Raw genomic sequence first — 113,236 nt, forward strand, 5'->3', positions numbered from 1 at the left:
AACTGAAAATTGTATAAACATAAAAGGCACCTGTTAAGAAAGTCTTGCTTCTGTTTAATTTTCCAGCTGTGTTCATAGAATGTCTGTTTGATGCTACTTTCACCTCAAAGTAAAAGGAAGTAGTAGATTATGAAAGATTAGGAAAGGATAGGAGTATCAACCAGTGTGTCACAATTCTGAGACACTTGATCAAACTGAGTTACATATATCAAATATGAAGGAAATGAATTCACACCACAACAGGGATCTGAAAGAAGATGACTGGGAAGGGTGGCTATCTACTATTCAGCTCCCAGCAGGGTCACATGTACCTTAATGAACTCCTAACAGGTATGGCTGTCAGCCTTAAAAACTCCTCAGTCTGGTATATAGAATACCACACAGTACTTCACCAACCCTGTTACCAAGGCTGACATATAAACTCCAATTTAAATATATTAATTTGCAAAGGAAAGTATTTGATCCTTTTTTTTCCTCTTGGCCTACATCTTTAATTATAGGGACACTATATGGAAAGCTAAATCATAATCAACAGGTTTCTTTTGAGTATAGATAGCCTTGGAATGAATGTTGTCTTTTTTTATGCTAGTTTAAATCAATGTCTCCTGCATCTAGGCATAATCTATATGCCTCTTTCTGAAATCTCAGAGCTAACCAAGCTAGCATATCGTCTGACTGACACATTTGTTCTTTAGCTACCCAATACTTTCAAGCAAGGTACAGCTTAATGTCACTTGCTAGAAAACCTATTCTTCTTTATAGAAGATTTTGCTATACTACCCTGTAATCTTTTTAGAACTTTATTTCTCTGCAGGCAATCTAAACTCTCTGAGGAGGAAAAAAGCTTATCTTCACCTCCAAATAATTATAACACAGAGAAATGTTGTATTTCAAGCATTCCTTCTTTAGTCTCCTTCATATACCTACAAAGTGTTATTTGGGCACACTGCTGTTTGAACCTAAATAGCATATGGTAGCAAAAGCAACTGTTAATATTTGAATGTGGAATACCAGATTAGTTTAGCAATAGTCACTTCCCAGACCAATAGGTCAGATGTTCAAAAACATACAAAAAGAAAGTAAGGAGAAGGAAATCAAGAGTCAGAAACTAGAAAAGCAATTGCCAAGCACTGGAGGCTCCCGCCTATAGTCCTAACTACTCAGGAGGCTGAGATCTGAGGGTCACAGTTCAAAGCCGGCCCAGGCAGAAAAAGTCTATGAAATTTTTATCTCCAATAAATTACTCAGAAAAAGCCAGAAGTGGCACTGTGGCTCAAGTGGTAGAGTGCTAGCTTTGAGCACAACGAAGCACAGGTATAGCACTCAGGCCCTGAGTTTGAGCCCCAAGACTGTCAAGAAAAAAAGGAGGGAGGGAGGAGGCAGGGAGGGAGGGGAAAGGCAGGAAACAGAGGGAGGTAGGGAGGGAAGAATGAGAAAGAAAGAAAGAAAGAAAGAAAGAAAGAAAGAAAGAAAGAAAGAAAGAAAGAAAGAAAGAAAGAAAGAAAGAAAGAAAGAAAGAAAGAAAGAAAGAAGAAGAAAGAAAGAAAGAAAGAAAGAAAGGAGGGAGGGAAGGAGGGAGGGAGGGAGGGAGGGAGGGAGGGAGGGAGGGAGGGAGGGAGGGAGGAAGGAAGGAAGGAAGGAAGGAAGGAAGGAAGGAAGGAAGGAAGGAAGGAAGGAAGGAAGGAAGGAAGGAAGGAAGGCAAGCAAAGAGAAGTGATGATCCGTGAGTACTAAACCCCAGAACATGAAGTCATTTAGAAAATGAGTGCAGTCAGGAAACATAAGTCAGTATAGGATTAGGTCTCCTCCATTGAACAATTTTAAGGGCATCTTTTCTATCACTGTTCATGTGAATTTGGCCTGCAGAAGTGTTTCCTGCATGTGCATGGCATTTTCAGTGGCCTTGGACAGAAGAGCAGGATCAAAGGTCTGGATATTCAGTAGCAAGGACAAGAGAACTAAGAGGAAGAGAAAAATTGGCAAATCAGAAGGCTGCAGCCCTAAGAAGACGTAAAATCTCAAATATTATGTCTAAGTTATAAGCTTTCTTCTAGTTCTGCCAAAGTAAGAAAGACATACCCAAAGTGTAACTGTCCATGGCAACAATGTGGGTGATGAACATGGTAATTCCTAGTAGGAAGAACTTTTTAAAATTAGACGTTGTTGAGAGTGATGTTTCCAAAAAACACCCCTGTTTCAAACTGTCGTATCATTGGGGGAAAATTGTGTGGCCAGTAGATATTTGAGAAATTAATGAAATATATTACTCTTGTGGAAATTTATATTTCCTAGGAATTTACCATTATTCACACATAAAAAGCTATTTTAGTTTATTTGAATGCAGAATAGCATTTTTGACAGCATTAATAATCCATGGAGTATCTTTAGGAACAGGCAATTATTGTCAAGTGAGATAACTACTTACTTCTCCTTCATACGATTAGAAATACTAAACTCCAATCTAGAGATGGTAAGAGAACAGTAGATGAAGAGAAGCACATCATTTATGAAATGGTTTGGACTTTGTACTGAGGCTCAGCCGCAATGACTTAAACCCAGTAAGATTTCAGTCTCTATATTCTGGAATCATTAGGTCAGTAAAACTATATAGGTCTACTAAGGTATGAGGTACTTCAACTTTGACTATGTTTTTCCATTCATTATCTTATGGCTTCCAATCTCTAAAGGTTAGTTCTATGTGTCAACTCGATCAGGACTGGGAGTGGCTAGATTAAACATCAGTTCTGGATGTGTGTGTGAGGTTGTGTTTTGTTTTGTTTTTTTTACTTGATTTGGTTGCATTCGAATCAGAAGACAAAGTAAAACATGGTTTCCTCCCAATATAAATGGGCATCATACAGTACATGAAGGGCTTGAGAAAACTAGATAGAATTCATACAACTGATTACATTGTTTCTCAGACCTCATGAGTTACCCTGAATTATACTACCAGCTTTCTGAGGTCTTCTGCTTATAAATAGAAGATCATGGGACTTCTCTCTCATAATCTCAGGAGCCAATTCTTTATAACAAATAAGTAATAAGTAAACAAAGGTTATCTACTGGTTCTGTTTCTCTGGTGAGCCCTGTTAGAGGTACTTTAAGTGAATGGGAAGGAAGAAAGGACAAGACAGCATTCAAAAGCCATTCCTCAAATTGAGTCAGCCTATCACTCATGTATAATCCAGTGTGTATATAATTGACACCACAGCTAAGAAATAAAATATTTCCATTATGGCAGCAAATTACCATCTCCTTCTATTTATTCCAAGTCCTATAGATAGTCTCTGTTCTGATTTGTTACTATAGTATAATCGTATCTGCTCTTAAGCTTAATATAAATAGATTCATGAAAAGTGTTCTTATCTGAGTTGATCCTTTCAGTGTAATGACTGTGGAGCATACATCATTTGTTCTTTCTTTTGTCTTTACATTCTTTTACCCAGTAGATATTTGTGCTGCTGTTAGCTTTGAGCTTTTATGAATAAGGCTGAATACTTATTTTTGCAAAAACCTCTTAGTGAGGATATATGTAAAGCTGTGTTCACCAAAAGGATGTAGGGATGACATTCCAATCATACTTGTCACATTTATTGCCCAGTTTGTTATTACTAAATATGATGCTCCGCTGAAAGGAACCCAGGAGTTTTGGAGAAATGACTAATTCAAGGGTTGGGACAAAGAAAGTACAAGATGACTTCATATAAGACATCTCCATGTGTGCTGGTATATTTATTTTACAAATAATATCTTATTTTGTTGATCATAAAATTTAATGACGAGTCTTTAGTGAAATAAATGAGTAAATAAAAATTCTACGAGGAATGGGATATTTAAATAAATCCATAGAATTTCCTCCATAAAAGTTATTAATGACAATGAGAAAGGAAACTGGTAGCCAGGGCCTCATCAAGTGTTAGAGTAATCATAACCCAAATTGGGTGTGAAGAACAGAATAATGCCATCCACTGCCATATATCCACATACTTATTCCCAGAACACTCAATATGTTATTGTTATGGTTTGAATATGAAATGTACCCCATAAACTCAGATGCTAAAGCTTAACTACTTAGCTGATAGTTTTGTTCTGAGACATTTCAGAAATGTTAGAAAGTGGGTGTACTTAGAAGAAATATTTCTTCGGGGCATGTCCTTGAGAGTATCTTATCCATGACACCTGCCTGTCTCTCTGCATCTCCATCATGAAGTGAAAATCTCTTCTAACACTGGTTCCCACTACCATAATTTTCTGCCCAAATGCATGTGGCCAATCAACTATTTTTTAAAAAAAAACCCATTCAATTCCAGTTTTGCTCGGAAACCATGAACTAAAATGAAATGATCCTCCTTTGCATTGTTTCTATCAGGTTTTTGGTCACAGCAACAAAAGCAACTAATATTTGCACTTTAGGTGGCAAAAGAGACCTTACAGATGTGGTAAAGTAAGGATCTTAAGATGGGACAATTATCTGACCTATCCAGTGAGTTGAATAGACTTAAAAAAAAAGCAGGACTAGACATGTACATACAATGACAGCACTTTGGAATAATGTAATTATCACTTCTGAAGATGAAGGAGATCCATAATTTGAAGGCTGCAAGATGCTTATGGATGCTAATAAACAGAAGGAACCAGATTGTGGAACCCAGAGTCTCCAGAAGAAATGTAGCTGTGCTGACATCTTGATTTCCAGTGAACTGATTTAAGGCTTCTATTTCCAGAAGTGTAAAATAATAGGTTTGTGTTGTTTAATCTAATAAATTTGTGGCAATCTTTACAGCATTAATGAGAAGTGAATAGAATGGAATGAATCAAACTATCATGACAACTAATCATATACAATGAGAGATTTGACATTTCTCCTATAGTATTACTGACAAAAGCATATCACTTCAGCAAATTATTCTCAGATAACTTATGAAAAAGGAAGGTCATTATGCCACACTTGCCATTTTTCTGTACATTTGATCATGATAGTATTTTGAATTTTATAAGCTAGGGGGAAACACTATGTGCATGAATTATTTTTGAGTCTTCAGAATGTTATGAATAAGAAAACTGACTTTCCAGAGTAACTTACTTTGCCCAAAGGTAGGTAACAATGCTGTGATCACATAAAGAATTAAGTAACAGATGAAAATTTCTGGACTAGATTTATAAAGATCTTTTCATTCAGTAGGCAATTTAATTACATTATTTTGGGTCATTTAAAATTGTTTAGCTCTATACCTGTGACCTGGGACTGTGTTAATCCTGCATACCTTTCTCAGCCCCTGTCCCCAATTCTCCCTATTTACACTGGAACCAATGCTGTAGCCTTAAAGATGGCTAAATGTATACCAGCGTGCTGTCTTTCCATGGCTGCCATGTAATAAATTTCTTTTCTGTATCAAAAATAAAATTTAGTTCTTCCTCTCAAACATCTTAAGGGTTTTAAACTTCAAAGCTGAGTTTAAGTGTAATTTCTGATTCTTTTCTCACTGTGTTGTTCAAAGTGAGCACATGGAGATCTTTGATGTCTTTGGATTTAGGTCAAACAAATCCAGTTCTCCACGGATGCTGGAGAGAGGTGAAAAGTAAGGGAAGATATTGTTTTTCTCTGATTTAACTCTGCCTATACATTTCACATTTTTTCACTTTCCATTATCTCCAATTGAAACTCCCAAGTGAGGAGAAATGGGTCCCAAAATATGTGGAAAATGTATATTGTGGGAGACAGAATTATGGGAGAATATTCCCCCTCCTGAAGAATATAGACATGACCATATATCATAGGATATACCTCCTATACATTGTAAAAGGTAGTTTGCATGTGACTTTAACATTAAAGTGTCAGTGTTTCCACAGTAGTCTCTAAATGCTACAAAATCTTGTTTCTGATTTAACAGCCTTTCGCTTTTGTTGACAGCTCATCTAAGTGCTGACAGCTCCACCAAGCAACATATGGTCTTCATTCATTCTTGTCTCAATTATTTGAACAAGCAATTATTAGTTACTCATTTGCCGTTTGTCAAAATATATTTTTATCATTTTATTTAACTATCAAGTCCCTAGTCTCAGACTTATGCTGAGATAATTGAATTTTTAACAAGTTTTCTTTTGGATGGAAGTGTTAAAAATCTACCTTTTCCCTGCCTCCATCATAGTTGTCTACCTCTGTCCAACACTTCATTAGCCTGTTCTGTTGCATCTTCTGTTCACTTGTAAATGCTCTATGCCTGTAAACTATTCTAAAACTGTTTTATTAGGTGAAATAATATATTTAAAATCTGGTTTATCCATGAAGATGTCTTTAGCCCTAAAACTTGCGACAATGGAGTAACTATTACTTTTTTTGAAATTTTCTTTTTTTTAATTAAGGTGATGTTCAAAAGGGTTACAGTTACATACATAAGGTAGTGAATATATTTCTTATCAAACTTTGTTCTCCCCTCCCTCATTTTTCTCCCATTTTCCCTCCCCCTCCAATCTCCAGATCAAGTTGTAAAGTTCATTTCCAACTTACTGTCTTGTGAGTATCACTGTTGCATTGGTTCACCCTTTGTCCTTTGTCTCACCATTTTGTTGTTCCCCTTCCCTTCCCTTCCCTAATTCAGAAAAATGTATATACAATGCCTGGGGTACCAAAATCAAATACAATGACAACAGGGGATAAACCATAGAAAAAATAATTTAAAAAATAATGTCATAGAGTGCATTAAAAACAACACCAAAAAAGAGAAACCTCTTGTTTCTATATCTTGGGATTCATTTTGCTTAGAATCATCTTATGTGATCATATGTACATAGTTGTTGAGCTATTGTGATCCTCTTCTAGGGCTATCCTAGACATATACTAATTATTACAAAAGACAGAAAACACATAGTCTATGTTTCTTTGGGTCTGGCTTACTTCACTTAATATTTTTTCCAAGTCTTTCCATTTCCTTGCCAATGAGGCATTGCCAGTTTTTCTAATTCATATGAAAAGAAGTGTGGTCCTTTCTTTGCATCCCACTACCCTTTGGTTATCCTCATGCAACTTCCTCATTTTGCCATCTATACTTTGTACTTATACCACCTGTTTTATATACTTGCATAGCCTGGCATTCTAGGCTATGATTGGTGCACTAAATCTACACGACCTTAGATATATTTAGGCCTATGATTATAAAACAATGTAATGATAAGTGGGTAGTACAAGAGTTTGAACGATTGCTACATGATGATTGAATTTTGTTTTCCCTTGTAGAGTATTCCCTAGTTATTGCATACATGCCTACCACTCATCCTCTGCTACAATTGCCACATGATGCCTCTTAGATTTTTGTTTTACCTTTTCTAGCTCTATAGAGGTTATATACCACATTTGAAGCTGCCTGGAGTAAAATTATTTCTTGATTCTTTGGAACTTTTCTGGGACTAAAGCCTTAGGTCCCAAGAGACAGTACTGGGGCACTTGTTGCCTTTGTATCCTGTGAAATTCCAACACTACCATACCTTCAATGACATTTTCATGTCAAAGTTTGCATTAGTCTCTCCCACTTCCTGACATTATTATGCTTTAACTTTAACATCTATCCTGTTTTTTTTTTAACATTGGAGACTGCTATCTTGACCACCAAAAGTCTACTTCTATCCCCCAGAATAATCCTAACTTTAAAAGCTACCTTCAGGAGGAATTTCTTCACTGCTAAAAATTCAAATTCTGAGTATCATCTACTCTCCAAAATATTTTATGTTCCAGTATTATAATTATAGATTATGAGGTCTGAAGTTCAAAGCAAGTTATTTCTCCTTTGCCTCATTTTTATATTAAACTGAGATCTTCATGGATAGAAACTATACAATTCATTAATCAGCTTCTTCCTCTTTTAAATATAATTAGCATATACTAGGCACTCAACAATGTTAGATGAATAAATGGTCACTTCTGAATTATTAAATTGTGGGTGGACAATGTTGACAAGGTTGTTAGATATCCTTCATACACACAGAGAGAGAGAGAGAGAGAGAGAGAGAGAGAAGTTGGAATGGAGAATTAGCAAAGAAGAAATGTCAGACGTTCTCCTATGAAAACACCTCTCCTTTCTTTTTCCTATGTAAGGTTTATTTACATTATTAAGCAATATTTAAATATTAGTTCCTTAATTTTTTATGTGTAAGCAATTGCATGATCAGTTTTAATCAGAAAAGGAAAATGGAGGAAAGAAAGTTCGTGGAAACAGATCAGATGAGTCAAGAAGTTCAGAAAAATATTCAGATGGGTGAGACTCTATGGAAAAGGCAAACAGTATAAAAAGCTGAAGTCAAATTGTAGTTATTTTTTCTCTTTTGAAACCATGTTAACATATTACAACAGAGGGAACAAGTTAAGCAAGAAAATAAAATGAAGTAGTATTGCATTATAACCCAACATATGATAAATACCCATTGGTTTGCATCAATATAAACAAATCAGCAAATAAAAAGTGCACAAATAGATAAGTCTCCTATGGAGAATAATTCCTAATAATTTATATAAATATTCAGCGGGAGAGGATATAAAAACTTCCCTTTTCTTAAGTGTGAGCTGAGTACAGTGAATCCTTTCAAAGAGCACAAGGTGGGTCAAGGATGGACAAAGATTCCATAGTGTCCATCCATAGTGGTTCCTATTCCTGCTGCTCTTCTCATGAAGTGCAAGATGATTCAGTTCTGACCATACCCACATTCTAGCTAAAAGGAAAAAGAAAAGGTGGAGAGGAGGACGAGCTCTTTTTTCTTTAACTGTAGAGGTGGTGTACAGAGGAGTTGCAGTCACACAAGTCAAGTAATGAGTGCATTTCTTTTTGAACAGTGTCATTGCCTCCCTCATTTTCTGTTTTTCCCTTCCCGACCCCCTCCAAGTTATATAGTTCACTTCCAACATAGTGGCTAGTGAATATCACTGCTGAATTAATTCACCTTTTGTCTCACTGCTTCTGTGGCAAGCTCATTTGTTGTTTTTTTTTTTTTTTTTGCCAGTCCTGGGGCTTGGACTCAGGGCCTGAGCACTGTCCCTGGCTTCTTTTTGCTCAAGGCTAGCACTCTGCCACTTGAGCCACAGTGCCACTTCTGGCCATTTTCTGTATATGTGGTGCTGGGGAATTGAACCCAGGGCCTCACGTATACGAGGCAAGCACTCTTGCCACTAGGACATATCCCCAGCCCACAAGCTCATTTCTTTAGGGGAGCTTGTACACTTTATTTTTATACATTACATTGGCCAGAGTTCAGTTACACAATTATGCTTAAGTACACAGAAGACTACAAAATGTAATTGTTATCGTGGCACTCAAATATTCTAATGCAATAGAAGAGGGGAAGAATAAATCTAGGGACCAGTATAGTCACTATTACAAATAAGTGTTCCTATGTCAGTCTGATAAAATACTAAATTTAAGACAATAAAATGAGCAGTTATTGTTCCTAAGAAGTAGGACAGTGAGTAGGAAAGGCAGGAAAGAAGGTAGAGAAAAGCTAGAAGGATGTGGTTCCTTCTTGAAATCTTTAATTTTCCTATGAATTCATTCTAAATGCTTGGAATGAGAAGTCTTATGACAAGTTGTGAAGAGAGTCTACTACTCACGGTAAAATAGCATATGTGCCTGGTTGCAAGAATTAGAGGGGAAAAAGAGCCACGACAGTGTGAAATATTGAGAACCAGAAGAAAGTTGTAGAAAGCTTTGAGTATAACTAAAGGTGATATTACGAAAACCTCACACTGAAGAGTTAAATTGTATTGTTTGCAGGAAAATGGGTAGGAGTAGAGAATACCATATCAAGATAAATGAGCCAGACTCAAGGAGACAGTACATTTTCCCCTCATATGCAGAAATCAGGACAGAAAGACAGAGGGGCGGGGGGAGGAAGGAAGGAAAGAAGGAAGGAGGGAGGGAGGCAAGGAGGGAGAGAGGAAGAAAGAAAGGAAAAAGGGGAAAAAACTCAATAGAGATTGGAGGACATAGCTAAACTCTAAGTATCATGTTTCATTTAAAGTCCCAACAATAAACAATAAATAGTGATGGATTAATCCAGGTGTAATTCTAGGTATTCATGAGGCTGAGATCTGAGGATCGGGGTTCAAAGCCAGCCTTGGCAGAAAAGGCTATGAGAGTCTTATCTTCATTTAACCACCGCAAAACTGGAAATGGCACTGTGGCTCAAAGTAATAGAACATTACCCTGGAGCAAAAGAGCTCAGGGACAATGCCCAAGACCAGTGTTCAAGCCCCATGCCCACTACCACCACCACCAACAACAACAACAGGACTCAGGATTAAATCTAGATGAAAAACATAATTGCCCATCCAAATGGACTGTGGTTTATACTCTTCGTGGGATCTGTACACAAGAGGAACAACTGTGCACTTCTGACAGAGTATGATATGCCTGATTTACAGGATAATCACTGCCTAATAGAGCTCACTACCAGAAAAAGCTATGGAAATAACTATAAACCAAGGTACATCAGGCATACTACATTGTGTTAACCAGGTGAAATGCCATGTGGTCCTCTTAGAAGTTCCTTTTTTGAACCTGTGAGGACAGTTCTTCCTTTGTGAACTGTGAGAGAAGAATTGACAAAATCAGGCCAAGTAGGAAACTCAGAACCTCACTCTGTCTTATGTGAGCTACTGATGGGTGCTTCAGTTTTTGATCTTGGTATTCACTTAATCATTATGTTACTAATTACTGACAGAATTCAAGTAATTTTTATGAGTTTTATTAGCAATATGATAAATATACAAATATAGAGTCCATTGATAATATTCCTTTCCTGCACATATTGGCTTACAAGTGCTTGTGGCAATTTTATTTAAAAATAGGTTGAAGGCTGGGACTATGGTCTAGTGGTAAAGTGCTTGCCCCACATACATGAAACGCTGGGCTCGATTCCTCAGCACCACATATACTGTAAAATCTAGAAGTGGAGCCTGTGGCTCAAGTGATAGAGTGCTAGCCTTGAGCAAAAAGAAGCCAGGACAGTCCTCAGGCCCTAAGTTCAAGCCCAGGACTAGCAAAAAAAAAAAAAAAAAAAAAAAAAAAAAAAAAAAAAAGGTTGAAAACAATAACATTTCAACCCATTTGTCTCTTGAGAGGGGCTCAGTGTCTCTATATTGTGCTGATTATAACCACTTCTTGTTTTGTCACTCCACCCCTGCAAAAGGCTCACACAAAACTACATCACCAGCCCTTTGAGGATCTGGGTGAATCTATGTAGTCTGAAATACTGTCATCTGTTGTCTATCTCCTAAAAAGACCAGTAATTTCTAGCTAAGTTTCTTCTAAGTCTCCTTTCCCTGTGGTACAACAATGTAAACTGGAATTCCAATCTTGAGTATCATTCTATATCTCCCAAATTTCAAATTAGGTTATTAAAAAAGAGATATAATGCTTCATATCACATATACATACTTTGCACAAACTTTATTAATTATGTAAAATCAAATAATGTAAATGTGTGTCAAATAGTACAACATAATAATTTTGAGTTATAAAATATTCTTTCTTCCTAAACTTTTGTATATCTGTTATATTCCACTTACCATAAAGGCATCTTAGACCATTTTCTATACATTGACTCAGAGAAAGAACATACATGCAGGCTAGAAAAAAGAAAGTAAGTTAAAATTTTCAGTAGACCTTTTTTTGGCAATGTTGGGGAATAAATCCAGGCACTCATTTATGCTAGGCAAGTAACCTTTTGTTGAGTTACACATCCAGCCCTTGAATCAATTTTTATAAATTTGTATGATACATCAATATTAAAATCTAGAGCTTTTGGTCTTTAAAAGCCAAGAACTTTAGAAAAAGTAGGGATTTTATAATTCTAAAATCTTTCACTTGAAAGCTAGGAGAATGGTTTAACCCACCTAGAATTAAGAGTTCATATCATAAACCAGAACAAGGAAGAATCCCAATAGCATATGAGCAGTCTTCCCAACAAGAAGGAAATGAAAACACTGACAAGCTAATAAGTGTCAGTAGGTATGTGAGAAGGGATATCTAAGTGCTCATTAATGGATGAGTGTTCATTAATGGATGAGTGAATAAAGAAGATATGTGCACATAATAGAATATCATTCAGCAATCAAAAATGACATTCTATCATTTAAAGAAATGTGGATGGAACTGGAGAACATTATAGTGAGTGAAATAAACAAGGTACAGAAAGAGATATAGCATTTAATTTACATGGAAACTACAAAGTCAATCTTACAGAAAGAGGGTAGAAAAGTGATGAATAAGTATTGTTTAACAGGGTGAAAGGTATATGGTGGGGAAGATAGAGATGATAAGTATTGGAGGGAAGTTGGACAGGATGAATAACTTCTAACACTTTATGGCAGGGTAATTATGGTCAGTTGATAACAATAAAATATATTTTATAACAGTGAGGCCTAATGTTTCTCCCCTTGGATTGCTTTAGTAACTCAGGACAAATGAACATAACAAGCTGGATGTGACAACGAAGCTTCAAGCTTTCTTCTTGCTCTCATTCTAGGATCCTTTACTCTTGGAGAAAACAGCTACCATGTTGTGAAGACACTCAAGAGCCCTACAGAAAAAAGCCTACATGATAAGGAACTAAAACCTTCAGTAAGCATCCAGGAATGGTGCTTTTTGACAAGTCATGTCAGTGAGTCATTTGGGAACTAGATCTGCCAGATGATTGCTGTCTCAGCTGACATCTTAATGGCAATGTCATGAGATACAAAGCACACTTCAGAGCTACTCTTGGATTCCTGATGCTCAAAACCATGAGGCAATAAAGGTTATTTGTCTCAAGCCACCATATTTTGGAACAATATGTTATGGAGAAACAGATAATTAATATGGAAGGTGACAGGAGCAGGTAGGGGCTCTCCAGTCATCCTTCTCTATTGATATTGTTCTGGGGCTTTGCAATTTTTCCCAAAGGCTAGTTCAAGCTTTCTTCCCAGGATGCTATCTGACTGTTGGTAATATTATATGGTGATTAATAGCACCCTCCCTTTTATGTACTTATTTTCAGGGTTCAGCTAACAACACTTCTTGCATACCTAATTGGTTAAAATAGCCACAAAAGCTGTCCTAGTTTCAACAGGAGTGGAGGTCATATTCCCTGGAAGAGGTGTCAAAGTCTCATTTTATGAAGAACTTGTTGAATGAGGGTTATTTTTACAGTCATCCTTGTAAACTACATTCTGACACATTGCATGTCTCATAGTTTCCAGAATTAATAGAGCATTTGAATAGCAAATGAGAACAGTTGTAAGTTTAGGAATTATTAGTTTACAAAGAGCAATTTAAGCCAGTGGAATACACAGTATTATTTAAGAAAGAAGAATGGGCCGGGCCCTGGTGGCTCATGCCTGTAATCCTAGCTACTCATGAGGATCTCAGTCCAAAGCCAGCCTGGGCATGAAAGTCTGTGAGACTCTTATCTCCAGTTAATCACCAGAAAACCAGAAGTGGCATTGTGGCTAAAAGTGGTATGGCACTAGCCTTCAGTGAAAGAGCTCAGGGATAACAATGAGATACAAACCTAGTAAATTAACACAAGTGACTGAATTTACAAGCTAGCTTAGCAAAGAAGTGTTTGGTAGGTTATAAGAAATATACTGTATCTCAAAGCCAAGAAAAAGGGTAACTAAAGAAGGAAGAGGATATTATCTCAGGAACATATAAAAGAACTGGTTACCATGAATAAGAAAAGAAACATCTGTAGTATGGAAGGGAAAGAGTTAAGAATGAACACTCATGAATGCAAAAGTGTGGGCAGGGGATTGAGGGAGTTTATGTGTAAAAGTCACTGGAGAGGTCATTTTTAGAAACAGGTAAAAGGATAAGCCATCACGGTCTACACAGCACTGTCAAGGCTTGTTAAACAAGGAGATATATTCAATACAGACTTAAGTGGAAAACCCGTGACTTTCAAAATTCACTGGCATTAAATTTACCCTTTTGGTTCCTTAAACAACATGAAGAAATGGAATCAATTGTTTAACTTTCTAGTCAAAATTTAGTAAATCTGAGGGCCAGTGGCTTATGACTAGAATCCTACATAATTGGAGGAGGCTGAGATGAAATAGATTATAGTCAAGGACAGCCCAGGCAGAGAAGTTGGCAAGATTTCTTCTCAATGGAAAAAAAAAAATGGGTATGCTGGTGCAAACTTGTCATTCAGCAACAAATGGAAGACTAAAACAGATAAATCATGATCCATATGCATTCCTGGGTAAAGAGTAAGACCTTCAAAAATAACCAAGGCAGTTGGGCAGTGTCTCACATCTATAATCCTACCTACTCAGGAGGCTGAAATCTAGTGTTTCTGGATCAAGATTCAAAGCCAGCCCAAGCAGAAAAGTCCTCGAGAGTCTATCTCCAATTAACCAACAAAATCCCAGACTGGAAGCATAGTTCAAATACCAGCTGTAAGAAAGCTGAGTGAAGGAACAAGGCACAGAGTTACTGGCACGCACACGCGCACGCACTCACACACACACACACACAAAGGCTAGAAGTAGAGGAGTACGTATTTAACTTCTATGAACAAGCGAGATCTTGAGTTTAAGCCCCAGTACTGGCGGCATTAAATGTAAAAATGTTCTCAACTAAGAATTATTCTATTACAGATGACTCTTTAACAAAGAAACAGAAAGACTGTAGCATCATGTGAAAATGGACTCCTGTTAGACAGAACTAGAGTGTATTTAATCCTAATGAGAAAGGAGTTGCAACTTAATCCAGGTAGTAACTGTGATCACTGTATGTCTTTTTACACTAAGTTGAACCAACACAGAACAGACTAGTGTGGTATAAATATAAACATAAGAGAAAACACATTAGTGATTTTCTGACTGCTGAACCCACATATTTTCCTTACTCTATGTTTGTTAATATAGATAGAACACTTCTGTAATGACTACAATTATAAAATACAATTATATGTAATAATATTATTCTCAAGTCTAAACAGATGGCACATTAAAACTCTGCTTTCCTAATCTTATTAGCTTTACTTTCATTAAACATTATATATTATATGTCTTCACTAGGACTACTTAATTTACAATCATTATAATAAAAATATTATGCTTAAATGAATTTGATATCATTAAATTTAAGTAATGTAGACATTCTGAATTAGACTGGTATTAGAGGATCAGTTATTAGAGATTGCTACTTTTGTGGGGGGGAAATAATAGGCTTCACTAAATTTTGTTAGGTTTAGATGTTAACTCTAACAAATTTAGCATGCATGCATTCATAAGTATCTCTTGCATGTATATTACGAGTATCCATTGAAAACAATAGAGGAGAATTCCTTAGGATCTTGATTTGGGAGACACATGCCTGCAACACTCAGAAAGCAGAAGGCCTCAGACATAGTTGTAGGCCAACCTGACAAATCAAATTCTATACCAGAATACGCTATGGAGTTGAGACCATCTCAAAAAAGGAACGAGAAAATTCTTCAAGTAAGAGGCCACATCTCTTTCTGTAGACACAGAATATTGACCCAGAAACATGAAAGCTATGCAATTTCCAAGAAGAAAGAAGTAAAATGAATGTAGACATTTAAAATATTCCCCACTGGCAATAGATTACAATGTTGAAATGCTCCTTAAAATAAGTTGAAAAAATATCTAGAGATAGACTGCCTGTTGTTATTTTAGCATGTCAATCGTCATTTTTTTAAATATCTAGTCACTGAAATAGAATTGCTTCTGTAACTAATCACACACAACTGTAAAACATACACAGAGACACACAAAACACAGCAGTTTTGTCTTGTTAATTATTCTGAACTGCTAGGGGCAAAAACAAATAATGTTTAATATTTTCAGATCATTTACTATTTAATGCTGTTAAGATGCATTGATGGCAATGGCCACTGGCAATCTTTCCCAGAATTTGCAAGTTTGCTTACCTCCTGATTCCAAGTGATTGGTTTTTATTTTATTGCTAAGCCTCATTAAGTTAATTATGAAGAATTTTACAGACAGGAACTTAGTAAATTAGTATGCTCCTACAATATAGTCCTACAATATAGGTCCTTTTGTCTTCATATTCTCTATGCCTAGAATAGTGTTCATCACAAAGTAAATATTCAGGAATATTCATTGAATGAAATAAATACACAAGCGTATCACACATATCCGAACTCCTGAAAGTGCAAAGGTTATAGGGTCACCTATTTCTTTGTCATTTTCTTATCTGTTTTAGGAAATTAGACTTACATGGACTAGCAGAAAAGGCTATTAATCTACAAGTCTTTCCATGCTAGAGAGCTTTCAAATTCAGTGTATAATTCCTATCCCTTTGGTTTTATTATTGTTAAATCTTGTCCGTGGCCTGTTATATTCTATAAGCAGCTATTCAACTCACTAAAATTTTCATCTACTAGTGAGGGTACTAATCTGTAAAGAAAATCTTGCTGAGCAATAGAGACATCTGGTGGTTAAATGACATGTTCTATCCCTAAAACTATTGCATCTAAATAGACGAGATTCACAACTAATATATGACATTGTGCTAAAATAATCTCCTGCTACTTGAATAATAGAAGCCAACCTTTGTTTTATTTCATAATTTTCCAGTAATACCCTTAAAACAAGACTATGCTTTCTGTAGACAGTATCTACTACAAAATATTAGAAACAGATAGTGTCTAGTTTAAGACAGAATGTTTTATTATCAACGAACATTTAAGCATCTACTAAATCAAAACACGGTGCAATATGCTGGCAAGTTAAAGCTATGACATGGCAGAGAGTAGATGTTTCATGACTGTAAACCTAACTACTTGGGAGGCTGAGATTGGGAGGATAGCACTTTGAGACCAGCTCAGGCAAAACTTTGTGAGACCTCCTTCCCTCATCTCATCCACTAAGCGAGTTGGTGGTACACATAGATATCCTAGCTATGTAGAAAACAGATATATGAGTCTCATTGTCCAATCCAGCCCCAACATAAATGCCAGGCCCTACATTAAAAAAAAAGTAATAAAAAGGTTAAAGATGTGGTTCAAGTGGTACCTGCTTAGCAAGTGCAATATCTGAGTTAAAGACCCAAGGGAGGAGGAAGGGCACAGCATGGTGGTTAGCACAAGCTGAGAGGAGGAAGAGAGAATAAAACTTCAAGATGAATAAGAGACCTGCTGAACAACATTGTACCTATAGTCAACAAGGGCATATTTAACACCTAACTTTTTAGCAAATGGGCAGATCAGGGTTATTATGATGAAATAAGAAACTTTAAAAAAAAAAAAAAGCTCATCATCAGTTAACATCTGCAAAGAACTTAAGTTTACCACTGGCCAGTGCGGTGCCCTAATTGATAAATATTACATAGGTCTGCTATTTTTTTTTTGTTACAAATATGCTCTTTCTTACACTAACTTGACATGTACCTGTGACCTTCCACCTACTACTATGGTGATTTCTTCTTGTATTTCTAGTCTCTACTTAAATTAAACACCTTCTCAGAAAGGCTTGCTCTTGAGTTCTGTATGGAAAAGCTCACTTTCAGAGCCTCCAAGCTTTTATCCTCACTGATGGGGAGCACTGGAATATCTCTTTCCTAACTAGAAGAGAAATAGGAATTTGTTAATGTTCTGTTAATTAGGTTTCAGAAAAGAAGTTAAGAGGGTATGATGAGGTGGTGACCAGGTAAAAAGAGTATAGAAGACAGATGCAAAACAGAAATGTGAGAAAATGGTTATGAGCTGGATGCCATAAGATTCAGAGGAAAACCTATAGTAAGAATCTGAGATGGGACTCAACCTGGACAAGCCTGTTATGCGGGCCTTAATGAGAGACAGTGTGTTCACTCCTTTACATAATGAGAATGCCCATCAGCTCTCCTAAAGCTCAAGAAGGTGTTCTAGAATAGAATGCATTTGTTATATTTCAGGACTCAAACTGTGTAGAAAGAAAAGTACCCAGTAATTGTATTCTTCCCTCACTTTGAAACATTGTTTTGTTCTGAACCATAGAATATAGCACATGATTAAAACACTGAAACAAAAATCCCATAGCTCAATATTTGAAATATTTTAATATTAATATATCAACCTTTCACAAAAATTTTCACCAGTATTCCAGTTGCTGATGGGATTCATGAGTGTAATTTTAAAAATTAAAAACCCAACATTAACTTCATTTGCTAGCTGTAGAGATAAGAATAGCTAGCAAATGCAGCAAAACTATAACTGTAGTCTAACTGACTTTATAATATAGCAATTTCCATTTGCTATAAAAGTACTTCTCAGTTCTCTACAAGGTATTAATTCCTAATTAGGTAAATCCTAGTATAAAGACTCAGGCTTTACTCAGGTACCCATTGGCTAAGTAGTGAGGTAGGGTAATTGCAGAAAGTTCCATGATTTAAATTGTCACAGATAGTTTTGTATATTGATTATTCAAAGACAGATGTTTCATTATAACATTAAAACTATTATGCTACATATTTTTATTTTCATTCTTGATTCTCAGCTTGAACTTCCTCCCCAAGACAGGCCATAAAAAGTAGATTTCCTTAAAGCAAGTCACAGAAACTCTAATCATCTCTATCCTTCTGCCTTGGAGATGGCTATAAAAAAATTCTCTGGGGGCTGGGAATATGGCCGTGGCAAGAATGCTTGCCTCCTATACATGAAGCCCTGGGTTCGATTCCCCAGCACCACATATATAGAAAACGGCCAGAAATGGATCTGTGGCTCAAGTGGCAGAGTGCTAGCCTTGAGCATAAAGAAGCCAGGGACAGTGCTCAGGCCGAGTCCAAGGCCCAGGACTGGCCAAAAAAAAAAAAAAAATTCTCTGACCTACCTTATCTGATAGCAGATGAGGAGAATCCTATTTCAAAAGGAATACAGCCACATGCTCTTAAGGAAGAAATGCTGCCCAAAGAATCTAAATAGACAGGTCATTCTGGGTTTCCTTCCTCAGTCTCTTGGCATTAGATCATACTCCTTTTGTCCAGTCGCATTTCAACACAATATCTGTGTTTTATTCATGCATAATAAATGTGTCCCTGAGTTTTGTGAGCTGCTCAAACAAATTAATCAAACCTGTGGAGATTGTTGGAGGAATTCAATTTTATAGTGTGTTGATCAGAAGCATTGGTAAAACAATCTGGTGCTTCCAAATGGCATCTGAAGTGCAGGCAGTGAGATTCACCTTGGGAACTGAGACCACATCTTGTTGAATGTCATGCTACCTCTGGTAGTATCAGTACTAAATTGAAGGATACCCAGCTGGTGATCACTGAAGAATAGATTTATTGATTAATTGCTAGTGGGAGGAAATTCTCACACCCTTGCTTTTCAGTTAGGCATTAAACTAATATTAAAATATACCTGTCTTAAGTAAATACCAACTGACTTTGGGAACAGATAGTTATGGGTGAGAAAAAACACCCAGAAAGGGAGAACTTATAGATAAGGGCACATATAGCTAGTTAAGGAAATTAAACAACATGGTTCAATACTAAAATTTTATAGAATAGACAACCAATCTAGATATGACTATTTTATTCCTTGGTGAAAAGAATCCTGCATAGTTGGTGAGTTAAAAACTCAGTGAAAAGCACTTTCTCATCAATGTGTCAACCCGATTGCATATGTAATTATTTCATGAGAACTGCTCTTTGAGTAGTTTTTACTTTTCTAGTTCAGGGGTTTCATGTTGTCTACATTATTTTGGAAGGTACATCTTATTATTCCCATTTTTCTACGGTAAATGAAGCTTAGAGAAGTGAAGTAAGATGCTATCAATCAGTGGAGCAAAGATTCACCTAGGTCTGACTCCAACATCTATCTACACCATGGCACTATCCTACCTCATAGTCTGCTTATATTAAACATTACTTATGTACAGTACATACTTAAAATGGACTTTATTTAGCCCTTTCACATAAAAAAACCTTTTTTAGAGTCTAGTGGTCACAACAAAACGGAGCAGGACGTCTAGAGAATGTCCATATACCCCATGAGTTCACACATATGCAATCTCCTCCACTATCAAGATGCCCTGCTAGAGTGGGTTGTGTGTGGATGAACCTTCACTGACACGCCGTATAATATACCCAAAGCCCAAACTTTTACGATTCACTCTTGGTGTTGTATTTTCTGTGGAGTTTTGAGTTTTAAGTAAAAACTGTTTTGTTTTGGGCTGTGTTTTTTTTGTCGGTCATGGTGCTTGAACTCTGGATCTGGGCGCTATCCCTGAGCTCTTCAGCTCAAGGCTAGCACTCTACCACTTGAGCCACAGCGCCACTTCCGTAAAAACTGTTAAACGGCAGAGCTAGACTTAATGGTCTCTTCTCCAGATAATGGTAGAGTGACCAACTCAAAAATCCAACAGGTCGGTGCCCATCGTACAGCTTCGCCCAGAACTACAACACATACCCAAGCAGACACCACCTCATGTTAGGCTAGGCAGACTAAGCAAGAAGGACCGGACAGACGCCCTGTTTTCTTCCACATTCGATTTCACAACATGATGCCCTCGGCTCCCATCCCTGGGAAACCAAGCCCCGCGGGGCCTGTGTTCTCTGGAGCCCAGAGGGAACCACAGTTGCAGAAGAAAAAACCACACAACTACTTCCTTCATAGCATCAGCGGCGGAACAGTGGGTATAGGGTAAGAGGATCCAGGCGCCGCCACGTAGACCACAGCGAAACCCTTTTTTCGCGCTCACAGCTCTTGCCGGAAGTGACGCACGCGGAGCCCGCCCCGCGGGAGAGGTGGGCCGGATGACTGGTGAAGAGGGAGGGAGCGTTCCGGGGGGTTGGGGGGCGGGGCGCGGTCGCAGCTCCGTTTCCGGTGGCTGGTCGCGTTCGCTCACTGCAGCTGCAGCCACTCTCGCCCGTGGTTGCTTCCTCCATCCTGGTATTTTTTGGAGCCTCCATCCTGGTTCTTCCAAAGTGCCCGGACCCAAAACAGGAAGTAAGTGCGCGATGGAACCTTCAGGTCCCAACCGCCGCCACAGCCGCTCCGCCCAGCGGCGCCTGCCCGGCCCCCTTTGCTCGGCCCTTCTGCTCCGGGCTGGCCGGCTGCCGGCGCCCAGGCGCCGCGGCACGGTTGGTGCCGAGTCTTCGTGAGGTGGAAGCTGCCGGATCCCGGCTGCGCCCGGGCCAGGGCGGCCTCTTCCTCAGAGCTGAGCCGAGGCGGCGACGATGGGAGTTCCAGAACTGAGGAGAGCGAACGAGCGATGGCCGGGGCAGAGCTGCGCTTCGGCGGGGGCGGAAAATGGCGGCGGCTTCGAAGGAGCTAAATGGCGCCGGGACCCCTGGGGGGGCGGGGGAGCCGGGAGTTGTAGTGGGTCGAGGGGGCTGGCGAGTGGGCATGGTCGGGAGCTTCTCGGTCGTCTTCCCGCGGCGTTCTTTTGAATGGGTTGTTTGGTTGCGGTTCTTGGGTTTTGCGTGGCTTCGGCGGTGGAGCGGCGGGGCTGGGTGGGGTTGACAGTGGGGCGGGTCTCGCCCCTCATCAAACCCCCTCCTCCCCGCTTTCTCTTTTTTTCTTCCCTCTCCCCTTTTAACCTTCCTCGCCAACTCGTTTCTCCATCTGTTTGTGCTCAGCCTTGCTCAGCGACTCACGACCCAGGGTGAAGGAATCGGGTTTTTGCTGGCCTAATCGTCTCTCGTTTTTATCAGCCCGGGTCTGTGTGCGGGGAGGTGGGAAGCGGGGCCGGCCGGGGTGCGCGGGGGGCGGGGCGGGGGGGCAGCCCTAAGCCGAACGCCGAGAACACGCCTGCAGGATAGGAACTATCTTTTAACTGTGCAGGGAACGTTTCTTGACATTGTAAAAACCTGTTTTGTCCTCTGAAATAGACTTTGTTGGCAATCTCTTCAGGGACTTAGTTGTTGTATACCAGGCTCAGGTAGATTTTGAAGAGAACTGACCCAATACCCGTTCTATGCAGTTAAAATGATACGGCATATATTGTCCTAATAAAAATAATTAAGTGTAGATAAAGGAAACGGTGGTGGTTCTGTGAAATGTACACCGCGCCTTCTTGAAGCCCTTCCCAGACTGAATTCGTGTGAAGGCTTTTCTCGAAAGTTCATTGTACACCTCCTTATTGGGACGTCGGGGGCGGGGGGCGGGGGAGGGTGCGGAATGCACGTTCCATATTATAATTATTCCGTGTCTTAACTTGAAAAAAGATAATGCCATTTGGGATTTATTTTTCTTAACACTTCGATTTGTGAGCAACAGTCTTTAGCCTTTAGGCACTAGTTCGAATGAGGAAATAATTTTGGATTGTGTTGAATGCTTTACAAATATAAAATCCATTTGTTTTCTTCAGTTCAGGATTTTTTCTATTAAATTTCTTTAAGACGGGTTTTCATGTGTCTTAAATAGTTATTGTGTCTTGATTAGCTTAGTAATTTCACTAATGTTACACACAGTTTTAATTTTATACAACTACTGAAGTCATAACACACTTAGCTTCTTTAATGGTGAAACAACGTTAAGATTTTATGCAGTTGCTTACAATTTAGAAATGTAGTTACAATTTTAAAAACTTTAATATTGCATTCCTTAACCAACATTTTCATGCCGAGAGAGTACCTAAATACTTTTATGCGATGAAGAAAAAATACTATTTATGTTATGAAGAAAAAAAGTTAACCTGTTTTGTGCTGATTTCGTCCCATTTTTATATTCCAGGTGCTTTTCTGTGCCACCAAGCAAGCCAATTTTTCCCCATTGTTTTAGTTGATAGGCTTGCCTCAAAATTTTGCTTTAAGGGACTGATCTAGGACCTTCAGCTCTTTTAGTTAAAAATTGAAGTAACTAGTTGATGGAGCCAAAATGCTACTATTTGCTCTGTTTTCATCAACTTAGAATCAGTAAGTACTTGGACATTTAAGACCATGCTTTTAGCCATTATGAGAATAATACATACAGACTGGGTGCTGATGGCTCTTGCCTATAATCCTAGCTACTCAGGGGGCTGAAATCTATGGATCACAATTTAAAGGCAGCCCCTGAGACTCTTATCTCCAATTGACTACCAGAAAAACTGGACATGAAGCTGTAGTTCAAGTGATAGAGGGCTAGCCTTAAGCAAAAAGCTCAGAGACTGTGCTTACACCCGGAATTCAAGCCCCAGAACCAGCCCTCCCCCCCCCCCCCAAAGTACCTACCACATAAACCTTTTTCTTCTGCTTATTCAGGTTTTAGAAGTATCTTTTTTTCTTTCCCTTTTTCTTGGGGAGGGGTTGAGAGGGAGAGACAATACATGTACTGGGGCTTGAACTCAGTCTGGCAGTACCCTGAGCTTTTTTTGCTTAGGGCTAGTTAGTACTTTACCATTTGAGCTACACCATTTCAGGCAGTTTTTGTTGCTCAGTTGAGAGTCATACTATCACTGCTGGCATTGAGCCTCAATCCACAGATCTCAGCCTCCTGAGCAGCTAGGATTATATGTGTGAACAACTAGTACTGATGTTACTTGTTTTGTTTCAAAAAAAAAAAAAAGATGGAGAAATGTCATCTTATTCTAGTCTGCTACTTAAAAGGGGAGAGGATAAAATTAGAAACTGTCTAGTAAATTCACAACAACAAGAAACTATTTCCTACACAAGACTACGTAATTCCTTGTAGCTTCATTTATCTCTCCAACAATTACAGACCCTAATATTTATTGATGTATAGTAAATATTTCTTGGAAAGTTTTATTTTACTTTGAATAGTTGCTTTTCTTGTGGTATATTAAGTACATAAGTACATTTGTATGAATTAATAAAATATAAAACAAGTGTCTTTAGGATTTACAGCCTTGGAATGTGGATGGTGAAATATTGAGAACACAAAGTGTTTTTGAAAGCATTGAAGACCAGGATAACATATTAAATATATATCATTGTCTTCTGCATAGACATCAACACTTCAGACGAGCAACAAAGCTTAGATTTGTTCCGATTTTGCTGTTAATTTGTACTGATGTTATCCTGCCTTTTTAGTCATTGCATTTTCCTTTTAAGTGGCCTATTTTGCTTATAATTTTGAGTGTTGTTTTCCATATATAAAACATTTTTATGAGTAGATATAGTGGTTTAAGCATATAATACTAGCTTCTTGGGAGACACAAATTGGAGGAATTAATTTGAGGCCAGCCCAGGCAGTAAAGTTTTTAGCACTATCTGGTTCAATGACTGGACTTCTTGAGGTGAGCCTATCATTTCAGTGACATGGGGAAAAACACATCCCTATCTCAGAAACAACCCACACAAAAAGGACAAATAGTTGCAAAATATATGTGGTGTTTAATGCAGTTTCTCCATTAGTATTGATAGTGTTTTAGCTTTGTGAAGATAATTTATATAGAAATATATAAACAGATTTATTTGCTTTGCTCCCATGAAGATGTATTGATAAAATTCAAATAAAAAGCACCTATTTATCATGACTCCCCTCCCCCCACATGTGTGGGAAATAGCCCATTCCAAGACGGAAGACCAGAAAGGAATTAGACAAACACACTAGGGAGGTAGTTATGAATTATTTCGCTGTTGGTTGTGTTCTCTCTCTCTCTTTTTTTTTTTTACCATCATATTACAAAATAACGTACTGTTGTCAAACCTTTTTTCCCAGGCACTAATGGTCAAACCTAATCATTCACTTGTTACAACACATTAGGTAATAAAAGAAATACTCATTAAGTTTAATTATTTCCTATGTGTATTTGAGTATCTGCTAGGGAAATGTGCTTTGAAAATTAACTTGAATGTAAATCAGAGGAACTGGGTAATGATTTTTATTTCCCTTTAAAGAGCTTATGGTGATGTCTTTTATGACAGTGCTCAGTCTTGAATGACTTACAGTGTAGCCAAACAAAAACCCTTAAATAATCCACTAGATGGAAAATGACTTTTTAGCAGGCAATACAGTTTTATTGTAAGGTATTAAATCTTTTACATGAAGATTACCTATATTAGCAAGTAATTCTCTTTATTCAAATAATAATTACATTTTAAGCAATTAAAACTTACTAGAAAGCTAGGTACCAGTGGCTCACGCCTGTAATCCTAGCTACTCAGGAGGCTGAGATTTAAGGATTGGGGTTCTGTGTCAGCCTGGGCAGGAGGTCCATCCAGTTAAAACACCAAAAAAGCTGCAAGTAGAGGTGTGGCTCATGTGGTAATGTGCTAGCCTTGAGCAGAAAAACTCAGGAACAGTGCCCAAACCCTGAGTTCAAGCCCCTGTACTGGTGTGCACACATGCATGCATGCATACACACACACAACCTATTAGAATAGATTCCATTAGCATTATTGACACTTCATAGTCATTTCTCATCTTAAAAAATCTAGCTATACGCGGGCTGGGGATATAGCCTAGTGGCAAGAGTGCCTGCCTCGGATACACGAGGCCCTAGGTTCGATTCCCCAGCACCACATATACAGAAAACGGCCAGAAGCGGCGCTGTGGCTCAAGTGGCAGAGTGCTAGCCTTGAGCAGGAAGAAGCCAGGGACAGTGCTCAGGCCCTGAGTCCAAGGCCCAGGACTGGCCAAAAAAAAAAAAAATCTAGCTATACTAAGCACGTGCCTGGCAAATGTAAGGACCTACATTCAGCCTCAGTGTTACACAAAGTCAATGAACATTAGATATCTTAATTCAATATGCTTCATGTACACTTATAAATCTGCTTCTTAAACTATTTCACAAATTGTATAAAGACCCAATTCCAAGTCTCTGGAACCATGTCTACCTTAAGTTGAGTTTTCTATTCCTTTATGGAATAAAACAGACTCATGAAGATGTGATTCTGGGGCCTTGTCTGTTTTCTGATGTCTCTCTCTGTATCCCTATACAGGATGTAGGTATGTGTTAACCTGCCACTAAGGTTTTTCTATTGAGAAGAGATTCTTCTTTCAGAATAAAAATATTACATACATTAGTATAACCATACAATAGTATAAACATAGGTATGACAGTAATTGTTAGTTTATTACAAGTAGTATAACCTCAAAACCAAAAAAGTTCAATATTTACTGATTAGACAAAATGTGATCATTTAAAATGTGACAATTAAGAAGTATTGGCGATTAAGAAGTGTAGCTCCTGCTACAGTAAATGGTACAAAAAGAAGTGGGGGCAGTGGGGGTTTACAAAGTATGTGGTTATGAAGTCAGGCAAGGTAGTTCATGCTTATAATTCGAAGAACTTCGCCTAAGGCAGGAGGTTCATAAGTCATTATGATACACAGATAAAAAACTTGGAGGTCAACAAAAAGTTTTAAGAGATACCAAAACTTTTCTTCATAATGTATCAGAAAATAAGAACTAATTATCTCCTTATGTTTGAATTAATGCCTCTGTTTCTCAATCTTTAACTCACCAGGTAAGTTTTCTATGCTAGTTGTATATTATTGGGTATGGCAGATCATGTCAATAATCTTAGCCCTTTGTGTGGCTGAGATGAGGGTCATGGTTCAAGGACAACCCATGCTTCCCAAGACCCCTTCTCAACCAATAAAAAGTGGTTGTCATGGTGGGAAGCATAAATAGGATCTCAGTACAAGCCAGCCCAGCATGAACGAGGCCCTGTTTGAAAATTAAAAGCAAAAAGTGTTGGGATATGGTTCAAATCATAGACTGCTTACCTAAGCAAGTACAAGGCCCAGAATTCAAACCCCAGTACTACTCCAACAACAACAGCAACAAAAAATGAATCTAATGTCATATAGAGATTTTCCAGCTTAGCATCTACTGTCAGCAAAATGTGCCTTCTATGCTTTTGACAACATTTTTAAAAAATCTGATTGGTTGGTGGTGTGGCTCAGTTGGTACAGTGCTAGCAAATGAGTAAAAGTGTCAATTACTGAGTTCAAGTCCTAGTCCCCAGTCTGAAAAAATAATTGTTTCTGAGTGCTGGTGGCTCACACCTTCAATCCTAGCTACTCAGATGCCTGAGATCTGAGAATCCCAGTTCTAGTCCAAGCAGACAAATCTGATTCCTATCTCCTGTGAACAAGCAAAAAGCAAGAATTAGAGGCACTCTGCCACTTGAGTTACACAGCTCCACTTTAGTGCCACTCCCCCCCTCCCGCCCCTGCCCTATCAGTGCCTCAATTGTAGATAAAAGTCTCACATAATTTCCTGACCAGGCAGGCTTCTAGCCTTGATCATCAGATCTCAGCCTCCTGAGTGAAATGGCTCAACTTTTAAACTTATAATCACAAGTTGAATTACTCATTGACATTTCTCATTCTTCTTTCAGAAGTACTCTTCTAAGTAAAAGTCATGATCCCCTTGTTCCAGATTCTGGGTACTTTGTCTTTTCTTCTCTGCTTCCAGTTCTGTTTTCCATTACGACTGTCCCCTCTGATCCACTGAAATGGTTTTTATTAATATCACCACTGTTCAGATCTGATCATGCTTATTCACCACAGTTGACCACTTTAATGCTCACTGAAAAGCTTTCTTGCACTTGGTACACACTTATATTTTTCCTTCTACATCACTGACTGGTCCTTCTCAGTCTCATTTGCTTGCCTTCCTGTTGACTTACATATGTTTGCAATCCTGTGCTCTAGAAATGGAGTCAAAGCTTTCTTCTGTAACCTCACTGGTAACATTTGTGGCTTACCTCTGGAATCCTAAGTACACAGGAGGCTGAGATCTGAGGATCAGGGCTCAAAGCCAACCCAGGCAGGAAAGTCCATGGCACTCTCACCTCCAATTAAAAATGGTAGAGGAGCAGCTTTGAGCACAAAAGCTCTAAATTCAAGCCCTAGAATAGACACTTAAAAAATATATTTTGAATTCCATTGTCTCAGAATTATAGGTCTACCATGCTGCTAAGACTACATATCTTGCTATCAATTTGGCACTTTCATTTGGATGCCTTACATCAAAAGTTCAAGACAAAAGCCAAGGAATCATTGCGATAGCTTCAGTTCTCTTAGCATGTCTCTCCATGTGTTCATTTTACAAATATTATTGGTCCTGCCAAAAGACAATGTTCTCTGTCAGCTGTTTTCTCATTAATTGCTACTACCTTTCTAAACCATAATAACCTCTTGGATGACATTTTTATAATTTTCTTTTTCATTCTACATATTACAATCTGAGTGATCTGTTAAAAAGTGTAAATTATGTTCCATTTCAAAACAAGGCTTTTCAAACCTTCTGTATCTATACTGTCTTTTTGTGTGTGTGTGATCATGAAGTATTGAGACAGATTCACTTCATAAAGAAAAGAACTTTATTTTTAGCTCACAGTTTTGGAGAGTGGAAGTCCAAATTATATGTTGCTGGCTCTGTAAAGGCCCCCCCAAACAAATGGCAGGAGCATTCTCAGGTGGAAGAGAATATTTTCAAACAGGAAGCTAGAGACTGAAGTCTCATATTTGTTATGAGGATACATATCCTACTAATTAAGAACTTGCCACTAGACTCTCATCTCTGAAAGGTTCCATACCATCTTTTATCACTACTTTGGGCATAATGAAGTTATTGTACTTATAGAATGTCTATTTCAATATTGAAGAAATTTGAGAGCAATATAAGTGTCCAGCAGTAAGGGATTTGATAATATTTTTTTATTGCCAGTCATGGGGCTTGAACTCAGGGCCTGAGCACTGTCCCTGGCTTCTTTTTACTGAAGGCCAGCACTCTACCACTTGAGCCACAGCGCCACTTCTGGCTTTTTCTGTGTATGTGGTGCTGAGGAATAGAACCCAGGGCTTCATGCATGCAAGGCTAAGCCAAATTCCCAGCCCCCAGTATTACTTTTTTTAATCCAGAAGTTACAAATGAAAGTTTTCCTGTACATGATTAATTTGTTTCATTTGTACTTTTCAGTGTAAATGGAATCTAAAAAGGACAATATAAAATAGTAGTCACACACATACAACAACGGGTAACCATACCAGAGTGAAAGCTCTCATTTTCTGGTAAGTTTTGGGAGGATTTTAGTCTTTTTTTTTCCCCCCCTACATTTCCCTATCTTCTCTAGTAAGTGTTTTGACCAGTTTTAAAGTTAAAAAACAAAAATGCCTTCAAGAATGAGACAAACAGAAGATCTAATAGCCGCTTAGAGATTTCTCAAGCAAGATTCAAAACTTCCATTGCAAATTTCATTATATATAAGAATACTATCCTAGAGAGCAGTTCTGTTTAAATTCTGCAATACATGCACATGTGTATATGTACATATATATATGTATATTTTAATCCTTAATTTTTGTTGAAACATCCTTGTACCTGAGATCCTGTGTTCTTAACTCTTTGGTCAGCCTTTTGGGGTAAAGATGCAGTTCCTGCTAAAAATCCTTCTAAAGAACTTTTCACATTTTGTATGATTTCACTTTGTATTCAAGATCTTGAAATTTTCCCTTTGGCATGATTGTTGCTAGTTTATTTTTTCCAGATTCCTAGATAGAGTTGTATGTCATTTTAAAATGGTTACTGATCAAATAAATACTTAAATGTTAACGCTTTAACATAAAATATATTATTGTAAAGAGAGGTGTTCTTTTATATCAAAGGAGAAAAGATCCTTGGTTGGAAGAAGCTCTCAGGCCTGAGAAGAGGCATTTGGCTAAGGTTTTGACAACTATTTTGTGACTATGAAAATATCAGTGAACTCCCACCATAAAACCACTTTATGTTAATAAAAAAAGAGGGGAATGGAGCCGGGCGCTGATGGTTCATACCTGTAATCTTCCCTATTCAAGAGATCGAGATGACCTGAGGATCGAAGTTGAGGCTACCCAGGCAGGAAAGTCCATGGAACTCTTACCTCGAATTAACCACCTAAATACCAGAAGAGGGAGCTATGGCTCCAAGGAGTAGAATACTAGCCTAAAGCAAGAAAGCTCAGGGGCAGCATTGGGCCATGAGTTCAAGTCCCATGAGGAACAATCTACTAAAGTCTTCAGCTAATTTTCCTAGAACGTGTGCTTAAGACCACCTTAGAAATTGAACTTTTAGTAGGTACAGGAATTTATTGTTCCTATTCTTCATTATAGAGTTCTTTTTCAGTCCGATTTCCATAATATCACTCCATCTAAAGAGAGTTGGGTTTTGTCTTACTCTTTCAATTGAAGAGTCACAAAGCTTGGAGACCAACTGTTAGCAACATACACACATATGTATTACTTGTCCTTACTAAGCATTAGTGTATAATGCTGTTTGCTACTTTTTCAGACTGTTGCAGAGACAGGATCATGGGAGAAACACAGTCTGGATAACATGAAAGTGATGCTGCTGTCTAGGGGAAGGCGATTTGATTCTCTGGGAAGGGCTGTAGCTGATCCCACCATTGTCTAGGTAAGCCTGTCCTTGTTGCAAGGTACCTCAGGTCGTGATTTGCACATTTTAGTCATAATTTTAATCATAATTGTTATATAATCATAGTCATGACTGACTTCCATTTATCTGGAGAGCTGCATCATTACAGTTGTAAAATGAATGATGTACTTTTGTATAGTAAAATTTTATTACACATTATTAGCTCATAGTAAACAATCAATGGATGTCATGCAAATGTTTTTTCCTGCCAAAGGAAAATATATTCATTTAAATAGTAAATACTGTAAGCAAATGAACTAATATCTACATATGAGTCAAATAAATAGTGATTAAGTGAATGAATACATGTTAAGATTTAAGTCATCTGTCTTGCTCACTTGGTAAGAAGTATCTGAGTAAGACCCAAACTGAGTACTGAAGCAAGAACTTCATGGAACATGTGATTCTGAAGATAATCAGGCCATTAGTAGTTGAATACATTTACCCCTGCCAACTGTAAGAACATTATATTTGTAATCCTAGCTACTCAGAAAGTTGATATCTGAGGATCAGGGTTCAAAGCCAGCTTGAGCTTTTAGAAAAGTCTTTGATACTATATCTGCAATTATCCAGCAAAATTCTGAACTAGAGGAATGGCTCAAATGGAAGAGCACTGGCTGTAATCAACTTAGATTCCATGGTTTCCCTCATTGGTAATAATTAACATATGTCTAGAATAGTCCTTGCAGAGGATCACAATAGCTCAATAGCTGTGTATATATGATCATCTAAGATGATGCTAAGCAAAATGAACTCCAAGATATGGAAACAAGTTTTTCATTGTTGTTATTTTTAATGTAGTATGTGAAATTATTTCTTTTGTTTCTCTTTGCTATGGTTTATCCCCTGTTGTCACTGTATTTGATTTTGTTACCCCAGGTATTTTATATACGTTTATCTGAATTAGGGAAGGGAAGGGAAACATCAAAATTGTGAGACAAAGGGCAAACTAGTGCAACAGCAATACTCACAAGACAGTATGTTGGAAATTAACTGTACAATTTGGGGGGAGAAAAAGTGGGAGACAAATGAGGGATGGGGTAACAAGTTTGACAAGAAATGTACTCACTACTTAAGTATGTAACTATAACCCCTCTGTACATCACCTTGACAATAAAATTAATACAGTTCTCTAGACATTCATACACTGAGATCCAAGGAGGGTACTCATAGGAGAGGAACAGAATGGCACAATGCCTATGTGCATCTGATCATACAAAATAGTGTTTATGAACTCCAGGAAATGAAAACAAGAGGTTTTTATTTTTTTGCTCTTTTTTCTTTCCTTTTTGTTGTGTTTGTTCATTTATATGTCTGGGTTGTAAGGGGAGGCACAGAAATGGAGGGGCAAATCGCATACAAATGCAGCAGTTGAGAATGAACTATACAACTTGTGGGTAGAGATGGGAGGGAAAAACTGGGAGAGGGCAAGAGAAGGAGGAGTGACTGTTGAGAAAGAAATGTACTCTTTACCTGATACATGTAACTGTTAACCCCTGTGTATATCACCTATACAATAAAATAAAATAAAAATAAAAAAGCCAAGTGAGATTGAGTGGTCCTTTATTCAAGGCCCAGTACTGGCTTCTAAAAGATTATATCGTGTTCTGGATTCTGATTGTTTAGTCTGTCTCAACAAGAACAAAGTAATAGGATATATGTACAAAATGGTGGGTAAAATTAACTTTAAACAGTGAGCATTCTTTTTCAAAAGGTAGCCTAAGCCATGGTGGCTCATGCCTATAATCCTAGTTTCTATCAAGGCTAAGATCTGAGGATCATGGTCCCAGGCCAGCTTGGGGAAGAAAGTTTGTGAGAGTCTTATTTCCAAGTAACCATCAAAAAAGCTGGAAGTGCAGCTATAGTTCAAGTGGTAGCTTGCCAGCCTTGAGCAAAAAAGGTCAGGGATAATGCCCAGGCCCTGAATCTAACCTCCATTATTGGCACAAAAAAGAAAGAGTAGGGAGGGAAGAAAGGGAGGAGAAAGGAAAGGAGGGGAAAAAAAAAGCCTAACTCCAAACTACTCAAGAGGCTGAGATTTGAGAATCATCGTATGAAGGCAGCCTGGATAGAAAAATCTGAGATTCATCTCTTTATTAAACTAGCAAAAAGCTGGGAATGTAGGTATAGCTAAAGTGGTAGAGTACCAGATTTGTGCAAAGGAAAGAAGTTCTATGTTTCAGTCCCAGTACTGGGCACACGTGCACAGACACACACACACACACACAGCATTGAAGGCAAATATTTGAGGGAGGTACTTAGTGTTCTTGTCTTGAAATTTTTTTATTGTTAAAGTAATGTACAAAAGGGTTACAGTTACATATGTAAGGCAGTAAGTACATTTCTTCCTCCTTCACCTCCTCCTTCGCTTGTCTCCTACCTTCCTCTCTTCCTGGTTCCCTCCTCCCTTGAGATGTGCAGTTGGTTTACAGCATATTGTCCTGTAAATATTGCTATCGCATTGGTTCTTGTTTTGCCCTTTGTCTTTCCATTTTGGTGTTCCCCACCCCTAGTTCCAATAAACGTACATACAGTACCCAGTGTACCAATTATACTAAGTGAAGTCAGCCAGACCCCAAAGAAACAAACTCTGGTTTCACTCATTGGTAACAATTAGTACTTGTCTAGGATAGGATAGTTCTAGCAGAAGAGCACAATAGCTCAATAGCAATGTAACATATGATCAATAAGATGATCCTAAGCGAAATGAACTACAAAACTTGGAAGTGAATGATTGGTCTTTGTTGTTATTTCCAATGTACCCCATGAAATATTTTTTAAAATCCTAATTTGGAGTTTATTCTTACACAGATTTGAGTATGAGCACAGTTGAAGAGGATTCTGACACAGTGACTGTAGAAACTGTGAATTCTGTGACATTGACTCAGGACACAGAAGGGAATCTCATTCTTCATTGCCCACAGAATGGTAGGAAAACTTGTTGGCACATATTATGACTTCAGAGATTTCTGAATTATTTGCCACCTTTGATCCCTATTACCCAGCTAGATAGGTTAGATTAGCACCATAACAAAGAAAGACTATCTTTAGGGAGAGTGGATTAATCTTGTCATATGTTTTTATTTTCATATTTTTAAATATACTTGAATATTTTTAAATTTACTATAATTTTATCTTTTATCAATCTTATAGCTATTTCATAAATGAGATCTGTGAGTTCCCAAAAGTGATAGAATAAATATATAATATGCTTCTTTTATATATTGGTACTACTAGTACATTTAATGCAATCAAAAATTTAGATGGTCTTACTAGTGCATATATTTATTTTATTGGCAGTGATGCTAAAGAATTTTATACAACTATTTGTATAAGATTACATATAGTTACCTGTGATGATTTAAGACTCAAAAGCCTTCTCTATTTACATTTTATTTGTATTAGGTTCATCTATAGTAATCTAGGTTCAGTCTTTTTATTCTATAATATATCTTGTATTATTTCAGTCAAAATGTGGTTTCAGCTAATACTCTACCTATTCAGATGACTCAAACTTCTGGAGTTATGAGTTTTCTGTTTTTCCCACAGGCATCTTAAATTTCACATGAAACAATTCTTTCACATACTTCTTAAATGTACTTCTCTCTTTTCCTTTTGTATTTATTGTACCAGATTATAAACGTAGGTAAGCATAAATTCCTTTCCTTGCCTTTCATATTCATCAGTCATGAACATTTATTATTATAGTATTTCTGGCATTTTTAATCCATTTTTTATTCCATTCCTCTATTTCAAGTCCTTTCAGTTTAGATTTTACTTTCTTTTTGGAGTATCTCTAATAGGCTATAACCCAGACCCCTACCTCTAATTGTCAAAATGTTAATAAAATTGGTCATGAAGTTGAACAGCATAAGAAAATTACTTAAAAGCTTCAATTTTTTTTACAAGATAGTATAATATACATTCTTTAGTTTGGTACTTAGAGCTTTCCATGTATCATTTTTCTTCCTAGCTTTTACCCCCTTCTTATATTCTAGTAGTTGAGTTATTTGTATTGTCATTACACACCTTTTATTCCTCAATAACAATACACATGTTGCTTCTATTGCCCAGAAAAGTAATAACTTTTCCCTGGCTTCCTCCTTTTTCAAATTAAAGGTACTGCTTTCAGAAAATTCTCCCTTGCCTCCACTCTATATGAAATACTGCTCTGCTCTAACAGGTCCTTTTCATTCTAGGTTTATACATTTTATTTCATTATTTTGAAATTGTTGGTTTATTCATCTCCATTTCATTGTAAGCTCCTTGATGGTCAAGGTTTATCCTTCATCGTTGTATTTTGAACACTTAGAACATAGTAAGCATTTAGTAATACTTATGAATGAATCAACTAACCAGCTTTGTTTTTTAAGTGAAACACTTGGAAAGCCAAGTTGGTTTAAAAGATGTTATCTTTGTTCTTGGTTCCTTGTCAGAAAATAGAACTACAGTAAACATAGAGAAAGCAGTACATGTTGAGTCTTTATGTAGTTAGGTTTAGTACAATTGTTTGATAACACCATTGTTTTAATGGGTAAGAAAATTGTTAACAAGTCATAACCAGGTGGAGACTTTGGTTTTTCCTTATGATTAGGTTTATGGATTTTTTTATTTATATTTTTCCTTGTATTAGAAGCTGATGAAATAGACTCAGAAGATAGTATTGAACCTCCACATAAAAGGCTTTGTTTGTCCTCTGAGGATGATCAGAGTATTGATGACTCTACTCCTTGCATATCAGTTGTTGCACTCCCAAGTAAGTAATGATGTGTTAACACAGAGATTGCTTTTTGAAATCAATTTTAGTTAGCAAGAGATTCAGTTGGCATTTTCAGGTAGGCTTGGGTAGTTTACTCTTCACATTTAGTAAAAAGAAAAAAAAAAGCTCTTTAATGCATAATGAGTACTTCCTGTGTGCCAAGCATAATTCTAAATGCTTCTACCTATGTTATCTAACTTAATCTTCTCAATACTTTTTAAACTTCTCAAACTTATAGACTCCACAAGGAGCCTCTTTAGACTTTTTTTTTTTTTACTGACTACACACTCCCCATGGAAAGTACAACCTGTCCCTAGAAGCTGTACCTTTTTTTTTAAGTTTATTATATACATGTGTTTATGTTTATCTATATGTATAATTCTTTTCACCCCTTCCCCAAGGCCATATTTACTTTTATTAGGAAAGCATGTTGTATAGTAGGTACTGTTATTATCACCCCTATTTTATAAATGAAGAATCTGAGGCACAGAGAAGTTAATAACTTGACAGAGGTCATATCTAGGCATTGTGATTCATATAGTACATACTTTGAATTCCAATGATTTACTGGAAAAGTAAATTCTCTTTGCTTCAAAGCCAGAGTATGTGACTTCATCCATGATAGAATGGGGCAAGTAGTTGTTAGAGACTTGTGCCATAGCTATTTTTATGTTTTATGTTATAACATTAAGCAAGATCTCATCATCTAGTGAGAAAAACTAGGTTTTCATCTTGGAAAATTGAAGATGTGTGTGTACTTTGTTTTTAGACTCCATTCCTTGTTAAATTGCACAGTAAAGTTATTGTGACATTTTATAGAAAAACTATTAATGTTAATAATGCTTCCAGAGGGGCTGGGGATATGGCCTAGTGGCAAGAGCGCTCGCCTCGTATACATGAAGCCCTGGGTTCGATTCCCCAGCACCACATATACAGAAAATGGCCAGAAGTGGTGCTGTGACTCAAGTGGCAGAGTGCTAGCCTTGAGCAAAAAGAAGCCAGGGACAGTGCTCAGGCCCTGAGTCCAAGGCCCAGGAATGGCAAAAAAAAAAAAAAAAAAAAAAAAATAATGCTTCCAGAAATGACATATGTAAACATAAAATATTTCTAATTTAATTATCTTTTCTCCTAATGGTTCATTTGTTTTTTAATTCTTTCCCATTTTGACTGTTGAGTTGAAATTCAATTTTAAACCTTGGTCTATTTATACAAATATAATTATGTACGTGTATATGCATGCATGCATGCATGTGTGTATGTACCTGGACTGGAAGCCTGAACTTGGGGTCTTACGGTTCTTTCACTTGGAGTTCTACCATTTGAGCCATACTTTCAGCTTTTTGATGGTTAGTTGGAGATAATAGTTCAATCTTTCCTGCCTAGGCTGGCTTTCAACCATCTCTGCCTCTTTGAATAGCTAGGATTACTGGCATAAGCTACCTGTATTTGGCAAATACTTGTCATTTTAAATCATTCCTCTCTCCAAATTCTTCTGATTGTTTCCTGCATCCCAGTGAAGCCAAAGTCTTTACTCTAACTTAAAGGCTGCAAAATCTACTAATCATGTTTATTCTGCTGTAGCAACATTAGGCCTGCTATTCTCATGAACGCTTAAAGCATTTCCCATCACAGAGTCTGTGTTTGGCTTTCCTTCTTGAAATACTTCTCCTGAAGATATTGCATGACAAGCTTCTTTAATAATTCTCTGTGCCAAATACTGTTCGTTTTCCCTAGCCTCTTGTCTAGAATTTCAAACACATTGACTTCTGTGCTTTTATATTTTCCTTGTACAATACCACTCTCACTGGTATGTCCATTGTAGGTCTTTATGTAATAGAATATAAGCTTCACAAAGGTAGGATTTTTCTGTACTTTATATGAATTTGATGTACAAGTAGTATTTATGAAACAGATGAGTATTTCCATGTGGGATATACTGATAATTATATTGGGAAATTAAGTGGTCATATTTTTGTGAGAATTTTTATTATAATTAGATATTGTCACTAATGTAGAGATGAATTACTGTTTTCTTGAAGTTTCAGAAAATGATCAGAGCTTTGAGGTGACCATGACTGCAACCACAGAAGTGGCAGATGATGATCTTACTGAGGGAACTGTTACACAGATCCAGGTATAGTAGATTTTTTTTTTTAACTGCTCCCAGGAAGAAGATTGTTTACATATGGTTTATATTTTAAAATGTTAAGAACATACTTTTTTTGGACAAAAACAATCATAAAATGAAAGATATCACTTAATAAGAATAAAAAGTTCAAAAATCACATAATTACCAGCGATGGAGTCTCAAATATACATCAAATAACTTTGAACAAGGATGGGGAAGATCCTTATAATTCATTCTTTGATTTTACCAAGTAATTTAAATAGGGGTTTTGCAAGCCTCTGACTCAATAGAATTGTTCCTTCAAAATGAGTTTTAACAAACAAATTTTTCAAATTTCAAATGCTTGGAATTTGACAATTATGTACTCTTAACTTTGCTATACACACTTATGATTTGATTTAGAACCTCATTACTGGAAGATTGAGCAATAGTCCTTAATATAAGACCAGTTATAAGGTTTTCTTGTCGTTATTACTGTTTGTAATATTTGCTAATAAGTTTAACATTAGGTTGCAAATTGAAAGCATAGTTAAAAAGTTCAGAAATAGCCTTCTTACTCTTTTATTGATGAAACTAGGTACACTTATTAGACATAGTTGTTAATATGCTGTGCCCCATTCCAATGAAGACAAACTTGAAGAATAACTACAGATCATATCAGTCCCAATCATACAGACCATAAAAGTCCTAATATATTCAGTATGTACTATATACAGGGCTTAGATATCCTGCAACTGACGAACTAGGTAGGTGAAAGGGAATATCAACATCGAGAGACAAAGGATAAAAAGACAAACGACTACAAAAGCAATACTTGCAAAACTGTTTGGTGTAAACCAACTGAACAGCTCATGGGGGGAGAGGGAAAGGGGAGGGGGAGGGGGGAATGAGGGCGGAGGTAATAACAAACAGTACAAGAAATGTACCCAAGGCCTAACGTATGAAACTGTAACCTCTCTGTACATCACTTTGACAATAAGTAAGAAAAAAAATTCATTTTGAAAGTAATAGCATGCCAAGTACAAGCTGGATGATTTTCATATTTACACACAAAATAGTGAACAATGGGAGAAAAATACTGTAAATATAATGGGCCTATACTGTACCTAGTAAGCTCATTTTATTTGTTATTGACAGTGTTGGAAATTACTAGTACCACTTAATTATTTTCTCACTTTATAGTTGTTTTCAATGACTTAAGTAATAATTGTCACACCTCGCCAGGAAAATTTGAGTTCTAAGCATTAGATGCCTAAAGCTAGTAGTTTATCAACATGACAGGCTTATTCCTAAGGTTCATGGAATATGTTCTGGCATATATTTAGACACTTTGAAAAATGATTATTTGATTCTTTTATCTGACAAAGAGAAGATCATCTAAAAATGTTAAAAGTTGTTATTTCATGTACAAAGTCCTTTGATAGCAACTATACTCCATCCTAATATATAACCGCTGTGTCATGGACCTTAGACATCAGGGCTCAGCTTTATAAACGTCTTTATCTTTAAAAAAAATGTATATATGTGTACATATGCACATATGTATGCACATATATACACATATATATTTGTTGACATAGATATAGAGCTATAAAAGTTTTTATTCTAGATCCTGTGATTTCTAGCTGAACTTAAAAGTACTTCATAAATACAATATGTTGCCACCTGTAGAAAAATGAACTAGTAAGAGTAGAGGTTCTTGTCATTGTGCTTTAGTTGTTCACTGATAGCTTATCACCTTCTGAGTAAGATAGGCTTCATTTTATAACTTTGTAGCTCTTCTCTTATCCTGGTTTGCCTATGATAGGCTCATGCCTGATATGGTAGCTACTAAGTTTTATTCATTTACTGGATACTCCTTTAGGCCAAGGTCAGTTGTATTAAAACCAGCTTTGTTCCTGCAGAATTGATATATATGTCTGTCATTGATAATGTGACCAGTGATGGTTACATTAAAAACGTCACTTTAGCTGCAACATTAACACTAAGTATTAGTATCATTTAGTTCTTTGAGAAGAACATATATAAATAAGGTTATGAAACATTCAGTAATGAGTACACTAGAAGCAGATAATGATTTTGTAATACCATCTTTAGATTTTGCCTGTTTATCTTTTTAAATTTCAAGAGAGTAAATTATAGATGACTTGTCTTTAAGTGCAAACCACCTCTGAGATATTACTCAGTAATAGCATCCAACTCTAGTATTTCCAGTTTCCTATCTGGAATGACTACATATAAGCTCATTTTACATAGGTAAATATACAACTATCATACTGTTTTTTTTAAGACAAGTTCTTTCTCTTTAGCTTAGGATGACCTTGAATTATTTTCAATCTTCTTGCCTCAACTTTCTAAGTATTAGAGTTACAAGCATGTACCACAATGCCCAGCTTCCTATATTGATTTAAGTAATATAGTTGGCCTACATTATAAAAAGTTGAAGCCACTATATCTAAAAAATGACATTTCCTTATTGTTGTATTAGAATCTTATAATGCCAAGTGTTAGAAACAAAGATGAATCAAGTTGTGTAGTTTCAAGCTGCTTTTTTTTCCCACCTTTTTAAGATTTTACAGAATGAACAACTAGATGAAATATCAGCCTTAGGTAATGAGGAAGTTTCAGCAGTTAGCCAAGCATGGTTTACAACTAAAGAAGATAAGGATTCTCTAACTAACAAAGGTAAGATGCTCTATATTTTAGTTACCAGTAGGAAAAAAAAAAAATAAAGGGCTTGGGACCTTTATCATTGGTTTTTTTCTAATTGAATTAAATTTCACCCTGAATGACTTGTTTTTCAATAATAATTTTCAAATATAAAGTAGGTTTTGTCTTGTTAATTTTGAACAAATGTGGCCTGGTGGTATTTAAAAAACAATACGGTTATCACTCTTGAGAGTAGAAAGAAGCCTACTAACTTTGGTCTGAAAAGCCTTTAGAAGCTTAAGTAACTTTAATTAACCATGGTTTTAGTGCTGTGTTCACAAGCAGAGCTGAAAAAGCTGCTAAAAACTCTGGGTGTTGTGTACATGCCATTTGGAAGGAAGAAAGTAAATATAAGTAATTGTTCTTAACTACTATACAATTCTCTTTAAGAATGTATTTATTTGGTGTCTAGATTATTACTTTTATGTTGCCCAAGATCTTTGGTAAATGATCTTTTGCCTATAAAATTCTTTAAAGAGGGAAATTTTTAATTTTCTTATTTTTATAAATCTTCTTTGAACACTTTTATACTCTGCAAAGATAAGTAATATTTTAAAATCTTTTTGAAGGACATAAGTGGAAGCAGGGGATGTGGTCCAAAGAAGAAATTGATATTTTGATGAGCAACATTGAACGCTATCTAAAGGTACTGCATGATAATTGTTTTTATGTTCACCACTTTGTTTACTGTTTATTGCAAAATTATCCAAATAGTATTACATATGATTTGTTGGAAGCCTTTCATTAAATTTTTAATAGATGATTGATAATAAGTTACAGCTTAATAATTCACAGGTCTGTAAGTATAGCATAATACTTTTTTTTTTTTTTGCCAGTCCTAGGCCTTGAACTCAGGGCCTGAGCACTGTCCCGGGCTTCTTTTTGCTCAAGGCTAGCACTCTGCCAACTTGAGCCACAGTGCAACTTCTGGCCGTTACCTATATATGTGGTGTTGGGGAAGTGAACCCAGGGCTTCATGTATACGAGGCAAGCACTCTTGTCAATAGGCCATATTCCCAGCCCTACATTTTTTTTTTTTGAGTTCTCACCCTAAAATAGTAATAAAGATTGCTTTTGTTACCACCCAGAGTTTAGGCAAAAATCTTCATAGCCTATCAACAACTTAGCCTTGTCTTTCCAAGTAGCTGAGAGCCTAGCCTATTTTATGCAATTTAGCCTGAGGGTATCTTCTTTCCACTTTAAAAACTCAAGATTATTTTAGTCTTCTTTGTTTTCTGTCCATTGAATGTAGAATTTGGGGGGGCTCTGAAGACAGTAACTTCTTGAACATGCAGTATATGCTTTGGGGGAAAAAAAAACAGCATCTTTTTCGAAAAACTGAAAACATGTAAAGAATGGTACGAGATTTTAGCATGAGTGATACATGGGACTTACACTACAAGAGTTCAAAATTTTTGCAAGAGTGAGGATTTGAGCTGGATCTAAAAAGGTGTAAAGCCTAAAAAGGACTGACTAGAGAAAACTGCATAAATGCTGATTAGCAAGCAATCAGAGATCAAAAACATTAAATCACACTAACCTAAATTAGCCCCTTTAACTTGAATCAGGTAATTTCCCCACCTGGACTTTGAAGTGAAGAACAAACAATTAGAACTTTATTGTGAAAGAAAAGAGAAGCATTAAAGCTCTCAAATTGTGAGAAGTTGGTGGGGTGGATTCATACTCTGCCTTGTGAAAATATTTCCAAGAGACTTATTGCTTATCCCCATATGAGGGTTCAAATAGTACATGTTTGAAAAGTATATCATTAGTAGTACTGTTTGGAGAATGGGGGGCAGGTACATTATTTAACCATTCCCTTATTACTCAATATGTATATAAATATATTGCTGCTTAGAATGTCCACATTTGTCAGTTAAGAGTTCAAAACCATAAAGTTTAAAATTCTTTATTACTTACTGGTGAAAGAAGATATTTTCACTGAGTTTATTGTTTTATAAAAAACACAAAATAGTAAACATTGAAAATGTACTCAGAAAAATACATAGCAGGGGCTGGGAATATGGCCTAGTGGTAGCGTACTTGCCTTGCATACATGAAGCCCTGGGTTCAGTTCCTCAGCACCACATATATAGAAAAAAGCCAGAAATGGCGCTATGCTTAAGTAGTGGAGTGCTAGCCTAGAGCACAAAGAAGCCAGGGATAGTCCAAGCCCCAGGACTGGCAAAAAAAAAAAAAAAAAAAAATACACTTCAAGTCATTTGTAGCCATGTACTGGTGGTGGCTTATACCGATAATCATAATTACTCAGTCTGTATCATGGAGGATTGAGGTTCAAAGCTAACCCAGGACAGAAAAGTCCAAGAGACTCCATTTTCAATTAATAGCACAAAGTTGGGCCTGGGGTGTGGCTCAAGTGGTAGATTTGCAACTATAGAGAATAAGCTGAGCACAATAGTGTGAGACACTGAGTTCAAAGGCTTAGGCCCCAGAACCAGCACCAAAAGAAAGGAGGAAAAGTCATTTGTGAGTGTTTTTCCCATATCTTTAGAAATTTTACCCTTTTGTTTCCTGTAAGCGTATTGATAAAACTAATCTGAAATGGACATGAGCTTGTATTCCTGGGATAAAGGAAACTGTCTTTGATTTTCCCATTGAGGTTATGCCAGCCCAATAACATGAGCAAGGAAATACCACCATTTTTCTTCTCTTTACTGTAGAGTAGTTTAAGAGCAGAGTTATATTTCTTTTGACTATTGGTTAGGATTTACATACTGGGCTTAGTGTTTTCATTATTGAAAGATGATGATAATGAATTTATGAAAATTTCTTGTTGGCCTATGGCTAGTTGATTTGCTATTTTTTCTAGAGTCATTTGTGGTAGGTTGATTTTTTTTTTCTAGAAATGTATTCATTTCATAAAAACTCAAATTTTATTGCCACAGAATTGTTCATAATGCTCATTTTATCTAATCTCTGAAGCTGTTCTACTTAGGCCCTACTTTTTTGATTTCTTATTTATGGTTGTGTTTTATTTTGTTGCTAGGAGTATACTGTTTCAATTTTTTCTTGCTGCTATCAAAAGTATAATTACTGGGCTGGGGATATAGCCTAGTGGCAAGAGTGCCTGCCTCGGATACACGAGGCCCTAGGTTCGATTCCCCAGCACCACATATACAGAAAACGGCCAGAAGCGGCGCTGTGGCTCAAGTGGCAGAGTGCTAGCCTTGAGCGGGAAGAAGCCAGGGACGGTGCTCCGGCCCTGAGTCCAAGGCCCAGGACTGGCCAAAAAAAAAAAAAAAAAAAAAAAAAAAAAAAAAAAAAAGTATAATTACTGGATTTTTGTATAGTTTGACTCAACTTATTTTTATGATTTTCTTCTTTATTGCCTTAATTTTTTAAATTTTAAAAAACACTTAACCACTTGAATATTTGCGGTATGATTTGATTTATTTTTGGAACAATTAAGTATTACTATTTTCTAAACATTTGAACATTTATAACTGACTTTTACTATCAATGCCATTTACTATAAATGCCTTTGATGACCTTTAACATACTATCAATATACTTTTTATAAATGCCTTTGATGACCTTTAACATTAAAGCAAGTTTAAAAGCATAGTGTATCCACATGCATTTTATCAGAAATCCCTAAATGAAAGAAATGTAACCCATTTAGGCACGCGGAATAAAAGATGCTACAGAAATCATCTTTGAGATGTCAAAAGACGAAAGAAAAGATTTCTACAGAACTATAGCATGGGGTCTGAACCGGCCTTTGTTTGCAGTATATAGAAGAGTGCTTCGCATGTATGATGACAGAAACCATGTGGGAAAGTATGAAAACTTGTAATGCTGCATGTTTTCATGTACTTTGGGGAACTAGTTAAGGAACTGTTAATTTTTTAAAGAGAGTAACAACCAACAGCTTAAGTGGAGACAGCTATGGATTATTTAATACTCAATAATTTGATCTTCCAGTTCTAGTTTGAAAATAATAAGGCCTCTTTTGGACATTAGACTTGGAATTGTTTTAATAATATTAGGTTAAACTTAAGTTTCAACTCACTATGACAAAGTCTGTTCGTAGGAAAGTAGCATAAAAAGTATAGTAGCATAAAAGTAACTATAAAAAATAGCATAAAAAGTAGTAGCATAAGTGGGAGAAAAAAGGGAGGGGGTAACGATGTTCAACAAGAAATGTACTCATTACTTCATGTATATAACTGTAACCCCTCTGTACATCACCTTGACCCTAAATTTTTTTTCAAGTGTAGAAGCATAGTGGTTGAAGATGTAGAAACTATTTTTAAAAATGTAATCATTGGTACCGTTCTGATTTTACAGTGTTGTATTTATTTGGTCAGACACCATTTTTGTAAATGAAACTAGAGTGGAAAATAATTATCTGGAAAACAATGGATGGATCTGATTTCTCTTTGGCAAGTTTAGGTGCTAGTAATATGATTTACTAGATACTACTAAGACTGAGCTACTGATACTGGTTTTCTTCTAGTTCTTCAGCAGCCTGGTAATAAAAATATACTTGAAAGCTGAAGGAAATAGATTGTTTTGTGACAGTGGGAAAAATAATTGCAAATAAGTTGACATTACAATTGCTCTGTTGAAATAGTGTCAGATGGCTGGGGGAAGTGAAGAAAATTTTAAATTTTTTTCAATGTCTTAAGAGAATTTTCCAGGTTTTTAAATTTTGTCATTTCCATTGTTATCCACAAATCTTTCAGAATAGCTATGATTTCAAAGTGCATAACCTACCTTTGAAATAAAATAAGAGCCAGGCAATATAGGAACAAATGTTTTAAACATTAAATATTCTTACAGAATATTAAAGTATGTATTTGTATTACAGCTAAAAGTAATGTCCCCTTTCTCTCAACAAAATAGAATCACTTATTTTTAGCTTTTATTAATTAACTTAATAAAATGAGTCACTGTAAGAATGTCCATATGCTAAATGATTGTAATAATGAGGTACCTAAATAAAATACTGACATATCTAAGTTTTTAATTCAATATTTTAATTCTTTTAAATGTCTCTGAATTTCTAGATATACACCTGGCGAAATTGAGAAGCTCAAGGAGTAAGTTTTAAATTTTGTTTTATTGATTCTGTTGTTTGCCTTTTGTCTTGTGATTTTAAAACATTTAATTTGAAACTGAGGCAATTTGTAGCAGACTGGTATAATTTAATCTTGCTGTTAAGCATAACTGGCTAGTTTAATAGCTTATCAAATATAGGGCTATACTATATGGTTATGCCCACAACATAAAATTTATCTCCTATTGTTAGTCACCAGATACTTCCTCATACTATTAACAGGGCTTCCAGGAAGATAAAATGGACATTTTTGGTGGCCTAACACTACACTTGGGGGATTTATATACCAACATTAAAAACAGCGTTTTGCTTCATAGCTTAATTTAAAATAGTGACTTGGCAAATATTTCACTAAATATCTACACTGATCAAGACTGCCAAATCTAAAGAAGCATGATTTTATTTCACTGAGTTAGAGCCATAAAATGTTTAACTGACTTTATGGATCATTAAAAAAAGTGAAGGTACTTTTGTTTATGGTGTTAAGAATCTGTGAAGCTTTTGCACATGTCTAAAAAGCTTGTTAGGAATGTGCTCAAAAGGGAAAAATTTGGGGCTTGCCTGGGAGATTGTATCAATAACCTGAGGGGAAATTTGATCTTTTTTCAACACATATCCAAGTTATTTATTTCTTCTCTGACCCAGGAAAAGGGCAATTGCTGCCTGTTTTTTTTTCACCCACAGACAACTGTGGACCCCAATAAAAGGCCACACTTTCAAACTTTGGCTCTCAAAGTATTGCTGCCCACAACTTCCAAACCAGTCAAATGGGAAGAAGAAGAATGAAGAATAAATGATGAAATTAAAAGGGAGAAAACAGTTGAACCAAATGCTGATTGGCAGACTCTTGTTTTAGGCTCCGGATAAAGCATGGCAATGACTGGGCAACAATAGGGGCGGCGCTAGGAAGAAGCGCATCTTCTGTCAAAGATCGGTGCAGACTGATGAAGGATACTTGCAACACAGGTACTGTGAGTGCACTGGCAAGGTTTTTTTTTTTTTTTTATCACTGAGCTTTCTAGCCCATCAGATACTGCTTTCTCAGTTGGAAAAATAAATTGTAATTTACCTAAAGGTGAATTATTTCCTAGTCTTTACCTTTTTTTCAGCTTTAAAAGGTAGACCAAACTCTAGTCCTTTGTTTTTTGCTTTTATATAAGGTCACACTAGTCACAAAGAAACAACATCTATTCCATTTCAGAAGATTTAGGTTTATCATGTCACAGTTTTTAGAAATTCAAAACTATGTCCCAATAGAGAAAGTATTTCTTTTCAAGACATATATACAAGAAACAAATTTTATTTAGGCCCATCTAATTGAACTTACAGCAACAGAAGCTTATTATTCAATTCAGGTTTATGCAAACTTCAGTTACAGACAAGTCACAAAATAGAAGCTATGTTCAAAGGTTTGTATATATTTTATCACAAATTCAAAGTATACTTTTTCCATAAAATAAACCTGTAATTATTGGGATTTCATTTTCCCACCCAGACTACAAATGCTTGTAAATGTACACAAATGTATGGATGAGGGTAAAGCTAACCTATGTCACCAACAATAAACAATATTTTGTCTCTGCCATTGTCACTTAACCTTTGAGTTTCACCATCATAATTCTCTTTTTGCCCTAACAATCCAAGTTCAGAACAATTAAAAATATCGAAGTAGCCCTTCAGTTTAACTTTATTTTCCAGGCATATAATTTTTATCCTTATATCTTACCCTACTAAACAAGACTATTTTGTCTCTATCTATTACAGTCACCATTACTGTTACCAGCAAGACAATGAGGACATAAATTTTACTAATTCTGTTATTCTTGGGCGTGGCTAATTTAATGAAGTAGGGATGGAAGCTATACTTTTAGGATAAGACATGAATTAATATGATGCTATTTTCATATACAGTGCTGTGAGCACAGTGCTCCTTTTGATACCTAATTTGGGAGGACACTACTGTTCTGATTGCCAGCTGAAAGATTGATTTACTGGCTTCCTTTTTGTGTTATGACATGGCTTCTGGTGAATTTCTCCTGTGTGCCTCGCCATGAACCGCACTCTTTGAATGTTTCCTTCATCACTCTTTTCTGCTCAAACTCCATTTTTTAAGAAATGGAGAGGAATATTTAGTGTTACTTATTAGTAGACTAACAGGCTCAGAAAAGTAAAAAAAACAGGAATAAAAATGTGTTTGATTACTTGTTTCAGAATTTAGTACTGTTTGATCACAGTACTTTGAACTTCAGATAATGATAAAGATTATATAAAGCTAGTTTTTACTCAAATAAGTGAGAAGATATTGTTGTATTTGTACCTCATTATCTATTCTTGTAACTAGCCTCTTGAACTTTCCCTTTTACAGAGCAGAGAGTCTGAAGGAGTTGGTAGGAAAGCATTAATTTCTCTGTACAAAATCATCAATGAAGCTCTTCCCACTTTTTACACACACACACACACACACACACACACACACACGTATGTATATGTAAAAGACTTGGTAAAATTATTTGTGGTCAGGTTTAGAGTAAAGGTCTTCCCAGTAAGCTGTTTTACATATAAGAGACTTGACATCACTTGACAAAATTCTTTGTAGTTATGTTTTGGGCAATTGAACTCTTAATGGATGCGTCCTATCAGTAGTTGGAAATACTGTACTGAATCATCAGTTCTATAAAAGTAAAAAACAAAAAAAAAAGCCAGGCACTTGTAATCCTAGCTACTCAGGAGGCCCAGGCAGGGAACACTTACCTCCAATTAACCACTCAAAAACCGGAAGTGGTGCTATGGCTCAAGTGGTAGAGGGCTAGCCTTGAGCTGAAGAGCTCAGGGACAGCACCCAGGCCCAGAGTTCAAGCTCAGTGGCCGACAATAAAAGAAAAGGTCAAAAAAGTAGCAGGGGGCTGGGAATGTGGCTTGGTAGAATACTTGCCTAGCATGCATGAAGCCCTGGATTCGAGTCCTCAAAGGCTGGAAGTGGTGCTGTGGCTCAAGTGGTAGAGTGCTAGCTTTGAGCAAAAGAAGCTTAGAGACAGTACCCAGGCCCTGAGTTCAAACTCCAAGATTGGCAAAAAACAACAACAACAAAAAATAAAACAGCAGTGGTAGTCTGGATGATTTCCTTCTTTCAGGGAAATGGACAGAAGATGAAGAAAAGAGACTTGCAGAGGTGGTTCATGAATTGACAAGCACTGAGCCAGGTGACATAGTCACACAGGGTGTGTCTTGGGCAGCTGTGGCTGAACGAGTGGGTACCCGCTCAGAAAAGCAGTGTCGTTCTAAATGGCTCAACTACCTGAACTGGAAACAGAGTGGGGGTACTGAATGGACCAAGGAAGATGAAATCAATCTCATCCTTAGGTTTGTACTCTATCTTTCAGTGCCAAGACCTGATTAATTGCTGTAAAAGTCTCAATTGACTTTCCTTCTTGGCTCCTAAATACTTAATATCTGAAAAGCATCCTTTCCTTAGAGCCTTTATTCATGATCTAAAGTATTTCATATTGAGCTCGTTTGTTTTGTGTTTGTTCCTTTTTAGTGGATTTAGTGCCCGGGCAAAGTACCAGATTGAAGGCGTGGAGACTGAAGTCCTCCCTATATCCACAGAACAGGTATGGCACAGGCAGTGACAGTGCAGCTTTTCCACTGTCCCACCAATGTGCCTCAGTCCTAGATACCCTAGTGGGGACATGTTTAGAGTAAGAGGCCTATTCAGTCTCCATAGCCTTCAATTCTTGGCTACTATGCTTAAAATTGCCAAGATGGGGGTACATATACTTTCAAATTCAATCAAATCAGTTACAGCCCCCAAACATAAAATTTCAAATTCAGTTATACACAAATCCAAGTATTTTGTTCAGCCATTAAAACTCAAGGACCAAACAAGCAAAAACCACGAGCAAGAAAATATTTAAGATACCAAACTTAAAGGCCATCAATGTGGCTACTCCCTGAAGAGTATCAAAACAGTTAGAGCCGAAAAATGAGACTTTTAAGCCCCTATATTTCATTTACTGTTGTGTTGGTTGTTTATTTTAAGTATAGTTTTCCCTATTTCAACCGTCATCTTTTAAATGGCCTTTTTCTGAACAGTTTTACAAATGAAAAAGCTCAGAGATAGTAAAGGCCCATACCATGAAATACTGCAAAGCATTTTACAGCTAAACTGTTCTTTATCTGCTTCTAACCTTTAGCCTGTTCCCTTTCTTTACAGTGCTTCATCTAGTTCTAACCATGTTTCTACCATTCAGCTACTACTTATATCTTTAAACAAAGTCTGTTGCTGATAGCATTTTAACTCATAGCTCTGGAAGGTCTGTGTACGGAATCCTTTCCCTCATATAAACTTAACATAGCATCTCATTGATAAGTAAAGGCTCCCTTTATTTCTTGTGTCATTGTCGCCTATAAGAAGAGGGGTTCTTACTGAGAAGTAAATTTTACACCTAACCTGTGCTTATTTTGTAACCTATAGGATAGCAGAACTTGATGTAGCTGATGAAAATGACATAAACTGGGATCTGTTAGCTGAGGGATGGAGCAGTGTCCGTTCACCACAATGGCTTCGAAGTAAATGGTGGACCATCAAAAGGCAAATTGCAAATCATAAAGATGTTTCATTCCCTGGTAATGTATTATTTGCTTTTTAAGTCCTTTCCTTGCTGTATTTATTTCTTAAGAGTTAAGGGTTAGAAGTTCTTTGCCTCAGAAGAAAAGACATCAGAACAGATTTTTCACTTAAAATTCTGCCCTACGTAATTGTCCTTGTTTTCATAGAGAAGAGTTAATGTGATTTGTGATTCCCAAGGCCCAGAAGATGAAAATATACACTTTACATGCAAACACACATTCTTGTTCTTTCACATAAACTGTGAAGAGGAAATATACTTCATGTTATCACAATCAGTCTCATTCAAATGAACACAAACTTCCATTTTTCAAAGAAAAATTAAATTCTAAAGAACTTTTACTTACTGGAAATGATTTTTTTTTTTTAATTAAGCCCTCACCAAATACCAGTGGCTCATGCTGGTAATCTCATTTGAATGCTGAGATGGTAAGGATGGTATAGTACCAGCCCAAGAAGTAAAAGTCTAAAATCCTATCTCAAACAATAGTGGGAGTTGTGTTTGCCTAGCATCCCGTGTGTGGGAGGATAAAATTGGTGGGATTAAAGTGGAGGACTTAAAAAAATCTGGCATATACACATCTATAGCCCCAGCGACTCAAGAAGCTGAAGCTAAAGAATCATTTGAGACTATCTCCATCTCAAAAAAATAATTGATAGGATGGGTGTCTCCAATAATTTCAGGTCATGATTTTACTATTTTTATTGTTTTACTTTGGTAAGTTATCACATCCAAAATGAAATTATTCCATATACTTTACCTTTCACATTTTGTCCCTTGTTGCTTAGATGGTAGTCTACTGAGAGTCAATGTTCTTTTTTGTCTACCCATTTCCCTTCAGTCTTAATAAAAGGTCTTAAACAATTACACGAGAACCAAAAAAACAACCCAGTGCTTTTGGAGAATAAATCAGGATCTGGAGTTCCAAACAGTAATTCCAATTCCAGTGTACAACATGTTCAGATCAGAGTCGCGCGCTTGGAAGATAATACAGCCATCTCTCCAAGCCCCATGACAGCATTGCAGATTCCAGTCCAGATTACCCATGTCTGTAAGTGTTGGGACCTCAAGACTCCTTGTTATTGGACCTGTATGCTATGAATGGCTCTGATACTTTCAGTCTTCTAAGGTGCTGATTGAAACTTGCCCAATGATGAATTGGATGGCATTAAAGGCATTTTTATGTTTAGTTAATATTTGTCCAAAGTAAGAGAATGTGGCAGGCTTGGCCATTGTAAACTACGGTCAAAGATGTTTTAACATCTTTATAGATTTTATAATAAAAGATTTAATTAAATCCATTTAAGTAGAAATCAAAATTAATGGCTAATAGAAAACTGCCTAAAATTATACCAGAGAAAGAAATGAGTTCACAAGGTGGCAAATAAATAAGTTTACCAAAGCATACACAGTTGAGGATAGATTTACAGTAGTAAGTTTAAAAGGAAAATTGGTTTCATTGAGGATGAAAATGATTTTTTTAGGGAATAAAAGGGCCAGTGTCCTACAGGAAAAAAAATGGATTTTAATCCTTTTTTCCTTAATTTTGACAATTTTATTCTTAATAAGATTTATAAGGAATTACTGTAGAGATGCAAAATATTTTCTTTAGCTCTAAGCCAAGTTGACTTGCATCACTTTCTTTTTCACTGTCCTTTATTCTTATCTTGTTTTTAAACAGAATGGAGGTCCTACGTGATGCTTTTTGCCTATGACAGGTTATTACTTATAAGTATTCCAATCGCTGTGTTATTAACAGTCATTTGGGGGGGGCAGGGATTGAGACAAATGTTTGTAGAACTGTCCTTCAAGTTGCTCAATGCTTAGAGACTCTTGACCTTACCAACAAAATACCAGTAGTGCTTTATAATCATAAGAGAAACATCCCACACATTTCCGAATATATGGTCTGGTCTCCTGGTTAAAAATAACTGGATCGGGCTGGGGATATGGCCTAGTGGCAAGAGAAAACGGACAGAAGTGGCTCTGTGGCTCAAGTGGCAGAGTGCTAGCCTTGAGCAAAAAGAAGCCAGGGACAGTGCTCAGGCCCTGAGTTCAAGGCCCAGGACTGGCAAAAAAAAAAATAACTGGACCACCTATTGATGTTATTCACACAATGTAACTGTATATGCAAACTAGTAACTCAGTGGTAGTTCATTTGTCTAGCATGCTGGAGATTCTGATTTGATCCCTTGCACCAAAACAAACAAAAAGTTGTTTTGAAAACAGTCATACATTTTAAAGTCCTAATATGAGTTTGGTTGTTTTATCTTCCTTCTGATGTAATAAAACATGAAAAAAAAATTTTCTTGAAGCACAGGGCCACATTGACCCCTACAGGAGTAAAGATGTAAGATGAGAAAGAAAAGAAATAAAAAGCCAGCACATAGTGACTCATGCTGTATTCTCAGCTGCTCAGGAGACTGAGATCTAAAGATCACCTGGGCAGAGAAGTCTGTGAGACCCTTATCTTCAAAGAGCCACCAAAAGCCCAAAGGTGGAGATATGGCTCAAGTGGTAGAATGCCAGCTTTGAGCAAAAGAAAAAGTTCAGAGGTATCACTAAGATTCTGAGTTCAAGTTCCAAGTACTGGCACCAAAAAAAAGATAAAAGGGAAAGTACATGCAGGAAGCTTTCTTCTCCGTGCCAAGGGCAACTCCCTCCTGCCAGCCTGACTGCCACTGCAGCGCACAGATGTGGGCTTAGCTTTGCCAATTAGTTGCCTTTGTGTGTATAGGAATTCACATTTTTGCTAATTCCGCAGTGAATGCCAGTGTCTTGATGGGAAAAAAAATTTCTTTAGCCTTGCTTGTTTTTGGTTTATAATCTGAGAACTGCAAAGTAAGTGAAATTACTTAAATAAATGAGTTACTCTTGGCCAACAACTGACTATGCATGAAAATTTAGTTTTCCTTGTGTTGACACCTATTAGGAGGACAACAAATATTGTATAAATAGTGCTTTAATATTACTATCATTGCATTTTAATATTAATCTTATTTCTTCCAGCAAGATATGTGAATATAACTGTTCTAACCATTACTTATTTAGCATTCTATTGAAAATCTCATGTTTAGTCCCCCCCAGATGTGATCTTTTGAAATGATAACACCTTACATTTATTGTGTATAAGTCTGCTTTTAATCCTCAGAACACCTTATATGAAGCAAACAAGACAATACAATCTCTAAACATTAATTTGGATTAAATAAGTTGTTTTTCCCAAGTTTACACTGCTAGGAAGCAATATCACTGGAAATCTTACCTAGTGTTATAAATACCAATCCAAATGTGTATACTGTTTGTCAGAATGTCCACAAATATCATTGTGCCGGTTCCTTTTAACTCCAGGTTAGTCTTGATGTGTTTTTGCTTCCTCACACTAGAAATTCTTTATGATACATACCAAGGACCAGAAAAATTAAGTTTCTTAGACTCTGTGAACCTTAGGATATCTCACAAGTACAAGTACTCTGTAGTTTAAGTACAGAGTACTTAAAACATGAACAAGTAGGCATTTAGTTGGCCGTGTGTGACAGTTGTCTCTGCTTAAATCTGTTCTGTATTCCACCCTGGATAAGCCCATTAAGTTTCTTTCAGAAGGAATTCAGATGACTTCAGGTTTGCAAGCAAATTACTCAATATGAAATTTCCTTTATGACAAGCATTTTATTATTGTCCTTGTTTTTTAACTACAGCTTCAACAGACTCTCCTGCTACTACTGTTGACCCAGAAACAGTAACACTAAACAATGGAACACTACAGACATTTGAGATTCTTCCAGTGAGTAATACTTCATCTAATAGACATATGCCACTTTTATGTCTTAGGTCAATTAGTATCATTTTTTTGAAATGCTATCATATAAGCAGATGGAATTAAAAACTCAAGGCCAAATGGATTGTAGACTAGGCATAAATCAGATTTCCACTTTCATAACCCATTTTTTCCTCCATATATGCATGAGCCAATGTGTATTTTTAGGTTTTATTTTTGGTTTTGTTTGTTTGCTAGTACTAGAACTGGCACTGTACATTTGAGCCACACTTCCACTTCCTTTTTGGTAGCTAGTAGGAAATAAGTCTGTTGGACTTATCTATAGGCTGTCTCCAAACCTTGATTCTCAGATCTCATCCTCCTGAGTAGATAGGATTCCCTAGTGCCTGGGCTCAGTGTGTTCTTTAGATATAGGAAAACATTACTAATGAGTATGTACCGTGGTTGTACTAAGTCATAAATACATACTAGTTACATAAGCAAAGTTTATAGACAAGTTATGAGCCGTTACTGACAACATTCACTCAGAAGGCACTGTACTAGCCCTTCAGAATACCAAATTTTAAAGTCTCAAATAGTTGAGAAAGTTTTTTAAAAAGTTATACCTACTTACCAAATGATTTACCATTTCTAACCTCAAGTTATATCTAGAAAAAATGGAAATATCTGTCTACACAAGAACTTACATGAGTGCTCAGTTGTTTTTTTGTTTGTTCATTTGTTTGGTTTTTTTTTTTTTTTTTGGCCAGTCCTGGGTCTTGGACTCAGGGCCTGAGCACTGTCCCTGGCTTCTTTTTGCTCAAGGCTAGCACTCTGCCACTTGAGCCACAGCGCCACTTCTGGCCATTTTCTGTATATGTGGTGCTGGGGAACTGAACCCAGGGCCTCACATATACGAGGCAAGCACTCTTGCCACTAGGCCATATCCCCAGCCCCATCAGTTTTGAGTTTTGATCTTGGGTTGGCCAATATGTGGTCACAGTGCTGGGCAGAAGGACCAAACTGAATGTAGATTGCAGCCAGCCATACCATCACAAGGCAAACACCCCTCCACAGTGTACTGTGTTATTATAGTGGTCGGCAGGCTAGGTATGCTAATTGCATATTTGTTAAAATGTTTATTATGGATTTATCGAAATGTAATCCCATTGTAAATTGGAGAGTATATCTGTATGAGTCCCGTTTATTGCCACTGGCTGGTGCATTTGGGAGTATGGAGTTTGTTTGTGATGAAAAGTTAAAAATAAAGAAGCCCTAGTCCTTGCTGCCTTCTAAAATAAGTAAATTAAACAGTTCATACTTTAGTAAGAATATACATTAAAGTACTTCAGGATTTATTTACTGTGAAGAACATAAAAGGTATTAGTCGAAGAGTTTTATTCATCCTTCAAATCCCCGGAGAATGTACAACACAGCAAAAGGTGCTTGTTCCATCCTTGGAACCCAGCCTAGAATAGTTAGGGGTGTACATGACATGACAACCATTTATTCTGCTAGCAAACAGAACTTAATTTTGTCCTTTCTCTAAGTACAGGTATATTTAGGTTTGTGGTCAGGTTTTTGCTTATGGAGTCACGGTCAAATGTTTAGACTTCTCCTTTATTAATAGAATGACACTATTACCTAATCTCTAAAAAATTAAGCTTTAGGGGGTTGGGGATATGGCCTAGTGGCAAGAGAGCTTGCCTCGTATACATGAGGCCCTGGGTTCAATTCCCCAGCACCACATATACAGAAAACGACCAGAAGTGGCGCTGTGGCTCAAGTGGCAGAGTGCTAGCCTTGAGCAAAAGGAAGCCAGGGACAGTGCTCAGGCCCTGAGTCCAAGGCCCAGGACTGGCAAAAAAAAAAAAAAAATTAAGCTTTAAATGAATGTATGTATACACATATTTATACTAATGTCTGGTCATAGGTTGTTAATACATAAAACCTTTCACTCTAATGGGAAGAAAAGAGAATTTGAGCCCCCACTGGGTGCTAAGTGCTTTCATAATCATTTCTAATACTACAGTCTTTTCCATAAGAGGTACCTATAAAATCCTATGTTAGCAATCAGGTTATCTATATTCAGTGATTCTGTACACAGAATTGTTTTGGCCAACCCACAAGACATTGTACTGAAAAAAGTCAGCTTTTTTCTTTCTTTGGCCAGTCTCAGGATTTAAACTCAGGATCCTTGTCTTCACTCTTCTTGCTTATGGCTGATGCTATCTCCCACCTGAACCATGCCTCTAACTAGCTTTTTACCTAGTTAGTTGGAAGAGTCTCAGCCTTTTCTGCCTGGGCAAGGTCAATATGATCTCCCAGGTCTCAGCTTCCTGAGTAGCTATGATTATAGTTATGAGTGACTAACACCTAGCTCCAGCTCTATTTAAGTACAAGCACTTTTTCCTTTAGGATATTTTGATAAACCTACCTCAAATCATTACAAAGGAGCTTATGGTTTGAAAGATTTGTTAGTGAATAATTTGGTTGTATTTGCTTTAAAAATCTCAAGAGATAAATGCATTATCAGTTTGCCAGCTTTTCACAGAAGCATCTTCAGGAGAACATTGCTAATAGGTATTTTGTTACATTTTCCTTTAATACAAAGAATATTTCCTAAAATTATAATATGGAAAACTATTCCGTTGAGTAAATACTGCTTTTGTGCCTTTTTGGAAGTCTGAAGTTTAGTCCTAAACTTAAGGAGATTGCTGGGAAAATTAAGAAAAATACTGAGGGATGATTGAGTACAGTTACTGAATTATAATTACCCATGTGCCTGTTGCCTTGGTACCCTCAAACAAGTAGGTGAAACCAGAACATAGAAATACATAGGAGCAATGGGCATGGTAAAAGTAATCCTGTAGACAGCATAATGACAAGACAGATGAAGAACCTTTATTGTTTGCACCTACATAATTGATAAGTACATGTGTGCCTAGTAAATGGTAGATTTTATTAGTAACCTGCTATACCTCTGTTAAATATCTCTTTTTTCTTTTAGTCTTTCCATTTACAGCCCACAGGCACTCCAGGCACTTACTTACTTCAAACAAGCTCAAGTCAAGGCCTTCCCCTAACTCTGACTGCTAGTCCCACAGTAACCCTGACAGCTGCTGCTCCTGCTTCTCCGGAACAGATCATTGTTCATGCTTTATCCGTATGTTACATTGTTTTACTTGATTTTTGAGTTATGTGTTAAGGACCAAGATTAGTTGTTACAGGTTTAAGCCAAACCTATAAGGTTACCTAAACAATTCTTTCTTTAAAGAAGTCTTTGCTCTTTCATATCTACTTATGGTATGTATATATGAAAATAGGGAAATTAGAAGAGCAAGGGACACTGGGGAAAGAATAGTTGTTGTTTTTTTTTTTTGCCAGTCCTGTGGCTTGGACTCAGGGCCTGAGCACTGTCCCTGGCTTCTTTTTGCTCAAGGCTAGCACTCTGCCGCTTGAGCCACAGCGCCCCTTCTGGCCATTTTCTGTATATGTGGTGCTGGGGAATTGAACCCAGGGCCTCATGTATACGAGGCAAGCACTCTTGCCACTAGGCCATATCCCCAGCCCCAAGAATAGGAGATTTATTTATTTATTTATTTATTTATTTATTTATTTAGCCAGTCCTGGGCCTTGGACTCAGGGCCTGAGCACTGTCCCTGGCCTCTTCCCGCTCAAGGCTAGCACTCTGCCACTTGAGCCACAGCGCCGCTTCTGACCGTTTTCTGTATATGTGGTGCTGGGGAATCGAACCTAGGGCCTCCTGTATCCGAGGCAGGCACTCTTGCCACTAGGCTATATCCCCAGCCCAAGAATAGGAGTTTTATAAAAGTACTGATTATAAACATTACAGTCCAAGCTGTGCACCAGTGGTTCATACCTGTAATCCCAGCTACTCAGGAGGCTGAGATCTGAGGATTGAGGTTCAAAGCCAGCCCAGGCAGGAAAGTCCAAGAGCCTGTTCTCCAATGAAACTGCCTCCAAAAAAAGTCAGAAGTGGAGCTGTGATTCAAGTGGTATAGTATAGCACTAGCCTTGAGCAAAAAAGCCCAGGGACAGCACTCTGGCCCTTTGTTCAAGCCCAGGACTAGCTCACACACAGAAAATCAAGTTCTAGTTGCAGAGGGGAAAGTTAAGGGAGGGGGCAATGGGAAACCACCTGTATTTTTCACTTCTCATTATGCTATTAATAGTTTTCTTTTAACATTTATAGCCAGAACATCTGTTGAACACAAGTGACAATGTCACAGTGCAGTGTCACACACCAAGAGTCATCATTCAGACTGTTGCTGCAGAGGACATCACTTCCTCCATATCCCAAGCAGAACTAACTGTTGGTGATATTCACTCATCTGATTTTCCTGAACCTCCAGATGCACTAGAAGCAGACACTTTCCCAGTTGAAATTCATCAGCCTAAGTTGACTATACAGCCATCATTTAATGACACTCATGTATCCAAATTCAGTGACCAAAATAGCACAGAACTGATGAATAGTATTATGGTCAGAACAGAAGAAGAAATCTCTGTCACTGACCTTAAACAAGAAGAATCACCCACTGATTTAGCCAGTGCTTATGTTACTGAGGTAAGCCACAAGTATGAGAACAGTGCCTTAGGCCTTAAAATATAGTTGAAGAGTCTTAAAAATGCCTCATAGGGATAAGTCTCTGGTACTTCCCTTTTTTCCCTTAAATTACAACTTCCTACCTCTTGACTGTAGAATTAGCAATGTACTACCAATGTTGCTGCCAGAAGTGGACAGAGTTTCACCATAGCATACTTTCTCATTAATGCTTTCCTTCTTCCTATGGTAGGGTAAAGAGTTTATGTAATCCACTGCTTTTTCTGGGCATGGGAGCTGTCCCTAAGCTTCTTTTGCTCAAGTCTAGTGCTCTACCACTTGAGCTACAGCACCATTTCTTTTTCTGTGATTAATTGGAGATAAGTGTCATCGACTTTTCTGCTCAGGCTGGTTTTGAACTGTGATCCTCAAATCTCAGCCTCCTGAGTAGCTACTAGGATTACAGGTGTGAGCTACTAGGATTACAGGTGTGAGCCACTGGCACCCAGCTATAGCCTACTTCTTCAGTGTAGTTAATCTTCGCAGTTAAGCTTAGGAACCTCATCCTGTAGTGTGTCTGTACTGTTTTCTGTATTTTCAGGTATCAATGAGTGATCTGTATAGGTTTATTTTTGTTAATATTTACCGCATTAAATTATGACGTTATTGAAGCTGATGTGTTTATCTTAGGATCTTGCTCTTTTTTTCATTATAGTTTTAAAATGGAATCACCTGAGTGTTAAGTGCTGTCAAATCTAGATGTACCCAGGATTATAAGGAAAACAAAGAATCTAAGTCAAACTTTTTTTCTCTTTTTTAAATATTATCTAGGATTTAGAGTCTCCTACCATAGTAGAACAAATTCATCAAACAATAGATGATGAAACAATACTTATCGTTCCTTCTCCTCATGGCTTTATCCAAACATCTGATGTCATTGATACTGAATCTGTCTTGCCTTTGACAACACTAACAGGTACTGTAATAAAATTCTATATCATGTGCCTGAAATTGTAAGGGAAATAATAAGGAATAAAGAACTTAAAAGAGCAAAGGACTCAGTGGGAAAATAGTGATAAAATTTTAAGAATATAATTTGTGTAAGTCTTTTTTTGACTTGTTTTCTAGACTTGTTAAAATACATACTATAAAGTCGTCTCATGGGTTAGACAGTAAATACATATATTTAAGACTAACTTGGAATTTAATTCATTACAGATCCTATATTCCAACATCACCAGGAAGAATCAAATATCATTGGATCATGTTTGGGCAGTCCTGTTTCTGAAGACTCAAAAGATGTTGAGGAGTTGGTAAACTGTCATTAGGTAATTCTTAGAAGAAACAGGTAGTTGTTTGTGCAAAGAAGCCACTCTGAAGTTACAGTATCTTCAAAGACATAGGAGCAAGTCTCAAGAGGCTTAATTTATCTGTATTTTTGGTTTTTATGTAGCTACAGTGTTTAAGCCATGCACGCACATGGTTGCTGCTGTGACTTTTTACCTCCTAAGTTTGTCATTTGAGGTCCAGTTTTATGATTGGGTATTTGAGGGGAGTATTAACTGCTGTCCTTGTGTTTAGTGTTGTCAGGAGGGAATTTGATTCACTCCAGTTAGTGGAAAGTTTTAAAAACCACCAAACTTAACTCCTCTAGTTTAAAAGCTGTAATATTCACTTCGACAGATCACACATGGCACTATTATCACTGACCTTCAAAAGAGGGCATAGTATTAATTTGAGAAGCATACAAATACCAAGATACCTACATGGTTATATGGCAGTTACTTTTAGTTAACCCATTGCTGGCAGTGGGAGTTATTTAGGCAGGGTAAAGAAGGCATTAAAGAGTCAAGAAAATTCACTACAGAATATATATATGACATAACATATACACATATGTTATGTTATATATCTCTCCATTACTTTTAAAGGGAATATGGATAAAAATAGTAACAAAACCCACCAGTAGCTAAGCAGTTTTCACCCCCTCATCAGAAAGCAGTCAGTTTACAGTTAAACAGAGAAAGAAATAATGTTGCCTGTATTTAATACATAATCACCTACTAAATGTTTGCTATATAAATTTCCCAGGAAAATAGTTGAAGGGGTATTAAGAGTTGTCATTCACTTAGTGCATTACCTGGTGGGAGTACATTATAATTCTCCCTCTTGAGCAATTTTGAAAAATAAAATTTGCTTCTGTAACAAAGGAAACAAATCAAGAGTCATTCCTAAGGGTTAAGCCAAAATTAATTTTTAGGGCTTTAATGAGTTTGATCCCTAAACAAAAGTCACAAAAACATGTATAAATTATTTTATTTATTATTGTAATTAGATCTTCACAATCAAAGTTGTCTTTTCACCGTCTGTTTTGTTAACGTGAAATTGTAGTTATGAGCAAAAATTGGTTGCCTAGGGAACAATAATTGTATATTCAGTTTAACAGAAATAAAAGAGTATTTGTCTTAAAATGCAAGATTCTGAGCCATGCAATTAAATTGTAAAAAAATGTTTAATTTCAAAAGTGAAAATTACTTGTGCCATTTGAATGTTGGAATGTTCAAGTGCAAAATCAGCTCCTTAAAAAAAAGCAAAGAGATCTATGATATATCTCCCTTGCAAGAGGGAATTTAGATTTATAATTGACATGAAAATCATGTATCAGACTTCTGTAGAAGATTCTTCAGCGTATTTTTTCCAAAAGTGATTCACTGTCCTAATGTACATTTTGAAGAGTCCTGGTAAGGATTTCTCCTTGGCAGCTTCACCTTCCCACATCATGGAAGTACAGGTTCGCACATATACATAACATGATGATAGAAAATACAATATAGTAAATTAGATTTCTAAATTTCGGTTCTAAGTCTCCTTGTCGATACCAGTAGATCTAAAAGAAGAATTAAATAAAAATTTTAAGTAACAGCCACTGGGCCAACTGTTGAATATAAAAATACCACAAACTTTTTCCCACCAATTTCATAAGTCTTTATTTCTCTCTATATTTTTGAGGACCAATGCACACAATTTAATCTGTATTCTTTTTCTTAAGGTAAACAATAAGTTTATTTGAAAGCAGAAGGAAAGCCTTGAAAGGAAAGGAAAGTAGTGGGACTCTATTCCTTTAAGGGCCTCAAAGAGGAGTCCCATCCTTATTCTTAAAAACTCTGACACTACTCTAGGTTTCCCATATTCCAAGGACCTACTCTTCCTATTTTGTCAGCAACTCGGACAGATAAGTGAATTATTTGTCAGATAAGTAAATAACCATTACAATTTAAGCCTTAAGTGAGTCAAAACAATTGTTTAATGGTTACTGTTTGGATGCTGCTTTTCAAGGTCATGAAACAATATGCAAGCAGTTGAATGAATAGTGAGGACCCCCAATCTGTAGTAAAATCAAAGTCCTCTAGAGTAGGGCACAACTGCAGCTTTAACTTCCCCTGAAAATGTGGCATTAATTGCCTCCAAATGTGGAGTCATCACATAGATTTATCTACAGAGACTAATTTTCTTATTATGAGGAGTGAACCCAGAGTGTTATTACTTCCTAAACCACATTTCTCAAATCCTTTTTGCCCCTGTGTACAAGTCCTTGAGTGAACCACAAACCTTTGGCCAGCTAGGGATATTTTTGTTTGTTTTCCTTTTTAGAAATCAAGGGAACAGAGTTTCCCTTTAGGTTTACAACTTAGGGATCTAATAGAAAAAGGTGACTTAATGATTAAGTTAAATTAAGTTATAAGTAAAGGATTTGCAAATTCTGACATGAAGGAAAGGGTAATTTGAGAAACTTCTTTTAGCCCCAGGGATAAGACTCTTTGTCCAGTAGCACTGCAGTATCAGGCTCTCAAGAACACTCTACTTAAATTTAAATAGTACTCACAAGTATGCAGACAGTAATACAACTCAAAGAGATGCAGACAGCAAAAAATATATTCAGCGGTTTTGGGGGTAGTTGAGGGAATACAAAAGCACTGATGAGTGTTACCTATAGGAAGAGAAATTAAGTAAGGCTTTACAAATAATTCCAAGACTTGATTAGACTGGGTCTGTGAATATTATAAAATCATGTCCACCACCACCAGGTTTGCTTTCTGAAATTTCAATATTTTATATTAGAAAAACTTTGCAAAGGCTGGGATTAATGGCTTAGTGGTAGAATGCTTGCCTAGCATGCATGAAGCCCTGGGTTTGATTCCTCAGCACCACATACACAGAAAAGGCCAGAAGTGGCACTGTGGCTCAAGTGGTAGAGTGCTAGCCTTGAGCAAAATGAAGCTCATGGTCAGTGCCCAGGCCCCGAGTTCAAGCCTTATGACTGGCAAAAAAAAACTTGTAAATATGTTCAAGCTTTTTCTGTAATTTTTCTCCATTGCTAACTTTCTGGCCACTTACAAAGGGAGAGAAAACTGTTTTGTTTTTTTTTTAAACAAAAAAAAAGCTAATCTCAACGTCTTTGATAAGAAATCATTTCAACCCTATTCCTGGGATTAATTACTGAAATGGTCTAACCATCTTGTTACACTGAATACTTCTAACAAAAATTAAGGCTGGTTTTATTTTATGAAAAATAGTGAAGGATGGCTTTTTATCCATTCCTTAAGAAGTTGTGAAAAAAATTCATCCTCTTAACTAATTTAATGAAAGTGCCAGACAAATGTCATCAGACTGTAAACTGAAGCTTTTTACTGTGGTAACACCCAATTGTATTACACAGAATAAGAAATTACTATATACTGACCAAATCTTTTTTAAACTTTACAATAAACAGTATTAACCAAAATAATGAGAGTTATGGAAGAAGCTAATAGTAGAGAGTGATATTTTTATAAATTTACAAGGCAAGCAAATTCATTGGCACTGTATCACATATTCACCTGGTGAGCTGCTTAATTTGCCAATTGTAATTTTGTGATAAGAAAATTAAAAGCATTAAGTTGATGATTGAAACATCACTGGCTCATGCTTAGCCCTTTCTGGGTGTTTTTTTTTTCCCTTGTCAGAATTACTTGAACTGCAATGTTAAAATTTTTAAAACTTTTAAGAGCCTGAGTGAGTACAGCATAAAATAAAGATACTTACTAGAATCAGTAAGGATGTTAAGCTGCCAACAACTAAATTGATGATTCGGTCCTGAAAAAGAAAGTTTGTGAGCCATGAAATTTGCATTCCTGGTGCTTTCTGTATGAATTCAAAGTTGTTTCTGTATGAATTAAGTTGGTTTAGAATGAAGAAACCAAAATCTAACCATTATGTCTTGATTTTCATACATCCACCTGCCAAACCAGGCAGTGTGTAATGAGTCATAAGAGCAGAAAAGAGAGTTTCAGAAATATGGAACTAACTAGGGAAGGTTTCTGGAAGATTGTAGAGGAATGAATAGGAAGGAAGGGTTACACATGCTCCTCCTGTATATGGAGTAATGTGTGTGAGGATACAGTACTGGGACTGCCAAGTTAGAGCCTTGGTGAAAATTACCAGGAGACAGACAGGTGTTGAAGACAAACCTGATGTGTCCTTATCTAAAAGTAGAGACCACAAAGTGTCAAAACAGGAAACGATCACAAAGACCAGTTAGTCAAATGACTTTCCAACTTAATAGTAGACTTCAACTTATAAGCAGAAGAATTAATTGACTTAATGAAGAACCTAAGGTCCTCCCTTTTTTAGTTGCCTCGTGATTTTCATTCCCAGCCAATACAATACAATGTCTGGAAAATGTAATCCAATTTTAACTTTACCTTCATTTCATAGATTAAGATAAATTTAGACCTCCTGTGGTTAAATTATTTGCTAAAAGCCATACAGCAGATTAGAAGTAACTGAAACCAGAGTCATATGGTTGAAAGTAGTCATAATTTGATAAGTTATCTACAAAACCAAAGAGAACTGGATTTAGAAAATATTGAGAATACTAAATAACCTTATTTCTGAGAATCAAAGCTAGGTCTAATGAAATTGGTTATTTTTTCTATGTGTTGTAGAGAGGCAGGGGAGATCAAATCCAGAGCCCTGTGCTTTCTACACAAGCACTCTACCACTGAGCTACATTCCCATCCCTTGAATCAGTAATCTTTAAAAAGAAGGGTTTTGTTGTTGTTGTTTTGCCAGCCCTGGAGCTTGGAACTCAGGGCCTGGGCACTGTCCCTGGCTTCTTTTTGCTCAAGGCTAGCACTCTACCTCTTGAGCCACAGCACCACTTCCGGCTTTTCCTGTTTATGTGGTGCAGAGGAATTGAACACTGGGCTTCCTTCCTGCATGCGAGGCAAGCATTCTACCACTAAGCCACATTCCTAGTCCTAAAAAGTTTTTAATAAAACCTGAGAGATAGGAGAGGCACAGGATGGATTACACCGCAGCAAGGCAAACTCATTTTCAAGCTGCTTTTAAGATAAAAGCACCAAGAGTTCAGCCACAAAGGCCACAAAGGCCAAATAGGTACTGGGTGTGCCAGATCTAATGATAAAGAACAGTTGTCTCTGCAATTCAATCTCAGAGGACTAATCAGATCTTAACAGCATAGCTCTGGCAGAACCATAGAGTGACCCAGTCTGGAGTAATTTACCAGTCACTTTAACTTATTCCTACACAAAACAACAAGTGTGTTTAAGGTAAAATGTGCATAGAGATAAAAAATCAACAAGCATTCCATTACTTCTGTCTTATGTAAAAGGTTCAACTGCACTCTTCTGGTCTACAGTGAGAATATCCGTTCATCCCTCCGAGCTCCATGGATTTGCAGTTTACAAAGGTCTGTGTATCTCAGAACAGTTCTCCCTTCAAAAGATGCCAGGGAAGAGATTCAGATAAAAGGTAGCCAAAAGAATTAGTGACTCAGCAATCAAAGCAAGAAGAAAAGACAGTAGTAACATCCTCAGAACTTTCACCTATCTTCTTGAAAAATTTTGGGATGAAATGAAGGCTGTTTTATGGGTGCCAAAACTAGAAACTGAGAGCTGACCCGGGTTCTCAAGCACCAATAAGTGATGGAAACATGAATTCCATGGTAGGCCTGCTTTTCCAAACACAGAAGATCATATTGACATTACTCCCTGGAGGAACAACCTATATAAGCTACTACTACCGCTGTAGACAAGATGGCAAGTGGCAGATGGCATCTCAAAAAGCCTATTAGTAAAAGATCCTATTAGCCTACTAAGAATAAAGCTTTCCACATAGCTGACTTTTTTTTCCAGATGGTTGGCTACCTTTGATAACTGGTTTTACTCATTCTGATCAATATATACTTTAAACTTTAACAAATATTTCCCTGCCTACCAACTCATCATCATAAATATTTCTGTATCATTCTCTGCTTCTAAAGTTTTGGTTCCCTCTGGGGCTCCCAAGATGAGATAACTAGGATATTGCTGAACTGTTTCTCACAATATTTTCATCAAGCCAAGACCTTGGCATTAGGTATTCTGCTATTCATATTAATGTAATTGTGAATCCAGAACAAAGAAACAGCCCTCGCACCTTTGAGAGTCCTCTTCTAATGCAGTCTCCTAAACTTGAGCTATTCTAAGTTTAGACTGTGGACCAGAGCTTGTTAGAAATGCCTTGCCCCAGACCTACTTCACATAGTCTGCATTTTTTAACAAGATTCTCCAGTAATGAGTGAGAACATTTTAAATTAAGGATTGCTCTAAAGCTGAGTCTTAAGTAAACCATTTTGCAGATGCAGGTCCTAAGGTGAAGGCGCTTGCTTGGGCCAGAAATTATCTTCTTGAGCTCCTGGTCTCCAACTACAATAATAATTCAACAGCTAGCTAGGATCACCCAGGACAGTTGATGACTAATACATTCCAAATGAGAACGAGAGTTCATGAAGAAAAGTGAATGCTGCATTTAAACTTTGCTGAAATAAACTGAGTGTACTTCTACAATTAATGTGTTTTTCATTTTTCATAGAAACTAGCTCCTTTACAGCTTTATTTTTTTCCCTATTTACACCTACCAAAACTTCTCCCTTTCCAGTTTTAAACCTTGTACTGTTGCTTATTCAAGCAAGCTGGACAGGATCAGAATCAGCCTGGATTCTTACCTGCTGAGAGATTTAGGATGTTTCTCCCAAAGACAAAATGTTCAGCAGCAGATTTAGTCTTAATTAATGTACATTAATAGACAAAAATATACCTCTCTGAGTATGTACATGTACAGCTATGTATAGCTAATTCTGAGAGAAATTTCAAAGTATAAGTCATAAGTCACCTTAACATTACTATACTTCAGATGCAAAAACAACAATGAATAAAACTCTACTTCCCAGAAGTTTATACACTCAGGATTCAGGGCCACTAAGTCAGTCTAAGAGAGATTACCAGGGGGGTAAAAACACCCACCAAAAAAATCTGAAAGAAGTCCAGCATATCAAATAAAGAAGGAAAGATAGTTCACTAAGGACTACTCCACAAAGATCCCTGAACAAAAGCATTGTAGTTACTAAAACTGGGGTTGATGGTTAACTGAATATCTTGAGGACTAAGAAGGAAAGAATGCAATCAAAGCACAGCAGAGATCTGCCTTACCCCCAAAGAGACACATCTTTGTCTTCCTCTAAAAGAAGGGGAAAAAGACATACAAAAGGCTCATACTTGGGGTAGTAGAAAGTTACTCTGTGAAGTAACAAATACATTATCTCCATTTGCCATAGGGTAACCAGGTTCAAATGAAACCAAAGGTTACACAGCTAGGTAATGTTCCATCCAATAGTACTTGCAAAATGTAAACTTAATGAGTAGCTTCAAAAGTCTTAATAATACTAGTACATTTGCTAGGTACCAGTGGCTTACACCTAGGTATGCAGGAGGCATTTTAGGATTGTGATTCAAATCCCAGGCAGGAAAGTCCATGACACTCTTTATCTCCAACAAACCACCAGAAATCTGGAAGTGGAGCTGTGGCTCAGCTAGTAGAGTGCTAGCCTGGAGCAAAAGGAGGGCAGGAACAGTTCCCAGGCCCAGAGTTCAAGCTCTATGATGAGTACCAAAAAAAATAAATTTTTAAGCTTAATTTTCATCCTGAAATTAGACTCAGGACACCAAAGTGCTTATTTCATTTTGCTCCTGGCTAGTGCCTCAGATGAATCCCTTAACCCATTTTAACCCATTTGGGTCTACCAAATAAGATAGGGCTAAATGACATCTTGTTCCTTCCAGTTATAAAACCTAATAATTCTTAAACATAACCTTGAGGCAGAGTAAGTAGATCCAGTCCCCTGATAATGAAAAAGACGAACATCCCCAATCTTGCCTGGTCAGTCATTATCCAAAACCTTGATAAATAACAGAGTACCCCAAGCTCATTTCAAAGCACTAGATAGTGATGATGGCTCTGACATAAGAAGTTGGCAATATCTTCCCAAATATCCAGAAGGAGCATCCTATGCTCTGAAATCACCTTGCTTCTATAGAGTGTAGAATGCAAACAAATAGAATGTTCAATCTTCCATTTCCATAGCAACAATTTTTGTTTGCCTGTTCCTAAAATGAATATGAAGGGGTTGTACTAAATATACCCAAACCTCTAGAAATTTATGAGATAGGCCAGGTCCTAGTAGCTCCCCTGTAATCCAGGAGGCTTGAGATTTGAGAATCTCTGTTCAAAACCTGCCCCAGAAGACATCTTATCTCCAGATAACCAGCAAAAAAAAAAAGCCACAAGTGGAGGTGTGGCTCAAGAGTATCAGTCTCGAACAAAAAAGCCAAGCCCACAGGACAGAACTTCCCTAACAAACCCTGAAAGGCTACAAATCAAAGAAAGGTTGGACAAATGGGACTGCATCAAACTGCAGAGCTTCTGCACGGCAAAGGACATAGCTCTCAAGATAAACAGAAAGCCCACAGACTGGGAGAAGATCTTTACCGGACATTCAACAGACAAAGGCCTCATCTCTAAAATATATGCAGAACTAAAAAAATTACCTTCTTCCAAAACAAAACCACAAAGAACCAATAGCCCCCTCATCAAGTGGGCTAAAGACTTACAAAGAAACTTCTCTGATGAGGAAATGAGAATGGCCAATAGACATATGAAAAAATGCTCTACATCACTGGCCATAAAGGAAATGCAAATCAAAACAACATTGAGATTCCATCTCACCCCAGCAAGAATGTCATATATCAAGAAAACTAATAATAACAATTGTTGGAGGGGATGTGGCCAAAAGGGAACCTTACTTCATTGTTGGTGGGAATGTAAACTGGTTCAGCCACTCTGTCAAGCAGTATGGAGATTCCTCAGAAGGCTCAATATAGAACTCCCCTATGACCCAGCAGCCCCACTGTTGGGTATCTATCCAAAAGCCCACGAACAAAATCACAGTAATGCCACCAGCACAACAATGTTCATCGCAGCACAATTTGTCATAGCGAGAAGCTGGAACCAACCCAGATGCCCCTCCATAGATGAATGGATCAGGAAAATGTGGTACATATACACAATGGAATTTTATGCCTCTATCAGAAAGAATGACATTGTTCCATTTGTACGGAAATGGAAGGACTTGGAAAAAGTTATACTAAGTGAAGTGAGCCAGACCCAAAGAAACATGGACTCTATGGCCTCCCTTATTGGGAATAATTAGTACAGGTTTAGGCAAGCCATAGCAGAGCATCACAAGGCCCAATAGCTATACCCTTATGAACACATAAGATGATGCTAAGTGAAATGAACTCCATGTTATGGAAACAATAGATATATCACAGTTGTAACTACTTTCAACGTCCCATGTGTATGTGTAGTTTCTATTATTGATGATGTTCTTGTATCACCTTCCTATGGTTGTACCTACACTATCTCTGTAATCTTATCTGAGTATATTGGAAACCATGTTTACTGGTATTGGAAATAGGAAATTCAAAGGGAATACCAAATTTGAGAGACACAGGGTAAAAAAAGAGAAATAACTACAAAAGCAATACTTGCAAAACTGTTTGGTGTAAGTGAACTGAACACCTGGGGGGGGGGGAGGGAAAGGGGGGGAGGGAGGGGGGCATGAGGGACAAGGTAACAAACAGTACAAGAAATGTATCCAATGCCCAACGTATGAAACTGTAACCTCTCTGTACATCAGTTTGATAATAAAAATTTGAGAAAAACAAAAAAAAAGCCAAGCCACTGAGCTCCGATATAGACACCTGACCCAAAGAAAAAAGAACTTGTAAAACAAATTTGTCTTAAGAAAGTAGCCAGTGGGCTGGGAATGTGGCTTAGCAGTAGAGTGCTTGCCTAGCATGCATGAAACCCTGGGTTCAATTCCTCAGCACCCACATAAGCAGAAAAAGCCAGAAGTGGTACTATGGTTCAAATGGTAGAGTGCTAGCCTTCAGCAAAAAGAAGCCAGGGACAGTGCTCAAGCCCTGAGTCCAAACCCCAGGATGGACAAATAAAACAACAAAAAAAGAAAGCAGCCGGTAATTTAAACTCAAATTTAGTACAATAATCCTCCCAATCTTGTTTAGCTCTCCATGGGTTCAATTACCTGTGGTGTATAGCCCAAAAATTAAAACTAAATGGAAATTCCGCAAATAATAAGTTTTAAATTGCACGCTAGTCCGAGTAGCATGAAATCTCCCCTACTGCCCAGCTCCACCTTGCCTGGGACATGCAGTACTTGTGTTCAAGTGACCCTTACATTACTTAATAATGGCCCCAAACACAAAATAGTGAAGCTGGCAATAAGATAAATACAGAGAAGCCACAAGTGCTTCCTTTCAGTGAAAAGGTGAAGGTCATTGAGGGAGAAAAAAAAAGTATGTGAATATTGCTAAGAATGAATCTTCTATGTGTGCAATTGTAGAGAAGAAATTTAGACTACTTTTCTATTGTACCATATAAAGCAAACATACAGCCACAATGCATGGTAAGTACTTAGTAAGAAGGAAAAGGCATTCAAATATTAAAATCTATACAATACATGATTTGAGACATCTGTGGATAAATGGGAGATAACTAGTAAAAAAATTCATGGCTGACAAGTGAAAAGTACAATACGGAAGTACTAATAAAAGCACACTGATTATAAGACAAGGCAAACTTCTGGCTATAAAAAGAATTGATTGCCTGAGTCTATATAAATACAATAAAGAAAATGTAGGCATCATTAGGTGCTGATTGTTCATGCCTACTCAGGAGGTTGATAGCTAAAGATGGTGGTTCAAAGCCAGCCCAATTAACCAGCAAAAAGCCAGAAGCAGAAGTGCAGCTCGAGTGGTCAAGTACCAATCTTGAAAGGAAAAAGCAAAGCAACAGCAAAAAGGTCCTGAGTTCAAACCCTAGTACCAACACCAAGACAAAAACAAACACAAAGGAACACTCACATTTCCTCACTATTTCCTGCTGTCACCCCTTTGACTCAAACAGAATCCCTTGCTTGGAAAATTAACCTGTCACTTCCCCCTATCAAAAATCTTACCCCAGGAGGGACACTCCTGTTTTAGAGGCTGTGACCTCCCAGGGGAAAAAAAAATCTTACCCCGAGGGCTGGAAAGGTGGCTTAGTGTTAAGTGCTTGCTTAGCATGCATGAAGCCCTGTGCACAAAAGCCCTGTGGACCACATAAGACAGAAAAGGCCAGAAGTGGCGTTGTGGCTCAAGTAAAAGAGCTAGCCTTGAGCAAAAGAAGCTCAGGGACAGTGCCCAGGTCCTGAGTTCAAGTCCCAGGAATGGCAAAAACAAATCTTATCCCTGCTTCTAGTTCCAAGACTCAAGTCCTCCAACTTGACACCCAGCTGTAACTATTCCTTCTTCCATAAGCCTAAAGGGCACAACTTCCTACAATTGTTCACTTAACAGTGTGGAAGTCAGATGCTCAAGCCACATCCTACAATTTTTACTCCAACATTTTGCATTTATCAAACTTAAGGATTCTGATACTATAAATAAAAAGCTAGTTCTCAGAAATGATTTCGATTTCCCTCCAAATAACAGAGAAACTTCATTTCAAAAGGTTTGGCCCACCTGAGGGAGAAAAAACAAGTCCTGTCCATGGATTTCATTTGGGTTTTTTTGAGAACCATGTAACTGACCAAACAGCAGTTTCCCCTTATGTTCTCATCAGGGACATCCAATGCATACAGGAAGAGTACGGTGACATCTTGCCTTACTGGTTAATTCTAGGGCATAGGGACAACTGTTCTGAAACTTCTTCTAAACTCTGAACTGTGCCAAGAGCAGAGGATGTATGAGAAAGGTTTCTGAGAATGCAAGCACATTCACCCTTTACAACTCCCTTTGAATTCTCAAACAAGAAAGAGCTCGTGCAAGTTTATAGACATGTTAATTTTCTTCTTATTTCAGACATTTTGAAATATCTTCCCAAATATCCTCATAAATAATATGTACTTGAAATGCATTATAGTCACTGGAATGCCATTTAGGGGAATCAGACCACGAGATTAAAACCTAGTCCACATTCTGGGAGGAAAATGATCCTTAGAGTTGGTACCCTCCAGAAGCACCCTAAAATGTGCATCAAGCTTCAGGACGGGAGGCAGAGCATGAAGGCAGAGGTAGAGGCCTGACAGAACTTACTTTCTGCCATATACCTGCCTGTGGCCTTGAGTTGAAATCAATATTTAAGCCTTAGTTTTCCATTTGTGTATAATGTTTTAAAATCCAGGCCTGCTGTAAGGATTAGGATAAAACACAAAGCTCTTACAACAACACATTCATTGTTGACATTGTAGTAAATGGGAGTTAATATGCTACTCGTATTATTTCTCCCATGACTGAGAGATTAGGCTCCTCAGAGCTTAGTGGGAGCTGAGCTGACTCATTGCTATAGACCCAATTTCTAGAGCAGCCAAGAATTTTAAATGTATTCCATCACTCCCCTAGGGACACTCAGATCTGTCATCCAACACATCAGATGACATGGTCTCCATATGTATGTATGACCTAACCATTAAAAAATAGTTCAATTCAGTAGAAGCAGCCAGTTAACATAGGACAGTGAAAAATCAAATCTTTAGAGGAATAGTCGGTAGACTACAAGCTTCTAAGGTTTTGGTTTATGTGGGGTTATTTTCATACAATGCTGTATTACTCACCCATTCAATATTGGCCTCTTTGATAGGTAGGTAGGTAGGTAGGTAGGCAGGTAGGTAGGTAGACAGATCAGTAGAGAAAAAGAGAGATGGTGATAGCTTTATCTGTATTGGAATTTGAAATACCACTTCTTATTTTGGTAAGCAGCATATCTTGGATTTCTGAATAACCAGCCTTTGCCTTCCCTTGCTTCAAAATGTTTGCAAGAGTGCAGGTTACTTTATGATGATGCTAAATCCTCCTTTTAAGTAAAATTGCATACACATAAAAATCACCGGCAGGGCAAGATATTGTGCCTGGTGCTAAAGAGCCTATGAGTGAAGAAAAGCTGAATCCTATACTCCAAGAGCAGACACTCTTAGTCAGAAGCCAGATCTACACAAGTCCCTCAGTACACAGAGCAAGAGGCAGGGTGCACCTTAACCTGCCAGAGGGAAGCATGGGTAGCAACTGGGATGTAAGGAACTTGCCAAAGTGACAAGTCAGACTAAATTAATCAAGATTCGGGTATCTGGAAACATTTGCCAAGGGCAAGGAGGCAAATAAGACAAGCAGCAAGATGCTTGCATGGAGCTTGTACAGAACAAGGGTAAGATCAGTGGATCCCAACCACCCATGTTCGCAGACCCCTCCGAGCCTTCCAAACAAGCCAATGCATGAGCCCCCCCCCACCTCTAGGAATGCTAGTCCCCACCCTAGCCTTGGAGTGAGGAAAGTCATGGCATCCATTTGTCCTGAATTACTTCTAAAAGTTGTGAGGCAGATAAAATGAAGCAAACCAATAGCTCCCCACTGAACACAAGAGCCATGTTCAGATGACCATATATGAGCCCTGTTGAGAAGCTAGAAGCATGCACCCTCCTGGGAGGACATCCTTGGGACAGTATTCAGAACCACAGCTTTGTTCTTAAAAAGAAGCAGAAACTCAAATAGACATTAATCCTATACCATTCCACATGCAAACTGATTAGGACTATGGGTCATGGAAAGATCTTATCTTTCCTGGGTTAATTTTCTTACTCATTAGGGGAAGGGATGCAGGAAAAAATTGAGGTGGGGTGGGGGGGTCTCTGGGAAGGAGCAAGTTGTGGAGAGGTGCCAATCTATGGTTATAAAGGCAAAATCCTTTCTGGGAATGTGATACTGGTGGCTCACACCTGGAATCCCAGCTACTCAAGAGGCTAAGATCTAAGGATCTCAGGTTCAATGCCAGCTCTGGGAGATAAGTTCTATGAAACTCTCATCTCCAATTAAGCAGCAAAAAAGCTAGAAGCAGAGCTATAGCTCAAGTTGTAGTAGAGTGCTAGCCTTGAGTGGAAACAGTAAAGCAAGAGCTCAAGGCCCCCAATTCAAGCCCCAATAATGTCACAAGAAAATGAATCCAAGCACTTGAGCAGCTGAGGCATGAGGGTCATCAAGTTTGAGGCCACCTGGGCTATGATGAGTTTTTAAGCCAGCCAGATCAACATAGTGAGACCCTATATAAAAGAAGAAAAATAATAGTTCATTGCTAGGACTACAGAACCACCACAATTAGTGACTCACTGGCTTTAGAACAACGCTGTCCAAATGGTACCAGTATATGGTTACTATGCACTTGAAATGTGGCTGATCCTAACTGAAGTCGGTTGTAAGTATACACACTGGATTTCAAGCGCAGTATTAAACAAAAAAAAAACCTCTCATTTTTTATATTGGTTTTATGTTGAGATGATACAATTGAATTAAAATTATTAAAATTAATTTCACCAGTTTTGATACTTCTTAATAGGAATACCAAAATAAATTATTTGATAATGCTTCTTTAGAAAATACCAAGCTACAACACAGGCTTAAAATCTTAAGCTGGGAGTCTGTAGCTAACACCTATAATCCTACACAGAAGGCTGAGATCTGAGGATGAAGAAAAATCTGTGAAACTCTTATCTCCAATTAAGCATTTAAGAAATCCCAAGTAGAGCTGTGGCTCAAGTGCTAGATTGCCAGCCTTGAGCAAAACAGCTAAAGAACAGCACCCAGGCCCTGAGTTCAAGTCCCAATAACGACACAAAAGCAAGCAAACAAAATGACAACAAACAAACAAACCAAGCCCTAGTACTGACTGGTGTAAAAAAGTTTGAAAGATTCTCCATCCAGAGATAGACACAGTGGTAAATGCCTGTCCTCCCAGAACAGTCCCACATGGGGGGCTGAGATTGGGAGGACTGTAGTATTGGGCCAGCCTGGGCAAAAATGTCCAAGACTCTATCTCCACAGAGTGAAACTGGACGCAGTGGTATGTGCCTGTGATCCCAGTGATGAAAAGAAATCTAAATAAAGTAAGCAGAATGTGGCTGAAGGGAGGACCAGGGTGGGAAGCAAAACCCTATCCTAAAAGTAACCAGAGCAAACAGGGCTGGAGACATGGCTCAGGAATATTTCTCTATCCTAGAGGGAGCAGGAGGCCCTGAGTTCAAATTAATACTAATAGGTAATTCCAGAGATGCCAAGGAATGAAGAATATGTTTCTTACAAAAGAAAAATACTTTCCTTTTTTTCAATAATTCCTTAGACATTTATGTAACAATAAAAAACTGTCTTGCTTTGTTTTTTGCTCCACAGCATGATCTGTAAAGCTATTTCTAAATATTGTAGTAAGGACTGACCAAGTTTAAGAGTTTCTGTAATTAAGATCAGTATGTGCATCCCAGCACAGAGGATACCAGAAGATTCTTCAGGGAGTGGCCACAGGGGGGGTGCTACTCAAGGTCTCCCCCACTATATTTGTATTGTTCAGCAGGTTCCAGATCTTTCACTCACTTAGAACTGACCAGTTCTTCCCTACTTCCTGTGAAATGGCAATAAGTTTGTGAATGTCTGCAGTGCTATGTAACCCAGTCTGCATAATTAAGTTACTACTTACTCCACTATTCAACTCACAAAAAGAGAGTTGGTAAAATAGTGTCAGAGAACTAGCTGTGGGGCAGAACAAGTCATCCTTAGCAGCGCTACTTCCTTAGTACAATAGGAATAGCAACATCTACTTTGCAAGGAATTTGATGGACATGTTGCCTGGCACTGAAGAAGTGCAAACTTCTCTCCAGACTCTTCTCAGCTCCTGGGCTTCATTCAGTCCCCTTTGCCTTAAAGTTAGAAGTTGCACTTAAAGTTGAGAGGCTAAACAGGAAGTGAGGGTAGGGGGTAACAGTCCAAAAATGAATGTACTGTTTACTTATGTAACCATGACCCCTCTGTACTCCACCTTTATAACAATAAAAAATAAAACAGAAAAAGGAAATGTACTCTTTACCTGGCTTATGTAACTATAACCTCTCTGTACATCACCTTTATAAAAAATATTTTTTAAAATATTGAGAGACTATATAGTATCTGCCTTCATAAAGGAAGTAAGACTACTAATAGCTCAAAGTCTGTTAAACTCTTAACAGGAAGTCGACTTTCAGGATTTCTCTTCAGTACAGTAGTTCATTATTACAAGTGCTTACTGTAAAGTGGCTGTCAGGTTCAGCCTCTTGGCTTCTCACAGAGCAAACTGAGGATACCCACATAGAAGGGCCAGGGTTCCTTAGGGTCCTCAAAAATACCCCAGGGTTCTTGCAATTCCTGTCCTCTGGGAATGGCTGGACTGGAATGTGCCCTGTCTCTTCATGATTAAGGCATCATTCATTCCTGTGCCCAGTCCTCAGGAACTCAAATAGTATCTTCATTTTCTATAAACAAAGACAGTCTTTTCCCTCTGATTTTGGCATCTCAACTTATTAGAAGCATGTATCTTCTTACCCTCAAGCCATGAAATGTCTTTTCTTTTTCACCCTATGGAATTTCTCTACATCTAGTGATCCAGTCAGCTTCATAGAGCCAACAAAGAGAAGCAATTCTGAGAGATCTGTAATTATATATCTATCATTCTTAACTTTGCTCTTACCTAAATCTGCCATCATAATGTACCAAAGCTGCCCAAGTAATGTAGGTACTAAACGAATTATGTGTACAATAAACAGACATTTAGAATACTAAAGTTCTTGGATAACGATGTGAAACTTTTAGGCACGGTGTTTTGAACTAACTGGTCAGATAATATCAGTATTTCTCTCGACTACATATTTGTTTGGGTTTTTGTTTGTTGAGATGGGGTCTCCCTATATTCCTGAAGCTGGTCACGAACTCCTAAGTGGTCCTTCTACCTCAGCCTCCCTAGTGCTAGGATTATAGGCCCATACCACCATACCCAGCAGCTAAATGTCTATATAAGTCAACCAATCTACAACCAGTCATCTCCCTCTGTACTATAGAGACAAAGACAAAAAGGAGATCAGAGCTCTCAATCCGTATGAATATATACTGGGTGCAGCTGGACAAACTTCCTCCATTAAAGCAAATAGTTTCTCCTCTGTGTCCCCAATATGTCCCTCTGCTACGTAAGGGGATGCAGTCTAGCCAAACCACATTTATTTGCTTCATTTCCCTCCACCTAACTGGGATTTTTCAGTCCTGGGACCAAGCACATAAGTGATGCTCAACAAGGCTGCAGAAACAGATCTATCTACTGAACTAGAATTCCTAAGCACTGTAGACTGGAACTATGCAAAGCCACAAGATCACCAAAAGGCAGCTTTCTGGAAATAAACCTTAATTTTATTAAAATACTTTAAGATAAAGCAAAATCCCTATGGAGTTTTTTTGAGGAATGTAATCTACTGGCAGGCTGTCAGCTTCCAAACTCAGGGCTGTGTTCCTGACTGCCAGGTCTACAAGTTCCTGTCCGAGGAGCCCTGGGCTATGTCTTGACTTCTGAGAGGCTGAAAGCACTTTATATGTGGAGTCAAAGATCCCCTCTGCCATTTACAGGAAAATATACCAAGCTTATCTCACCCAAACTACTAGAAAGTTAACAGTGAGCATAGGAAAAGAGCTCTCATATAATCAAGCATTTTGAAAGATCATCTATCTATGAAAGCCCAGAATAATGTAGTTGTATAGCTTGTTGAGGCCCAGGGACCCTTTGATCACTTCCTGGAATGGCGGCCACTATCAAAGATACCCTGAAGTACTGCCTTGAGTGAACCCTAAGGGCTCTAGGCACCTCCGGGCACACTTGAGGTTCAGGTGAAGGAAGTGAGGTTGTACAACCACTCCAAATTCCACTCTAACAATGGGCTTCCAGCAAACAGTCCGGAACTTTCTGAACGTTTTCTCCACCCCAACCTTCAAAACTGTATAGGCCAACCCTGTTCAGAAGCAGGCACCAAGTGGCAGGGTAAAAAGCTGAGAGCAGGGGTGGGGTGCAGAACCAACTCAGTCCACCTCCAAGTGAAGGGGTGGGGGAGGGGTGTTGAAGGGCTGCTAATGGATTCAGCCTGGCTCTGGCGGGAAGGAAGGACGACAGACAAGAAGACTTGCAGGCAGTCTCTCTCTCTCTCTCTCTCTCTCTCTCTCTCTCTCTCTCTCTCTCTCTCTCTCTCTCTCTCTCTCTCTCTCTCTCTCTCTCTCTCTCTCTGTCTCTCTCTCCTCTCTCTCTCTCTGTCTCTCTCTCTGTCTCTCTCTCCTCTCTGTCTCTCTCTCTCTCTTCTCCTCTCTCTCTCTCCCCCCCTCTCCCTCTTCTTCTCCTCTCATCTTTCTCTCTCTCTCTCTCCTTCTCTGGCCTGGGACCAAAGTCCACTACTCACCTTGGCTGATGTCTCTCCGAACAGAGGTCTGTTGTCTTGGCCACTGGTGCCATAGGTCCTGGCGGTAAAGTCCTCCATCTTGGGGCTCCTTCGTTCGTCCAGGGCCACTCAACAACGATCCCACATTACCTGCTGAGATTCTGGGGTCCGCGGCTTGGGAATGCGGGCGCCTCACCGCGCGCGCATGGCCTCGGGAGCTCGAGGAAGTGCCCAGGTGGCGGCCGCGGTGGGCGCTCGCTCAGTGGCGGGGGTCGCAGCCGCTCCGCCCGCGCCCCGCTCCCGGCCTCATCTCGAGCAGCTTCTGCGGGAAGTGAAACCGAAAAGGCCACCGCTCGGGGGACGATCCGCGCGCGCGGTGCGCCCCCGTTCTCCACTTCCCCAAATCTCAGCCTCCAGCCGCGCCCCAGCTGCAGCCCGCAAAACAAACTGGCTTCCGCCCCCCGACATCGTCCTAGCAGTCCGTTCTTTCCAGGTTGCCCGCCCTGAGCTCCAGGTTTCCCGGGCTCAGAGGGGAGAAAGTTTTCAGCGGGGGTAGCCGCACCAGCCTTCCCCGCCGCGGCGAGCCCGCAGCGCGCGCCCCGGATGCCCGCACGGCCGACCGGCCGACAGGAGAAGTGAAGTTGCCGCTAGGCAGTCAGCGAGCGCCCCCCGCTCTCGCTGCGCGGCCGGCCCAGGAGTCGCGGACCCCAGCGGCTCCCAGCAACTCGGCTCCCCTCGCCTGTGTTGCATCTACCGGGGTTGGCGTGCTTGCGCCGCTTTCCCTCCCTGCCGGCCGGGGTCCCGCACCCACCGGCCGCCCGCCAGTGCCCGCAGGCCAGACCACGGCGTCCCCCGCCGGCCCTCAGTCTGGGGAATCCTAGCCGCGCCGGGGACCGCGAGCCTCTGGTCCGCACTCCGCCGGGATCCCACGCCGCGCGCGGCTCAGGAAGGAGGGGCCTCGGCACTGGCGCCGAGGGCTGCGCTGCGGGTACCGACGGATCCCCGAGTCCCGGACCCCACCGCCAGTGTCGCAAACCCGCCGGGCCCGCCCAGGCCGCGTCACCGCCGAGGCGGCCAATCCCGCGGGCAGCGGCGCCGCATTGGCTGCGGAGCTTCCTGCCTAGAAGGGCCCGGTTCTCCGACGAGCGGCGGGGGTCTCCGCCGCTACACGGTACTCCCGGGCCTCACCGTCATCAGCCGGTGGCGTAGGCGCGATCCACCTGGGCTAAACCCGCTCCTGAAGCCGGCTTTGAATTTGGCTGGAAACGACTTAAAGCCATCTTGAAGCCTGCTTTAACCAAGGCAGGCTCTGCGACTAGGACACTGTGCGTTTGAGTGAAGGACTTGTTTCACCCTGTGCTCCCAACCCTGGGTTCTATACAGAAACGGGAGGTATTTGTCCACGGATTCTTCCAGAGAGGGTGCAAAACTAAGCATTTGACTGCCACGGAGCCTTAGCTTCCCGTCCCCGGCCTCTTCTCCAGGTCTTAGGTAAGTATGGATAACTGGAGATGGGCGAAGGCCACAACAGAGAAACTTTTCATTTGAAGAGATTTACAAATACAAGCAAGCACAGCTTCATTGGATTCAGTTGGACACAACGTCCGGACTGAAGGAATGAGAATGTTTGTGTGCTGGGAAGTCTAGGCTGGAACGTTGTAGTCACACAAACTTAGAATCCTAACTATGGTTCCAGCGACCATGCAACTTTTCCGAACAAGGGATGGAGAACTCGGAAACAGACAATTTGTAACCGCTATTAGAATTGGTCTACCCGTGGTGTATTTTACAGAAGATCTGGACTTTTTGTGAACAACGAGTATATTATAAAATATTAAGCTCGGTTCTATTTATTAAAAAAAAAAAAGGTTGATTGGGCCTACAAACAAGTAGCCATACTCAACATAATGGTTCTGAAGCCTGGCTTAGTGGGGTGTGACTGTACTCCCAGCCCTCCAAAGGCAGAGGCAGGAGGATGGGGACTTAGAGGCCAGACTGAACTATATATCAAGACCCTTTAAAAACAAAAACTAACAATAGCAGCAAAATACCTTCAAGAATGGACTGTGTACCAGACAACTACTGGCCAGAGCAATACAATCACCATGATGGATTAGGGCAACAACCACCTAGGACAATCTTGAGCACTGTAATACTGAATGGTGAAACATAGGGAGATCAAAATCTCTAAAGTCTAAAACACTGAAAGTTCAAAATCTTGAAGATAAAATTTTTTAAATCTTCACTAACATTTTTAGGAGCATTATTTGAGAAATACAATTGAACATTTCATAGGCAACTTTTCACAATAAAAATAGACAATAGTAACATACCTATTTTTGCAAGTATATACATTGACACACTAATGACAAGCATGAACTAATAGCAGTTCCATAGAATCAGAGTTATGAATAGAAATACCTATTAAGGCATCAGTGAAAAACATAGAGACACAGATCACTCTGACTGGCAATTGTATGTACCAGCTATCTAACTGTCGTCATTCAATCTAAGTCTATGAAGACAGACAAAAACAATTATGTGTGACTACTATATAGGCAATCAAATATCTGATCTCCCAAGAATTTTATCTTTCACGAGTGCAGATGCTTTAAAAAAAAAGTCTTAATTTATTGAAGTTTCAATGTTTTTGCTCTACATTCACCATCATACGTAAGGTTAATGTGATAAGACACCTTCAAGGAGTTAAATTTACACCAAAAAAAAAAAAAAAAGCCTAGATTGAATTAGAGTTCTCTGAAAGTCTTTACCTTCAGAATTGACAAAGCTGTGGCAATGGAATACAGAAAGTAATAAATGAATGCTGACAGTTACAAATAATGGGTATGGAGAAATTCACTGAAAAGAAAATCCAGCACCAATAAAAAAGAAAGCAAAAAGCATTACAACGACAAGTTATGGACAATCCTGTAGAGGTAGCGCATAGGAACTAGCTGACTTACACATTTCTATATTTTAAACTTGTGCCTCCTTAAGAATGTCTGTATTTATTTTCTTTTATAGCATAATTATCTTTGAATGACATGCTCCTACTCATTTTCTTTTTCTTTTTTTTTTTTTTTTTTTTTTGCCTGTCCTGGGCCTTGAACTCTGGACCTGGGCATTGTTTCTTTTGCTCAAGGTTAGTACTCTATCACTTACTTGAGCGACATCAACTGTTGGGGGGAGTAGAGCTGACGACATCTTGATCAGGGAAACATGGTAGCAATTGTTAAAATGAAGTTAAATATTAGGTCAACCTGACTGCAAAATTCTGCTTCTGTAAATGATTTGCTTAATTCATTTGTTGCTTGCTCTATCCCCTGCATCAACCCCCTACATCTGTGCTACACTTTTACCTTATAAACCCCAGCTTGAGGACTTTTAGGAGTCACAGTGGTAGGTCCTGAGTCTGCACTGTCCCTGACCAGTCAGCCCACTTTTTTACGGTTGCAGTTTCAGCTCCCGAGTCTGTGCTGCGTTCCTGGCTGGTCAGTTCGCTTTTTGCTTCCCCAACAAATCCATCTTTTTGCTTGAGACTGTCTGAGTGGTGGACTCTTGGAGGGACGTGGAATCTCCCATCTCCCCCACAAAACCCGTAACAAGTGCCACTTCTTTTTCTGTGATAAATTGGAAATAAGAGTGTCACAGACTTTCCTGCCTAGACTGGTTTTGAACTGTGAGCCTCAGACCTCAGCCTCCTGAGTAGCTAGGATTCTAGATATGAGCCACCAGCGACCTGCCTCCTTCCTTCATTTTCTATGTGATACTCTCCTTTTGAAAGTCTTTAGCCCAGTATCTGGCCTAAATATCCTATTAAATTCCCCCTATTCTGTGCTATCCCTCTATGCTGCGTGGTAGATCCCATATACAGTCACATACAAGCCACAGATGTCGTGGAAACAATTCTGGTGACTGAATATCAATAGCACTGCATGCATGTCTTCTTATCCTCCTGTGCTCATAATTATTTTCAAACTTCCCAGTGACTTAAGTACCCAAATCCTAGCTACTTTTAAGGCAGAGATTAGGAGGATGCTGGCTCATTAGGAGGATGCTGGCTCAAGGCCAACCTGGACATAAAGTTTGTGAAAACCAAGTCTTGGAGGATGGCAGGAGAAACAACACTAGCTGGGCATGATGGCATGTGCTTGTGGTCCCACCTAAGCAGGAAGACTAAGTTGGTGGATTTTCATCCAAGGTCACTGATGGGGGAGATTTTGAGACCTGACCTGAAAATAAATGACTAAAAGCAAAAACAGTTGGAAGTTTGGCTTAAATCACAGAGTGGCTTTCTACCCAGCAGGAAACTGCGAGTTCTAACTGTAGCACCATACACACATGGAAGGAAGGAAGGAAGGAAGGAAGGAAGGAAGGAAGGAAGGAAGGAAGGAAGGAAGGAAGGAAGGAAAGGAAGGAAGGAAGGAAGGAAGGAAGGAAGGAAGGAAGGAAGGAAGGAAGGAAGGAAGGAAGGAAGGGAGGGAGGGAAAAGGAAGGAAGGAAGGAAGGAAGGAAGGAAGGAAGGAAGGAAGAAAGAAAGAAAGAAAAAGAAAGAAAGAAAAAAAGAAAGAAAGAAATTAGAAAAGACAGGTACTTGGGAGGTGAAGGCAGGAGTATAAAGATTTTGAGGCTTGTCTGGGCCAAAAGAACTTATCTCAAAACAAATAAAAACAAAGGGCCGAGGGCATAACATGGGATCAAGTTCAATCCCTAGTACCACAAAAACTAAAACAAATGGAAATAAGACCTTTGAGAACTGCATCCAGTAATAAGAATATCCATGTAGGCAAAGGAAGCATTTTTTTCCAATGGATACTTTCACTGCAGCTGCATCACGTGGGTGTCCAATTCCTTCCTCACCATTCAGCTACTTACCCCTCTGCCTTTTTTCTCTTTTCAATTGCAGTTTCCAGGATTTTAATATTCAGGATTTTAAATACTTTATAATTGTGATTTTTCTAGACTTCAGGGATTTTGTTTATTTGGTATTATGGTGCTTGAAATTGTGTTGAAGCTGAAGTCAAGTCATATGATCATGCCTGTAATCCTACCTACTCAGGAGGCTGGGATTTGTGGATTACAGTCTAAAGCCAGCCTAGATAGGAAAGTCCAAGAGACTCTTATCTACAATAAATTGCTAAAAAGTTGAAATTGGAGCTTTGGTTCATTTGGTAGAGTGCTATGTTTGAGCAAAAGAAGCTCAGGGACAGGACCCAGAGCCTGTGTCTTTCCCAGCCTACCACGTGCTCTTTTCACCTCCTCTGAGGAACAGTTGATTGCTGGTACAGCCATTTTCTTCCCCTGCCCCCTCCTTCCTTGAGAGCACAGCCCACCTCCCAGTACAAAAAAAAGAAGAAGAAAAAGAAAAACAAAAATAGATGGTCACTTTCAGAGAAGTCCAAGCAGCTGGCGGAGGGTCTGTGAGTGTTTAGGCCAGTGAGTCATTAGGACAAGTCATGAGGAAGGTGTCAGGATGGGTTTCCTCTCTGATTAAAAGAGAGAAAGAGGTGTAAGAGAACAGTCCCTCCAGCTGTTCTCATGGGAAGGCATGCTATTGGAGATGTTTCTAGCATCTTATGACCATAAGAGATTGCCAAGTGTATCCCAGAGAAAACAGATTGCCAAGTGTATCCCAGAGTATAAGCAAGTGAGCTGCCTTCTCCTGCTTCTCCTGTGTGTCATGTGGATGCATGTGCGTGTGTGTGTGTGTGTGTGTGTGTGTGTGTGAGCATGCATGTATGTGAATTTAGCAAGAGAGTCCCTCTGCTACATAAGTCACTTTTCCTTGAGTATTTTCATAGAAACATTTAAGGGCACATTAATAACATATTAAAGTCAAACTTTCTGTAAAAGGGTCAGCATATGGGTACAGATGATATCGACTGCCCGGCCTCCCACATTTGCCTCATCTGAAACCTAGTTAAGCACGTTCTTATGAGTATTCTCCCCCAAGTTTCCAGTGAAAGGACTACTGCAGAACACAGAAGCCACTGGTTGGCCTTTCTCCTACAAACAGCCTTCATTATGGCTCCTCTGTCATCCTCCGCACAGCTCTTCAATGTTATCCTCCTGGACTTGGCCTTTTCTTCATCTCACTAAATGCTTTGTAAATGCCAAAGATCTATATCTATGGCTTTAATTAAGAGTTCTATGTTGCTTTCTCCAAACCAGAGGCACCTACAACTTGTCAGGAGACATTGTGATTTATAAAGCTATGGCTGAAGTGAACATAAGTAATTCTCTTCTTTTCAAGTGAGAATTATCCATGCATCTCTGCTTTCATCCTGCACATTGGAGCTATGTTCATAGAAAGCAGTGACTCTCCACTCTGGATGAACATTCAAATACTTGGGGAGTTATTTAATAGCCTGAGGCCACATCCCAGATCTATGCAGTCAGAAACTGCTGAAGAAAACACTTGGGCAGCAGAACATCCTAAGTGCTAGGATGATGCAGCAAAGTAGAGATGCACTGGTAAATCTGGAGTTACTGCCAGTCAATAGCAGAGTCTGGCGTCCACAGACTGAATATGAGTTTAACCCCTCAGTTACCTAACTGCTATGAGGCTCTACTTGACTTTTTTTAACCCATGACCATGAACATGTTAGGGGCATACTGTATCAATGAATTATCAACCAGTCATCTATTTTTATTTTTGTGAAGAGCACAAATCAATGTTTGCCTCATAAGGTTTGATAACTTTTTAAAATAGTATATTTTAAACATCTGACCTATAGTTAGCTCTGTAAATAATGCACCTTATGTACACATCTACTAAAATGAGCATAAGGCAATTATAGCAAAATAGAGAAAATTACATCGATTTAACATTAGAGGAAGAATGTAAATACAAAGTAGAATATTATGTAGTATAATTGGGTAACTTATCTATGTATTTTGTCACATGACAAGGTCTCTGCAATTAGTTCATGATGCAGACCCTCTAACTCCCTCGATTTCCTGAGTGAGAGGAACATCTTTTGTTCTAATGAGGTCACTCTTAGTGGGCCTATAGACAGCCAGGATGGGGTGGCCATGAGGAAGACCCACCCATGAGTGGGAGCATAAAACATTCAGCCATCTCTCCTCATCTTCCAGAAGAGGGCGCTGGAGAGTGAATGCACACATGATTATATTCTATGTGATAAAACCTCCATAAAAGTCCTTAAAGAGTTCATTCAGAAAGTTCGTGCCTTCTGAGTGGCATGCTGCAAGGACACAGGGACACCTCAGACCTCACTCTATGCACTTCACTATGTCTTTTCATCTGCATCCTTTATCATGTTCTTTACAACAAACCAGCAAATGTGTTGCGTGAGTTGTGTGTGCCATCGTAACAAGTGATCAAACCAGAATAAGGGCTGGTAGCAACCTCTGATATGTTCCCAAGTCAGACAGGATAACGTGTGTCCCAGGGACCCATTACTTGCATTTGACATCTGACAGGGGAGCAGCCTGCCGGACTGAGCCCTTTAAGTGGCAGGGCCTGCAATGATGCCAAGTGGTGTCAGAAGTGAAGAGCTGAGTACAGAAAAGGGAGACTTTCCTTCTTTCGTTGTGCCTTGAACTGAGAGTCAATTGAATAGAGGAACAAGTGTACTTTTACGTCTGGAAGTGGATATAAAAAATACGGGGAATTTTTTTTTATATTATTAGTTTGATTTCTCCTTTTCCTGGGTGGTTTGAAAGTTCCATCTGTGTGAGAGGATCCGATGACTGGCAACTTGTGCTCCTGCATCCTTTTTTTTTTTTTCCTGTGGCATATGCTCAGTAGCCACTGTGTGATCTTATATGACCCTTCAAAAACCAAGGGCAAGAGGAACCAGAAAGTAAAACTATGGAAGAGAAGGCAAGGGACAATCAGCCTTTCAGATCAACCCAGATCAAATTCCTGTCACTGAGGTTTGTTTTGGTGAGAGGAATGCTTCTTGCACAATCTTGGCTGTTGTACAGAACTCTAAGAAGCAAGTGGAGAGAGGAAGATCCACACTCAGAGCAGAACTGTGTTAAATGAGCTCTGTCCCTGCTAGCAGCATTCAAGGACAAGACAAGACACTTGGGTGGGATGCCTCAGTCTTGTTGATCTGCTGTGTGACTTAAAGGGTAGGAAGCCGAGAGTAGCACCTCTCATGCTTTTATCTCAAACTTCTGCCCTAAGTGTGACCCTTCACAGCCTCACTGGACTCAAAGAAAAAGAGGAAACAATTTAATCAGTTAAAGTGGAAAAAGTTAATCAGGAAGGAAGGAAGCCTGTGGTACCAACAGAGAGCCACAGAACTGGAATAATGGAGAGTGTCTTCTAAAAATCTAGGCATCACGTGGAAGTCACTGGTGTTCAGCCTGGACAGTCATGTGATGAGAGAATAGATTCACACATGTAATAGCTTTAGGCAATACCACACGTTGTCCATATCAATTAGGATACACTTCTAAGTGCAAGTAGAATTGGTGGATGTTCTGCTTAAAGAAACAAATGATATTTCTATCCAGCCCTTGCAAATCAGGTGGGTACAAGTGACTTTGGGGTTGCGGGGGGTGGGGGGGATCCTGCTCAATGGTGCTGGAGATCAAACCCAGAACTTTATATGTACTAAACAATTGCTCTTCAACTGTCAGCTCAGTAACTGGCAAGTGTTACTCTGTCCCAAGCTGAAGCAGCTTGGGTGCCATTTGCCTCATCTGGAAAAGGGAAGGCTAGAATCTACTCTACCATGTGGACAATGCTAATACACTGTGATAGCATTTTTTTTTAATTTACAGAAAAGTTAAAAAGAGTACCCAGGGTAATATGCCTGGGCACAAGAGTACATCTTGGCCCTTGTGACTTACATCTCAATGTTAACAGTTTAAGAAAACACTGGACATTTACTAAAACTAAGAAATTAGCATTGGTGCCATATGATTTAGTAAATATACCACAGAATCTATTTGGAGTTCCCCATTTTCTCTAAGACAAATTAATAATAAAACACCTGACTTTGAGAAGATCCTATATGCCAATAAATAAGGAGAATACTCAAGAGGAGTTTGTTGTGGGAATTAAATGAAATGCAGTAGATGAGGTAGGTTTTTATGTTCAGAGTTGCTGCTCACTGGAATGAATTAGAATGAATAATAGGGAAATCGTAGATGTATTTATAATTGACATAGTCAACATGGCTTCTGAGTTTGCAGGTCAAATCCTCAGCATGGATTTGTTTATCATCCAGTGTAGGAAACACAGTTCTCCATTTAAAGGTGGAAAGTTTGCTTAGAGAAAATAGATTTTAAAAGAAATGTGTTCAGGGCTGGAAATATGGCCTGGTGGCAAGAGTGCTTGCCCCTGGGTACGATTCCCCAGCACCACATATATAGAAAATGGCCAGAAGTGGTACTGTGGCTCAAGTGGCAGAGTGCTAGCCTTGAGCAAAAAGAAGCCAGGGACAGTGCTCAGGCCCTGAGTCCAAGCCCCAGGACTGGCCAAAAAAAAAAAACCAAAAAACAAAACAAAACAAAACAAAAAAACAACCCAAAAGAAATGTGTTCATGTTAAATAACATAGTAGATAAATTGATCAAATCAACAGTTTATAGAAGTTCCTGCAATAATTTCTGGGATTTTTTTTATTCATGCACGCACATGTGTGTGCGTGCTCATGCACACATGTGCAAATATGTACACATTTGTATATGTGTTTGGCGTGTTGTCTGTGTATTTTATTTTTAACTAATTTCATATATTAGAAACTTGAAATAAAGTTTCAAAGTCAAGTAAATAAATTTTCCAGTGTTGAGCAATGTCTCACAAGACAAAATAGTGTGAGGCATGATGGTGCATGCCTGTAATCTCAGCACTGGGAAAATAAAAGCAAGAACATAGTGAGCTTGAGACCATCCTTGATTACATTACAAAGCAGGAAGTGAGAATGACCTAAGTAGCTATTTTTCTGTTGTTTTTTTTCATGAAAGATTCTTTGTAATTCTTTGGAGAGAATTATTTAAAATTATTTAGGAGATGAGTATTATTATTGTTATTCCTTTAGCTTTAAGAGTTCCCATTTCTTCATTGTAAAATGAGCACATAGCTGTTAGAGCTCATTGACACTGAAATCATGTGAATCTTTTGCCATAAGATAGGGAGAAGTAAAGTTAAAGGAAGAAAACACAAAGTCAATATAAATATAGTTCACAGATGCAGTGTTTTAATAGCCTCCTTTTGTAAGCTGATAGTGTGTGTGTGTGTGTGTGTGTGTGTGTGTGTATACGCTGAGGTGAGGGTTAAAATCTTTCCCTCAAAGGCATTTTCTCTGTGATAGTTTGATATTTTAAGTAGTGTAAGCCCAGCAAGGCGCAAACAAAACACATACTGACGCCCAAACCTGACAGCCTTGTTTAAGATGTTCTCTAAATAAAGCAATGGGGCAATCACACATCTTTTCTTAGAAGAATGCTTCTCTAATCCTTTAAATAGAATAGACAGGCATACAATTTATTGCATAAAAGCCAGTGAAGTTCATGGTGAAGAAAATATTTGATAAAGTAAATAATATTGCTATTTATTTTGTCTCTTTCTAATGATGGGCAATGTATTGAATTGACTTTTCAAGCATAACAACACAAGAAAAAAGAAGCAAGAATGAAAATAAAAAAAGAACATGTCATCCGCACTGCTGACATTTTAGGTAAAATAAAGCAAGCATTGCAGAACACATTTACACCTGGTTTGTTTCTCTTTCCAAAGCAGAACTTGGAAAGGCATTTAGTTTTAATTTAAAGAAGCTGAGTGCTGGTGGCTCAAGTCTGTAATCCTAGCTGCTCAGAAGGCTGAGAACTCAGGATCATGGCTTGAAGCCAGCCAGGGCAAGGAAATCTGTGAGACTCATATCACCAATTAACTACCTGAAAATCACAAGTATAGCTGTGGCTCAATGTGAGAGAGCACTAGCTTTGAGCAATAAAGCTTAGGGATGACCCCCAGAAACTGAATTTGAGCCCCACAACTGGTAAAAACACAGCAAACCAAGAAAGGATATCAAGATAGAGAAGAAAATTAAATAAATAACCACAAGGATAAAGACAGTCTTTTGTTGTCTGTACACCCAACAGCACACATATTTGTGTGCTTTGTGCAGTGCAAACCTTTCCTGCACTTCCCCTTGGCTGGGTTCCAGATGTTCCCTGAAGTGAGAGAGCATCTATTCCTGAGCCTCTATTTTAGGGAAAGGTAGTCACTTTCTGAATATGGGCAGAAATTCCATCCATACCACCCAGCACAGCTTTCCCCACCTTACCCCTAAGACACACATGACCAGAACTTCTGAATCTTGAAGGCCATAAATGTCTCCGCCCAACAAGGACTCCCATGCCTCCTTTGCCAGGTTCAACTGTGGCCACCCAGAAGACATGCATATCCCATAGCTGTGCTTGTGACTGCATTAAAGAGAAAAAATATTCGAAGACACTTGTAAAAGTACAATAGGGAAACAGCATCCAAGACCATCCAGGGTGTAAGGAAATATTTTGAGTACTGGGCATGTAAATAAAGAGAAGAGAGAAAGGAGAGATGGCCAAGACAACAGGGTTTATTGAACTGAAAACTTGAGAAGAGCAACCGAGTCTGCTTCAGCCCAGCCGAAGAAGAAATGGTGTGCTTCCCTTACAACTCAGGTCTCTATTATTAAGCAGAGAGGGTCGGGCTGTCCAGGGGGGCAGAGGTAGTTTGTATTGGTTGGGGAGTGGAGGAGGATGGGAATATGGCAAGGGGCTCTTTGTGCAGAGATGGAGGCAGGACTGGACAGCAATTTTATCTTGAGTTACCAGAAAGGAGGGTTTAACAGCATCTGTTTTTAGTAGATGTGTCATCAAGTAGTATGGCTCTCAGTTCACAGGTTATCTCTTTCACAGCCACAAGGCATGTTTGGGGGAAGGGAAGGGAAGGGAAGGGAAGGGAAGGGAAGGGAAGGGGAGATGATTCTGCACAAAGGTAGTTCTGGCATTTTTCAGGGTATTGTTGTCAAGGGGAGAGATGAGTGTTTCCATTTTCCATGCTAGGGAGGCCCGAGGACCCCTGCAATCTGACTTGACAGTACAAAGGGGGAGCCTGGCCTAGCCGCAGCTCTGAAGACAGCATGTCCAAGTGGGCATGTAAAACCAAGTAGCAGAGCGGACCTCAATAAATAGCAAACCTCAAGGGGCAAAATCAGAAGTGAAGGAAATTCTAACTAAACTAAAGCATCCAAGTCTTGCTCAAGATGGGCCTGAGTGATCAAAAATAACCTGTTGGAGGGTGAAAGATGAGAAACCCCATCAGGTATCAAGGTGTTAAGCTGCCCAAAGTAGAAAGTGCTTGCTAAACTGTGTTAGTAGATTTGTTTGTTGATAAAACTGGGATTGTGCAAAAAGCATACCAATGGGCTAGCTGAAGGTTCAGGAGCCAGACTAAAATTTGGTCAAGAATCTTTATCAACTCCTATGGACTGTATGTTGAGTATAACAGGCTCTTCAAAAATGTATGTGCAAAATCACTATAACCAATGTACTTGTATTGAAGATGGGGCCTTTAGGAGGCAATTGGATCATAAGGATAGAGCCTTCAAGGGATCTGTGCACTTATAAAAGGCACATTTCTCTTTCTCTTCATCATGTGAAGATACAGCAAAAAGCAGTAGTCCTAAAAGCAAGGAAGAAGTCTTGCCATGGAAGAAGCTAGCTGTGATGACCTTGGATTTCCAGCCTCTGGAAGTACAAGAAATAAGCATTCCTTGTTTAATCCACAAAGTCAATGTTATTATAGCAACTTGAGTTGACTAATACAATGAACTTGCCTTTGAAAATAAGAATTTTTGCAGATATACTTATGCGTCTCAATATGAGACACCCTGGATTGGTGTGAGCACTAAATCCAATGATTGGCACCCTTTTTAAGACAAGGAAGAGATTAGAGTGGCAACAAGCCAAAAAACACCACGTATTGCCTTACAACCACCTGAAGTGGACAGGAGCATGAAATCCAGAGGGAACAAACCCTGAACTTTGTTGTTTCCAGGACTGAAAGAGAATAAATGTCTCTTTTCTTAAGCCAGCTGAATTTGTGGTGGTCTGCTACAGCAGCTTTATGTAACTCTGCACTGGGATTTGCTTTTTCCTTTACTATAGATGATGAAAGAATTTATTATGCTTCATAAAATTATAATGTTGGTGACATTTTCTCCCGTGAGAAGGCCCTGAAAAGAACCACTAGTTCCAAAGTAAGAAGAGCTCCTGTGGGACAGGAAACCCATCACCTATGTGGCATGCAAGCTACCTGTGAAACAGACATTGAACTTTAACACACAGAACTTTAGTGTCATCCTTCAATGCCATCCTCAAGCTACATACTAAATCAAATTGTATTTGTTTGAGCTTTTGAAAAAATTATAGTCATATTACAGTCTTTGAGTTATGCAAGTAATAATAGTTCCCCTCATTTATAGCCACAATTTTAAATATTATTACCCGTTTTTAAAATTTTTACATTTTATTTTTGCCAGTGCTGAGGCCTTAAGCTCTTGCTGGGCTTTTTCCTCATGCCCAGGACTCTCTCACTTGCACTAGTTCCCCATTTTGGAGGTTTCTTGGTGGTTAATTGGAGATAGGAATCTCCAAAAGTTGTCTTTTCCAGCTGGCTTTGAACTGTGATCCTCAGATCTTCAGATCACAATTCCATGTGTAGCTAGCATTATAGCTATGACCCTCCAGTGGCACCCCCCTCCTCTTTAATGGTACCCAGGTTGAACTCAGGGCCTCCTGGTGCTGAGAAGGTGCTCTGCCCCTTGAGCCATACCCTCTCAGGCCTTTCTGCATTCCTTATTTTGGGGTAGATCCTACCTTTATTTATTTCCCCTCAGGGCTAGCTTCAAACATTGATATTATTGCCTATGTCTTCTGAATTAGGGGCACCATAGGCACACCAACATGTTTTAACTTGTTGATTGAGATGAAACTCTCACTAACTTTTTGCTCAGGCTGGCCTCGAGTCTTCATCCAAGTAGCTGGGACTACACATGGATACCATGACACTCAATCTTTAATTTTAGATAAAGAAACAAATACTGAGCTTGGTCCTATGTGACCTTTTTATCCTTCCTTCCTTCCTTCCTTCCTTCTTTCCTTTCTTCCTTCCTTTTGTTATTATTATTATTTTTTTTTTACAATATTCAGGATGGAATTAGAGCCTCACGAATGTAAGTTTTCTACCACTGAACTGCAACCCTAGCTCTTGGTAATTAGTAAAGTAAAATTAAACATATACACATATATACATTTTAATGTATTACATGTATTAATATATATTATACACATATATGATCTATGTGTTTCCTCAAAATATTTCACTTGTTTATCATTTTATACCTACCACAGTTGCAAAAATTAAATGCCTGGCAGTAGAATATTTGGCAAAGATAGAACATTTTAGGCAATCTCATACTCTATTGGTAGGGTTGTATCCGGAAGAAATACTGTATTGATTACATAGTAAAGGTTAAGATGCAAAAGTTGCAAACATCTGCTCACTCAGCATTTTAAATCCACGAGGAACTTTTGCACAATATGCCAAGGGACTCATAGGGAAAGTTTCAAGGCAGCATTATCCATGATGACAAAAGGTGGAAACAGTCCAAATGTCCATTAGCAGCAGAACAGATCAGTGGAACAGAGACCCACAACTGAATATAGCAATGAAAATGAAGGAAGCAGTTATACGTATCAATATACCAGCAAAGCTGTGTCTCCCAACCATAGTGGTGAGAAGTCACAGCCAATGGAAAGATGTGAATATCGTGGCATTTCCAGTGAACACCGCAGTGCCTACTCTCCACCTCTTGCCATTTCCACAGGCCAGTGCAACCTCCAACTGCAATCAAGCCAGGCTGCTCTGCTTGCCTGGACACACAGCAGGCCAAAGGTATCAGGGCCATGCAAGCCATGAGCATCAACACCTCTGTTCCCTCACTCCTGAGTGGAACATCAATCCCTGTGATTAAGACAGCTCTCCACAGTGGTTCCTTCTTTGATGAAAACCCCATGTGGGCTGCTTTGTCTTTCCTCAGTCACTCAGTTCCTCATGCCCCTGCTAGGTTTTCTGGCCCACTTCCCAAGTAAACTCCTTGCATTAGAATCCATACATAAGGCTGTGTGTTTAAGCAAATGGAACAAACACAATATGCTTCTGCATGTATGAAATCCAAAATTAAGGGGCTGGGAATATGGCCTAGTGGTAGAGTGCTTTCCTCGCATACATGAAGCCCTGGGTTCAATTCCCTAGCACCATACATATAGGAAAAGCCAGAAGTGGCACTGTGGCTTAAGAGCTAGAGTGCTAGCCTTGAGCAAAAAGAAGCCAAGAAGCCAGGGACAGTGCTCAGGCCATGAGTCCAAGCCCCAGGACTGCAAAAAAAAAAAAAAAAAAAAAAGAGAGAGAGAGAGAGAGAGATTAAAAATAAGCAAAACAGCATCAATATGTTGTTTAAAGGAGAGAGAGCACTTATTGGTTAAGGATACAGAAACTAACATCAGCATCTGACACTGAGAAATTCACATCACTTCTCTGGGCCTCAGTTTCCTCATCTAGTGATAATAGTCTTTACTTCATATGGTCATTGTGACCATTAGAGTTAACATTTGGAAAGGATCTAGATTCCTTTCTGACCAAGAGCAAAGCAAAGGACATTAGCTGTTTCTCATATTAAGGATGCAGGGATATATGCAATGAAACCATAAAGGAAACATTAATACAAAATTCAAAAGTGCAGTTACTTCTGGAAAGGACAATGATATGATCAAGGAGGGACAAGGGAGGATCTCAAAGAAACTACTCATGGCATATATATATATATATATATACATACATATGTGTGTATATATGTGTTATATATGTGTATATGTACATATACACATATATACATGTATACACACACAATTTTATTTTTGCTTTTGTTGGTCACAAGGCTTGAAGTCCAGGCCTGAGCCATGTTCCTGGACTCTTTTTGCTTTGGACACCTTGAGCCACAGATCCACTTCCAGTTTTCTGGTAGTTAATTGGAGATAAGAGTCTGACAGGATTTTCCTGCCCTGTCAGGCTTTGAACCATCACCCTCAGATCTCAGCCTCCTGAGTATCTAGGGTTTCAGGCTTGAGGCACCAGCTCATGGCCTTTTGAAGCTAAGGTAATGGACATATTCACGCTGCTTCATTATTATGCTTCATAATTTACATGTAAATTATACCTTTTTTTGTTACCACTCCTGGGCCTTGAACTCAGGGCCTGAGCACTGTCCCTGGCTTCCTTTTGCTCAAGGCTAGCACTCTGCCACTTGAGCCACAGCGCCACTTCTGGCCATTTTCTGTATATGTGGTGCTGGGGAATCAAACCTAGGGCCTCATGTATGGGAGGCAAGCACTCTTGCCACTAGGCCATATCCCCAGCCCCTAAATTATACCTTTTAAGATATCAAACATTTCATAATTTTCAGAAGTCTAAAACAACTAAATCAGTCATTGTCATGTATGGTAACACTACAAACATACCAAATTTTGTGCCCTTTCATGGAGTATGCACTGTTCTCCAATCCAGTGGCAGTTAGTTTCCAAGAGTTTCCCAGTCCCAGGAGTGCTGGCCTTCAGAAGGGAATATCCCTGCCTTGCAAGTCCTCTAGGGCCCCAGCCCCAGGATGCTTTCGGAGACACATAGCCAGGATATGCAAAATGCAACATCTCTGCCCTTCCCTTTTATTTTTATTTATTTATTTTTTTGGCCAGTCCTGGGGCTTGAACTCAGGATCTGAGCACTGTCCCTGGCTTCTTTTTGCTCAAGGCTAGCACTCTGCCAACTTGAGCCACAGTACCACTTCTGGCTTTTTCTCTATATGTGGTGCTGAGGCATTGAACCTAGGCCTTCATGTATATGAGGCAAACACTCTTGCCACTAGGCCATATTCCCAGCCCTGCTCTTCCCTTTTTTCCCCAGTGGAGGGCCTTAGTATGGTGTGTCTGACAAGGAATTGTGGTGCCCTCTATTGGACAGGTCACATATTACAAGGACCTTGATTTTCTTCTAGGACTGCCTTTGAATTTAGGATGATAAAATAAATTAGAAGCTGACAACTAGAATTTTTGTGTGTGTGCCTATACTAGGGCTTTTTCACTCAAGCCTGGCATTCTACCATGTGAGCCACAGTTCCATTTTTCCTGCATTTTGGTGGTTAATTTGAGATAAGAGTCTCACAAACCTTCCTGCCCTGGCTGGCTTCAAATCCCAATCCTCAGATTTTTGTTTCTTGAAGAAATTCTAATTAGTATAAATCAATTGTCACAATATTTACATATTTCAAATAATGTACTTTGACACAATTCACCCCTGTTACTCTTTAACCACTCATTTTTAACCTTTCTTTATTAACATCTTTTTTTTTTTTTTTGGCCAGTCCTGGGCCTTGGACTCGGCCTGAGCACTGTCCCTGGCTTCTTTTTGCTCAAAGCCAGCACTTTACCACCTGATCCACAGCGCCACTTCTGGCTGTTTTCTATATATGTGGTGCTGGGGAATTGAACCCAGGGCTTCAAATATATGAGGCGAGCACTCTTGCCATTAGGCCACATCCCCAGCCGCTATTAACATCTTTTGGTGGATTTTGTATTTCTATTCTATTTTTATATATTTGTGTATTTAATTATCCACTATTACCCTCTTCTTTCTCCCATCTCCAATCTCTTTGGGTTCATTCACTTTCAGATTATTCTCACCTTCTAAAATTCTTTCTTAAACTATAGAGAAAAGATGCATAACATCAAAATCCCATATTGAAATAAAAATGAAGTTAGCACTAATGGGCTAGTAGGTATATTCCACATTGATTCAGTGCAGTGCATTCTTCCTCATAAGACATCCGAGTGTCCAACCCTTGTTCTAGCATTGCTTCTGCCTACAGGTACCCCTGAAATAGACTTGCTGTCCTACAGCAGGGCATGGAGTGAGTGTTGTGGCCCTTGAGGCGAACCATCCTCTGCTCACTCTAGGACTTGGATTCTCCCCTGTTTCTTCTTCTCCCTGTCCTAGTTTCTCTTCCCATATCCTTTTCCTTAGTCTGAATTTTTCCTAGTTTCTCTATTCAGAGAATTTTGTTTTACAACTGTGGCCCTAAAACATGTAGGTTAGGATCATTTATTTGAGAGGTGGGAGAAGGAAGAATACAGAATAAACTTAGAAGCAGCAATAGAAATACAGGAAATATTCTTGGAGCCATGGACTCAGTACACCTGCATTCAGTGAAACCTATTTTAAGTGAATATGATTGTGGGTCTGATGATGTAGCTCAGTGGTAGAGCACTTGCCTAACATGTGTGCCTAACATGTGCAAGGTCCTGGTTTCCATCTCCATCACCACAACAAAAAATGACTATGAAAATGTTGAGATAACCAAGTATTGAGGGTGGTTCATGTCTATAATCAATGTCACTGAAGATGGAAGACCACAAGTTTGAGGTTTGTCTCAAATGCTCTCTCTCTCTCTCTCTCTCTCTCTCTCTCTCTCTCTCTCTCTCTCAGCATCTCAATTATTGCTACATTTTGTATTTTATGACTCCCTTAATTTGGAGGTAAAAAGCCTAATCTCTTTTCTTCTGTTTTTACCTGGAAGTTTCAGGTCTTAGGCCTGGTATAGAATTTTTGCCTTGGATACTTTCATGGTAAGCAAAAGTTGATTTCATTTCAAATGGAAGATGGTAATTCAGAGGTAATCTGAATATGAAGAGTCCCTGATCTTTATGTTTAGGAAAATGATTTCAGACATATTTATAACACCTGTGGTTTTCTGACAGTCCTATTTGATTGTCCGTATCTTCGTATACCACAGTCAGGTAGCTTTATGCTTAGCTTTTCATTCACACTCTTCATTGCTTACAAAAAGAGAACACAAAATTTAATTACTTTTCCTCAAATTTTAAATTCCAAAGCCCTTCCTGAGTTATACTGTTCAATTCCACAATTTTAGGACTGTGGCTCTCTCCATTATTTTCATTTCTTGGAACGAATTTCAGCATGGGAAAGTGGAACACCGTACTTCATGCCAGATTAGTGGATCCGGCCTCATGTCATGCAAGAAATATGTTTGGGTTAATGAGAGCTTCAGCCTCACAGGCGCTGATTCAATCTTTGCTTGTAAGCAACACCGGGTCTAATTTGTTTCATATTATCCATGCGTTATAATAATTACTTTGCATTTTGTTCTGTTCTGCATGCCATAAAAAAGTATTGTGTAGAAGGTAATTTTTTCTAAATCATAAAAAAGACAACCTAGTGCCTGTTTTCTTTATTTTTTTAGAGCACACAAATGGCAGCTTTAATATATACAGTTTTTGAAGTTATTTCTCCAGATTATTACCCCAACAGAAGTGCATTCTCATTAACTCTCTATTTAGAATCTATAATGATTTTTTTCCACCATGTCCAGCCACCTACATAACAATTACTGTTCAAAACTCTGTACTTTGTGGCAAGGAACATATATTAGACATCAAGAGGCTAAATGGTGATCCATTAAAAAGTGGGGGGGAGATGACTTCAGTAAAATGAAACTTGCCAGTAATTATGTAACTCTCATATGCTTCTACTATGTATAGTGTTTGTTGTTTTTTTGTGCTGCTAGAGACGGAATTCAGAACCTTGTATGTGCTAAGTACTCTACTACTGACCTGTGGCCTGAGCCTTTACCATGCCTTCTTTTGCCTGTTTTCTTTTACAGCAGTGGATTCCATTAGCAGATTGTGCCTAATAGAATTCAGTGTTATTGAGAATGTCCCTCCCTTCCCCTCTCCCTCACTCCTCCACTTCCTTCCTTTTTCTTTCTGCCTTCCTGCATTCCTTCCTTTGTTTCTCTCTCTCTCTCTCTCTTCTTCCTTTCATCATTTTTCTCTCCTTTTTTTCTCCCTTTTTTGGTAGTACTGAAGTTTTACTCAAAGCAGGCACTATACTGCTGAACCATGCATGCCCTTTTTTGCACTGGTTATTTGTAGAAAGGGTCTTTATTTTTATCTGGGCACTTGCTTGCACTACAATCTACCTGTTTCATATTTCCTTTCATAGCTGGGATGACAAACACATGTCAATGCACCCAGCTATTGATTGAGAAGGGGTCTAATGTCTATATGTCTGGATTTGTCTTGAACTGAGATCCTTGGGATATCTACCTCCTAAGTAGCTAGGATAACAGGTTTGAGCCACTGGTGCCAGCTTCTGCTTTAAGATAGTTAACTTTTGATTTCAAAGAGATACAGCTTTCATCTACTTAGTACATTTGTCTACCAGCTCATGTTCAGCTGATGTGTTTTTCAGACCCTGTTTTTGTTTTTCCCTGTTTATTAAAGTTTGGCATACATTCTTCTGTTATCTTTTGTATCCAAATAGCATCTGGTCACGTTCTTCATTGTTGAGCAACATTACTTGGCATGTCTAAATATCCTGCTTCCTAGTTGCCTGGAAGTGCTGCTGTGAGCCTTCCAATACAGGCTCGCCTAGAATGTAAAACACTTCCAAGAAAAAATGATAAGGGAACTGAAAGTGCTCACTATGACATTTGAAAATGTCCAACCTTTAGACTTTAGGTTTTGATATTTATTATGAATACTTCTTAAATAGTGTTAAAAAGGAAGTCACTTTTCCCCCAAGAGATAAAACAAGATTCATTATTATTGCTGTAGCTCTGTTGAACTACTTGCTTTCAGTCTGGCATTTCAGGGGAGCCATGGGATTTCAATTATGGATTCTACATAATAAAGGCAGCCAAACAATTGCTGCATTGCTGACTTTCAAAATAGTTAAGAATGCAGAATCAGTGAGGCAGTAAAAAATTATAACAATTTGTGGTGAAGGAAATTAGTAGCAGTTGGAAAAAAGAGCAGGGTAGAGAATCTATCAAATAAAATTAGGAAGCTAAAAGCAAAAGTAGGCAAATTGTTCATAGGACAGAGTCTGGAAGAGGCTCAGGGGACCTGTCTGACTGTGAAGTTGCATAGCTGAGTCCTCACCTAGGTGTGGCTTCAGAGCCTCTCCTTCACTTAGTTGGATGTGGCTGACTATAAAATGCTTACAATTGCTCAGATCTGATTCCCACATTGTATATTGCATTAGAGTGTCTTGTAATTGTATACCATTACTCAGTGCCAATTAAAAAGTTTTAAATGTTTACTGAGAGCCAATGACTCATGGCCTGTCATTCTAGCTACTAAGGAAGATGAGATCTGAAGATCACAGGTTCAAAGCCAGGCCCAGAAGGAAAAAAAAAATCCAAAGGACTCTTGTCTTCAATTAACAAGCAAAAAGCTAGGAATGGAGATGTGACTCAAGTGGTGGAGTGCCAGCCATGAGCAAAACAGCTAAGCAAGCATGTGAGGTCCTGAGTTCAAGCCCTAATACCAGCATCAAAAAAAGAAGGAAGAGAAGGAGGAGGAGGAGGAGGAAGAGGAGGAGGAGGAGGAGGAGGAGGAGGAGGAGGAGGAGGAGGAGGAGGAGGAGGAGGAGGAGGAAGAGGAGGAGGAGGAGGAAGAGGAGGAGGAGGAGGAAGAGGACGAGATGGAGGGAGGGAGGGAAGGGAGGAAGGGAGGGAGGGAGGGAGGGAGGGAGGGAGGGAGGGAGGGAGGGAGGGAGGGAGGGAGGGAGGGAGGGAGGGAGGGAGGGAGATAAGATGTCTAGCACTGGATGAAATGAGTTCCTTAACAAAAATGAATTTGACTTTCCAATTTGCCTAGAGTACTCCAATAGATAATTACAATGCTTTCAGATATAACGCTGTGAGGGAGAAGTGTATTCTTTTCCTGCTATGTAGAGACTCATTTTAGTAATATGTTCTTTCTCCTGGTATCAGGGCTTGAATTCAAGGCCTCACGCCTGCATGGCTTGCTTGCCCAGGCTAGTGCTCTATCCCTTGAGCCACACCAGTAGCCTGACTTTTTGCTGGATATTTTGGAGATGGACTCTTGAGGACGTTTTTTTTTGGATGGGTGGGGAGCTAGATTGGCCTCAAACATTGATTCTCCAGATCTCAGCCTCCTGAATAGCTAGGATTTCCAGCATAAGCCATAAGCACCCAGATTTTCACTTTTTTCTTAAATACTGTAGTGTTTAATTTGTGGATTACTTTATTTAAAATCTGACTCCGCCAGAAAGGCGCACAGCCTTATATACCTTGATGTTAGCCGAAAGAGACCCATGTAAAGTTACGACCCCCTACAACTGTAAGATAGTAAAATTTGTTTAAAGCCAAAAAATAAAATAGATAAAAATCTGACTCCTTTGTAAAAATTTGAAAGTAAAATTAATTTCCATGTTTTTGTTTCTTTCTTTCTTTTTTTTTTTTTTTTGCCAGTCCTGGGCCTTGGACTCAGGGCCTGAGCACTGTCCCTGGCTTCTTCCCGCTCAAGGCTAGCACTCTGCCACTTGAGCCACAGTGCCGCTTCTGGCCGTTTTCTGTATATGTGGTGCTGGGGAATTGAACCTAGGGCCTCGTGTATCCGAGGCAGGCACTCTTGCCACTAGGCTATATCCCCAGCCCCCATGTTTTTGTTTCTTAATCTTCCTTTCACACAAGCAATTTTTTTAGTAATTTTTTTCAGGTACTGAAATTTGAACTCAGAGCTTCACACTTGATTGGCTTGTTTGATAGGCTGGTGCTCTACCACTTGAACCATGCTTCTAGCTTGAAATTTTTGCTAGTTAGATTAGAAATGAATTGTCGTGGACTTTTCTGCCTGAGCTGGCTTTATGCTGTCATCTTCTGGACTTCAATCTCCTAAGTACCTAGAATCACAACTGTGAGCCATTGGCCCCTCGCTTCACATAAGTAGTTATTTCATGCTCCAAAATTATTTCATGTTCCATCAGAGACTGTAACTCTGCACCTAAATCTTACAGCTGTTTGGATGGATATATGGTGCATATTTTCTAGGAAATGCTTGTAAAAGTTAATTTTTAGGAAAGTCTCATTTTCTAGAACTACGATTTTTTTCAAATCTGAAATATAAAAATGTTATTACATTATTAAAATTCTGATTTGGTATGAGTAGGCAATTTGATGATCTTAAATTGAACTGAATGTTTAAGAGAATTTGATATACTGGAGTAAAATACCAGGAAAGCTCTTGCTCTTTGGTCTTGTTTGATTGCCTTGTAATATAATAGAAGTAGTTAAGAACATCAGATACTTTCCGTCTCTGCTCACTGTTTTGAGCAATGGAAGTGCTGGTTCTCACTGCATGGCTCCCGGATCAGCAGCATTAGTACCATCTGGAAAAACATTAAATATACCTTTTGGGGGCCCAATCAAGACCAATCCTATCAGGAACTCTTGAGGATAGAGAGGGTCCAGCAGATTATATTGTAATAAACTTTCCAAAATCTTGAGAACCACTAGCTTAAGACAACTCAGTTAAATAAGCTTATAAATAGATTATTTGTTCAGATGAATTGATACTTTGAGGAACATCAGTTTAAGGATGTTTGAAGTTGTGTGTGTGTATGTGGGTGCGTACATGTGTGATCAGCATGCATGGGAGAGGTACCAATCCTAGGGCTTCAACTCAGGGCCTGAGCATTATCACTGAGGCTTTTTTTGCTCAAGTCTAGCACTCTACCATTTGAGCCACAGCTTTGCTTCTAGCTTTTGGGTAGTTTACTGAAGATAAGAGTATCATGGTCTTTCTTTCTTGAGCTGGCTTTGAACCATGATCCTTAGATCCTCAGTAGCTAGGATTAGAGGCATGAGCTACCAGCTATTGGGTATTGTTGGTTTTTTTTTCTTTTTGTTCTTTTTAAAATGACACTGGAATTTGAATTCAGGGATTCTATGCTTTCTAATAAGCATTCAACCCCTCAAGCCACAACTCCAACCCTTTTTGTTCTAGTTTATTTATAATTGTATCGTCAGTCCTAGGGCTTGAACTCGGCCTTTGCTGTCACTGAGCCTCTTTGTGTTCAAGTCTAGTGTTCTATTACAGAGCCACTACTGGCTTTTTCTGAGTAATTTATTAGAGATAAGAGTCTTGTGGACTTTCCTACTCAGGCTGGCTTTGAACTGTAATCCTCAAATCTCAGCCTACTCAATAGCTAGAACAGGTATGAGTCACCAGCACTCAGCTTCTACTTTATTTTTAGACAGGATCTTATACCTTTTGCAGAAGGTTTGGGTTATGATCATCTTATTTCTGACTTTCTTGTAGGTAGAGTGATAGGTATATGACACAATGCTCACCTGTTCATTGAGATAGAGTCTTACTTTTTGCCCAGGGTGAACTTAAACCATAATCCTCCCATTTCCACACTCCAGAATAGCTAGAATTTTAAGCATGAACTATCATGCCGTGCCCTTGATTTTTTTAAGCTATGCAAAATTATATTATTTATAGTTGGGAAGAAATCAAGATTTTCCTAGTTGAACTTATTACCTTAAGAAAGACAATTTTAAGGGCTGGGGATATGGCCTAGTGGCAAGAGTGCTTACCTCGTATACGTGAGGCCCTGGGTTCAATTCCCCAGCACCACATATACAGAAAATGGCCAGAAGTGGCGCTGTGGCTCAAGTGGCAGAGTGATAGCCTTGAGCAAAAAGAAGCCAGGGACAGTGCTCAGGCCCTGAGTCCAGGCCCCAGGACTGGCCAAAAAAAAAAAAAAAAAAGAAAAGAAAAGACAATTTTAAAGCTATCTTGGCTTTACAAATCGAATATAAGCACATATAAGTAGTCTTTCCTGTACTTAGAAATTGTTGAGCTTAAAAAATTTAAATGTCAAAGACCTGACATATTTTGTATTCTTGCTTCTACTTGTCCTTTAATGTCTGATCAAACAATTTTGTGAGCTTAGAGTTTTCTACTTTTTTTTCTCCTTTCAGTTAAAAAATGTATAAAAAGCTGCCAGATTTGAAAGGACATAATATTTAAGGAAAAATATTTAAGGTTGTTTAGAACATCAGCATCTTCTTCATAATTGCAAATACTAGATATTTCAAAATTGTTCAGTTTTCTATCTACTACCAAGTTGTGTTCCAAATGTCAGAACCATTTTCATTATGGAGTGGTATCAAGTATTTCACTTACAGTTTTATAGTTCATCTCAATTGATTCAAAATATACAACTAAATTCCTGTAAACTATACAACCTATATTATTATTTTATGGCAAAAGATGTTGCGGTTCTCAGAAATCAGTAGATATTCAAAGTAGGCCTAGAGCATTTGACTTAATAGTAAAAGGTATGTTACTGATAGATAGGGCAAAACAGTTGTTAAAACATATCAAAATATAACATAAGTTATCCTATGTTCACAGGAATCTTTCTAATCACAAATTGACAACCATTCAAGTAACAGAAAGAAATCCTCTAAAGCACAGTAGATAGGTCTCTTTTTTCCACCCTAAATTCCCTTCTGTCCCTGTGGTAGCTTTTGAACTTAGGAAATGATTTTCTTCCTCAAATACATTTATACTTTCCATAGCAAAGTTCAGCTTGCAAGAGCCAACTGTTAATTTTGTTTTAGAAATTCTACAAGAAATTGGGTGAAATATTTTAGCTTACACTTAGAGACATTTATATGTTACATTTAATTCAAACTCAAGACTTGCTGCTTCTTAACCATTTTACTACCCTTTACCATCTCTGTTGTTGAGGATTCAACTCCGCATGGTGAGTCTGAAGCAGGAAGATAGAACAGAGTCCCTGGTTGCCAGAGCAACAGGCGAACTACTCTCCATGGTTACCAAGATTCTTCCCACAGACACCCCTCCGACTCTTAAGGAAACCTCTGAGATTGCCAAATGGTGCTAAAGAGACCACCAAAACAAAAGATGTTGATTACATTCTAGGGGAAGAGAAATTGGTGTCAAACCCCGGAGGTTCACTTGGAAAAGCAGAGCCCTCACCCAGTGTGAAAGTGAGAGGACAAGGACAAGAACTGACTGTGACTATTTTACCCTAATGATGCCTAGGATCTTGCTTCAAGACCACCCAATCTCTATGAGGAGCACAGCCATCCTGACAAACCTGGGTGGTGGGTGCATATGCTGATCTATTCCATAAGTTCCACCTAACAATCAACCTGTCTGTGACAAATAAAAAATGACCCAGAATGCACACAACAATGCACTTGCCTTGGCTGATTCCCCCAGTAAAGACAGGGAGGAAGGCTGCAGGCTCAGCATTGCAGCTCAGCCCACTGACATATTTCCTGCTGGGTGCACTTTCTCTTTCCTATCCTTCCTTCCCTGCTTCGAGCCAGTGCTGCTCCTTTCTTTGGGACACAAGAGACCTGGAAGACAGATCCTGATGGGAAGACTCCATTCCCTGGATTCTTACCTGGTAACACAGCATTCCCTAAACATGGTTAAAGATAAACTGAAGTGCCACATGATCATCTTTCCTTAACATATTTATTTCCTAATAACTGTTTTGTCTCACCTTAATTATACTTCATGTCTTGCTTTAATTCTTCTCTTGATGGATGCAAGGCCCAGGGTAGATCAACACTGATTTCTTGGTGACAGTGATGTGACCCTGAACATTCCCAGCTCTATTCTTGCTTTTATAACCTAGGGAAAACATCCCGGAGCATTCACATTATAGAAATGGCAAAAGCATTCATATCAAGGTTTTCAGCCATTTGTTTTTTCCAGCAAACTGGGGGTTGAACATTTGTTATTTCCCTCAGGGGTGTAATGGATGAACCAAGCCATAGCTGTCAAAGGCACTCCAATCTATTTGGAGGTGCCAGATAAAACAGAGGAGGACTAGTTCAGTTAGAAGTTCGGAGAAACAATGAAGAAATGTTTTCATATAACCAAGACATGGGAATTAATAATCATCAAATTAGACTTCATTGAAAAAATGCATCTGCAGATATCTTTGTCTAACTTCCAAACAGCAGTGTTCCCATGCTTATTTAAGTATGTTTTCCCCCTAAGTAGGTCTCAAGTACTGCATGGGAGATGCTTATAGTTTAAAACTGTTTGTTTGAAAGTCTAATTTCAACTTGCATCTTGTATTTTTATCTTACATTTCTATGCCTATTTTCTCAGTGTAAGGGGTTATCTTCTTTTTTTAATTTTATTTTTATTTTCAAACTGATGTACAGAGAGGTTACAGTTTCATACGTTAGGCATTGGATACATTTCTTTTACTGTTTGTTAGGGGTTATCGTCTGTGAAGTAACCATAGTTAACTTTTCATGGGCCATTATCAATAGCACTCATTGAACTGCACAGGGTACTGGGATAATTTAGGAGCTCACTTAATGCAAGAGTTTTGTATAATGGAGACAAGAGGCAATGGAGTAGATGAATTGATACTTTTTCAGAAATGAAACTAGAATCCAAGGTAGTGTCAGGTGACGGTGAAAATAACAAACACATGTATATGTAGACAAGAAGACTATAGGCAGCAGGGATCTTGAGCATTCAGCAGCTTGCCTTGTCCTACAAAGTGGATGGCTGGAAAGTTGACAACCCCTTACAGCGAAGTTACGTGAAGACCACCTGGGAAGCTTTGAAAAAAAAGCAATTTATAAATAATTGGCCATGGAATCCAGGCTTCAGCTTGCTTTTTCCTTCCTTCCTTCCTTCCTTCCTTCCTTCCTTCCTTCCTTCCTTCCTTCCTTCCTTCCTTCCTTCCCCCTCTCTTTCTTTCTTTCCTCTTTTTCTTTTTTTTCCTACCCAGGTGGTTGCATTGCAGTCAAAGTTTACTTTTCACTAGGGCAAACAAATGTCTTCATCTGCAAGGGGCAAGGTGACAACTGATTCATTGGATTCCAAATGACCTGAGTCACCTGGGAGCCAGACTGAGCTTCTGTACCTGTTTTTCTAGTATTGTCTTGCTTTGTCATCCTCTTCTGCCTTTGTGAAATGTCTACCTGTGGACTCATGATATCAATATCTCATGTTTATATGGCATTTACGTCTTTCCAATAGGCTTCTACTAGATTCTGTCCCTGTAACCCAACAAGCCTTTCAGACATATTAAAAGAAAGCCAAAGCTTTAATTTTTTTGTACTTCTACTTTTTGTTCCTTCCTTCCTTCCTTCCTTCCTTCCTTCCTTCCTTCCTTCCTTCCTTCCTTCCTTCCTTCCTTCCCTTTTAGTTTTTGGTTTCTTGTTTTGTTTTCTTTTGTACAGGTACTGGAGCTTGAACTCAGAACCCCACACTCTCAACTTTTAAACATTTCTGTCAGCCACTGGCACTTTACCACTTGAGCCATCCCTCCATGTGCTTATTCTTACTCCTGATTCCCAGTGGTTTTCAAATGAATGGCAGGGTTACTAGTTTTTTTTTTTCCTGTCCCACACAAGACTGTTGATAGAGAGTGTTCATAGACTAGGGACAGTTATCTGCAGTTTTGGTTGCTTTTCTTGCAATGTAAAGCCATTTTGTGACTATCGATTCCCATGTCTAGATTCTTTCTGGCTTATAGGTTCTAAGTTCTCGTTTTTAAAATTTCTTCTTCCTTTTGAACTTCCTGCTCTCTTTTCAGTCTTCTCAAATGTGGACATAATTATATAAGGCCATACTGGAATAAAGTGGGCCCCACAGCTGGTGTAGTTATAAAAGAATGGCCTGTGAGGATAGATAACACATGTACACAGAGGCATGCCATCTGAACCTGAAGGCAGAAATCTGCATGACACAGCCATGCATGTGGTGAATGTCTGTAATCCTATGATTTGGGCAGCTGAGGCAGGAAGTCAGCAATTTTGGGGCCAGCCAAGCTGCCCTGTTCTATAAAAAGAAAAAGAAGAAATCAGCAGGGTGTGAGCACCTCCTCAAACATGCACCAGCTAGCATGCAGTACCTAGTGTGGGTCACCAGATGTCGCTTAAGCACAACTGGTACCTGACAACCGCTCTTCTGGCCAAACTCTCCCTGAGGAAATTGGCTGTGTGTTGTTTTAATGACTCTTAAAGTCTTTAAGATATTTGAACATTTTAATTTCTTTTATAACAAGGTATTTATATTTTCTCATCAAAATATGTGCATCTGTACTAGAGATTTCCTGGAACAAGAGCCCAGGGACAAGGTATATTTTGCTTTTTTCAATATATAGCCACCAGGAAACCTAGTGTCAAAGAATAAATCTTTAAAAATGTTTCGAAAAGGAGAAGCCAACACCCATTTCCGCGTCCAGGCCATGTGGCCTGACAACCTTTACCAGGGGATGCATTAATGAAAGCCATATGCATGAATGTAGAAAACAAAAGATTTAATGGAACATCTGATTTTTATCATTATTTTCTTCCCCTTGGAGAAAAATGGTCGCAACAAATGGCCTTCCTAAGCTATGTAGTGGTTATCCATGCAGTAAGGAAAATACACCAACTCAACAGACCAACTCAACCCCAGTCCCGCCCCACCCCACCCCTCCTAGAGAAAGGAAAATAATTCTTTGACCTACTTATCTGCTTATAAAGACTAATGTCCAAGAATTTCATTTTGTCCAAATGAAAGGCAAACTGCCAGTGCTTCTGTTGGACTTTGTGTAGTTAATAGATAATCATCAGGGTTTTCCTCTGTATTGTTGGGAGTCTAATTTTTAAAGTATATGGGGGTAGGTCCTTGGGGGAAAATCTGGGACAGAATGAAGAAGACAGACAGGCCCTTGCTCTGCAGAGTGAAGTACTGCATGGAGGGGAGGCTGCTCTGCACTGAGGTGGCTGGAGAAATGATCCTAATTCTTCATAGACTTTCTATGGATGTACACGCTACCTCCTCTGGATGTGTGGGATGGGGGGGGGGGCACAGTGGTTAGGTAAGGAGCCCACAGGAAGAATGAAGAGGCAGATAATCATTCCAAACTTGTGTAGACTCCTCCAAACAGACCTGGGGGCTGAATGTGAAAGTCCACTTGAGGCTGATCTGACAAAGCTCCTTCCCTCACTGTATGTTCAACTTTGAGAAAAGTCTTATTTATAGAACATTATTGTCTTCAGATGGCCTTGAAGAAGTGATAGAAAATAGAACTTTAGCTGTGCTCCAGCCCATTCCTCTTGAGGATTAGGAGGTGATTTGTACTGAGGTACTGATGAAACTTCCTTTCTAAAAGGCGTAACATCAAAGCAGAGAAACAGATTGTGTTAGGGAAGGGCACAACTATCTTTAAAATTTATAACATGGGAACAGTTATAATTAGCGAATAATTTAAAGTTTACCCCCACATTGAAATTCATCCTAATCACTCATGACTCTAATATAGTTGATTACATGAGCCATCTTTTAATGATATCATGTTGCCTCTAAAATTCTGAATATGTGAGAACTAAACTGCTACAAGGCACTAAGATAAAATATTATTGCTAAAAAAAAGTCTCAATCTGGAAAATGAGGGTATCTAGAACAGCACGAATTACAAAACCACAAGAAATAATAACTTGTAATAATAATAAGTTAGGGGTAGCTTAATATGTGGACCTGTAGGTGAAGGGGGAAGGGGAGAATCCAACTCCTGAGCAAATGAAGTTTGTAATAAAGAGAAATGGACCTGGAGATGGACTTTAAATTTTGGCCTTCAGGGAAAGGTAAAGACACTCAAAGATAATTTCCTTGGGACAGCCTTGGGTTTAATGATGGCGAATGTGTTATTCAGCTTTCTTTTACTATTACAAATACCTGTGATAACCAACGTTAAGAGAGAAAATGCTTGTTTGGGGTCATAGTTCTGGAAGACTCAGTCTATGGTCGGTTGGCCAGTGCTTCAGGGCTTCTGGGGAGGGAGCATATTATGGTAGATCATGGTGGGTCATGGTGAAACATGGTGGATGATAGTGAGGCATGGTGGGTCATGGTGGATCATGGTGGATTATAGTGGGTCATAGTGGATCACGGTGGGTCATGGTGGATCGTGGTGGATGATGGTGGATGATGGTGGATCATGGTGAGTCATGGTGAATCACGGTGGGCATGTTCAGCCATGGCAGGGAAGCTGCTTACATTGTGGCACTTAGGAGACAAAATGAGGGACAGAAGGTCCAGGGGCCCAATGTCCCCTTTGAGGACACACCCTCAATAAACAAATACACACACATGCCTCTAGATTCACATGTATATAGATACACAATGAAATCCGAAGCAGTACTGAAAAATGGAGAGGTTTTGTTAGTAGATCAGAAGCATTTAGGAAATTCTAGAATACATGAAGCGGAATGGGTCAGAATGAACAGGCAGCTGATTGCTATTAAATTACTGCCTGTGATTCAACAGGAGGAACTTAATCACTAAAAGCTTCCAGAATTCTGAATCACAGGGTGTTAGCGTATATGGGCCCTTGAGTCTACAAGAACTAGTTTCACCATACATCTCCCCAGATACATGGCGAGAGAGACAGAGAGAGAGAGAGACAGAGAGAGAGAGACAGAGAGAGACACAGAGAGAGACAGAGAGAGACAGAGAGAAAGAGAGAGAGAGAGAGAGAGAGAGAGAGAGAGAGAGAGAGAGAGAGAGAGAGAGAGAAAGAAGCAGGTGGCATCGTATCTCAGCTATGCCTGATTGAGCCTGAGAATCACTTTGGCCTCTGACCTGCACTTGCCTCTCCTCTCCCCCATAGGACAGACACCACCACCTAGCTGTTTTTTTTTGTTTTTGTTTTTTTGTTTGTTTTTACCACTGACCACTTTCAATGATTGCACAACCACCACCAGGGGTCTTGTTTAAAATGTGATTCCCAGCTTTTGCCCCATCTACTGCGAGAATGAAGACCATGCTCAGCAATCAGACTGTCGACATTCCGGAGAATGTCGACATCACTCTGAAGGGACGCACGGTAATCATGAAGGGCCCCCGCGGAATCCAGCGGAGGGATTTCAACCACATCAACGTAGAACTCAGTCTCCTTGGGAAAAAAAAGAAGCTCCGGGTTGACAAATGGTGGGGAAACAGAAGGGAACTGGCCACCGTTCGCACTATCTGTAGTCATGTACAGAACATGATCAAGGGTGTTACACTGGGCTTTCCCTACAAGATGAGGTCTGTGTACGCTCACTTCCCCATCAACGTTGTTATTCAGGAGAATGGGTCTCTAGTTGAAATCCGAAACTTCTTGGGTGAGAAATACATCCGAAGAGTTCGGATGAGGACAGGTGTTGCTTGTTCTGTATCTCAAGCCCAGAAAGATGAGTTAATCCTTGAAGGAAATGATATTGAATTTGTCTCAAATTCAGCTGCTTTGATTCAGCAAGCAACAACAGTTAAAAACAAGGATATCAGAAAACTTTTGGATGGTATCTATGTTTCTGAAAAAGGAACAGTTCAACAGGCTGATGAATAAGATCTAAGTTAACTCATCTTCAGAAACACCATCTAGGATCCTGACAACCAGTTTCTGATACTTCAGTGATGCAATAAAAGAATTCTATTGAAAAAAAAAATGTGATTCCCAGATGGTTTTTCTGAAGTGTCACCTGAGGCACATGTGCTCCCAGTTGTAGAACTGGGGCAGCAGGTCTGCTGATAATGAGCACACTCAAAGTGTGCTTTGAGTAGCAAAGATTAGAGTGGCATTTTCTGAAAGAGGTTCCTCATTGCTTTAAAAATTAAAAACAAGTAGTGGGAGAAAACAAACCAAAAGAAATTATTCCAAAGCTATTTAAAGCACCCCAAAAACAATACTATAAACTGGAGAAAGTTTTATGTTCATATCAGCAATTATCTCTGAACACTAGTTCTTACTACTTGTACTTCCTTTGCAAAGACAAGTGAAGAAATGTTTCCAGCCTCAAACAAGTGGGTGAACCTCATTACGTTATTCACTGCCAATTTGACCTGGAGTTAGGCTGGCACCTGTTGAAGTCCTTGATGTGACAGAACACAAGTTTAATCCTGAGCTTTCTTTGCTTGCCACATAGTTACGGAAGCTGCAGAATTTGTCCAGAAGTAAGTCACATTTGCTTTGCTCACCAAAAAGTTAAAATAATAAGACCTTATTTATTCATTCACTTCTAGTAGAGGCGCAGAGCTCATACCAAGGACATAAGCATATGAGGAACTAGTGGAAAGTTTCAGAAAAGATCTTTATTTTTCTGATGACACCACATATAATTAATTAGAAAAGCAAAAAATGATATGAGGAAGCAGGTGAGGAGTTCCTCTCCTCAAACAACCTGATTAGCTATGGGGCTGGCTAGCTCTGGTAGAGAGGGGCTCATTTAAATTCCTGGGCTTTCTTTACTCTCTGTTGAGGCTGGCATAGCAGCAGAGAGCCACCCCTGCCTTTGTGTTTCACTTCCCAGCAGTTGGACACAGCAGACAAAGCTGTGTGTCAAGGATAGGAGAAGAGATTTGGGAGCAGACCAAATGAGAAAGGAATTTAGGCAAGTTACTGCCTTGGCTAAACTTGTACCACAAGGATAATAGTCTTTCACCTAGCATGTTAAGAGGATTCTGAGAAATGATATCTGTAATAGTCAGCCACAGAGGGACAAGGTAGCTGCCCTTTGTATTCATATTAAATGCCACCAAGTTTTCACATAAGTGATTCTTTTTTTAAAAAAATATTTTATTGTTATTAAAATGGTGATGTACAGAGGAATTAAAATTACATGGGTAAGGTAATGAGTAATTTTCTTTGATATAGTATCTTCTGTTCCCTCACTCTTTCTCAGCCCCTCCTTTCCATCTTTATCCACGAGTTGTATAGTTCACTTTGATCACAGTATCCAGTGAGGTCCACGGCTGCACTTTTTCACCCTTTTTCCCTAGAGTTCGGTGCCCTCTCCTCATCCTCTGAAAGATAGACACATGGATAAACTATACCGAAAAAAAAAAAGAAAACAGAACCATCAACAAAATTTGAAAAAAAGAGAGGGTTTCTTAGTTTCACCTTATATTAAGAGGCACATAAGCATTGTGCCTTTGTGTTTATTCCCTAAGACTATCCTCTTTTGGTCTCATTGTGTGTGAATGCCTAGAGATGTGCATAATTTATCATATCTCAGTGTATTTTAGATCTAACTTCTACATATGAGAGAAAACATGTCATTTTTCTCTCTAAGCTTGGCTTGTCTCACTTAAGATGATTTGTTCTAGGTCCATCCATTTCCCTGCAAATGACATAATACTATTCTAATTGTGGTGTTAAATTCCATTTTAGGTGTCCACTCAGCCATTGTGGGGTGTCTGGGCTTTTTCTGTAACTAGACTCGTGAACAGTGCAGCAATGAACATGGGTGTGCAGGTATCCTGGCATAGATGTGTCTATGGTCTCCTGGCTTGTGTTGTTCAAGGTAGATGCCCAGGAGTGGTATGACTAGGTCATAGGGAAGATCTATGTTTAGTTTTTTGAGGACCTTCCCACCAACAGTGCAATAGGGTTCTTTTTTCCACACATCCCCACCAACGCTTGCTGTTTAAGTTCAAAATGTTGGCCAATCTTACTGGGGCAAGATGGAATCCAAAAGTTGTTTTGATTTGTATTTCCTTAATGGCCAGGCATGAAGGAAGCAATTCTGTGTCTATTAACATTCATACAATTGAGCCTTGCTGGCCAGTAGTCAGAGAGCCTGATCTTTACTTCTACCCACATACCTTGTTAAGAAGCAGGAGGCCAGTGGTCTGTTAGACATTAAAAGCTGGTGAAATTAAAACTAGATCTTGGACCTAACTGAGAACACAGCCACAGTCATATGTTTTGAAGGTAAGTGATAACACGTTTCAACCAGTTCTAAGGCCAAAACTTAAAAAATCACTGACAGATTGATTTTTCCATGCAGAGGGGACACGTGGATGCACAGGAGTGTCTGGGGCAGGTGTGATAGTCACCTCCACAGGCATTTGAGGGAGAGGTGGTAAGTCCCAACCTCTACTCTCCAAATTTAACCCAATCCCCTTTTCTTCTCCCTTTTTACATATTTTCCAGGGTTAATGAGATCAGAAGGGTGGCTTCAGAATAAAACCTTAGTTCTTTCCTCTTGAAATTTTTTTTCAACTAGGTGATTTTGGAGAAACTATCTCTTTGGGCTTTATTAAGCAATTCAAAAACATAAGACACCTGGTTGAATTTGAATTTCAAGTATAAACAAATTGTTTTTAGTATAAATTTATTTTTTCAGGATACTCAAGGAATTTAGTGAGTTTATATTATATGTATGCCTCATATAATGTATAGAATATACAATGTCCAGAGTATACACTGGACATTGATGAAAGTGAATGCTATAACTCATGGGTAGAGATGGAGAGGGACTAGGAGTTAGGGAACAGATGACATTGTACAAAAGAAAATGTGCTTATTACCTGACTCACATAAATGTAACCCCTCTGAACATGACTTCTATATATGTGGTGCTGAGGAATCTAACCTAGGGCTTCATGCATGCTAGGCAAGCATGCTACCACTAGCTATATAACCAGCCCCCTGTTTCTTTTCTAATAAACTTTCCTGTGACATTTTAAAAAGTTGTAAAAAGACTGACATAAGAAGATTGGAGTTTAAGGCCAGTCTGGGCTACATAGCAAAACCTTTCCTCATAAAAAAAGAAAAGAAAAGTAAAGTAAAAAGAGACCAAGAGGGGGCTGGGAATATGGCCTACTGGCAAGCGTGCTTGCCTCATATACAGCACCACATATATAGAAAAT

The 113,236-nt window shown here is 38.8% G+C and overlaps 3 protein-coding genes and 1 long non-coding RNA gene across 10 annotated transcripts; 3 read left to right on the forward strand and 1 right to left on the reverse strand.

Moving 5' to 3' along the window:
• The first annotated feature begins 20,797 nt into the window (after positions 1 to 20,797).
• Positions 20,798 to 64,145, forward strand: Dmtf1 (cyclin D binding myb like transcription factor 1). 6 transcript variants are annotated; one of them, XM_048339931.1, is made up of 19 exons: positions 20,798 to 20,940; positions 28,813 to 28,904; positions 30,160 to 30,282; positions 33,115 to 33,231; positions 34,937 to 35,059; positions 37,102 to 37,196; positions 39,761 to 39,875; positions 40,469 to 40,545; positions 43,543 to 43,700; positions 44,933 to 44,965; positions 45,839 to 45,948; positions 48,114 to 48,342; positions 49,457 to 49,608; positions 50,452 to 50,661; positions 53,309 to 53,394; positions 56,378 to 56,533; positions 57,584 to 57,958; positions 58,766 to 58,910; positions 59,153 to 60,445. In XM_048339931.1, the coding sequence occupies exons 4-19, from the start codon at positions 33,123 to 33,125 to the stop codon at positions 59,260 to 59,262; spliced, it is 2,283 nt and encodes a 760-aa protein (XP_048195888.1). In that variant the 5' UTR covers positions 20,798 to 20,940; positions 28,813 to 28,904; positions 30,160 to 30,282; positions 33,115 to 33,122; the 3' UTR covers positions 59,263 to 60,445. The 6 variants fall into 6 exon arrangements, 5 of the variants coding, with proteins under 5 accessions (XP_048195888.1, XP_048195886.1, XP_048195890.1 ...); XM_048339929.1 differs by having other exon boundaries at positions 30,170 to 30,282; XR_007210078.1 differs by lacking the exons at positions 58,766 to 58,910; positions 59,153 to 60,445 and adding an exon at positions 64,102 to 64,145 and having other exon boundaries at positions 30,170 to 30,282; positions 57,584 to 58,261.
• Tmem243 (transmembrane protein 243) lies at positions 60,235 to 78,607 on the reverse strand. 2 transcript variants are annotated; one of them, XM_048339935.1, is made up of 5 exons: positions 78,442 to 78,607; positions 77,652 to 77,952; positions 63,017 to 63,067; positions 61,818 to 61,922; positions 60,235 to 60,821 (listed from the first exon to the last, which is right to left on the reverse strand). In XM_048339935.1, exons 2-5 carry the CDS (start codon positions 77,727 to 77,729, stop codon positions 60,699 to 60,701), a joined length of 357 nt encoding a protein of 118 aa, XP_048195892.1. In that variant the 5' UTR covers positions 77,730 to 77,952; positions 78,442 to 78,607; the 3' UTR covers positions 60,235 to 60,698. The 2 variants fall into 2 exon arrangements, with proteins under 2 accessions (XP_048195892.1, XP_048195891.1); XM_048339934.1 differs by having other exon boundaries at positions 78,472 to 78,606.
• LOC125346965 lies at positions 70,026 to 89,586 on the forward strand. Its single transcript, XR_007210079.1, has 3 exons — positions 70,026 to 70,470; positions 77,313 to 77,316; positions 89,576 to 89,586. It is a non-coding gene; the product is annotated as an uncharacterized LOC125346965 (long non-coding RNA).
• A 19,754-nt stretch (positions 89,587 to 109,340) lies between these two features.
• LOC125346967 (60S ribosomal protein L9-like) lies at positions 109,341 to 109,982 on the forward strand. Its single transcript, XM_048339941.1, has one exon. It carries the CDS (start codon positions 109,356 to 109,358, stop codon positions 109,929 to 109,931), a length of 576 nt encoding a protein of 191 aa, XP_048195898.1. The 5' UTR covers positions 109,341 to 109,355; the 3' UTR covers positions 109,932 to 109,982.
• Positions 109,983 to 113,236: the final 3,254 nt, after the last annotated feature.

This window comes from Perognathus longimembris, chromosome 2 (assembly GCF_023159225.1).
Source record: "Perognathus longimembris pacificus isolate PPM17 chromosome 2, ASM2315922v1, whole genome shotgun sequence".
Lineage (NCBI taxonomy): Eukaryota > Metazoa > Chordata > Mammalia > Rodentia > Heteromyidae > Perognathus > Perognathus longimembris.

Coding starts and splice junctions, on each gene's coding strand:
- Tmem243 (XM_048339935.1), bottom strand. CDS start 77,729: ATGGAGGACTTTACCGCCAGGACCTATGGCACCAGTGGCCAAGACAAC. Junction 63,068..77,651: donor TCGGAGAGACATCAGCCAAG/GTGAGTAGTGGA, acceptor TTTCTTTTTCAG/GACCGAATCATCAATTTAGT. Junction 60,822..61,817: donor GTATTACTGTCTGCATACTT/GTGAGTACTATT, acceptor TTCTTCTTTTAG/ATCTACTGGTATCGACAAGG.
- Dmtf1 (XM_048339931.1), top strand. CDS start 33,123: ATGAGCACAGTTGAAGAGGATTCTGACACAGTGACTGTAGAAACTGTG. Junction 33,232..34,936: donor TCTTCATTGCCCACAGAATG/GTAGGAAAACTT, acceptor TCCTTGTATTAG/AAGCTGATGAAATAGACTCA. Junction 40,546..43,542: donor ACATTGAACGCTATCTAAAG/GTACTGCATGAT, acceptor TAACCCATTTAG/GCACGCGGAATAAAAGATGC.
- LOC125346967 (XM_048339941.1), top strand. CDS start 109,356: ATGAAGACCATGCTCAGCAATCAGACTGTCGACATTCCGGAGAATGTC.